A 129,237-nucleotide genomic window follows, 5' to 3' on the forward strand; every position below is an offset into this window, starting at 1 on the left:
TACATGCTAGAAATTCCAGCACGTTCCAAGACTGCGCTATTTGGAACTTTGTCCTGCCAGGTGATGCCAAGAATTTGTTGGAGACAGCGCATATGAAAGGAGTTCAACTTTCTCTCCTGCTGTGCGTAAAGGGTCCACGACTCACTGCAGTACAAGAGTGTGCTCAGGACGCAGGCTCTATAGACCTGGATCTTTGTATGTTCCGTCAGCTTGTTATAAAGCCATACTATCTTTGTCCCTAAAATAAAACATGAATGTATGTGACACCCACCTTGCCTCTCAAATAAAACTGTCAGACCACACTCGGGCAGGGCTCCTGCTGTCAGTTGAGGCTCATACAGTGTCTGGATAAGCTATCAGTCAGTGATTTGGACATTTTGTACTGAGACAGACAAACCATCCTCTCTCTGATCACCATCAGCCTGCCCAGTTCTTTCATCTTCACCCTATGATACAACCAATATTCTTCCAGATCAGGGCTGTCAAACTCCTGGCATCACGCATCACGCACTGGCCACGCCCACGCCGGGTTTAGCAAAGGGGGGGGGGAAGTCCTGATACATCACGTGATGCCGCCGTGACGACATGAGATTGACACCCCTGTTCTAGATACATTCTAGAATGTAAAAGAGTTTAAAGTGCTCCAGAATCAAAGCAGCTCCTTCCATGTAACACTCAGGGCAGGGTTTAACTTCTTCCTCTCTGGAGAATAATCTGCCCCAATGTCTCCCCGAGGGTCTCTAATTCCACTGCCCAAATCAGAATTCATCACATCCTGCTTCTATTTGAAGTCACTTCTGTCACCTGGTTGTTCACCCAGGTAATGGGCGACAGAGCTTAAGAAATTTTGCACACCTGAAGCTGCCCTTGGACAGAATCAGATTGTGGGAAGACAGCACAGGGGAAGATAAACCTGTTTCATTCACAGACAGGGCTGAGAAATAAGCAAAAAAGAGGTTGCCAGGAGGCATTTGGGTCACGGTAAGAGTCAAGTGAAAAGACCTTTTGGCAGATGGCAATGACAGATGCAGGAAGAACTAACTGACAATCTAAGACTTTAAATCATGGGCTAGGGATGAGATGGGCCAACTTTGTGAGAAGGGGGATTGTCAGGATGTTATGGTGACATGCTAAACTGCAAGTGGGAACAGGTTAAAGAGGCCCCAGGAGGGTAGTTTGCCTTGGAAAGCAATCTTAGAAAGAGTGACTGAATACCAGAAGTAGAAATATGTCAGAAAACTAAGTGCAAAATCACTTATGGAGCAGGCCATTGGACAGGCACTACAAGGAGGGAGGTGTGTGCCCTAACTGAGAAACAGCTTCCAGGGATCGTATCACCTCAAGAGCAGCCAAGTAGACAAAATCCAGAACATGGTGAAATGCTTCAGGAGGATCTCCAGCTAAAAGCTGCTCATTGCAAGGCATCATTGTGCCAGAAGTAAAAAGATGGTGTAGCACACAGGTTGCTATGGACACACTGGCTCAACACCAGGACCTACCATAATGGCCCCACGAGGGAGTCCAGAAACATTCACCTTCAGAAGCGAGCTGCAGCTCATCCATTTGAGAACATCTGTTTGAAAACCTGGTTCTGCCAACTGTCTTGGGGCCCCAAGGAGGGCATCCCATTTTTGGGACGATGAGTAGACTAGTAGAAGATCCCATCTCCACCCTAACTACAAATTGGTTCTTTTGGTTTGGTTTAATATTCATTTTACTGTTTCAACTTTTAATGCCCTATGTTTTACTTGTGTAATTGTTTTATTTTGTTATTTATGGTATTGGAAGCCACCCAGAGTCGCTTAATACAAGGTTCCCCAAACCCCAGGCTGTGGCCTGCTTGGAACTGGGCCATACAAGTGCTGGGCACTTACGCAACATCACTTGCATGAGTGGCATGATACATGAAACTCCATTTGTGGGAGTGGTGGTGCGTGTGCCTGCCATTCATATAAGTGAAGCTTCCTCACTGGGTCACCAAGCCAGAAAGGTTGGGGACCCTGGCTTAACACTTAAATGAGCAGCATACAAATTTAATAAATAAAGTAAAATAAAAATTGTACATGTCCAGGCAGAATATGTCTCAGATTTGCTCACAAACCCCCAGGGCTTCATGTTTTGGGAACCCCAATATAAACAAAGAAAATTAAAACCCTTTCACTTCTTTTGAGCAAAATCTAAACAAAGGACACAATCTATTTCTAAATGTCTTTGAATTGATCCAGACTGACAGCTCTCAAGCCAACACTTTCCCTGATGATTCCTAGAATTCTCTTTTCAAGACCTCAGTACTAATCAGGGGCCACACGTCTTTTGGACATAATTTAATGGCATTTAATCTACTGTTGTTAAAGGGCAGATTTTATTATGATGCATTCTCATTGATGAAGCTGCTTCAAAGATGGTGAACCCCAGAGGGAATTCAGTTTTGCAAGCATGGATGTGCCTTTAAACAGTGGGGATGAAATTTTCCTTTGGGGCTGTGGAGTCTAAGGACCCGAGATGACCTTGTTTGTAGACAAGTGGAAATGGATTGTGGGTAACCCATACCTCCTGCTGGGTTGGAGAGAAGAACCAGCTTGGTCTAGTGCAGGGGTCAGCAACCTGCGTCTCTGGAGCCGCATGTGGCTCTTTCATCCCTTTGCTGCGGCTCCCTGTTGCTGGTCGGCTCCACAATTGATAGGGCTTTCGGTTAGGACAGGTAGAGGAAAAAGGACGCCACAGTAGGAGGAGACTATGATGGGGGAACTGGACTTCCAGTCAGGAGGAAAAAGGACACAGCACTAGGAGGAGACTATGATGGGGGAACTGGACTTTTGGTTGGCTCCAGAATTGAACCGGGGCTTCCGGTTAGGACCTTTGTGGCTCTTTGAGTATTTAAGGTTGCCAATCCCTGGTCTAGTGGTTAAGACCCCAGGCTAAAAACCAGATGACGGTGAGTTCTAGTACTCCCTTAGGCATAAAAGATGGAGGAGGAAGATTATTATGTATGTTTGCCACCTTAAATTATTGATAAACGTAATAAAGCCAGGATAAAAATAAATGCATTTAGGGAAATAGCAATGCCTCCAGCTCCTACCAAATGTCTCAGAGTCACTAGAGTAGAATGGGTTGGACTCAGAAATCAATCTGGCAGAAAGAACTATTATGCATAAGCTTTCCATTTAATCAGGTTGGATGTTCATCGCAGTTCTTTCTACTCTCTTGCCCTCCTGCCCAATAACGTGCGTCTCCACTAACTCAGCACCTATGTTAGTGCAATTACTATTACAATCCACAAGAGGGCACTCACAGTCCAGGTTGTCCCACCACCTGTTAGACAGATGTGAACAGGTCCTAAGGTCTGTTGCAGCCTGTCTATTGCCATGTCAATATACCTTACTCCACCTCCTCATTTTATCTAGCTGGATGTCAGATTTTCAGTGTTTTATTACCACCCATCTTTCTCTCAATGCGAAGTACTCTGAGGCTGGGAAGGTTTTGCTGATCGGTTTCAAAACTTCGGGATGCATTTTATCCTCAGATCTTTCTGTGACAAAAAATTAAATATACATCTAGCTGGCTTGCTAATCAAATAGTGTCACTATTACAAAACTATTTATTCACTGTTTCCAGTTGAATTGAGTAAATAAAATTAAAAACAAAACAAAACAAAACCACAGTTGTCTGAGATTGAGAGCTAGGACTATCCCTTTTTGCCCACCTCTTTTAATTCCCTTCATTGACTATAAATGTATTTTCAGGAAAAAAAAAACATATTGGGAAAATAACAACTTTGTCTCACCCACTTGTAAAATCATGACTAGTGATAGCTATTGGCTTGTTATTTTTACACATTCATAAAGCAGCGTTGGTAGGCTGGAAAAGTTTGGCTGAAAAACTAGGGCATACAAAACCTTTGCCAGACCTATCCTTGAATACTGCTCACCTGCCTGGAACCCTCACTGTATTTCAGACAACAATACAATAGAGAAGGTCCAGAGATATTTTACTAGAAGAGTACTCAAATCCTCTGCTCGAAATAAAATTCCCTATACCACCAGGCTTGAAATTTTAGGCCTGGATAGCCTTGAACTATGCCGTCCACGATCTGACCTAAGCTTAGTACACAAGATTATTTACCATAATGTCCTACCTGTTAATGACTTCTTTAACTTCAACCGTAATAACACAAGGGCTATCAATAGATTCAAACTCAATGTAATTTGCTCTAATCTTGATTGTAGGAAATATGACTTCTGCAATAGAGTAGTAAATATCCGGAGCACTCTATCTGATCCTGTTGTTAGTCTCTCTAATCCCCATACCTTTTACCTTAAACTGTCTACCGTGGATCTTTCATGCTTCTTAAGCGGTCCCTAAGGGGGCGTGCATAAGTGCACCAGCGTGCCTACTATCCTTATCCTACTGTTCCCATTTATATGTACTCATTTTATGTGTTTATGGCTATGTTTTGCTTATTTATTTCCTTTTATCTGTGCCAAATTTTTTTCATGTGTCCATGTCTATGTCTATTACTTCTTTCCTTGAACTTGTTGACAAACAAACAAACAAATAATAAAACAAAACAAAACAAAACAAAACAAAACAAAACAAAACAAAACAAAACAAAACAAAACAAAACAAAACAAAACAAAATAGGTATACTGTAGCTCTCTGCAGTTGATCGCTTCCGGGGTGTGCAAGAATGCAGATATTTTGAACATGAATTAATACTAGCACTGGTACTATATATTGCTTTTTTAGATTGGTTTACAAAAACGTTGAGAATTAGGGAAGTGGAACTAAAATGGCAGCTGTATCTCATTGGCATGAAACTATTATAAATGTGAAACCACCCCCTGCTATTTCAGTGAGTTGAAAAGCATTTCTGTTAAAGGGGAGCAGCAGGTAGACGAGAGAGTACTCATCATCCAGCAATTCTCTTTTCCATTCCTGACTGTATTTATTTAAAAGATTTTTATACAGGCCTATCGTAAACCAATGCTGGGCAGCTCACAACAATAAAACCAATTAAAAAAACACAAAACAAACAAACACAAAAGCCCAGTGCCTCAGTCATCCCCTTGAGATGCCCCACAACCAACTTCAGGTATTTTCATTGTATCCCAGCCCCAGGGGCGGGGGCAGGGGGGAAGAGATCTTGATAGTCTTCTGATAGGCGAAGAGAATGGGGAGAGATCTGTCGAATTGCCCAAGGGAGGATGTTCTATATCAGAGGTCCCCAACCCTCAGGTCATGGCCCACTAGTGGGCAGGGGCCTATTTGGGACACGGCCATGCAAATGGCAGGCCAATACGCACATGTACCTGCAGCTCCACTCGCACAAGCGGCCTGGCTCCCCTCTTCCCTCTCCCCTCCCAGCCGCAAATGTTGGGGATTGCTGTTCTATAAGGCAGGGGGAGTCACGAAAAAGGCACGCTTCTGAGACCCATTAATTTGAAGATTTCAGAGAAAGGACTTGGAGCATGCTTACCCTATCTGATAGGATGGGCAGATACTGTCATGGAGAGGCGGTCCCACAAATAACCTGGTGCCATGCCATGTAGGACAGAGGTGGGTTTCAGCAGGTTCTGACCAGTTCTGGAGAACCGGTAGTGGAAATTTTGAGTAGTTTGGAGAACCGGTAAATACCGCCTCTGACTGGCCCCGCCCCCATCTATTCTCTGCCTCCTGAGTCCCAGCTGATCGGGAGGAAATGGGGATTTTGCAGTAACCTTCCCCTGGAGTGGGGTGGGAATGGAGATTTTACAGTGTCCTTCCGCTGCCATGCCCACCAAGCCATGCCCACCATGACATGCCATGCCCACCAAGCCACACCCACAGAACCGGTAGTAAAAAAATCTGAAACCCACCAGTGGTAGCCAGCATCTTGAGTTGCACCTGGAAGGAAGCTGGCAGCCAGTGCAGCTCACACAAGAGAGGTGTAACATGGGTGAACCCAGGAACACACAATGTCGTATGCGCCGCTGCATTCTGGGCCAGTTGCAGCTTCTGAGTGGTCTTCAAGGGAAGCCCCATGTAAAACACAATTTTTTTCTTCCCTCCTCATCAAGCATCTTCCACTCTGGGGCAACAAAGACCATTTTACTCACCATAACAGATAGTAAAGGGCCCGTGTATGTGGAAGGCAAGCTCAGAAGAACAGCGGAGCTACAGAGTCAGATCAGGAAGAAGCTACACCACCATGACTAGGCCTATCATTGAACTGCATTATTTTCAGGACTATCCCAAAGTCTGGAGTCCTGTATTGATCTGTAGAGATTTCCAGTCTTCTCTCTACCTGCCTGCTTTCATCCAGAAGTGGCAAAGTGCAGTTGGGGGTCACCATGGAGGGCTTTGCCACATGTCCATGCTTCACACAGCTGCTGCTGTTTAAACTAGCTTTGTAAGGCACATTCAGTATTGGCAAAAGCCAGCCTGCCCTCGGGAAGAAACCTGTATTTAGGCAGCCACAAAATGGCAGAAGAGAAGGCCTCGGCAGGGTCACACGCCTATGATTACAAGGAAAGCACCAGGCAAGGCTGTTTCTTTCCACCCTCCCCTCCCCTCCCTCCTCCAACTCTCCTCCTGAAAGCAAATGACTCCAGAATTATATTTTTATTTGTCATAGGATATGTTTGGAAAAATTAAGCATGATAATTTCAAAGTTCCAGAGAACAGACTGATTGGAGACAACAGATAGGAAGGCTACAGACATTCCTCTCCCCACCCACAAGCCCTCCAGTTTCAGCCTGGTAATATCATCCAAGAGGTCATAACCTGGCCTCTTGTCTACTTCAATAGAGTCTGTGAGGAACCACCCTGGAAGGCAGTTCGGTAACATAAACTGGGACAGAACATCAGAGATTGAGATGGTTGCACAGATTAATACAATCGTGTGTCAGGATTGTTCCAGAATGTGCCTTGAATTCTTGTCAACACCCAGGCTTAATTTGTCACGTTCTAAAGTGTATTAAGGGCAAGCTGTAATTTATGTTATTTATACTTTAAAAACGTGCATAAACTGGTCAGTTTTACTGACGAAGTCAAAGCACTTATGATGATCCAATCCAGAGTGAAGGTTATCAAGCTGAGCTGGAATTATTTTTATCAATTTCTTACTAAAATATACAAGTATAGTTGTCGCAAACAACAAACCTGGGAGCCAAGCTGAGTTCTTGGGCAAGGAATTAGTATCTAGTTTAGCACTATTTTAGCATCTTGGTTTTTTTTTTAAAGCATAAAATATCTCAGATGCAATTTGTTCCTTAGACTGCGATGTAATGCACTCTTTAGTTGAAAACAGCAGGATTAATTTCTTTGTAAACAAGATACAGTGCATTGCAATGTGAGGTTGTAAACCTCAACCTGTTTGCCTGAAGGTACACTGAACATAGCAAGATTCTTTTGGGAGTAAATACCAATGATGGCTTTGCTAAATCGTCTCTTTTTGTAAAGAATTGTGCTTTTATGTTATCTCATATCAGCGGGAAGCAACCTGTTCATCAGTACATCCAGATAAGAGATTTAATGCCCTTAGGGAAATGCAAAGTATTGTCCAAGTGCTCTGAGGGTTGCCCAGCCCCGGATATCTTTTAAGAACAATAAAGAATTTTTATTTAGGCAACTTTTCAGGGTATGTGTTGACTTTACATTGTCAGAGTACTCAAATTCTTGTTACCTTAAAGCAATAGGACTGGGAGAGATAAGGGTAAATTCCACAACTAAAATTCCTTGTAGTTTGATGCAGCAAAATTAGAATAACTCTTGATGCAATGACAATGAAGTGAGGTAAATTCGTATTTGAATTCTAAATGTATATTATAGTATCAATGAGGAATACCCAAAAAGGATTTTAGGAATTATGGATCAACAAGCAAACACATCATGTAATAGCATTGTTGTTGTTGTTGTTGTTGTTGTTAGTTGTGAAGTTGTGTCCGATCAATCGCGACCCCTTGGAGAACATTCCTCCAGGCCTTCCTGTCCTCTACCATCCTCCGGAGTCCATTTAATCTCACACCGACTGCTTCAGTGACTCCATCCAGTCACCTCATTCTCTGCTGTCCCCTTCTTCTTTTGCCCTCAATCTTTCCCAGCATTAGGCTCTTCTCCAGCGAGTCCTTCCTTCTCATTAGGTGCCCAAAGTATTTGAATTTCATCTTCAGGATCTGGCCTTCTAAAGAGCAGTCAGGGTTGATCTCCTCTAGGACTGACTGGTTTGATCGCCTTGCAGTCCAAGGGACTCGCAGGAGTCTTCTCCAGCACCATAGTTCAAAGGCCTCAATTCTTTGGCGCTCAGCCTTTCTTATGGCCCAACTTTAACAACCATACATTGCAAATTGATGTTGAGGAGAGGCAAATAATAAAAGGAATTGTTTGTCGTATTAATCTTATTAATCAATTAATGTTATTTGTTTTCTTTCACAATAGAAAAATGGGATTAAAATTGAGTATAAAGATCAAACTAATGACAACAGGTGCAAGAAACAGCCTTAGATTTGACAATGAAGATACAGAAGTGATAAACAGCTTCTGTCTTTTAGGATGAGCCATCAATAATAAAGGAATGAGTGGTGAAGAAGTATGCCACAGACTAGCATCCATGAACGCTGTGGAAAAGATATTCAGATACTGAGATGTGTTCTCTTTATGAAGATCAGACCAGCATAAGCCATACTAACCCCAGTGACATTCTATGGAAGCAAAAGTTAGACTTTAAAAAAGCAGGACGAAAAGACTATTGACATTTTTGAACTTTGACATTGGAGAAGACTTCTGAGAAGAAGCCATACAAATGGATCATGGAACAAATCAGTTCTAGAGTTCTCACTCCAGACACAAAGGACCAGACTCAAATGATCTTACTTTGGAGACATGATGTGAAGACTTAGCTCTTTGGAGAAGCCACGAATGTTGGGAGAAAGGGAAGGAAAGAAAAGAAGAGGACAAGCCAGCTGCAATGTGGATGGACTCAGTTACAGTGGCAGTGGAAGACCTAAAATACTAGAATAAGAAGAGATCATCATAAATAAAATCTATCTATAATCAGTGTTTTCTCAACCTTGACAGTTTAAAGTTGTGTGGACTTCAACTCCCAGAATTCCCCAGCCAGCACAATATTCAGGGAGTTGAAGTCCACACATCTTCAAACTACCAAGGTTGAGAAACATTGATCTATATGATCCCTAACAGTCAACCCTGACTTGATGAAGAATGAATGAATGAATGAGTCAATTTGTTCTGTTTATATCCTGCCTTTCCCCCAAGAGCTGAAGGTGGCATCCTTAAAACATCCTCCTCTAATTTTCCACCCATAAAAATAACCCTGAGAGAGGAGGGGCTAAGAAATATGTCCAAAGCAATCAAGAACTGAACTTCTTTATCTTAATTGCAGGCAGTCCTCATTTAGTGACCACAATTGGCACCAGTAGCTCAATTGTTAAGTGAAGCAGTTGCTAAGTGAAACCATAACGTATGGTCTTACTTCAGCTTTCTTTTGCTTTACAGACTTGCAAAAGGCACAAATGCAAGGATTGATCATAACATTTTTTTCATTGCCATCGTAACTGAGAACGGTTGCTAAACAAGACAGTCACCAAACAAATACTAATGTTACTTTATCTCATATCTTAAGGAATATTATACAATACTTTTTATTTGAGATAAAGATTTTATAAATGCATGTTGAAATGCTGCACTGTACTGAAAATTTTGGGAGAGGAAAATATTCAACATGGAAACAGTACAGGCAAAGTAACTTTATATTAGATCAGTGTTTCTCAACCTTGGAAGCTTGAAGATGAGTGGACTTCAACTCCCAGAATCCCCCAGCCAGCGCTGCTGGCTGGGGGATTCTGGGAGTTGAAGTCCACTCATCTTCAAGCTTCCAAGGTTGAGAAACACTGTATTAGATTAACTTTTCTGGTTTCTTTTGTGGAATGTCTGGAATGCAGGCTAGATGGTAAAATAGTTTTGTATAGTGCACGTGCTAAAGGAAAATGTCTACTTTGTCATCTTGATTTTGTCCAATGTTTGCCACTACTGATCCAATAGTACCTGCAATGCCAAAGAGAATTAATGATATCTGCCTGCCTATCATTTTCGTTTTGTGTTTTGTTTTATCTTTTGGTATAACTGCTGACTGAAGGAAAATGTAATTTTTTATTTTTTTTTTAATTTGATTTATATGCCGCCCTTCTCCGGAGACTCAGGGCGGCTTACAATGCGTTAAGCAATAGCCTTCATACTTTTGTATATTTATACAAAGTCAGCTTATTGCCCCCACAAACTGGGTCCTCAATTGCTACGTACATGAAGAGAAACACATAAGATACCATGTTAATTGCAGGCTTGGGGAAGGTGGCTGCAAGACACTGATGGCACTAGAGCTGGAGGGCAAGAGAAGAGAGGCAAGAGCAGTATCAGTCTAGCCAAGGCAGAGGAGGCAACCACCAAGGGGCCTGAAGGAACAGTGGCCCTACCAAGCTCCCATTCACTGCCCACTCTTTGCCCTATGCCTTCCCAAACCAAATGAAACATGTATAAAAGAGGAGGAGGAAAATTCCATCCTGTTATTCAAAAGCAGAAAAATGCCTATGAGGCTATCATTCCCTTTATGGTAATAGTCACATTATTACACTTGGTCAATACAAAATATGGAATAACAGGCTTGGAAGTCTCCTACTCCAAACAACCTTGGAGGTCTCCTGCTCCAAACCTTTGCTCAAGCAGGAGAAACTATACCAGTGTTGGCGAACCTTTTCGGCACTGTGTGCCAAAACGGGAGCGCACGCAGGAGTGCTGGAAACTGGAAGAACAGCCACCCACTGCGCACGCGCACGCTGGGAACACAATCTTCTGGTTTCTGGAGTGCGCATGTGCACTGGCCACCTGGTTTTCTGGTTTCTGGCGTGCATGCACACGCAAAGACAAGCTGGCTGGCGCGCATGCGTGTGTTGAAAACTCAATGAACAGCTGCCCGCCACGCATGCACACACTGGGAAAATGATCTTCCGGTTTCTGGTGTGCACATGTGCACTGATCATCTTGTCTTCACTGGCCCATGTGTGCCAGAAACTGGAAGACCAGGTGGTTGGTGCACATGTGCATGCTGGAAACCAGAAGATCATGTTCCCGGTGTGTGCATGTGTACTGGGTGGCTGCTCTTCTGGTTTCCGATGCTCCCGCGTGCGTGAAGACCAACTGGCTGGCACGCCGGAACCTGGAAAAACAATGGGTGACGGCTCGTGTGCCACTCCCGGCACATGTGCCATAGGTTTGCCATCATGGCACTATACCATTCTGAACAAATGGCTATCCAATTTCATCTTAAAAACCTCCAAAGTACCCCCAACTTCTGAAGACCAGCCATTCCACTGATTACATTCCACTGTTCTCATTGTCAGGAAATTTTTCCCCAGTTCTAGGTTGGAGCTCTCTTTGATAAGTTTCCATCTGTTACTTCTTGTCTGCCTTCAGGTGGTTTGGAGAATAAGCCCTCCATGGCAGCCCTTCAAATATTAGAAGATTGCTATCATGTCACCCTCCTAGTTCGTCTCTTTGTTAGACAGACATATCAATTCAATTAATAGACTAGACCTATCAGTTCATCATGTGGTCTAGCCTCTTGTCCTCTAATCATCTTTGTTGTTTTTCTCTGCACTCTTTGTAGAGTCTAGAGCTGTGATGGCGAACCTATGGCACGCGTGCCACAAGTGGTACGCGGAGCCATATCTGTGGGCATGCGAGTGTTTCCCTAGCTGAGCTCCAGCGCGCATGTCTGCGCTGGCCAGCTGATTTTCAGGCCTTCTGGTCCCACCGGAAGTTGGGAAACACACCATTTCCGGCCTCCAGAGGGCCTCCGGGAGGATGGGGAAGGCCCTTTTTGCCCTCCCCAGGCTCCAAGAAAGCCTCTGGAGCCTGGGGAGGATGAAAAACGGGCCTACCAGACCCACAATGCCATCATGTGCCAAAAGTGGAGGGAGCGGGGGGGGTTGCATGCGCATGCGCGAGGGGCGGGCTGCATTGAATTATGGGTGTGGACACACGCATACGTGACCCCCCCCCATGCTCCCCCAGCTTTTGGCACATGACAGCAAAAAGGATAGCCATCACTGGTCTAGAGTCTATAACTTTGGACATAACTGAACCCCTTTGATACTGTGTTTCCCTGAAAATAAGACCCTGTCTTATATTTTTTTGAACCCTGAAATAAGCGCTTGGCCTTTTTGCCATGCACTCAAAAGCCCGATTGGACTTATTATCAGGGGATGTTTTATTTTGCGGAAAACAGGGTAGTATCATTTCAGGACATATTTGAGGATAACAGTGGCTTTCCCATGTCTTTCTCTGATGGAGTAAAGATTACATCATAGCAAGGTTTCCTGTTTTGTTGGACCTGGCTTTAACAGTAATGCTTGATTATTTAATAAATGATGTGGCTGAGCAGTGATCTTATCACATTTCACTTTCTGATTATCGCCAAGTAGATGTACAAATCACTTCTTGATTATATTTTTCACCTACAATGAGTTTTAGCTTAGGTGACCTGTGCCCTCTTGAATTATTTTGGAGAGGGGGCTGTGGAAAAAGTAAGAGTGAACCATCTCTCATACTCTCTTCAGCAGAGGGGACATCTTTTGGTTTTACCGGATATCGGGGAAAGAGGGAGTAAGATCTGTAGAAACAATGGCCTTGAAGGACAATAGGAAGGGGCGGGGGGGGGGGGGGGAAGGCAAAAAAATATTGGAATCTAATAAAGAGGTGGTTGGAAGAAATTTTATTAATAAATATAGAAGTCAAACCGGAACTTTTCCTCTTGGGAATGACAGAGGGTAAATACAAGAAAGACATAAATTATCTATTACTCCATATATTTACAGCAGCACGGATAGTTTTTGCTCAGAAGTGGAAAGAGAAAGATACCCCAACTGAAGAGAAAATACTACTAAAAATTTTCAACTGCGCAGAAATGGATAGACTCACCTTGGAACTCAAGGATAAAAGCGAAACATCGTACTATAAAATCTGGATAAAATTCTACAAATGGTTAGATAAAAGGAGGATAGCCGAGACAAATGTGTAGTGTTAGACTAGAAATATATACGTTATTATAGATAAATGTGTATGTGATTTGTATGGATAGGTATAGATATGTATAGATATGTATACAGAAATAAGATATAAATTATTATTATTATATTATGTTTAAATAACGTATAAGGTTTAAGAAATATATTAATATACTATCATTAGTATAGTATGTATTAGTTTAAAGTGTTGGAAGATGCTTGGGACCAGTGACATCATATCTATGTCCAATGTTTTAAATTTTGAATTATTAATAAAAAACTTTTTAAATATAAAAAAAAAATAGAAGCACAATTCTGCTACCAAAGCTATTCTAATGAAAACAGTTTGAGACCAGTAGGGCATTGGTCTCTTAATCTGGTCGGCTTTATAGGACTGACCCAATCCTTTTCTTCTTACAAAAATTTCTCTAGCTAATCAGTTGCCCTTTTAGTATATCAAGTTACAGGGCAATTTATTTGTTTAATTATTTCTCAGATTTTTATCCTCCTGGAATTGCAAACCAATCAATCAATCAAGGAGTCCTTGGTGCTCTTTGAGCTTCCTTGTTTTCTCCATGAACACCAACTGGCGGTCAGAAGGCATAACGAAAATTCTTTAATTTCACAGCATATAGACAGATTTAACCATAGTTTCAATTGGGAAAAAGTCGCAATCCTAGACTAGGCCAAATCAAAAAATGTCAGGGAATTTCTGGAAGCCTGGCAGCCTAACAAATCAGCCATCAATAGAGACATAAACATTAACAATATCTCTAGATTATTCAAAAGAGACAATCAACCAGCTTAAAAGAGTAAAAGACTCCAGCACCACCAATAATCAGTATTTTTGGCCCTGGAAGCTATCAGGATGAGAAGAAGAATCAATGCCACCCATAAGAATAGAGGAAAGCATTTGGAATTTCCAGAGAATGAGATTCTTAGTTCTGCATCCAGAGGCACATACTAATCTCATTTAATTAAAAGCAACTCCTGTTGCTTTCCATAATGGGACAAACGCCAGTTAAGCACACTTAAGATAGCAGTTCTGCTTAGTTTACAGTGTTGTTCAGATAAGGCAAGTTTATATTAATGAATGTTCATTGTCATTACAATGAGGAAGATTCCACATGAAGCCCTGGAGATCAAGGAACTGTCTGACATAACAGTCTACTGATTTAACTAAGCACTACATCCTACAACATCTTGAATCTCCAAAGACCTACGCAAAGGTCCTTTTTGTAGACTTTAGTTCAGCATTCAACACCATCATTCCAGACATTCTTGTAACTAAGCTAAACCAGCTAGCGGTACCTGAACACACTTGTAAGTGGATCATAAGCTTCCTAACAGACAGGAAGCAGCAAGTGAAGCTAAGCAGAATCATATCATATACCTGTACAATTAGCACAGGGACCCCACAAGGCCCCACAAGGCTGTGTGCTCTCTCCACTTCTCTTCTCTCTATATACCAATGACTGCATCTCAAATGATCCATCTGTTAAACTACTGAAGTTCGCAGATTGGTCTCATTTGTGATTGGTCTCATTTGAGACAATGATGAATCTGCATATGGATGGGAGGTTGAACAACTAGCCTCGTGGTGCGACCAGAACAATCTGGAACTGAACACACTCAAAACCGTAGAAATGGTGGTGGACTTTAGGAGAAACCCTCCCATACTACCACCTCTTACAATACTAGACAACACAGTATCAACAGTAGAGACCTTCAAATTTCTAGGTTCTACCATATCTCAAGACCTGAAATGGACACCTAACATCAAAAATATCATCAAAAAAGCAGAACAAAGAATGTTCTTTCTGCGCCAACTCAGAAAGCTCAAACTGCCCAAGGAGCTGCTGATCCAGTTCTACAGAGGAATTATTGAGTCTGTCATCTGCACCTCTAAAACTGTCTGGTTTGGTTCTGCAACCCAACAAGACAGACACAGACTTCAGAGGATAATTAGAACTGCAGAAAAAACGATTACTACCAACCTGCCTTCCATGGAGGACGTGTATACTGCACGAGTCAAAAAGAGGGCTGTGAAAATATTTACAGACCCCTCACATCCTGGACATAAACTGTTTCAACTCCTACCCTCAAAACGACACTATAGAGCACTGCACACCAGAACAACTAGACACAAGAACAGTTTTTTCCCTGAACGCCATCACTCTGCTAAACAAATAATTCCCTCAACACTGTCAAACTATTTATTAAGTCTGCACTACTATTAATCTTCTCATCGTTCCTATCACCCATCTCCTCCCACTTATGACTGTATGACTGTAACCTTGTTGCTGGTATCCTTAAGATTTATATTGACTGTTTCCTAATATGATTTGATTGCTTATTTGTTCCCTATGACTATCATTAAGTGTTGTACCTTATGATTCTTGATGAACGTATCTTTTCTTTTATGTGCACTGAGAGTGTATGCACCAAGACAAATTCCTTGTGTGTCCAATCACACCTGGCCAATAAAAAATTCTATTCTATTCTATTCTGTTCTGTTCTGTTCTGTTCTGTTCTGTTCTGTTCTGTTCTGTTCTATTCTATTCACTATAACTGTCAGAAGATGTTAAAATGAGGACTGGTAATTTGCAAAAAGGTCGAGGGAGAAAGAGACAAAGGAGCGCACATGCGCACACACACAGACACAGACAGACAGACAGACAGACAGACCCACACACAGAGGGCTCTTAAGGTTGGGTTCCACATAGCTAACATCATGCTTCTCATTTTTCTTGGACCAAGCATCATTTTTTGCACCCATCTTTTAAGAAAGGACTAGTAGAGATAACTAAAGAAATTGCCTTGGGTAACCAAAAAAAAAAAAAAAAGAAGAAGAAGGGTGCAAAAATGCTGAATTTAAAACATCTGAAAAGTGGCACAGAAAAAAACAACAACAAAGAGTCAATATTTACAGTGCTACCAAAAAGAGAACAAGAAACAATTCGTTCAGTTCCAAGGAAAGCAAACTGAATTGCCAGGAAGGATGTTATGGATTTGCCTTCTATAAAAGGAGACAATCCACCATCTATCAAAAGTTAGCTCAACGTAAGGAATCCTGCCAGTAGGGGAGGAGGCTAAATACCATTGGCCAGCTCTCCATGATCTCCTCTCTACTTCCAGTGTTCTTAAAACCCTTTTAATCACAAATGTCTAAAAATCGTGAGTCAGGTTCCTTCCATAGAACCACAGGGTTTTTTTTTTATTTCCTAGATCTTTGGAAACAGTATTAAACCAACTTCTGACCATGCTCACCGCCACTGCCTTGAAACATAGATAAACCATTAGGAGGCAACCACTGCATTCTCCAACTGATCAATAGGAGGCTGTAAAACCAGGTCTAGGACAACTTGATGCAGCCAAAAGCAAACTCGCCATGGCCAACTTGCCATGGCCACCTCGCTATGACCAGCTAACTATGGGACACCTCACCGTGGGACAACTTGCCACAGGATAAGAGTTACACTAATATCAAATAAATGGTGGAAAAGAACCATTAAAAGAAAGGATGCAAAAGGAGGGCCAAAGTGAAATATGAATGACAACAATTAAAATAATTTTTAATTACTTTAAATACTTGAATTGCTGAATTGTCCCACAGCAACTTGTCCTGTAGTGAGTTGGCCCTGATGAGTTGTCCTGCTGCGAGTTGGCTTCAGCAAGTTGACCACACCAAGTTGTCCCATTCCATGTAAGACCAAATCCAACCAATGCCTCTAGGGTATGTTTGGGAATGGTACTAAAAACATCCAGGCATTTGCAACGAGAGGAGCTTCAAAACCATCAAGATACCATTTCCTTGCTCAGTTTATTATAGTGTCACAACAGAGAAATGATATCACGAAGTTAGAGCCATTTAGCCTTTGAGGGCAAAGCTCAGAAATGGAAGATAGTGTGAGGCAAGACCATCTACCAATGAGAAAAGTGCCATTTTAATTTCCAGAGAGTTCCAGGGTTTCTGCTGGAACGTTGGTTTCCTATGAAGTATCAGCTGAAGTAGAATTAAATCATATAGAAACATATACAGCTATGGAGTCAATCAGGGGTGAAATCCAGCAGGTTCTGACAGGTTCTGCAGAACCAATAGCGGAAATTTTGAATAATTCAGAGAACCGGCAAATACCATCTCTGGCTGGTCCCAGAGTGGGATGGAAATGGAGATTTTGCAATATCCTTCCCCCAAGAGTGGGGAGGGAATGGGGATTTTGCAATATCCTTCCCCTGAAGTGGGGTGGAAATAGAGATTTTGCAGTATCCTTCCTCTGCCATGCCCACCAAGCCACACCCACAGAATCAGTTGGAGAATGCAGTGGTTGAATTTCACCACTGGAGTCAATCCTGGGGAAGTGCAAACTCTACATATGGAGTTACTTCATTCCCTTGTGCAAGCAACCCAATGGAAATCTTGAGCAGAAGGATGGATGCAGCAGGCTACTGGACCTTAAGCTCAAAAGGACCCAGTGACATACAGTAATTCCCATTTCCAAACAGCGGTGCTGCTGCTGGCACATCCTTGGGAATGGCTCAGAACTGCCAGTCCTCATGCTGAAAGTGTGCTCATCCTCCGCCAGCTGAGATGAAAGCTGGTGGTCACAGCCCTTTCGGTAACAACCACCCCCAGCCTTAAGCCCTGAAATTAGAGCTTTCTTTGAGCCTTTTCTTTCAGGGTGATGCCATCGAGAAGATAGCACAGCAGTGTTTGTATACACAGGTTTGACTCGCTCCCCTACCCCACCCTATCTCCACAGTCTATGCAGCAGTAATTACAGAGCTATGGCTGTTGAAGTTTGGTTGTTTGCAGCCCGGCTAGACATGGCATCGTCCTGGGCATCTGGTCTTACCCAAGCAGCAGCTGGGAATGTGCTGGTTCATCAAATCAAAGCTCTCCAAACCAAATGAGAGCCTACTTCATTGGGACTGATCAATGGTCTGATCAAGCCAGCACCTTGCATTGGTCTTAGGGCGTGCAATCTTCCACGGGTAGTATAGGGGAGTCAATGGCTACAGCTACAAGAGCCTGTTTCTTCCATTCAATCCCTCTTAACTATCAAAATCTTATTTATATTGCAGCCTTTTCTTTTCAATGAACAGGTTCAGAATCTCTAGCATATCTCTCTACCTTGATAGCTGCATGCTAAACAAATATTATCTCTGCAAGCTCCATGGTGCTCATTGTTACTGTACCCCATGGATAAATGTCTATGGAGATTCTCAATCATCTAGGTCACAATTGTCCCAAAGGCACTTTTGAAAAGGTAGCTGGATTTTCTTGGGTTTTTTCCCCTTGAAAATGTTTCACTTCTCATCCAAGAAGCTTCTTTAGTCTCTTTGAAACGTTTTCAAGGAAAAAAACCAAGGAAGTCCAGTTGCCTTTCAAAAAGTACTTTTGGGGTACCCCATGGGTGTGCTATGGGACCCGGGAAACAAGCATGACCTCAGCATAAGTCATGTTGCTCCTGTCAAGGAAGGCATACAACATCAAATTATGGAATCAAATATATTTCATGTCAGGATCTGCAGTCCACAAGAACCACCATAGCAATTCAATACACTTAGATCCATCTTACCTAGCTTGGTCTCGGAATCCATTCGAAAGAATTAGAAGATCAGTATTTTAATTCTGTGTTGTAACAATTGTCTCTCTCTCTCTCTTTTTTTTAAAATTTGATTTATATGCCGCCCTTCTTCGGAGACTCAGGGCGGCTTAAAGTGCGTTAAGCAATAACCTTCATACTTTTATACAAAGTCATCTTATTGCCCCCACAAACTGGGTCCTCAATTTACCTACCTTAGAAAGGATGGAAGGCTGAGTCAACCTTGAGCCTGGCAAGATTCAAACTTACTTTAATTGCAGACAGCCTCTTATGCGCACCTTGAATTGTGCCATCTCAGTTTGGCTTCAATCTCTACATCACTACCCAGCTTCATCTTCTAGTATGATTTTTTGGGGGCATGGGTAGAGGATAGTCATCAGCAGCTCAGACACAGAGTAATTTCTAATGGTTTACTTAATGCCTTCTGGATGTAGGGATAAGCAGTGGATAGGTGGATAGATGGTTTGTTCCAGCAAGATACTTTTGTGTTAACCAAAGCAAAAATGTATTCGTGTTTGCATAACTATTGTGATTGCATCAGTATTGAAGAGGTGCTATGCATCAGGGACTATGGATTCTTGAACTGTAAGATTAATATGTATTGATTTGTTGTGTATGAGGATAGAAAAATGATATTGCAATGAACCCTGCCCTGATTCATTGGATGTAGACTTCTCTTAGCTAAACTCAAATTTCTTCTCCCCATTTCCCCCTTTTGTAAAAGAATTGCTTTTTCAGGTTATTTCTTGATCCCTACTGTTGAAGCCTCAGATACTTTCTATTGAAGCAACCTGGTCTACCCAAATATGGGAAGGAGCATACTGCTTTCTTTTGCGTTTCAGCCCCAATCCAGGAGCCCTCAGGCAGTCACTTTCACGACAAACTATTTTCTGTTAAATTTATATTTACTGACAAAGAATAAAGCCTCCCTTTATTTTTTTTTGTCAGTAAATATAAATTTAACACAATAGATAAATAGATAGATATTTATAATCTTAACACAATCTTGATGTTAAAGATGCATTTTAAACCCTATTCAGCAGATTGGGGTAAGGTCTTCTAGAGATAATATTAATGGCTCCATTTGCTTCAATGCTAAATCCTACCACTCCAGGCAACAACAACTATGGTTGCAGCTACTAAACCTATGGTACATAGCATACTACTAGTAATAGCAGTGCAATAACACAGAGATTCTGAAAACAGATTTCCCAGAAATGCCAAGATAGAAATTGCAGCAGAGCAGATAGATTCACATAACACACAAACCAGAGAAAGGAGGCTTAGTTTTGGACCCCAAGTGCAGTTCGTTCAATGAATCATGGTTAAACAGGTGCATATCTTGAGATTGCCCTGTACATCTCACTAGGATGTTGGACAGTAGTTTTTAAAACCAAGGGCCATGCATTGCTGTATTATTTTTTTAAAAGGGGCACGGGCAAGGAGATTAAGATTTTCCCCATTCATTTTAAAGTGGAAGGTTGTTTTGAAATGTTGTAATAATATACAGATATAAGCTTGGGGGAGGAGAAATAAAAGATTTTCCCCATTCATATGTGGTGGTTCCAGTCTAGATGAACTCATCATGTGCTTAGACTAGAATCACATCAAGTCAAATCAAATCAAATTAAAAGGGGAATTCCTTGGAGCTGATTTATGTACAGGTAGTCCTTAACTTACAACCACTATTGAGCCCAAAATTTATGTTGCTAAGTGAGACGTTTGTTGAGTAACTTCCCCCCCCATTTTATGACTTTTCTTGCCATGGTTATGAAGTGAATCATTGCAATGGTTAAGTTAGTAACACAATTGTTAAGTCAATCTGTGTCAGAACTGCCATCTCACACCTGTGCTTCGCAATCGCTAGCTGCCAGTCTGCCATGAACTATGGAGGAAGGGAGCTGGATGGGAAGGCTGACTCATCGTACCTTCTAGAGACACCACTTCAAGGTCAGACAGCTGGGAAAAGCATGCACTGCCCAGTCTACAGTTTAAGAGACTATTCCCAAAACATTTTATTCAAATATGATTGGACAATGAGGGATAACCAATGGAAAGGGACAAAGAAGACGTTACCCAGGAAAGTTTGGCACGTGAATCTCAGTTCTGGCTTTGCTATATTGTAATCCACTTGACCTTTAGTAAAGTAAGCCTTTCACACCGAATGGAGTTGAGGGTTGTTCTTGCTTAACGGACCAAGTTGGGGCAGGACTGATGATCTGGCTTCTTCATTGACTTTGTTTGTCAGAAGTTCATAAAAGCCAGCCACATGACCCTGGGACACTGCAACCATCATAAATATAAGCTAGCTGTCAAGCATCCAAATTTTGATCATGTGACCATGAGGATGTTGTAAAAGTTGTAAGTGTGAAGAATAAGTCACTTTTTTCAGTGATGTCGTAACTTTGAACAGTTACTAAACGAAATGTTCTACGTCAAGGACTACCTGTACTTACCAGTTTAATCCTGAGTCTGTAGCACAACTGAACTGTGTATTCAGATCTCACTTCTGAATCTCTTCTGGATGGTACAACAATGTTTTTTTTTTTAAGGCAGAAATATTCCTAATGTATGTAATAGCAGACAGATCCACAAACATGAACTCTACATTTGTACTTTCTGTTCAGACATAGCCATATCTTTTACGACAATTTACTTTTCATTCAGAACTTGAGCGGATGTGAAATAAAGCCAACGTATAAAAAATACTTATATTTCACAAAATATTGATATAGGTTTTGCTCAAAGCAGATTGGAAAAGCAGTGCTGTCTAATCAGATAATGTATATATTTGCATTTATTTCTAGGCAAGTGTTAGTGAAGAAAGAGAAGTTTATAACATCTCTCTCTCCCCACTTCCCTCCCCTCTCTCTATATGTATATATATAATTTTGAAACGCAATTAAAATTTGACTTTTTAAAGGAAATTGTCTGCCAACTAATCTTGGACTGCTTTAAAATCCAATATATTGAGATTAGTCTGTAAATATAAGTGATTAATTTGCTGATTATTTGATGAAAAATAAGAGCTATACTCTATAAGAGGGCATTTAAAGCTGTACATGTCATGCTCATTCAGATTTGAGCCATAAGAACTTTACGTGGAAATGTACTCACATTGCAAAGTTGGAAGCCAGGTGTGAAGGCTTCTCAAACTGCAGGTGGACAAGCTGAGATCACATTCTCATTTGAAAAGAATGTTTGTAGTGTCATAATAAAGGACCAAAAGCTTGCTAAACATACCTGTTTGCAAGGAAAAGGGTCACAGGTTCAATCCTTAGTAGCACCAATTAGGGCTCATAAAATCTTTTTTTTTTTCCCCTTCTGAAAAGCCTGAAGAACCACTGTAGGTCAGCACAGACAGTACTGAACTAAAAGGACTAATGGCACAATTTGATCTTGAGCTACTTTCTACGTTCTTTCTGGAGCTGTAAAATGTGATTTTACATTATTTTTACAACTGTAAAAGTAACGCCATAAAGATCAGGATCTCATTTTTAGAAAAACAAGAGATGTAGAAGATATTTTCCATTCCTGGATCTCCAAAGGAATTTTCAGGTTCTTGTAGAACAGGGGTGTCAAACTCAATGCCCCTGGGTCGGTGCGGGATGCTTAGATCTGGCCCGTGGGGCCACCCTGGAAACAGTGACAGACCAGCCCACAATCCCTCTGCCAGTGAAAATGGAGCTTGGGACGGCCGTGTACAGCCCACCCAAGCTCCATTTTTGGCTGTGACGGCCTCCTGCAGCCTTCCCCCAGTGAAAATAGAGCTTGGAAGGCTGCGCATCCTTCCCGAGCTCCATTTTCACTGGCAGAGCGCTTGGGCCACCACAGGCACCCCAACATGAGTGACCTTGAGCTGGCCATGCCCTCCACCCCCGAGGTCAAACACAACCCTGATGTGGCCCTCAATGAAATCGAGTTTGACACCCCTGTTGTAGAGGAACCAAGCTCGGAGGGTTCTGGAAAAGAAAAAGAGATCCCATGGAACAGGATAAAGGAAATGGACCTCAAAAGCCAAAGAAGAAGCAACTGTGTCTTATTAAAACAAAACAAAGAGAAGAGACATGATAGTTGGGCCCTCATTAAATCGGAACTGAAATAAATAGATGCTGACTAATAACAGCACTTACTTATATACTGCTTCACAGTGCTGTACAACAATCTAGGTCCTCATTTTACTGCCCTTGGCAAGATGGATCGCTGAGTTAACCTATTCCCCAAAGCACCTGAAGACGGGACAAGAAGCAATGATAGAAACTAATCAAGGAATGAACCAGGGTGAAATCCAGCAGGTTCTGACAAGTTCTGGAAAACCAGTAGCGGAAATTTTGAGCAGTTTGGAGAACCGGTAGCGGACATTTTGAGTAGTTCGGAGAACCGGCAAATACCACTCCTAGCTGGCCCCAGAGTGGGGTGGGGATGGAGATTTTGCAATAGCCTTCCCTCAGGAGTGGGGAGGGAATGGGGATTTTGCAGTATCCTTCCCCTGCCCCTCCCACCAAGCCACAACACACCCACCATGCCACGCCCACAGAACTGATAGTAAAAAAATTTGGATTTCACCAACCTAGAACTAAGGAGAAATTTCCAGACAATGAGAACAATTAATCAGTGGAAAGGCCTGCCTCCAGGAGTTGTATGTGCTTTGGGGTTTTTAAAGAAGTGAATGGACAGCCATTTGTCAAGAATGGCATAGAGTCTCCTGTTTGTGAGGAGATTGGACTAGAAGACCTCTGAGTTCCCTTCCCAACTCTTATTACCCTGTTACTGTTACTTTACAAATAAAAGTAAATTTTATTTGGAAGGCTTTGAATCTTGCAGTAGGTGGAAATGAAAACTCTGAATAAGGAGCCTTAGATCAAGATTTACGCACTGTAAAAAGTGGGGAAATTGCTGAAACAAGCCCCCTGGGATTCATCTGCATGTGTCTGCTTGCCCAATATGAGAATGCCCCAATAATTATTCACTGAGGACAAGAAAGCACAGCATCATCTTCAACCCACCCTAGGCCCAATAGCACAGTGGCCGCTTTTAGCCCCTTTTCCTTGCTTTGTGACAAAAGCAGAGGTCTGATTTATGTAACCATATTTTATAATGCCTTTTCCAAGCCATTTATAAATGCGCTAAACAGCACAGTATTCAGTACTCCCCTCAACATATCCTTCCACCCATTAACATACACTCGTAGAGTACAATTGTTCAACCAGCTTTGTATTTAAACTAATGATAATACAGTCTAGCCAGCATTTTTATCATGTTCTGTAGCAGACTTTTATGGGAGAGTTTATTTATTTAGTCTATTTAATAGAGTATAAAATTTATCAAATATTAAAAAAAGTCTCTATGTAATTTCCAAACTTCCATATGCACATAACATTCCTACCTGAATCTGACATTTTGCCTCTATCCAAAATTTAACACTGGCAAGACTTCTGGGATCCCTTCCTGCATTCAACTGCCTGCTAAGGAATGCTGAACTACACGACAGATGCCCTAAGGTGGCCTGGTAAGTATTTTAAAAAGTTTCGTGATCCCTCTTTATAACTTGGAAATGCTTGCCAGAACTAACTGACCAAACAAACACTGACACTGTTCTGTCTTTGAGCTACACATTGCTCTACGTTGCTGTTTTTGTCCCGGTGGAATTTAAAAACAGCAGTTATAACAGAAGATCCTGAAGTTAAGCCTGGGCTCTGAAACTAACCCCAGGAGTTCTGCATTGGATGTAATTGCAAGTGAATGCCTAATATCCTAATTATTCAGTATAGACAGCTAAGAATGTCATCCCCTTTCTTTACAGCCAACAGCTGACTTTGGTTTCTCTCAGAATGTCAGTGTTAGTTAATACCCAGGATAGGAGACCACTAGGAAATCTCAAGAGTGTAGACTACACTGGGAAACCATTAAAACTCAGGAAAAAGTCAAAGGAAATTGATTGATTGATTGATTGATTGATTAGGTGCTATTAGGTGCTATGAGCCGAGGTGGCGCACTGGTTAGAGTGCAATACTGCAGCTACCTCAGCTGACTGCTAGTTCGGCAGATCAGTGGATCAAATCTCACTGGCTCAAGGTTGACTCAGCCTTCCATCCTTTCGAGGTGGGTAAAATGAGGACCCAGATTGTTGGGGGCAATTTGCTATTTAGTGTACTGTCTTTGGTGTAAGCCGCCCAGAGTCTTTGGAGAGTGGGCGGCATAGAAATATGACATAATAATAATAATAATAATAATAATAATAATAATAATAATAATGAAGTTGGTTGTTGATTCCTAGCCACTACATAGATACGTTTTCCCCATGAATAAAGAGCACATCACTTGCATATTGTTGCCAAGGAAGCAACATGGCTGTGTTGATAAAGTCATCAGCCCTGGAAGAAGACTCTACTGAATGGAATAAGGTGCTATGAAACTGGGGAGGGGGACGGGGGGGGGGGGAAACCAGCCTCCCCAAATCCAGCTCCCCTATCCACAAACCCTGAACATTGCTTTTACATAATGGGCCCATCTCTTGGGTTGTAATTAAAGTGCAGCTGGAAAGCCCCAGCACCCAAGAACTGGGAAAGAGGGGGCTCGAGCAGACCACAAGCAGCTGCAGGCACCCACATGAGAGCCTGGATTACAGGCCAGGCCTCACCTGGCCCATTGATCTCCTTCATGCTGATCAGCAAGAGCAGGCTCAGGCAGCAGCTTTGGACACCCTGCCCTTCCTCAGACCTCATTTCCATGGCAATCACTTGCAAACAGTGCATCTGCTGCTCTGTCAGGCTTACCCACGGCTCTAGAAAGTTTGGATTGCAAGCCAACTGCCAGGCAGGTGAGGTGGCTGGCACCAGATCCTAGGCTTGAAGTCGAAGGGATGTGTGAAAGGGGACTTCGTGGATGTGCATGGGGGGTCTTCCAGTAGCCTCTTGATCAGGGGTGTCCAATCTTGGCAACTTTAAGACCTGTCGGCTTCAACTCCCAGAGCATGGCTAGCTGGGGAATTCTGGGAGTTGAAGTCCATAGTGGGTTTCAAAATTTTTTACTACCGGTTCTGTGGGCAGGTGGGCATGGCTTGGTGGGTGTGGCAGGGGAAGGATGCTGTAAAATCTTCATTCCCTCCCCAATCCAGGGGAAGGTTTCTACAAAATCCCCATTTCCTCCCGATCAGTTGGGACTCGGGAGGCAGAGAATAGATGGGGGTGGGGCCAGTCAGAGGTGGTATTTATCGGTTCTCTGAACTACTCAAAATTTCCGCTACCGGTTCTCCAGAACTGGTCAGAACCTGCTGAAACCCACCTCTGGTCCACAGGTTGTAAAGTTGCCAAGATTGGACACCCGTGATCTAGAAGCTGCTGGAAGAAGACCCCCATGCACATCCATAGTCCCCTTTCCCACATCCCTTCGACTTCAGGCCTGATATCCCTGATCTAGATTCTTTATTTCCTGCCTGAGAATTCCTAAGACAGAACCCCAGACAGACCAATACTCTCCAAGAATACAGACGTCAGACCTATGTTGATTTTCAGATTAGCAGTAAAAAGGCCAGGGGTGGGCTGTTGGGGGCTCGCAGGGGTTCGGGAGAACCTTTAGCTAAGATTCTGTGAAGTTTGGAGAACCCCCAAATCTCACTCCTGGCTGGCCCCACCCACCCTGCCCCTCCCCTCCCAGGAGTCCCCACACAGCCTGTTTTGGATGAGAGTAAGTGCAGGGCGTGTGTGGAGGCTTGGGGAGGGCGAAAATGCCTCCCCCGCCGTAGTGCAGGAGGCCGACTAGGCCACGTCCACCATGGCCACGCCCATCCAGCAACTGAGCAGAGAACCCCTTGCTAAAAAATTTTAAGCCCACCCCTGAAAAAGGTCCAGTGTACACTATATAAATAGGTAGAGATTCTGAAGCAGGGATGGATTCCAACTCTGGTCGCTACCAGTTCGCTCATGTGCACGCGCGGGGCACTTCTACGCATGCGCAGAAGCTTCTGGGAGGGTAGGCGGAGCCTCCTGCCACCTACACTATCGGTTTGCCCAATCTGGTACGAACCGGTAGCAACCCACTGTACTGTACTGTACACTGTACTGAAGTAGACATCAGGTAAAGTTAATTTCTATCTAATTTCCTATAATCAAAAATTTATTCTTTTTCTAAAGCCCCATTTAAGCAAAAATCTACAACATATTAAGCTGCATTTATTATCTCCTTAAATTATTTTCTTTGATTTCCAAACCAGAGGGAACAATCTGATGCCCTTTAGGGTATAAATTTATGGTCAGAATCCATACAGGTCAGTGGTGGGTTTCAAATTTTTTTTACTACCGGTTCTGTGGGCGTGGCATGGGCATGGCGTGGCATGGTGGGCGTGGCAGGGGAAGGATACTGTAAAATCTCCATTCCCTCCCCAATCCAGGGGAAGGTTATTGCATAATCCCCATTTCCTCCTGATCAGCTGGGACTCAGGAGGCAGAGAATAGATGGGGGTGGGGCCAGTCAGAATTTTTACTACCGGGTCTCTGAAGTACTCAAAATTTCCGCTACCGGTTCTCCAGAACTGGTCAGAACCTGCTGAAACCCACCTCTGATACAGGTAGTCCTTGACTTACAACCATTCATTTAGTGTCCAATCGTAGTTACAATTGCACTGAAAAAGTGACTTACGACCAGTTTTCACACTTATGTAAATTGAATGATCCCCATGGTGATGTGAACAAAATTTGGGTTGCACTGTCCTGGGGTCATGTGATCACCATTTATAACCTTCCAAGCTAACTTCCAACAAGCAAAATTAATGGGGAAGGCCAAATTTTGCTTAATGGCTGCATGATTCACTTAATAAGTGCAATGATTCACTTAGCGACTGTGGCAATAAAAGGTCGTAAAATGGGGCATACAACTCATTTAACAACTGCCTTGCTTAGTAATGGAAATTTTGGGCTCAATTGAGGTTGTGAGTACTAATTGTACCAGATAAAGTACAAATTATTAGGAGGATGTCAGTTTGCCTAATCCTAACTTGACTGATATTGTAACATTCTCATTTTGTCAAGAAAAGAAAAGAGGTTATGAGAATGAAACTTCTGCAGTATACTACCTAGTCAATGTTTTAATGTGCTGTAAGAGCAAGCCTCAAGGAAATGATAATTAAAAACACCAGTGGAAAAATCTCTCTTCATCTAATATATTTAACAGTTCGGAAAATTGGATTTGGACAATTTATATTAAACAACTGCTATTGTAATCATGATTTACAAATATACAAAATCCCTAAATTATGTAGAAGGGGAAAGTTTGCTGCAATCTTTCTTTATCAGCATTTGTCAGACTTTACGTACAAAAACAGGTTAATGTGATTAAAGCTCAGGGTTAAAATTTGTACCTTGCAAAGACATGAAATCTGATGCATAGGAATTCTTCTTTGAATGTTCCTGTCACTTACAAGTGTTTGTTTTCCTTCCTTAAACCTCCATTTTCCATAGCAGATCTCTTGCCACTTAGAACCTCCTTTGTTACAGAGATCAATCATTTTGCTAAGTATGCTGTAATGTGGACAGCTAAATTAGGGACCTTACTATGGTGTCATTATCTGATAGCTTCCAATTATACAAAGTACATCTGCTCAGTTCCCTTTACTGAAGTCGTTTAAAAACACCAAAGAGGGATTCCAGAGAGAAACACAGGCCTGGACTACATTCACACCTGTTTACCACTTTATCCCCTACACACCACACACACACACACACACACACACACACACACACACACACACACACACCACACTGCATACAGACGTTTGTGTGTCCTCAGTTCCTCAGAACTTAGTCATTGTGCTGACTTGATTCCCTTACTCATTTTCCAATTACAGATTAGAGTTTTCCAAATAGTAAGTGGTGTTAGAAATAAAGGTTCAGCCAGAGGAGAAAAAAATGAAGGGTAACAGAAATAACTTTTGGAAAATCGCATCTTGGTGAGGTTCTAGAACACCCTTCTAGATGTTTCCCAGATGTGCAGCATTATAGTTCTTCTAATATCATCGTTGAGGGGATGCGGTGGCTCAGTGGCTAAGACGCTGAGCTTGTTGATCGAAAAGTCGACAGTTCAGTGGTTCGAATCCCTAGTGCCAAGGGGTGAGCTTCCGTTACTTGTCCCAGCTTCTGCTAACCTAGCAGTTCGGAAGCATGTAAAAAATGCAAGTAGAAAAATAAATACCACCTTTGGTGGGAAGGTAACAGTGTTCCATGCGCCTTTGGCGTTTAATCATGCTGGCCACATGACCACAGAGACGTCTTCAGACAGCGCTGGCTCTTCGGCTTTGAAACAGAGATGAGCACTGCCCCCTAGAGTTGGGAACGACTAGCACATATGTGCGAGGGGGAACCTTTACCTTTATATCATCGTTAAAATTTCTGAGAAACTGTGTTCTATACACAGAACATAACATGTTGGCAAAGGCTGTTCTAGAACGAGATGGCATTGTTTCTATGGATGACATATATTTTGCCAGATGTCCTCTGAGGAGAAGAAGAAAGGAGGGTTCCTACATTCTGGGATGTCCAGTCATGAAGGAAGAAGTCCCTTCTTTGATAGTAGCTCTGCTCCTTGCCATTGTCAAAAAACAGAGGTGGATATTTCCTTTCCTTGTAACATTCTCCTACCTTTGCTTAGATTGTCTGCTGAGCAAAACCACTGTGTGGCTGTGGCTGGGTGTTCCCAATATCTTGACAAGTGCCTCTGGGGGAATACCTGATGTATGTTCTAAGCAGAGAATGAATACCAAAAGCCTTGCTCACAGTCACAAAACACACACACACGCTCCACGCAATCATTCACCACCTCTCTCCAGAAGATGCCGCAGTCTCCAGCAAGGGAAAAACCCAATGCAGTACAATATTTGCTGACCTCTGCTGGAATTTTTGAAAAACCCGAGAGATTTCAGAGTTCAGAGAAAAGAGGTTACACTTGGAGAGCGTTTGTATTTCTGTTTTGAGATGCGTGCACACATTTTTAAATTTAATTTCTACTTCAAAACTATGAAGATGCCTAACAAAACCTCTCCGGTTAATTTAGTCTTCTTACGAATTACAAAATGAAACCTGATCACATGCCTTTAGTCACGGGTTTTGAAGTGACTTTAGGATCTAGTTAGCAATGTGCAAGCCTCCAGCAGCATGCGGGCCTAAATGAATGGAATCCATCTAAAGTTCCTGAAAGGTTTTGGCAAACGGCGCTGTGTACGCCATTTACCACAGTTTCCAGTAGTTCTGGAAAGTTCTTCCCCTTTTGATAGATACAGATTCACACCTGGGATGCTATTAATGCAGCAGCTACATTTAATTCATGGACAGGGTTTCTAATTCATACACTTTTCTGTTTACAACGCAGTCATTTCAGCAATCTTAAGAAGGTTCCACACCCATCTGGTCCAGGTGATTCGGAAGATACAGATAAATTTCTGATAAACGATAACAAATAAACCAGCAGCCCCCAATCTTTTGGGAGTTAGGGACTGGTTTCTGGAGAGCGGTTTGTCCATGGACTGGGGTGGGAGGGGGGGCCATGGTTTCACACACAGGTGCGGATGGGGCTTCTGTTCCTTGTGTGGCCCGGTGCTGGTCCGCATCCTGGAAGTTGGGGATGCCTGAGATAAACGACCCTGAGAGTCAGTGGTGGATTTCAAATTTTTTTACTACTGGTTCTGTGGGTGTGGCTTGGTGGGTGTGGCTTGGTGGGCATGGCAGGGGAAGGATACTGTAAAATCTCCATTCCCTCCCCACTCCAGGGGAAGGTTACTGCAAAATCCTCATTTCCTCCCAATCAGCTGGGACTCGGGAGGCAGAGAATAGATGGGGGCAGGGTCAGTCAGGCCATGTTTTCCGGTTCTCCCAACTACTCAAAATTTCCGCTACCGGTTCTCCAGAACTGGTCAGAACCTGTTGAAACCCACCTCTGCTGGGAGTGCTAATGACCAGATGGCTGCTAAGAATATAAATCCTTCCATTCAGTTAGAACCGGAGAAGCTTCTTGGATGAGAAGTGAAATATTTTTCAAGGAAAAAAACAAGAAAGTCCAGTTGCCTTTTGGAAAAATGCCTTTGGGGTGAGTTGAAGTGGTTACCAATAGACTTCTATATACCATTCAAGGTGCTGGTTATCACCTCTAAAGCCCTGCATGACAAAAGACCCAGTTATCTGAAGGACTTTTTGTCTTCCTTAGTTTCTGCCCATCCTGCATAATCAGAGAGTTGGCATGCTCCAGGTCCTATCGATTAAACACTGCCCTCTAGTTCTGCCAAGCGGGAGAGCCAGAGCCGTATTTGGATTGCAGTGATGGTCAATTCAGGTCCTCTTTGGTGCCTGACCATTTGTTCCCATTAGGTGGATATTTGTTCAGACTTTGGCTTATTGGTGAACAGGATCAAATGGGAAACAATTGAGTTGGAATGCAGAATTCCTCAGGCTCTCTCCAAAACTAAATTCATACTATCAAAGCCAGGACGGGCTGCACTGAGTTTATTTTACTTCAGATTATTAAACTGCAGTCTTCCTGGCTCCTTTTTTTTTTCACTCCTTCCTCCTTAGAATGCCACAAGGCAAAATTAAAATATTTTTACAAAGTGGAAAAGAAGAAGGAAATAAATATTTGCCCCAGTTGCAATTGTTCTGTCTAGAACTGTTGGATACATCATCCTCAATTATGAAATTGTTTCTTCCATAATACAAAGAAGAGGAGGAATCACCTGGTGTTCTTCTACTGTTATATTTATGCAAAGGTTAAGGTCCATGCTATTTACCACAGTGTCAGCACGTCAAGATGCATTTATCCTAGTGCTGACATGAGAAGGAGAACGCAAGTGTCTGCAACGGGACGGTTGCCTTTCACCTACTTATTTTAGCTGGAGATAATGTCCCCTAGGAGATGGGAGGGGGGAAATTCTTTGAGTTGGAGCAGTAGATTAGGGGTGAATGATTGGGAAGATGGCCAATGAATGCAGAGGAGTGGGGGAAGGAAGAGGAGGAATTTTGGGTCAGCACCTCAGTGCTGGCTGCATGGAGTCAGTGTAAAAGTTGCCGTGCTAAATAAAATGGAAGTTTGTTTCAAAAAAGACTTTGTTTGAGACGCAATTTATTTGAAGACGGCCTGAAAACCTGACACACAGTTTCCAGTGGTTCTGGAAAGTTCTTCCCCTTTTGATAGATACAGATAAGATATATTCATGCCTGTTGCTCATAGCTTTCTCTCTTCTTCATTTTTCTTTTTGCCAGTTAAACGTTTCGATGTCTGTTTAACAAACAAAAGTCAACCTATAGTTTTGGTAGCTGTAGTAGGTGTTGTGTATATGTTTGTTCTGATCTGGATATAGGGATTGAGTGGAAGTGTGCTGGGTGTAAACTAAACTGAAAATTAGCCACAGTAATTTTCCAATAAGAACAACTCCAGAAATATAACAGATATATCTCTGTAATTCCTCCCATCTCCTACTCCTGTCCCACTCCTCTAGTGATTCTGGGGCCTGAAAGCCAGTGATGGGATTCAGCCAGTTCACACCACTTTGGGAGAACCGGTTGTTAACTTTCTGAGCAGTTTGGCAAACTGGTTGTTGCAAGAAATCATTAGGGCACAGAACCGGTTGTTAAATTACTTGAATCCCACCACTGCTGAAAGCCATCTCTGCAGTGCGACAGAGCACATGTAGATGTTCAAAATGCAAAAATACGCGGAATAGGGCTAATATATCTATGGGGAAAATGCAAAGTTACAGTAAATTTTGATTGTAGAAGGCATCCCTGATAGGAAGAAACTAATATTTATAAAGGGGTGCTTTTCAAAGGATGCTAACTAAATGTATTAAAGCAGCCGTCTCTTTCTGGAAACTTATCTGGCCATTTAGAATGCAGTGTATGCATGCAGACAATTCTTCTGCTGGGATCACATTTTTGAAGTGATGCAGCTTTCAAATCCTTTGCACAGACTTTCCTTTCTTGGAGCAACAAGAGAAATGCAGGTAATCTTCAATTTTCCACTACAATTTGAATTGGAATTTCAGTTGTAAATTGATGTGGTTTCAAGTTAAGTCATCGTGTGAACTGAACTGGATTTTACAACCATTTTACTGTGCTTGTAAAGTGAATCACCACAGTTGTTAAAACAAATCATGCGGCCATGTAAGCAAATCCAGTGGATATTTTTCTCTGAAAACCAGCAAGAAAGGTTGCAAAGAGTGATTGTGTGACTACAGAATACTGCAACCGGTCATAAGGGTGATCCAACCCAAATTGCGATCACATGATTGTGGTGGTGGTGGTAGTGTAACAGTCATAAGCGTGAGGATAGGTTGTAAAACACTTTTTTCCAAGGGTGTCAGACCACTGAACCAATGTTAAACAAACAATTGTAAGTCAAGGACCACCTGCAGTGTAATTGCAGTCAAGCTGAATTGGATTAGATAACAGATAGATTAACAGAGTTGGAAGGGACCTTATAGGTCATCTAGTCCAACCCCCCACTCAAGCAGGAGACCCTACACCATTTCTGACAAATGGCAGTCCAATCTCTTCTTGAAAGTTTCAAGTGATGAAAGTCCCACAACTTCCAAAGGCAACTTCTGTTCCATTGGTTGATTGTTCTCACCCTCAGAAAGTTCCTCCTCATTTCTAGGTTGAATCTCTCCTTGGTCAGTTTCCATCCATTATTCCTTGTCTGGCCTTCGGGTAATTGGTAATTAATTGGTAAGTGAGGAAATTACCAACTAAATGGAATTGAAGATTTTTCCTTTAGCAAAGATTGATTTCTAAAAGAACTCCAGGAAAGAAAGGGCCCCTTCCACTATGGGGTGATATGGTAAGATAAGAATATGCTACTACTAATGTACATAACTACTAAAGTATCTCAGAGGTCTTATTAGATGCCTGAGGCGGGGGGGGGGACTGGTCTCTCTTTCAGGGTGAACCAGCACAACGATTCAAAGGCTGGGCTAAGACTTGCTAGGGATCTTAGACCAATTTTGGGGGAAGAAGGGACACAATACAGTGCTCTGAACAAGGCCCCTAAGCAGTGGTGGGTTTCAAAATTTTTTACTATCGGTTCTGTGGGTGTGGCTTGGTGGGTGTGGCTTGGTGGGCGTGGCAGGAGAAGGTTACTGCAAAATCCCCATTTCCTCCTGATCAGCTGGGACTCTGGAGGCAGAGAATAGATGGGGGCGGGGCCAGTCAGAGGTGGTATTTACCGGTTCTCCAAACTACTCAAAATTTCCACTACCAGTTCTCCAGAACTGGTCAGAACCTGCTGAAACCCACCTCTGCCCTTAAGTTATGGCAACTGTGGAGGCATCAAAAGCTTGGAGGGATTTTGAAGGCAACCATTCAATGCAGGAATTCAGCATGAAGCACCTCTAGTGGGTGTCTCTGCTGGGCTTAAACATGTCCAGGACAGGAGCCCCCCACTCACACAATTTCTTCTTTTACTAGATTTCCCCCCCCACCCCCACCCCAAATATCTAACCAGAATCTGCCTGCCTGTAACTTAACCCCACAATCGCATGTTCTGCATTCTGAGAGGAGAGAGGGAAAGATTTTCGATGCCTTCTTTTGAAAAACTTGATGAGTTCTTTCATATACAAACCCCTCAGCCTTTGCTCCAGGCTAAATTTTACTCCCTTTCCTCTGTCTCGCCTTGTAAGAAGGTTTATCCCCTGCTCATCCCTGCTACCCTTCTTTGTTCTGTTCTTTCTGAATCTTTCTTAAAATATGGCACCCAGTAGTGGAAACAATACTGGTGTGTGTGTGTGTGTGTGTGTGTGTGTGTGTGTGTGCGCGCGTGCGCGCGCTACCCAATGCAGAAGGGAGAACAATTATTACTTCTTGCCACTTGGAAACCATACTTTTGTTGTTGTAGGCTAAGAAGAAATGTTTGTCTTTTTAGCACTGATATATGCTTGTAATCAGTGTCTTCCTACATGTGTTCCTAACATTCAAAGACCTCCTGAGTTTGTACCTGAACTTTTGATTGCTTTTTTCTAAAATAATAACTTACAAGCAAATAATATATGCCCAATGTCCTAATCAAAGACACATCAACACACAAGCACATACCTCTTCCTCTGGTCATCCATCTTGGAAAAATAGTATTCCCCCCCCAATGGAAGGATTCCAAACAAATGATTTGCTGATCCTTGTGGGGACTTTAGAGAGAAACCAAGACTCCATCAAATCAAGCTGAGTTTCTAATGCTACATATGTACACCCATGTAGATTTCTTAAAAATCTTAAGTCTTAAGACTTAGATCTTAAATCTTAAAATATGGCAGTGGCTTCTTCCAATATCGTTTTCCAATAGGCTAGCCATCTAGGCTACAACCTATTTTACGACCTTTCTTGCCACACTTGTTAAGTGATTCCCTGCAGTTGATAAGTTAGTAACCTGGTTGTTAAGTGAATCTGGCTTCCCCGTTGACCTTGCTTGTCAGAGGGTTGCAAAAGGTGATCACATGACCTTGGGATACAGCAAAGGTCATAAGTATGAACCACTTGCCAAGCATCCGAATTTTGATCACATGATCATGGGGATGTGGCAAAAGTAGTAGCTGTGAAAAATAGTGATAAGTCACTTTTTTCAGTGCCGTTGCACTAAGGACTACCTGTAATTGGATTGTGCACCTCGGTTAGGTTTTTCTAAAACAAGTGGGACAGGAGCTTTTGTTGCATCTCCGCAGGGAGAGACCTCCATGTAGATGTGGGTCCTTATGGGGACAAGCATGTTGGACTTTAGGTAGCTTCTGCTGCTCGGTCTTCTCATACGTGTACCATGAACATCTCATACATGTTCATGGTGAATAGTTGTCGCAAAAGGGCACCACAGTGGGATTTTAAAGATACAGCTTGGAATAGGGCCATTTTGGCAATTTACATTATCATTGTTGGCAGGCTGAGATCACAGAGTCTCGGCCAATCCCCCTTTGCTTTGAGCTTGCGAACGGATGCAGAGTTCAAAAGGCAGAGGCGTGATTGATGTGTCTGGATAATTTGCTGCTCTCTGCTCTTCCCCCCCCCACCTACTCCATGCCTGTTGCTTTCTCCCTCCCCTTCTTATAAAGGAGTGGCTGAGCGTGGAGAATGCAGATGGAAGGAAGGTGGTTTTGGGAAGGAAGATGAAAGAATTCTGACTATTAAGGATGGGGCAAGCAGATGCTGAAATGTGTGAGCATGCCGAGATTAGAGCTGACCACCGACTAACTCTAGATGGGCATTTGGAAAGGCAGGTGATAGCACATTTGCTTCAAGGGTGGGGGGCCCTTACCTCTGAAAATCATTTTGGGGGTGAGGGGTTCCTGATATTGCTGGGTTGCAAGAAATGGAGAATGACAGTAGTCTGGTTGAAAGCGGCTGCGTTGAATAACCACGAGGTTTAGCTCTTTGGATAAAGTCCAGTAGGGGAACAGCCATGGGTTCAGACTACTGAAAGTAAGGGGGATGTCAGGCTATTAGGAGAGATAACTGTTGGCAAAAGATAATTTCCCCCTATCTTCTGCCAACAGTTATTTCTTCTAATAGCCTGATATCCCCTTCTTTCCATGTTTTTCAAGAGACTGGAGTGTATTGCGCCAGGGAAGAATGATGGCTCTGAGTATCAAACAACACAGGATAGGTGGGAGATGCAAGAACCTGAGAGGATTAGACTCATGGTGGGAAGATTCCATCATAGTGCCTCCCTTTAGGGCATATTATCTCAAAAACTGCAGAAGGCACCCTGGGTTTTGTGAATGCTCTGGTTTTTTCTTTTTTTTAATTAAATACCAACCTCAGAAATCAACAAATAGACAAAGGAAATGGGCACAACATGCTCTCCCATTTAGAGAGAGAGAGAGAGAGAGAGAGAGAGAGAGAGAGAGAGAGAGAGAGAGAGAGAGAGAGAGAAGATACCAGAATGAAAGGATGCTATTTCCCTGTCAGTGGCACAATATAGTCCTCATTTAGGAACAATTAGGATCAGCAATTTGGTTGTTAAGCGAAGTGGTCATTAAGTGCAAAAGTGACTGTGCTTATGATCTTACTTTAGCTTTCCTTTGCTTTATAGACCTGCGAAGGTCAGAAAGGTGATGATGGATCAGAAAGTCATTTTTTCATCACCTTTGTAACTCTGAATAGTTGCTGTCTGGGACAGATGCTAAATGATGACTACCTGTAGTCTGAAGAAGTTACCCCTAATAATTTGAAGTTCTTTCTATATTTGAAAATCTATTCCATTGTTCAAAGTCTCAGCTATTTAGACCTTATCTCTGCTCATCTGCTTAATTGTTCCACTTCTAAGATTAGGCAAACTGATTTATGTACATGCAAATTGCAATTTGATAGCAGGAGGTGAAAAAATGTAAAGCTTTGGAGTGATGAATACCTTTGTAAAAGTATTCTCTGCCCCTTTTTACATATAAAAAAAAATAAAGGGAGTATAGAAGTGGGACACGGATTAAATTTAGTTATTTTGCTTAAGAGATTGAATGCTTAATATTGCTCCTGGTTCTCACATCATAGAATAAATGTAATAAATGAAAATAGATTAATGGAGATGGAAGAAAATAAGGCAAATTCTCTTCCAATCAAGCTTTAATTGCAATATAATTCCAACAGTCACAAATTCTTGCAAAGTCCACCCCCTGCCCCACTGTCGCCCTGAAGCAATGCTGCCTCTATTGACTTTGACATGTCTAAAAAGGGACTGGGAGCATTTGGTAGAGCCCCCTCCACCTCCATAAAGCCACCTTAATGGCCCATTTAAAAATGAGATCCAAGTCAGATACTGCTCAAATGAGAGCCACCCTGCATATTATTGAGAAGCCTTGGGGGCAGGTTGCGGTCAAAACTATATTGGCTAGAGGCAAGGAGAATCAAAGATCATCATACCTGGAGATTATGTGTTCAGTTACATATGTACATACTTACATGTGTCCTCTATTCAATACATCAAGTGCAGAAGGCAATCTCCATTTTCAAGATTCACTTTTCCTGACCTAATGTTTGCCTGGCAAGTCAAAATCCTACTGGTGCCACTTATCTCCAACCTGAAAAAAGTAATGATAACTAAAGCCTTTGCCAGAATTACAAGCTATCACAGGTAGTGCTAGAAGCAAACCATGTTTTGCTACCTACGTGTGAAGTAAGGAAGACCTTCAACAGGACTTTGGCTCGGGCTCTAGCCATATTATTATACCTCCTTGTTCTTCCAAAAGTACCAAAGCTGAAATGAAGGGCTTGCCCTTACAGAGGCCCCAAAGTAGAATCAGAGTGTGCCTTTCCCAGGAAAGGCATTTGGGAAGAGGAATGGCCCCTCCCCATCATTCCTTGGCTGCCTGCAAACCCAATGCCAATCTTGAAGCGCCTCGAAGCCTTGTGAAATGCAGCTGCAGAAAGCTCCCCGTTGGCTAGGCCGATGCAGCCTGCCCACTCTTCCCTCTCCTTCCTGTCTCGTATTCCTGCTGCATAGCCTCTGGGCTGACATTACAGGCAGGGAGGGTGGGGATTTATCAGACAGTGCACAATACCAATCAGGTGATTCATCACCATCTAGCCCAGGAAGGGCAAAGCAGGCAGCTGGGGCTACGTAGAACAGTTACTTACTTCTCACTCCATTTTCATCATTCGTATATCAACCCCAAATCCCACTCACCCATTCTATGAGGACACTCTCTAAGCAGTCAAGAGAAGCACTCTCTTTCAAACATTGACAGCCCAATATTTTATTGCTAAGTTCTAGAGAGGAACACTCGCTTTCAAACCCTTGAGAATGAATGGCACTCTTGCAAACCTGTGCTACTGCTTTACGTATCCATGGAAGGAAGGTCCCTTCCAAAATAAATTGCCATCTTGTTGTCCTCACTTTTCACCTCATGCTTCTCTTAAAAGGAGATTCTTCTCAGTGTCATCCCAGCCCCTAGCAATTATAAGTCCCTGGCCAGAATTATAGATACCCTGATAGCCTCCATTTAACAAACCCGTTAAACCTTCCCGGGTTGCAGTAATAATCTTCGGAATGTGCAACAAAAACAAGAGGCTTCCAACAGGATAATCATGTTAGTAAAACCAGGGAGTTCTGGGGCACCTTAAAAACTAAGGATTCAAGCATAAATTTTCAGGGTCCAAACCAGTCATCAAATGCATTTGGTCCCAAAATGCACAATCCTACGTATATAGGCACAGTGCCAGGGACATTATTATAGAAAATACATAGAGAAACAGGAGCTATTTTCAACCACGATTGCCATTGTCTTATTTTAGTCTGCATGGACTTTACAAATGACAGTCTTTGCCATGAGGGCCAGTAAGTTAAGATAACATTTCATGAATCCGGCATTGTGGCCTGTTATCCACAACGTTAGTGGCGTTTTAAAGTCTGATAGTATTTTTCCTGCAGCAGGTTAACCTGTTTACTCCCCTGAAAAACAATTTACAAATATCGTGACTAACTCCGCACGCCAATCAGCTCACAAGTCTCTGCATGTGGAAATCATAAGTGTAACATCCCAGCTGGGAAAGGCTCATTTGAATTCTCATCAAACATTTGTGGCTCTTCCAATGGAGCTCAACCCAGGAGCTTAAAAGAGAGAGATTACAGGCATAGCTTTCTTTCAAGACAGAATCTCTCTGTCCAGTCCATTCTGCAATGACAACATCTCAAAGGTGCACAAAGGAGAAACGATGCCATAAACATCTGGAGGAAACTCCTCACAAATCACCCCATAGTTCTACTTCAGATATACACATGCACGTTACTGTCTTGGATTTGTGTTTATTTGCACAATAATAAAATAAGTTACCAACCACAGTATTTGCACTCAGTGCCTGTGGCACTTGATCCAGAGATAGCTCCGTACTCCCAACTCGTCCATCTCGTTTTAGAAACATTTATTTCAACGAACGTTGCATTTTATTTCATTGTTCTCCCCCAAACAACAAAGGTGCACTTATGGCACTTTAACTGTAATGGAACAAATTTGGCCTAGGTTAACAAGTATTTGATAGTCTTCCCTTACCCCCTGAATGTTCTCTGTTGGGTTTAAAGGGCATTCATTTGAAAGTGGATGTGATGGGAATGACAGCTGTTTTCTGAGGAACTGCAACTCATAGACTTGAGAAGCTGAAGTGGCTGAAGGTGTCAATGCTTAGAAAAAGCCAGAGACAACCTCAGGGTCTCCAGAAAGATTATATTATATTATATACATCTTGGTGGTTTGGAAATGTCAGGCCAATACTCAAGTCTGTACAATAGGACCTTGTGGAATCAAGGGCTCATGTAAGGCCAGAAAGGAAGTGATGGGAGATGTGAAACATTAGCATGTATCAATTACCTCAAACTCTGCCTTTTGTTAATGCAAGGCTCCATCCTTAGTGCTGCAAAGGCAAACAATGGAACTTTTGCTGGATCTATAAGAACGCAGCTATCACTTACAGACACTGACCCACTCTGTGAGCCGACACTCCTCACAAGCTACAAAACAACACCAATGGAATTTACAATTACATCGCTCGCTGCGTGTTTGCCGCAGGATATTATGTCCTCTTCCACAGCACAAGCTTTCACAGTTGTCCATGCCTGGGCTGGTCTTGTTGCATAAACGTCCTTGGGTGCCCAAAGAGTCCAACTTTGGTTCCCTCTCACAGAAGTCAGGTGATTTCTCAAAGTATATCAAGTCATTGACGCCACCACGACGCCGGTGGCGGGCCTGGCCCACCTCCATCTGCCCAGTGTTCCTGTTGTGGGACCGGATCAGTGTTGCCACATGGAAGCGATCCTTGAGCACTGAACCCACCAGCCGGAAATCAGGAGTCACCTGCCAACATGTCTTCAGCTGGCAACTTCCGGAAGTTCCATGACACTTGCATTTCCGCTTCATGTTCTCCATCACCACCTGTCAGGAACACAAGAACACAGCAGTCAGAAGAACTCAAGAACCATGCAGAAGGACTGAGCTCCATCCGGTTCAATTCTCTGTCTAGCTGGCTTTGGAACTTGGTCCCCATCCCTTGGAGACAACTTGTGCTACTGGCACAAGAGCACCGGTTTGATATAGTGGTTAGGGTACCAGGCTAGACACTGGGAGACTGTGAATTCTAACTCCACCGTAGGCCCAAAGCTATCTGAGTCACTTTGGGCCAATCTCTCTCTCTCTCTCTCAGCCCTAGAAAGCATTGATAGTAAACCACTTCTGAAATATTGACAGGAAAATTACAGAGATTTGCCCAGGTGTCACCAGGAGTCAAGACTGACTTGAAGCACAAACAAATAGTCACAACTCCTCTGTGTACGGTTTATGCAACCCAGTCAAGCAGTTACATAAGCGATTGGTTGTACTGACTGACTTCACACAATCAATTTAACTATCTTTCTAGATGTGCATAACATCTTGAACCAAAGGCTAACCATGGTGGTTATAGGTTCACAGAGCCTACTAGACTAAAAGGTGTAGATGGAGCATAAAGGCGAGCCTTCCAGATAGCCATGGGGAGCATTAAGAGGTGAAGAGAGTTTATGCAATGCTCCCAACTACATGTAACAACATGTGTTGAGAGATTCCAAAACTGCAGATCGTTTGGGGTTATCATTTACAGACTTGCAGGATGAGATGAAGTTATTATTTCAACAAGAATGTGTCATCACCTTATATTTAGAACAAAATTCAAAGAATGGGGTTTTAAATGGCTTTAAATAAGCTAAAGACAACATTCTCCTCCTCCATCTCCTTATCGTGGAGTCTGGCCACAAGGCATTCCATGAAGGCTTGCTTCTGCAACTATGCAGGTAAAAAGAGCAAACATTGGCTTGCAGGATTTCTCCAGAGAGCCAATTTAACAGAAATTAAACATGCCATCTGAATAACTGTACCCTATGCCCCCACTTTCCCATCCCATCTAGAAACGTACACCAATAAGTAAGCTAATATAGGTAGTCCTTGACTTACAACAGTTCATTTAGTGACAATTCAAAGTTACAACAGTACTGAAAAAATGACTTATGACCATTTTTCACACTTACGACCGTGGCAGCATCCCCATGGTCATGGGATCAAAATTCAGGCGCTTGGCAACTGACTCATATTTAGATGGTTGCAGAGTCCCAGGGTGATGTGATCACCTTTTGCGACATTGTGACAAGCAAAGTCAATGGGGAAGCCAGAGTCACTTTAATGATTTCATGGTTTATTTAACAACTACAGTGATTCACTTAACAACTGTGGTAAGAAAGGTCATAAAATGGGGCAAAATTCACCTAACAAACGTCTCACTTAGCAACTGAAATTTTGGGCTCAACTGTGGTCAGAAGTCGAGGACTACCTGCATCAACTTTGGTTCATGAGATTGAGTGGCAACTCTCTTGGCTAGGGCTACAGCAGAGAAAAATTTGGAGCATTGTTTTGTGTTCTGATTCTACAAGCCTTGCCCTTTTTTCAAATTCTGATTTTCCCCTATATTTTGAATTTTATTTTAAGAATACTCTTCTGGGAATGTCGAGGAAGTTTCTAATTCTTATTGTTTACCTAGAATTCTTTTTCCAATATCACTGAGGGATGTTCTGCGTTTTTTCAAGGCACATCTACTTCATTCTCATTAAAAGTCTCTTCAGTACCAAATGTTTCCTCTTTTTTCTTAAGAGATACATGGTTTTGCTAAGGTATTAAAACAGCCAGCATAATGTAATGGTTAAGGTGTTGGACTGGAACCAGGAAGGAGGTTCCAATCTACTCTCAGCCACAGAAACTCTCTAGGTGATTTAGGGCATTGCCTCTCAGACAGGGGTGAAATGTTCCCGGTTCAGGCCGGTTCGCCCGAACCGATAGTAAAAAAGGCTACTGGTTTGCCGAACCGGTAGTAAAAAATGTAAAAAAAAAGTTCTGACAATCAGCTGACTGACGCGAGATCATTGGAACTTTTTTTTTTTTTACTTTTTAAGCATTTTTTTACTACCGGTTCTCTGGAACTGGTAGTTAAAAATGCTTTAAAAAGTAAAAAAAAAGTTCCATTCCCAGCACCATCACCAGCCCAGACACTACCCTGTGGAAGGACACATCTGCAGTCTTGAGTAAACAGGGAGTGGAGTGCAGTTTTCCTTGAAAAGTCACCATCTCTCAGCCTAGCGTAGCTGCCGGATTACATAAACACAGTAAGTATTGTAAATTACTACTTATGCAAGGTACTTGCCATAGGTCTGTACTTATGGTAGCCTTTTCTGCTCTCTTCATGAGAGAATTGTTAACATCAGTGTACGGGAGAAAAGGTTTAAGGCACTGTGGAGTCTGCCACAGCGTCACAGAAAAGATGTACCGTATTAGAACATTGATAGAACTTCCTGGACCTAAAACTTTAGGTTAGAACAACTTGGACCCACCCAGCTGAACTCAACCCATCAGCCAGATACTAATTTATCACCAGCTGTTTGCAACCTTGCAACCTCAGATGGCCAGAAAATAAGGCCTGTCAAGCAGATCATAATACTTTTGTTACAAGCTCTGAAAACATGGTCTGCTTATCTATAATAGCTTCTTCATGAATGAGGGTTTGCTGTTATACAGGTAGTCCTTGACTCACGAAGTTCATTGAATGACTGTTTGAAGTTACAGCGGCATCGAAAAAAGTGACTTATGACTGCTTTTCACAGTTACAACCATTGCAGCATCCCCGGGGCCACATAATCAAAATTCAGACGCTTGGCAACTGACTCACATTTATGACGGTTACAGTGTCCTGGGATCATGTGATCGCCTTTTGTGAACCTCTGACCAAACGAAGTCAACGGGGAAGCCAGACTCACTTAACAGCCGTGTTGCAAACTTAACGACTGCCCTGATTCACCTAACGACGGTGGCAAGAAAAGTTGTAAAATGGGGCAAGGCTCACTTAACAAATGCCTCACTTAGCAACAGAAATGTTGGCCTCAGTTATGATCGTTAAGTCGAGGACTACCTGTACTGTTAGAGAAAAGCATATTTTGAGAAAAAAGTTATAGGCTCCTAGGATGGAACTTTCAATGCAGTAGAATCAACAAACTTGATCACCATGTTTAACAAAGTCCATATTCGTTGCCTCCGAGACCAGATTCCACCAAAGGGACTTCTCATTATTTTCCCTGGTTAGATAGTAGCATTAAATAGAACTTGTCTGCCATAGAAAGCTAAGGAGGGTCCTGCATCCAAGTTAGTACTTGGATGGGAGCCCACCCATTGCTTAACGCTAAAGTAGGAAGATAGTCAGAAAAACTACTGCTTACAAGTACATACGTAGAAGCAGCATGCAGTGCACGCCTTTATAGATTAGGGAAAGGAATAGCACATTCGAACACCCTCTCATGTCAAAGCAAATTGTAACACTCTCTTCCTGTACACAAAGTTCAGCAGCGGCAAGTCTGCAGTAAAGAGAGTTCTCTACTTAGGCAAAACTATGCATATCAGATAGCCAAGCTGGTCCTCAGCCAACTGAAATGTGACAGAAGGTACTGCACGCTGGTCCTGGTACTGGAAATACAAACCCTTGTCTTCCACTCATGTACCCTTTGAAACAAGAGACCATAAGCATTTCTTTGCCTAAACTCTTTCTGGCTAAAATTAGGAGCTAAACTGGAGGAGGTCTTGGTGACAATTGGGATGGAAGACCACCTGAGAACTCTAAGGCTGTTGGTTAGAGCAGTGTTTCTGAACTTTAGCCACTGTAAGACGTATGGGCTCTAACTCCCATAATTCCCCAGCTGTCGTGCTGATTGGAGTATCATGGGAGTTTAGAAGTCCACACATCTTAAAAAAAGGCCAAGTTTGAGAAACACTGAGTTAGAGTGAAAAGTCAAGCGTTTTGGAAGAAGGCAAACTACTCTCATGAAAACTGGTACCCATGCCGTTACCAGGAGTGAAGTTCAACTCAAGGACATGTTTACCTTTAAGCCATTTTTCCCATTAGCATATATGCCTTCATCACCACAGAACTTTGTTTTTTGCATCAATAAGCTTCAGGGGTTTTCTTTTAATACTTGGCGTGTGAGTTACTTATGATGAACTTCAAATGGAGGTGGATTCAAGTCTGAAAGGCACACATGTGGACTGAACCCTTCACCTCTTATGGCTAAGACTTCCAAGCTTTCAAACCAAGGAACAGAAATCCACCAGACCTACCATGGTTAGAAACCACACACACACATACACACACCAACTTATTCAATATGTCAAGCAAAGGATGGGGATAATAGCCACACACCCATTTAAAACTTTCCAGAAAGTTAAAGCAAGTTTAAGATGGCAGTCCCAGCGAGTCAACTGAGCACTAGATTAGACTGGAAATCACTCTGATTTAGTAAAGCAAGGAGGGTGTCCTGTGCCCACAGTGGTGGGCATGTTCTATGGCATCACATGAAGGCCACAGTTGCATTCCTTGACTTCATCATGATCTACATGTACCAATTAAACTCCCTTGTGCCTTGGGAGAGGCAAAGGGGCCAAGAAAGCACATGGAAACCAGCCTGCAAAGCACTCTGATGTCACCTCTCTGACCATCAGTGGCTCTGATGTCTCTACACTCTGCAACAAGATCCAGCCCTCACACACACACACACCCCACAGCCCCCACCCAGGCAGCAAGACAGGACCATCCCCTGCAGTGCGAGAACACTGTAATAAGGGAAATTAGCACCAAATTACAGAGCACTAATAGGCTAAAGCCATTATCCCCTTTGCATCCCACCTAGTGGTTTCTAAACCATTTCCTGTGTGTGTTCCAAAGGGACTGCCTGCCTGCCTGCAAAGTCCTGTGGAAGGCAGAATTCTTCAGGCCAAAGCTTCTCCAAGGAGAAAGTAGACCAATGTCATTCAGAGGATTTCCTAAATTTTAGGTAAAGGATAGTGCATGAGCAAAAAACCTGGATGGTTACATAAGGAAGGAGGCAACCAAAGTCGCACACCTTAAGCTCTTCTCCTTCCAAAGCTGTCTCCACCCCCCACCCCATCCCTGCTCATGTGCTCCTCATTATGCACTCTTTAAAGTTGAGCTGTTCAAAGGGCATCTAATCCCAAAGAACAGCTGTTCGAGTCAAATCCTCCTCTGTGTTTACTTGGATGAAAAGCCTACCAAGTTCAATGGAACTTACTTCCAAGTAAGTGGATATACAGAACGGCAGCTGTAATGAAAGCAAAACAAAACAAAACAAAACAGGTCTTGCAGCCCCACCATAATTCTATCGGGCAGAGAGAACAATCCATAGGGAAGCCGTTAAAAATTGGGTCCCTGAAGAGGCCGAAGCTTATAGTCGTCTCCTCTTTAGGTAACATGGGAGGCATATGTCCCGAGGAAAGGAAACCCACTCTTCTGGGATGGAGGGGGGAAGGGTGAAGCCTAGAAGCAAAGCCTAGAATTAAAGTAGCAAGAAATGACTGATCTTAAATCTATTATAAGAAATGTCCTTTTCATGTCTATTTGTAACACAATTACTGATTTATTTAGTTTGCCTTTGTTATAAGCCGGCATCACACTCTCTTTCCTTAATATATAGGAGCCTCTGCTCAGGTTCAAGAAGGCCACCCACAGAACATCTTCCTTGTGAACCAGGGGTGAAATGCTCCAGATTCGGACCGGATCGCCTGATCCAGTAGCGATGGTGGCAGGTGGTTCGGAGAACCGGTAGCAAAAATCCCTGCCCCCCCCTCCATGCCCAACTGAGCCGCATGATCATCAGAGGCTTTTTTTTTTTTACTTTTAAAATCATTTTTTCTACAACCTCTTCCGACGAAAAATGCTTTTAAAAGTAAAAAAAAAAAGTCTCTAATGATTGCGCGGCTCAGCTGGGATCGTCAGAGGCTTTTCAAAGCATTTTTTTCTACAACCTCTTGGCCGAAGAGGTGGTAAAAAAAATTCTTTGAAAAGTCTCTGAGGATCCCAGCTGAGTTGCCTGATTGGCAGAGGCTTTTCAAAGCATTAGAAAAAAATGCTCTGAAAAGTCTCTGAGGATCCCAGCTGAGTTGCCTGATCGGCAGAAGCTTTTCAAAGCATTAGAAAAAAATGCTTTGAAAAGTTTTTTTAAAAAAAGTTGGCCATGCCCACCCAGACACATTACCCCCACCACCAAGCCACACCCACAAAACCGGTAGTAACAAATTTTACATTTCACCCCTGTTGTGAACCCCTTCATGTCTATGGCTACTAATGGGACAGCCTGTGGAAGCTGTGACTCTGAAATGCTGCCATTGTACATCTGGGTAGAAGCTGCCATTTTAATTCCCACAATGTTCCACTGAAGCATTATCTCAGGGCATTGTGCAATCCAGCAATTTCAACCACTGAAGCCAACATCATAGTGCAGGGTTGCCAAAGTCACAGGGTTGTCAAAGTCATATATATGTATATGTGTATGTGTATGTGTATGTGTATGTGTATGTGTATGTGTATGTGTATGTGTATATGCATATGCATATATATATATATATATATATATATATATATATATATATATATATATGTTTTCTCAGGTTTTCGCGGGTGTTTGTATGTAGGTCTTTGGTTATTCGGGTCTTCTCCCACGTAAAATTGGAAGTGTCTTGGCGACGTTTCGACGAAGTCTCATTCGTCATCTTCAGGCTGGTGTTCTCGGCTTCGTGCTTCCAGGAGCAATGTGAGATCGCAGCTGTCTCTTCCTTTTAACTGCTAGTGGAGGTGTGAGCTGATTGGGTGGGAACTTGGCTGTGTTCTGATTGGGTGGAGGTGTGTTCTGATTGGTTAGGGGCTTGGCTGTGCTCTGATTGGCTGGGGTTGTGTTCTGTTTGGGTGGGGGCTTGGTTGTGCTCAGCTTAGTCTGAGTTGCAGGGGGATTTGAGCTGGTGAGTTGCGTTGTTGTTGTTTGGCTTCGTGTTTGTGGCCGTGCGAGCTCTTCATGGTGGGTGTCAGTCTGCTTCATGTATGGATTGGAGGGGTTTAAAGTGGCTAATGATGCAGCTGCGGTCTGGCTTCTGGTCCTTGGTCGTGGCTCATTATCAGTGTGGGTTTGAGTCTGCTTTCTGCGTGGATGTGTGGTGGTGACATCAGGTGTGGCACTCGTGAGTGTGGGTCTGGTGTCATTCGTCGTGTTAGGGACTCGTTTGTCAATAAGGGCGGGTTTCCAAATGGCTGGTAGGCGGGAGGTATCGTCTCGTTTGTTCATGCTGTGTGGGCGTTTTTCTATCTCAATGGCTTCTCTGATTATTCTGTTGTTAAAGTGTTCAGTTTTGGCGATAGTTCTGGTCTTTTTAAAGTCAATATCATGTCCTGTGGCTTTAAGGTGTTGGACCAGGGAAGAAGTTGGTTCCTCTTTTCTGACTGAGTTCTTGTGTTCTTCTATGCGTGCACTTATTCGTCTGTTGGTTTGTCCGATGTATGTGGTGGGGCAGGCGGTGCATGGGATTTCATATACTCCTTGATTTTCTAACTCAATTTTGTCTTTGGGGTTCCTTAGGATGGTGGATATTTTTTGGTTTGTGCAGAATGCTGTCTTGATGTTATGTTTGTGGAGGATTTTGCTTATTCTGTCTGTGGTGCCTTTTATGTATGGGAGGAGGGCCTTGCCGTTTTCTTGTTCTCTGTCTTGGATTTTAGTGGGGGTTTCTTTTTGGATTAGGTTGGTGATCTTATTTCTTTGGAATCCATTGGATGTGAGTACGTTAGTGAGGGTGTGTAGTTCGGTTTTTAGGTGTTGTTCGTCAGCTAAGCGTTTTGTTCTGGAAATGAGTGTCTTGGCTACAGAGTTGATCTGGGCAGGGTGGTGGTGTGAGAGTGCGTGCAGATAGCGGTTTGTGTGTGTTTTCTTCTGGTATATAGTGTGTCCTAGGGAGCCATTGGATTTTCTGTAGACTAAGACATCCAGGAAGGGAAGTTGGTTGTTCACTTCTGTTTCCATGGTGAACTGTATTTTGGGGTGTAGGCTGTTGAGGTGTGTGAGGAAGTTGTCCAGTTTTTCTTTCCCATGTGGCCAGATTATGAAGGTGTCGTCCACATATCTGAGCCAGAGTTTGGGTTTGTGATCGGATTTTTCTAGAGCTTGGGTTTCAAAGTATTCCATATAGAGGTTGGCAATGACAGGTGAGAGGGGTGATCCCATGGGTGCTCCTTCTGTTTGTTTGTATTTCTGTCCATTATAGATGAAGTATGTGTTGGATAGGCAGTGGTTGGTCAGATCTAAGATGTGCTTGAGGGGGTTATATTTGTTTTGGATAACTGTCAAGGCTTCTTTGATTGGTACTTGGGTGAAGAGGGATATGACATCAAAGCTCACGAGTAGGTCACTGGGCTGTAAGTTTTGTTGCTTTATGATGTCTATGAACTGGAATGAGTTTTTTACGTATGAGGTGATGGATTCTGCATAGGGCTGCAGTTGTTTGGCGAGAAATTTGGCTAGGTTTTGTAGAGGTGAGCCTATGGAGCTGACTATGGGTCTAAGTGGGGTTCCTTCTTTGTGTATCTTGGGGAGACCATAAAGCTCCCCAAGCCCTCCAATCCATACATGAAGCAGACTGACACCCACCATGAAGAGCTCGCACGGCCACAAACACGAAGCCAAACAACAACAACACAGCTCACCAGCTCAAATCCCCCTGCAACTCAGACTAAGCTGAGCACAACCAAGCCCCCACCCAAACAGAACACAACCCCAGCCAATCAGAGCACAGCCAAGCCCCTAACCAATCAGAACACACCTCCACCCAATCAGAACACAGCCAAGTTCCCACCCAATCAGCTCACACCTCCACTAGCAGTTAAAAGGAAGAGACAGCTGCGATCTCACATTGCTCCTGGAAGCACGAAGCCGAGAACACCAGCCTGAAGATGACGAATGAGACTTCGTCGAAACGTCGCCAAGACACTTCCAATTTTACGTGGGAGAAGACCCGAATAACCAAAGACCTACATATATATATATATATATATATATATATATATATATATATATATATATATGTCTTTTTTCCTTTTTCGTAGGCTTTTATGTGCATATTCTTTCTAGCCAGGTTTTACCTACGTAAACTAGGTTGTTCTGCAGCAGAACAACCTAGTTTACGTAGGTAAAACCTGGCTAGAAAGAATATGCATATATATATATATGCATATATATATGCATATATATATATATATATATATATGCATATGTATATATATATATATATATATATATATATGCATATTCTTTCTAGCCAGGTTCCACCTATGTAAGCTAAGTTGTTCTTCAGCCCTAGTTCTGTGAAATCTCATTCACAACTAGGGCTGAAGAACAACTTAGCTTACATAGGTGGAACCTGGCTAGAAAGAATATGCACATAAAAGCCTATGAAAAAAGAAAAAGACATATATATATATATACATACATACATACATACATACATACATACATACATACACCAACACAGGTACTCATGTGCATCTATGATAGGAGGGCCAAAGTGATCTCTTTCAGAGGTTGAAATCTAAGATCCACTTACACAATGACGCCATCGGCTTTGGAGAAGGCTGGTGTGTGCAAAGCTGTAATTTCATTGCCTTCCTTTTATAATATGCAGAGATCCAATGGGCCTGTGACAGCCATTCTTTTTGTCTGAGGTTCTGGCCAATCCAACCCATTTAACCCTTCTATTTCCTGCTTCATAGAGGCAAAATGAACACGTCCCTTTTATTCTGTAAATCAAAGGGTGAGAAGAGTCCCTACATATTTTGACTATGTTGCGGTTTACCCACATATTCCTCTGACCGGTACCCTTCTATGCTTCCCTATTAGAAAAATAAACTCCCATAATAAATGAGCAAATGTTCATCATCAGCATGAAAAATCAATTTGCCACTGGTAATTATATTTATAATCCTTTGAATATCTACTGAATCATACTCTTACCTCCTGAGACAACCATCCTGATTATTTATCTATCCAATATACTTCAGTTTGATTCAGATTTTACATTTGAATGACTTATAAAACAATCTGCTGACAAGTATTCTGAAGGACTAAGCATTCTTTCTTTTATAAAGGCAATCTGCAACCCTTCTGGGTCTCTTATGCCGTGTATCCTATATTTAATCTTGGTCCGTCATCCTGTATTTCAAAAGCACTGATTCTTGTACTAACCATCTTGGATTAGGTGGAACAAAGGCTCCTCTTAACAGCTACTACCCAGATGCAAAGCAGTGCCAGAGCAGTCTGACTCTGATGAATCAGGCAGAGAGCAGAAGGCAGCCTTCCTTCTCAGTCAAGGAGGCCAGGAGGTCAGGTTTAGGGCAACCTTGTTTACAAGAGGATGGCTTAACCTGTATTACAGTCATTAACCTGGATTATGTCGCCTACATCAATACTCTAAAGGCATTTAAGTGCTAATTTCACCTTTCCACTTCAAATGGATGACATAGAGGCAAAAAGGGGGAAGAACATACATGCATCATCTTTATTTGCTAGTTAATGAATTAATGAAGTGGGAATTGAGTGAATTTGGGCTTCCGCCTGTCAAAAGCCATAGTCTCTAGATTTAGCCACCTCTTCAAATCAAGGTAAAAAAGGCCCCAGAACCTAGTTATCTAAAACAGGGGTCTCCAACCTTGGCAACTTTAAGCCTGGCGGACTTCAAAGAATTGAAGTCCTTCAGGCTTAAAGTTTATTTTATTTATTTATTTAGTCAAGCATTTATGAGAAAATAAGTATAAGTATAAACATAACATATAAATATATAAGTATAAACAGGTATATGTATAGACATAAGAAATGAGTACGAATAAATAGGAACAGTAGGACAGGGACGGTAGGCACACTGGTGCGCTTATGCACGCCCCCTTACAGACCTCTTAGGAATGGGGTGAGACAGTTTAAGGTTAAAGTTATGGAGGTTTGAGGATGTAACAACAGAGTCTGGTAGTGCATTCCAGGCATTGACCACTCTGTTGCTGAAGTCGTATTTTCTGCAATCTAGTTTGGAGCAGTTTACTATGAGTTTGTATCTATTGTTTACCCGTGTATTATTGTGGTTGAAGCTGAAGTAGTCATTGACAGGTAGGATGTTGTAGCAGACAATTTTGTGTACTAAGCTTAGGTCAGACCGTAGGTGGCATAGTTCTAGGTTGTCCAGGCCCAAAATTTCAAGCCTGGTGGTATAAGGTATTCTATTTCGAGAGGAGGAGTGGAGTACTCTTCTCGTGAAATACCTCTGGACTCATTCAATTGTATTAATGTCCAATATACAGTGTGGATTCCAGGCAGATGAGCTGTATTCAAGAATTGGTCTGGCAAAGGTTTTGTATGCTCTGATTTGCAGTACAATGTTACCGGAGAAGAAGTTTCACAAAATTAGGTTAACAACTCTTAAGGCCTTTTTGGCAATGCTGTTACAGTGAGCTCTAGGGCTTAGATCTTTTGAAATGAGTACTCCTAGGTCCTTGACAGAGTGAGGGTCATCTAAGAGGTCGTATCCGCCTAGCTTGTATTTGGTGTTCTGGTTTTTGTTGCCAAAAAAAAAAAAGTTGCCAAGGTTAGAAACCCTTGGTCTAAAAGAAGAATCCAAAACACAACCTGCTACCAGCTAAACATCCTTCTCTTAAGAGATTCGTGTGCAAATGCTTTATTGTTGCTTGCACCAGAAGTTCTTTGTTGTGCAGCTAATGGAGGGTTCTGGTGCCCTTTCATCTTTCTATCTCTCTGATCTGGCAAAAGCAAAGGCCACCATCCCAACCCCCACAATCTGCAGACTGGTGAAACAGACCTTCTATTAAGGGGTTGGCCATGTGCTTTGAGGCACACTTAATCCGAAAGCTACGATGAGCTTTTCCTACTGTTCCTTTACTATGGTTGAAAAGCAGACAGAATCTGTTCTTCAAACATGGTAAATAATTCTTTTGTGTGTCTCACTAGTAAGACTAGTAATGAAACAACCCACCAAAGAAATTAATGCTGGGGGATGCTGGGAGCTGTAGTTCAGTAACACTGGACGGCTTTAGTTTCCCTACTCCTCTTTTAAGATTAAAGAGAACATATGTTACCATACATGGTATTTAATTGTTTGTTTGTTTGTTTTTCACATTTCTGAACTGCCCATCTCCCTCAAAGAGTTTTTGACAGAAAAGTTACATAAATTTACAGCTATAGGAGATTTTTTGTAATCAGGACAATCCTAATTCCTTTAATTTCTGTATGCTTTTAACAACATATGATTCCATCATATTCTGCATTAGGTAATCGAGGATGGTTATTATTCATGACCCTCTCTGTGGAACTCCCTGTAATGCAACGCAGTGCACAGTAAGAGTCCAAAGCAGACTGGAGCCAGCTCTATCTTAAGCAATAATAACAATTAATCCAAAATAAAATTCCATTTACCATACAAATATTTCCATCACTTTCAAGCACTTTTAATAAAATAAACTAATTGGCTAAAGGTTGTTTTGCTTCACAAGAATCCAATATCTATGCCAAGAAGCTTTTGAGTTGAGCAAAGTTGTGAATTTTAATTTTTAGGCGCACCCTTCAAAGGCTTTTTCTTTGGGCATCTTATTTGAATTGTTGATGGATTAAAAAAAATTATGTTTGGCAAGATTAGGGAAAAGGTTGAAGGAGAAGGCAACAGATAAAGTGGATTGAGATTATCCCTAAAATATCCCTAGAAGAGTTGTGGAGGCAATTTGAGACGCAAACCATTCATTTATACAGTCACCATGAACAGACATGGCCAACTATCTCCTTTTTCCAGACAAAGCAAAGAGAAAATCAACAGGATGAAATCTTCAGAATTTAACAAGCTGTTTTGCCTTACTTATATCTTTGTATCATTTAATTTGTTCATGTTAAATATTAAATACTATCCCGAGAATATCCTGGGAATATTGTGGACAGCCAAGAAAACAAACAGGTGGATCATTAAACAAATCAACTCACTCAATGCTCAAATGGTCAAGCACAAGTTATCCTATTTTGGACAAATTATGTGAAGACCTAACTCTCTGGAAAAGTCTCTAATTCTGGGAAAGGTAGAAGGAAGAGGACATCCAGCAGGAAAGTGGATGGAGTCACTTACAGGGGCAATGCGTACCCCATTGTTGTTGTTAGTTGTGAAGTTGTGTCCGATCCATCACGACCCCATGGAGAACGTTCCTCCAGGTCTTCCTGTCCTCTACCATCCTCTGGAGTCCATTTAAGCTCACGCCTACTGCTTCAGTGACTCCATCCAGCCACCTCATTCTCTATCGTCCCCTCCTTCTTTTGCCCTCAATCTTTCCCAGCATTAGGCTCTTCTCCAGTGAGTCCTTCTTTCTCATTAGGTGGCCAAAGTATTTGAGTTTCATCTTCAGGATCTGGCCTTCTAAAGAGCAGTCAGGGTTGATAGAAAAGAAGAGTTAGGGATAGATCCTCATGGAGAAAATCTATTTATGTGGTAAATGGGAATTGAAAATGTTTTGATGGCACATGGTTATCTTCATCAAAGACAGTATAGGTAGTTCTTGACTTATGACTGTAATTGACCCTGGAAGTATGGTCATAAATTGTTGCAGTCATAAATTAAAGCATCACAAGATTGGAATTGATTTTTCAATGTTTTCTGCAGTGGTCATTAAGTGAATGCCAAGGTCATTAAATAAATTTCCCCCAACGGACATTTTTTGCCAAGAACTGTAAGTAAATGCCAGAAATAAGCTCCCCCCCCAAAAAAAGGGCAAATCATAGTTAAATGATCATGGGATGCTACAAATGGCTGTGAAGGTGAGCCAGTTGCCAATGAAATCATGTGACCACACAGGGTGGTGGCTATCCTAAATTTGAGAATGGATTGTAAGTAGCCTTTGGGAGGTATGTTGTAACTTTGAGCAATCATTAAGCAACTAGTCATAAGTTGAGGACTACCTGTACCCTCAGTTTTCAAAATCATAATGATCAAAATGGATGTCTTTTTATGCCTCTGTGTAACTAGAATAAAGGTAGTCCTTGACTTACGACTACAATTGAGTCCAAATATTCTGTTGTTAAGTGAGACATTTGTTAAGTGAATTTTACCCCATTGTATGATCTTTCTTGCGTCAGTTGTTAAGTGAATCACTGCAGTTGATAAGTTAATAACCCAGATGTTAAGTGAATCAGGCTTCCTCATTGACTTTGCTTGTCAGAAAGTCACAAAAGGAGATCATACGACCCTGGGATGCGGCAATGGTCATAAATATGAACCAGTTGCCAAGCAGCTGAATTTTGATCACATGATCATGGGGATGCTGGAAAGGTTGTAACTGTGAAAAAATGGTCATAAGTCACTTTTTTCAGTGCCATTGTAACTTTGAATGGTCGCTAAATAAATTGTGAGTCGAGGACTATCTGCACAATTTCCTTAAATTATTAAAAATATTTGCATTGTTAAGTAATCCTGCTCCATGCAGTTAATTAAGTAAATGAACTGCAAACTTCCAGATACCATTCAAATGCTAACTATCCCCTAAAAAATGAAATCAAAGATGATTGGAAAGAAAACGATTTTTCTGCCTTTGCATGGAGGAGTCAAAAAACATCTACAACGTTTCTGTTTTTTCCTTTGCCAAACTCAGCAATTCTACTCACACCCATTTTTGCTGCAGGATATCTTTAGCCATTTATTTACTGAAGGCTATCTTTGGCTAGAAGGCTGGTAGTAGCTTTAAAAAGCCCTTGATGTAATCCATCTACTCAGAGTAAATCCATATAAATAATAGGATAGAATAGAATTCTTTATTGGCCAGGTGTGATTGGACACACAAGGAATTTGTCATGGTGCATACGCTCTCGGTGTACATAAAAGAAAAGATACATTCGTCAAGAATCATAAGGTACAACACTTAATGATAGTCATAGGGTACAAATAAGCAATCAAATCATATTAGGAAACAGTCAATATAAATCATAAGGATACCAGCAACAATTATATAAAAATATAAAGCTAAATATATATTTAGCTTCTTCTCAACTGTTCACTGATAGAGATGCCATCTTTTTTATACTCTAGTCCAGGGGTCTCCAACCTTGGCAACTTTAAGCCTGGAAGACTTCAATTCCCAGAATTCCCCAGCCAGCTTTGCTCTGGGAATTCTGGGAGTTGAAGTCCTCCAGGCTTAAAGTTGCCAAGGTTGGAGCCCCCTGCTCTACTCCTTAACTCTACACCACCAATTTAGGGATTATGAAAATGCTTTCTAATGCCCAATGGAAATGTTTGAGGCTGTTGTTTAAATTTGTTATTCTTTGTCCCCGCTAAACAGAAAGAGCAACTGATTCTTATTTATTTCACAATGGCCATCCTAAATGGCTTTGTGTAGATGTTCACATTCTTTTGAATTGCATACAAGCGGTATGAAAACTAAGAAGGAAACAGAGGAAATAGGTAATGTATATTTTTAAGATTGCAAAAAGTATTTTACAACGATCACAGGATATGATGCTACACTTCTACAGGTAGACTTCAACTTGCAATCATTCATTCAGCCACCCCAGACTTCCTCCACCCCCTGAGGCATCCCATGCTCCAGAATGGGGAGAGCAATGGGGAGAGCTGGGGTTGCATGGGTGCCTTGCTTAACAAGAACAACTTAATGACTGTAATTCTGGGCTCAATTGTGGTTGTAAATCAAGAACTACCTGTATACTCAAATCTGAAGAAGTTGCCTCTCTATCAACTCTGTCTATCCAGCAGGCATTTTATCAACTGGAGCCTCAACTATAGGCTTATGTAGATATTTGTCTGCTTATTATACAGACTATTATGAACAGATATGCTCCCCTGCCAACTTCAATACTGCAGCGTTAAAGAGGGAAACATTTGAAAATGTGTCTAATTCTCTGAATATGTGTTTATAATGCTCCCCTGAGCATCTTCAGCCCCACAATGCTTAAACCAGAGGTGGCCCACGGTATCGTGAACAACTTTAAGCAGCTAAATAAACAAATAAACAAAATGGATATTCATCAACTACATCAAACTCTTCTGCACAAGGATTATGTTGTCATCTTTCTTCTACATCCATTAACAGAACTGACATTCCTCTTAAATCCTCATTAAAGAAATTTATAGCAACAAATGTCTATTTTGTGGTTTCATAGCTGTAAAAGTACTTAAATTCAGCTGTTACAATAAGTACGTTAGATATCATGTCCTAATTTTATCTGATTGCTTGGATTTGCATTCTGCATACACGCATGGACCTCGCCCTGTTTAACTGCCACGGAGGTCTGGTACCTATAAATATCAAGCAACTATTATGGATGGAGGAAACATTAATGTCTCTGAGACCAATTCATCTCACAGATGTCCTCTTGCTAGCAATTCTACTGAAAGCACCATTATGTCAGAGAAGGCTGTACTTCATTTCTTCAATGTTTTAAGTAATACAGCTTAAACAAAATACACTGAGTTAATCTAGTTTTTAAATGGCTTACAAAACGTTCTCATAATATTATGAGAAATCCAAGGGTATAAGTTGTCTTATTCAATCACAGAATTACTACAGAAGAAATATTAAAGGGGTAGAGCATGTTTTCCACACCCTGCACTGTCCAGACTGCCAACTTTTCATATTTTGTCTAAAATAAGAAAGTTGATGGCTATATAATCGCTTGAGATGTTCCTTCCTTTGTTCCGCCCCACTGTATTTAATGCAACACATTCCAATTTGGGCTTAGTGTCATGGAATACTCTAAAGGATAATACAGTATACTTTCAAATGATAAGGCAAAGGCAAGCAACCTAATCCAGTGACACTTTTGAGATACTTTCTCTGTTATCGTGCATTTTCTCTGGCTTAGGGGAATTCCCCATTCTTTTTAAGACAGTGACAAGTCTATGCACCCACACTCATTTTCAGGCTGCAGGATGCTAAAAATAAGTGCATCAGATATGCATCAAACTGCAGACACTGAGCAATTTTTGCCAGTCTTTCACTGAAAATCTTTATTGCCATATTTCCCCAAAGCAAATAACTTCTTATTCATCTTTTGCTATTATAAAACGACATTCCTGTTAGAGATGATAAGGGAATAATTGTAACTCTCACTAAATTTTCCTATGTCATTATTAATTGTGCAGGATTAACAAGGTTTAAATTTCCCTCAGATATCAGCAGTCATACCCTCAACATTTTCAACACCTCTAAACAATAAAAAACAATTGAATGAGGCATCTTATTGAATTATACTTCCCCCCAAATGATAGTTTTCTTTAGCTAAAAAATCATTACATGAACTGAGACATTAATTACCAGTTATATGCAATGCAACTGAGGGTGGCACTTCAAAGTCTTGTGGCAATTTTGAAACAAATTACATAGTGTGGCATGAAGTTTTGTGTGCAGAATTCACAAAATACAACTGTATCTGCATATCTGCAATTCAATTGTATGTATAGCCCAAACATTGCAAAAATCTCAAAGATGTTAATTATGAACAATCTTTGTATATTCACAAGCTGTTTCTATGGCAGTTTTATATTAGATTTTATAGATTTATATTATTTAGATTTTATATTATGTCACAAACTGTTTTAGGATCACTTCTATACCATAAAATGTTTTATGCCAAATTTCAATTCCACATGAGTCAAGAGTCTCCAACTTTGAACACATTCTGTAAACTAGCCCATTTGAAGATATCTTGATTCAAAAATTGTTCCCCTATGAGGCACTGTTTTTCCCAATTAAAGGTTATGGGAACATGAGTTCTAGGAGTATATAGATTATTATATTATTACACACACCAATGTGAAATCAGAGCTACCGGTTCAGGGGTGGGTTCTAACTGGCTTTACTATCAGTTCTCTTTGTGCGCACGCTTTGCGTGCGATCGCCGTGTGCATGCTCGGTTTGCTTGCCTGCCCGCCAAACTTGTACTTTGTGCAAGCGCGTTGTGAATCTGCCCAGCTGAGGTGCGGCAATCTGCTCTGCCGCACCTGTCAGCTGGGTGAAAAAAGAAGAAATATAAGATCGGCATAACGCCAGGGCGGGCGGGAGGGCCCAGCTCCCGAAGACAGAGAACCGGTTTGGTGAAATCATATCGTCACCGCTGCCGGCTCTTGCGAACCGGGCCGAACAGGGAGGAACCCACCACTGTACCAGTTCTTTAGTTGATATTAGCCTTCATGTGCACTGAGTTCTTTCCAAGAATCTAAGATGTTGTACTGCAATGGCCCCCAACCTTTTGGGTACCAGGTACCGGTTCCATGGAGAGAGGTTTTTCTGTGGACTGGAGGGGGATGTGGTTTTGCATGCTGCCTGCATCCCACGGATGGGGCTTCACTTATTTATGCAGCCCCGTTTCTGGCATGCCGCAGACCAGTGCTGGTCCACAGACAGGGGATTAGGGATCCCTATTGTACCCCTATTGGTGTAGTATTATGTCTGGATCCAAGCAATGGGGCCTCTTGTAATGGATAGATGGAAATTTTTGTCCATGCACAGATTTTTTTAAGTACTGTCAAAGATTTTTCAATATTTCATTAGCAATTTTACATTGCCTATTATCAGTAGTGGAATAGTATATCACAGTAAATATACTGTATGTTGTAAAGTGCCTATTCTTAACACCTTGAGAAACATACCATACCATCGTCTATACAGTTGCTATTTTTAATAAATAATTTTTATCTATTATCTATTTTTAGATAATGCATTTTGGAATATTAGTAGGCTGCTTTGGGAAAAAAAATATTGTCAATTTTCAAATAAATAAGCGTGGGCATTACCAGCTCCATATCGCAATGTTGAGCAGCCTCTTATCAAGAGCTTCTTCAACTCAAGTAAACCTGTCATCAGGCTAAAAATTACAAAATGATTTGTTTTGTCTGTGAGTAAAGCTGTTAGGTACTAAAACAGAATTACAGTACCTGCTCTTTTAGGCCGGTGGGCACGTATGTACAGCAATTGTGAGATCATCTCATAGTCACTCACCCAAAATGGTGCCAGTCACAAAATCTCTTTTGTCAGGAGGCAAACTAGTAGGGCTGTTCCCCATCAACACGTCTAGGCTCCCAAGCTATCTTCTTACCACTTTTTTCTTCTATCCCTTTTCCAGGTGCTGAGTCATATTTCCAAACAGAGCTCTGAGTTATATAGCCTCCTGTTAAACCCTCTGGAATATATGCAGGATTCTATAGCTCTTCGATATGAAGATTACATTAACGACTGTCACTTTATTTTAAACTGGCTAGTTTTTTTTTTCTTTCAAATTTTAAAAAAGTCCGGGGGGGAAAAACTAAGATGTTGCATGAAGGCTGACAGGGGACATGAGAAATCTCTACAGGCTCACTGGCACCCACAAGCTCCCAGTTGACGCTGCAGGTTCCCAGCAATTTTTTTTCTTAGATGGGATCATCATTTCCCAAAATATTTCTGGGGAATAGAATCTTGAATGGTGAGATCTGATTATTTGCTCCTTTCCATTTGATAGCAAAAAAGAACATTGAGATTAGGTTAGGACAGGAGCCACTGCTGGTGAAAAATCAGCACAATTCATCTTGTATGCCTTAAAACAGCATCAGCTTGCGTTGAAAGCTGATGGGTTGCCTCCTTTGGCAGCTTCATGCAATTATTTAAAACAGAATCTATAATATCCTGGCCACTGCATTTCTTTTGTGCCCCACCACCCACATCAACTCAGTACAAACTGGATGAGCAGGAACTTCTCTTTTGCCTCCAGAGCACCGTGATCTGCTGCTTTTCTTTCACTCTTTCAGACACCTTTAGACAGCCTTCTCATTGAGATGATGTCCAGATGTTTTAGATCGGTGTGTTTTTCAAACTTGCCAACTATAAAATGTGTGGACCTCAACTTCCAGAATTCCCCAGCAAGCAAGTTACCAGATGTCTTAAATCATTTTTTCCTTAGAAAACACCTTAGACTGTATCATGCTCATCATAACTGAGCTGGGAATTCTGGGAAATACATCCCAATGTACAGTATTTAGGGGCATCAGGAGGATTTTGACAAGCTGAAAACCTTGTCTCCTTATTATATCAATATGCTTTTTGTTTTTTACTCACCTGCCGGCCAACACGGTTGTTGTGAAGCCTCATACGGGATGGGAGGTCACGATGGATCTCCCGGGAATCTAGGAATTCCTTTGAAAATTTCTCCCCAAAGTCCACGTCAGGGCTGCAACCCCCCCACTCCCAGGAGTCTTGTAGGCCAGGGGCCTCGGCTGGCAGGTGCTCCAAGTGGACGCCATGCATCATTCCCTTGCCGCGGTTCATGGCCTCCAGTTGGAGACGATGAAGTTTGAGGCGGAAAGCCTCTTCATCCCCTCGACGCTTCTGGTCACAGCCACAGGCCTGCAGTTTGCCCAAGGAGCAAGCGTTGGAGACCGCGTGTACCACTCCTGCAGCTGCAATGGCATAGACAAAAGCACTTTCACGGAAACCTGCAAGCAAGCAACATAAACCATGTTATTCAATCTCTGCCGCAAAGCTCAAAAGTACCACCCTCACTGTAGTTTTACTACATGGGTATTTCTCAAACAGCATAATCCATGCATGAACATCTGCTATCTTACCCATGGGCTTACTTCACTTATCTCAAAACCACAAGACAGCCAGGCTGGCCTGGTGATTAAGGTGTTGGGACAGGTTCTACTCCACTATCAGTCACAGAAAGATTATATATATCTAATCTAATCTCTAGTATATCTAATATCTAATAGCACTAGCACTTAGACTTATATACCGCTTCACAATGCTTCACAGTACTCTCTAAGCAGTTTACAGAGTCAACATATTGCTCCCAGCAATCTGGGTCCTCATTTTATCAACCTCGGAAGGATGGAAGGCTGAGTCAACCTTGAGCCGGTGAGAATCAAACTGCCAAACCTAATATATTAGGTTTGTTAGCATCTGGCGAGAGACCAGATGTGGGATTCAGCCAGTTCGTACCACTTCGGGAGAACCGGTGGTTAACTTTCTGAGCAGTTTGGTGAACTGGTTGTTGGAAAAAAATCATTAGGGCAGAGAACCGGTTGTTAAATTATTTGAATCCCACCACTGGGAGAGACCAAATAATACTATGAGATTTTTATGGAACTGGGTTGAAAAAATACCGTGTTTCCCCGAAAATAAGACCTTGTCTTATATTTTTTTGAACCCCGAAATAAGCACTTGGCCTTATTTTCAGGGAGGTCTTATTATTTTGGGGTGTGTAGAGGAAACCAGAGTAAATGGCGGGGACCAGGCTGCGCATGCAATTAAATATTTTCGGGGAGGGCTTATTTTCAGGAGAGGCTTATTTTAGTGCATGCGCTCAAAAGCCCAATTGGGCTTATTATCTGGGGATGTCTTATTTTAGGGGAAACAGGGTATGGAATTGTACTTTAGGCCCAGAGTCCACTCATCTAATTCCTTGGTCATCAGCTCTCACCTTCCTCAAAGGCACATTCAGACAGGAAGGTCAAAATGATGATCAGAATACGTAGGCTAGATTGTGCTTGGCTTTCCCCCCATACTTCCTGGAGTGGAATCCCATTATTTCCTGCTTCCTGTTCTAATTCCTGTTCACAACAGTCACTGTTCCACTTGCAGAACAATTTTCATTAGCCTACTTGTCCAAACACATTCATTTTCAAAGAAACAAGTCTCTTCAAATTTCTGAAAAGAAAAGGAGCACTAAGCTTGTTCCAGTTTATAATTTCATTATTGCTTCATTATTTTTGGAGACAATTTCTCTCTATGTCATGATAGATTGAATTGGAAAGCTTACCTTGTCTTAAATTCAGCATTGCTTTTACACAGGGATGAATTGAGAACATTATCCCTCCTATTATTTATATTACATATGCCCACATTACAAAATCATAGCTTTTTTATTCCAACATGCATAGAAAGATACATGAGCCTGCCCAAGCCTGCAGCTGATCTCAAACTGCCCCCCCCATCAAAAGACCTTCTGTGAACACACCTAAGGGCTAACAGAGACTGAGAGTTTTAAGCTAGGAAAACAAAGATCTGGCTTCCTCCAATACTGTACTGTCCTTCCAGCCCATTTTCTCCTATGATAATCCTTGGTCATTTAAAACTGGAGAAAATTCTTATTAAAAAAAGGATGTCCAATTGACCATCATTTCATCCTGTCACTTCAGCAACTAGCATGTTATATTACATTAGATCAGTGGTGGGTTGCTCCCGGTTCGGACCGGTTCTATAGAACCGGTAGTAAAACCGTCGGGAGGCTCCGCCCACCGACCCTGACATCATCAGGAAGCTTCTGCGCATGTGCAGAAGCATGTGTGTGCAAGCAAAGCAAGAGTGCGCACACGGCCCCGTTGCAAACCAGTAGTAAAGGTAAGTAGAACCCACTCCTGCATTAGATTCTCTGTATCAGCTGACTTTCATCCAGCTTGCAGGGATACACCAGTAGATTCTGACCCATCGGGTATCTTCCTGCAGTATCTATGGGCTATGGCCAGTCTTTCAAAACCACCAGGTAGAAACCAACAGTATTCTTAGTCTAGATCCATCTTTCCCTCTACAATTGTCTATCGAGAGGAGTTACCTGCTGTTTATCAAGAAAACATACCCGCCATTAATACACCCACTGAAAAACTGCACACAGTTACAGAAATCAGAAAATCCTTTTGCCACAGAGCAAAGTATGTACAAGCAGTAAAATTTAAAAAAAAAAAAAAAACTGCACAGGAACTTCAAAATTAATTCTTCTGTCTTGTGCTCTAGTAATGTTCCAGTGATCAGAATCTTTCTTCTTTAAGAAAATGAGTCATGGGCTGCAAAAACTTCTAAAAATGCCACAGTGACAGGCAGGAAAATTCTCTGAGCAAGACTGCAGCTTGGAAGAAGGGTCTGATGCTCCAAGTAACGTCCTGTATGAAGCTCCAAAAATAAGTTTGTGTGGACTTCCTACATCTCCTGGGGAAAAAGGTAAATTATGCATTCGCGTGGATTCATTTCACAGAAAATAAAGCAATACCTTTGAAAGCAATTTATTGGGAGCAACATTGGGAAACTAAGGCTCCTTCAGCCCAATTTCTGGAATTTGTATCACCAGTGAGGAGATCAGGATGCTGGAGGGAGACATCTCCTTGAAACTAAGTTGTGGAGACAAGTTAATGGCAATTTTTGCATTGGCACAAGCAGCGAAGACAGCCTGAAAGGACAGGTAAGGACAAGGAACCCTAGGCACCTTGGAGTCTCACTACTGCAAAGCTCGCCAATCTTAATTAGAGCGCATTTCAGGTTTTGGCTTTGTTTATGCCCTACAAGATACATTGGAGTCACGCGAGAAGAAGCTACAGGCTGCAGTCTCCAAAGCCAAGCATTATTTCAGTGTACAAAGGAGGTTTCCAATGGAGCAGTGATCAATAGAAGAGAACAATCCCTGCTCCAAATTCTTCTGCTGGAGGATGTTTCACGTTTTGGCTCAAACACACAGACACACACACCTCATGATAGTCTATCTTACACATATGAACTAGTTCATGAAATAAACAACATGGATAGACAAGACTTGATGAAAGAGAGGCTGTCTGCATATTTACAGGAAGGTTTTGTGGCTCCCATTTATAACATGAATTTTTCAATTGATTGTTGATCCTTAATCACCAAGAAAAGTAAAACTGTTCATCTTTGCCCAAGATTTCATTTTGGTTTAATTAAGCATCAATGCAAGGCTGGACATTATAACTGTCACACACGTTTAATTTAAGTCATATACTGCACGAGCAATGGGCAAATTCACATCATCTGTCAGAGGGAACAATCTATAAAATGCCAATCCTGAGCAACATTGAAACAAGTAGATCAGGGGCATCCAACCTTGGCCACTTTAAGACTTGTGGACTTTTGACTCTCAGAATTTCTCTAATTCTGGGAGTTGAAGCCCACAAGTCTTAAAGTGGCCAGGGTTGGGTGCCCCTGAAATAGATCATTTCGTAAGCAGTCAAAAGAATAATAAAGGCCCAACAAACAACTGTCGATAATCTAATTTACTCATCAAAGCGGCTTGTCAGCATATAGATCCTTTCACCCTGTTCCTTTTCTTAACTCAGACAAAGCAACATACTATATGAGTCTTAAACTGAGCTCTGAATGGCTTGTGCTGTAGTCCTTTCCTGCAAAACTCATTTTATTTACTTGCATTTTACTAAGGGATCCATAGAATGCTCTCATTCATTTGCAATCTGTGGTCTTTTCCTAGAACTGCTTCAATCTTTACTGCAGAAAACCCAACCTTCTTCAGAAGAAGGGAAGAAGAACAGCAGCTCAGTAGATGTAGCTTTCAGGTGGGCAACAATGCAAGCAGCATTCAGACTTGAGCACAGAGTCAGTAGGATATTTGCAGTGAGTTCCATTTATCACCTGCGTTGATGTTGTTTGCAACTGTTTTAATTAGTGCCAAAATGGGTTTCTGGATTAGTTTTAAACATTCCACAGGCTCCAATATGCAAGCATGGAGTTATAGCAAAGGAAAAGATCTGTGTCGTATCTCATTTGTAATTTGTAGTCAAAATGGATATTGAGGAAAGTGGAGGTTTTTTTCCCCTTTGCTTTTCTTTCACTCTTTCTTTCATCGTTATCCACCTTAAAAAATAATGTCTCTAAATTATCACAAGAAAAGTATATTACCTAATGCCATTTTCTCTATGCAGAAGGGAGGGAATGCTACACTCAACTGTCTTTCTGCCAAACTCTACAATAAAGTCACCCATGATCTCTTGAGCTTGAGTGTTTTAGAAAGTGGGAGGAGGGGATCCCAAAACGCAAGCCTTCTGGCAGTTGTGCCCTTTGTCAATTGCGAATTCAATGCTATCCAAACATTCCTGGCTCTGCACTACCACCTTAATTCAAGATGAAAGATAGATCCTTGTTGGGTTTTTCAATTGCTGTTTCTGGCTACAGCTCCCTCAGTGTCTGAGGTCCACACATATTCAAGCATTCACAAAGTGAGATTTCAACATCTATTATTCCATCTGTTTCACAGCCTTTAAGATCTCAACTTTTTTTTCTGTTGCTGTTCTGTATTGTTAACTGAGTGATTTCAAGGCACATGACACAGTTCCCTGCTAAAGCTAAGCAGGTCTGGTCCTGCAGGCTGCTTAGATGGAGACTCAGCCTGCCTCAACCACCGTAAGCTTCTTTAAGAACTCCGGCTGGATGGAAAGCAAAATGAAGAAAACATATTCATATTATTATATTATTATGGATGCCCATTCCAGAAGACTCTGGGCAGCTTATGGTATCCAAATATTCAGTTTAAAAACAGTTTAAAAAAACAGAAGGCAAGACATGGCAACCCAGATTGAAAACAATCACACCAATAAAAACTTTAAAGGGGTTCAACAGATACATTGTCCCCAGGTTTGGGAGCAGAGCCAAATCTTAGGGGCCTTCCAGAATTCTAGGAGAATCAATACTTTCTCAGATCCATAAGCTGGCAATGAACGTCCCATTGAAGTGCACCCACGTTCCCGGAGCACACCCATTCTCCAGTAACATCTGGAGAGAGGTTGCCGCTGAGATAACCAGGCCCTATGCCATGTAGGGCTTTGTAAGTAACAACCAGCACTTGAATTGCACACGGAAACCAATTAGCAGCCAATGCAGCATGCAAAGCAACAATGATACATGAGCATGATAAGTATCTATTATTACTGCTTATGCTGCTGTGTTTTCAACCGGCTATAGCTACCATGTAGAGCATATTGTAATAGTCCAGTTGTGAGATCAAGGCTCAGTGTCTGCCTGAAGCCCACCCGATATTGAGTGCTAACCATTTAGAAGAGCCTACTTAATTCCAGAAGTCCAAAATAATGATATTTATTTAACCAGATTTCGCCCTGTCAAGAGCAAAGAGTGAGAGGTGTCATTGGGTGGCTGATGTTTCAACTATCACAAACTGCTTGAAGGATGGTCGAATAGGACCTGGGGGTGGGAGGTTCAATACAAAAACAAAAGGGCATAACAAAAAAAAAAGCTGTGGGGTTTATATTCTCATAGTGGAGAGGAGGTGAAAATCACTTAAACTGAAAGTTTAGGAAAGTTAATTGGATGGTGGTGATCTTTATTAGCTCTTGAAGGATAATGAGCCACAGTGGTACAGTGGTTAGAGTGCAGTACTGCAAGCTACTTCTGCTGATCACTGGCTGCCAGCAATTTGGCAGATCGAATCTCACCAGGCTCAAAGTTGACTCAGCCTTCCATCCTTCCGAGGTGGGTAAAATGAGGAGCCAGATTGTTGGGGGCAATACACTGACTCTAAAAACCACTTAGAGAGAGCTGTAAAGCATTGTGAAGTGGTATATAAGTCTAAGTGCTATTGCTATTGCTAATATTTGCAAGGCATTCAAGATTCAGGATTCTTCTTCAAAAGTATAGCAAGCATTCTGCTATTACTGTTCAATCAATACTGGCAAAGCAACATGATAAAAGCATGATTTTCTACCACTAAACTGTATTAAACAGCTTCATCTTGAGGACAAAATAAAATAACATACTAAGATCAGGAAACGTTTGATTTTATCCTGTCCAATTTAATCTATCCTATACACCCCATGCCTGTGTTGCCTAAAGTAACTACAGTCCTGGACTACAAAGGAAACATATTACAATAGTCGAACTTTGACTAAAAAATAAACCTCTGGGGATCCAATGGTAGTTCTCCTTATCTCATTTATTTTGTCCCTCAACCACTAAACCAGCAAAGGAAGATGAATTAACCAATCTCTCCATTTCATTATCCTCTTGCTAGGCATTTTAATAATATTCTTATTCATTAGCCTCCAAATGGTGAGACTAAACATGTTTTCCTAAAATGTGCACAAGTAATCAAGTAATATGCTCTGAATCATATCTAATGTACAGACTGTTTTTTAATAATATCCCATGGTGAGTCAAAGGTTGCTCAAATAAGAGAATCCTTTTTAGATTGAAATGGCATAAAAGCCTTGGAAACAAACAAACATACAAACTGTCAGAACCACAGATGAAAATCAGATTTAAATATGAAGGGCAAATACAGTACAGTATATCCTTCGTTTAAGTTTGCTTTTCATGAATTAGAATGGTCCAAGGATTGATTTCAGTCTAAAGAAAGTATCTTCTGGTATGGCTTCAAACTATTGTTAGGTTGGCCTTAAATGCCCAGGGTTCAGCAGAATAATGTTAATTTGCTACACAAAATGTTTTGGCAATTTTGAAAGCATGGCACTGTTGCAGCACTGTTGTGACTTGACAGAACATAGTTAAATTTTCCCCTTCAACCCAAAGCTTGTTCAAACTGTCAAGACGAGCTCCTGATATCTTTTGTGTCAGAATCCATAAGAAATCCAATAATAAAGGAAAGCAACTGATATTATTATCTAAAAGTTCCAATGCCTCTTTCACAAACAGGTTTGAACCTTGCGGCAGCCTACAAAAAAGGTCTTCTGACAAGAAAATAGCAAAGGTGAAATAACAAAGGAATAAACAACATTCTAGCCACAAAAACAGCCTTAATGTATAGCCCAGCAGTGGGCTCAAAACTAGTAATCAATCAATCTCTCTCTCTCTCTCCCCTCCCCCTCCTTCTACCTCCCTCCCTCCCTCTCTCTCCCTCCCTCCCTCCCCCCTCTCTCTTACACACACACCACTGTAGGGTAATCTTTGGGACAGGGGCCCCAAGTCCCACTGTTGTGCCAAAAATCTACACTGTGCATTTATCCACACCCAGTGCACTTAACTTTCAATGTGACAGAAGCAAATCCTCTAATAGAGAGAGAGAAATAGACGGGAATACAGGGAAGAAAATCGCCTTACAGTAGCAAGCCCACAAGAGTTCGTATGAAAACTGGCATCCAACCCAAGAGGAAAAAATAATGCAGCAGGAAAATAGAAGAGGGCAAAGTGAGTCCATGTCACAGAAGATGTAAATGCAGCCCCATTGACAACAATATGCTCTACACTAGAACATGCTGATGATAGAGTACTGTACAACAGAACATACATCATCTTCTTATTCGGTTGTGCCGTCCTGAAGACATTTAAGGTACATTACAGCTGAGGTAACAGTTTCCCTATCTGCTTAACATCAGGAAAAAGAAGGGAACTAATTTATTTATTTATTTATTTTATTTTATTTTATTTCTATACCGCCCTTCTCCTGCGGGACTCAGGGCGGTGTACAGCCAAGATAAAACATTGCATATAAAATTTAAAAACAATTTAAAAACAATTAAATAATTTCAATTGAGATAATTGCCACTTATATTGAACAATATCACAGTAGAATTTTGATAGCATCTCATAAACAGCTTTTTTCTATGCTTCCAAATGACATGGGACAGCTTGCAGAGTAAGAGGGATAGATTCTCCTTTGTTATGTATCTATCTTGGAAATGTTTGTCCCTGTTCAATTTCTGACAGGTACATATTTCCAAGAGGTAGAGTCCTGGGAGAAAAAAACATGGCAACCTCCGATAGAACAGATTCTTTGGCTTGTGGCCTATATAAGAATGGAGGGTGACAGGGGGAGAGGAGGTAAGTGCCTTGCATCTGTGAATGAGGATCCACTGGCGATTTGCTTGTGGAGATGATCGGAAATTATAGCAAACAGTGCCACTAACAGTGTCTCATCTAACTTTATCTTCCTTCCATATACTATGCTTGCCTGATATCAGTATCTGGATTATTCGCCTACAAAGGTAGAATACTACTTATCCGATCCATGTCAAAACTATAGTAAATCTCTTCCTCCACTTCTTGTACCCCCATTTATGACTCTGCAGAAAGCAAATCACGAAGCTCAGTGTGTGATGTTCATCAACCACAAAGGCTGTGCTTGTTTAGGTTTCTTTTGTGTGTGGTGAGAGTTTACATGCTCTGGGGAAGGATGAGGCTTTGCCCACATAACTTCCCATTCCACCCATGCTCTGTGCCATCTCTGCGAGAAATGCCTACATAGGAAGTTTAAGCCACAACAGTTTTGCCAAACCAAAAAAAAACCAAAAGTGGAGGAAATAAGGTGGTCAGAAATCGTAGTCCTTCTGGAAGTCTTGGGGTGTTTAAGGAGACAGGATATTTGAAATCTGACAAGGTTGCTTACTCTGTTTTGCTCCTGAAAAGACCCAGCTGCTGCAGCTGAGTAGAGCTTTTGGTGAGGGTGTCTATCGTCTTAGAAAGAACCTGTGAAGAGTTCTGAGCAAAGACGGCTGTGACTCATTTTCAATATGAATTTGTTGTCAGCTCTTCGCTGGTTTCGGAAAGCGTCTCCTTTCACCAAATATCCCATCACCAGAGTTCTTTCTGTGAATTCAGGTCTTGAGCCAGAATAAAAAAGATCCAATGTACGGTATTTCCTTCAAGGATCTTGCATGCTTTCTAGAAGGTTAGTTCCCAAGCTAATCATGATCTAGTCTTCCATACTGGAGACAGAGAAGGACAACAGGCAAAGTACCATTGTGATCAGTCATTTGACCATTTTCCTTTGCTGCAATAATATTGTACCATTACCACATTGGGGAAACATTTTTTTTTTTTGAATGAGGAGACAATTTTTCCATCCACGTTTCAACCCCTTCCCCACCATGCCTACTTTACCAATGTTTGCACTTCCAGCTGTGTTTTGTATTGAAAATGTAAAAATAAAGGAACACTAGGTGGAATTTGCAAGGCATTCTACCAGTGGTGAAGTTTAATCCAGTCCAGTAGCCATTTCTCAAATACAGATAGTTATCAATTTACAGCCACAACTGAGCCTAAAATTTCTGTTGCTAAGCAAGACATTTGTTAAGTGAGTTTTGCCTCATTTATTCAACTTTCTTGAATCACTATAGCTGTCATCTTAGTAACATAGTTGTTAAGTGAATCTGGCTTCCCCATTGATTTTGCTTATTGCAAAGATTGATCACATGACCCCGGGATACTGCAACCATCATAAATATGAGTCAGTTGCCAAGCGTATGAATTTTGATCATGCAACCATGAGGAATGCTGCAACAGTTATTAGTGTGAAAAGCAGTTGTGAGTCATCTTTTTCAGTGCTGTTGTAACTTTGAATGATCACTAAACAAACCGTTGTAAGTCAAGGATTACCTGTATAGAATCAAACTGTAGGTATCTCATATAGCCGTGATGGCGAACCTATGGTACGCGTGCCACAGGTGGCACACAGAGCTCTCTTTGTGGGCACGTGAGCCATCACCCCAGTTCAGCTCCGCTGTGCATGCACACGCGCCTCCCGCTGACCACCTGGTCGTCGGGTCTCTACGACACATGCGGGGAAGGGTCACGCATGGGGCGCGCACGCGTGCTTTGGGCACTCGGTCCGGAAAAGATTAGCCATCACTGTCATATAGCATAAATAATCCAAACTGTCACAATGTCAGTTCTCATAGATGATTGCATCATGATAGATTTGGTAAAGAGCAGCATAAACTAGAATAATCTGCAATAATCGGCTACAGGAGGCTCTGCAAACCTGTTTTATCCAGCCATTACCTAAGCTAGAAAAATGCACACCATGAATTTTTGTTTGGCTAATCAATGAACTTATTTTCATCGTCAACAAAAGGGAATCCATGACATGGCAGTAGGGTCTCCAAAATCTCCTCTGCAATTCTGTGAACTGTCTTCCCCTGAACAGAGTTGTCCATGCAGGTGTGTGTGTGTGTGTGTGTGTGTGTGTGTGTGTGTGTGTGTGTGTGTAACTCCCCAAATTCCCAATCAGCATCATTCTGATTTCTGGGAGTTAGAATCCTAACATATCTGACAGATCCTAGATTGGGAAAGACTGTTATGTATCCAAGCTGCAGAAATCCTGGAAGCCCTCCAGCTCTGACTGTACCAACAACATAACTTTCTTCGACACGCTAAGATGAAATTCTTGCACAACCAATTAAGATCCATTTGGTGACACCTGTCTAACATGAACATTTGCTGGATGTGCCCTAGCAGATTATTCCCCAATTAGTTCAAGGCTGCTATTAATAATGTCAAAAAGGAGGTGACTTCACTCCGAGGATGCTGGAAAGCTTGCCATACCCTAAATGCCGTTACCTACTCCTTCCCCTTCCCTATTCCTCCAAAGGCTATGCATCCGGCCAGTTGAAACATGCCTCCTGCTCCTCTCCTCAGTCCCTCCTCCCTCGTTCCCTAATTAAACTGCAGGTGAACCCGCCAGGGACTGGCCGGTTGCCAGACTTTCAGCTTTTCGTGGCAGATCGTAACTTGCTTCCCTCCATCTTCCCAAAAGAGCCCCTGAAATCTTGATCACTCGAGGTGCATTTTGGAGGGTGTCATCTTTGTGCACTCCGGATCCCCGTTATAAGCTCTGGTAAGTGCCAGTTCATCTTTACTAGTGTTCGGCTCGGTGTTTTGTTTTTCAGTCACAACAGACTTGGAATATAGGGCATGACTGCCCCCATTTTGCAGAAGAAGAGTTGAGGCTAAGGCCCAGTGCAAAACAGCATTTCAAGTCACGTCTGGTAGTGGGATCCGTGGCTAGGCGGAGGTGTAAACATTCCAGACTGAAACGAGCTGAAACCAAAGTCAGATTAAAGGAGGAGCCTTAGGCCAAATTGGATTGAAGATATCTCTCCTCTTGGTATGTCAGCACCACCCTCTGCTCTGATACCTCTGAGGAAGACACAACGTAGCCCTGGGGAAATCATAACAGAAGATGTATGTGCCTAACGGGGTCACCAGGTCAGTGCCTGGGGCTCAAATAACAGGCAAAGTCACAACGATGGCCCAGTGATTTTGCCCTTCCAGCCAGGCAGCTCTACCAATGGGAGAGACTTCCAAAAAATCCACTACAAATGAGAAAAAGTCTCAGATCCAAATGGTGCTTGATTTGCAACCATTCGGTGAATTAGTGACTGATTGAAGTTATAACGGCACTGAAGAAAGAGAGTTATGACCGGTTTCACACTTATGACATCCCCATGGTCACGTGATCAAAATCCAGGCACTTGGCAACTGGCATGTATTTATGACAGTTGCACTGTGCCAGGGTCATGTGATCACCTTTTGTAACCTTCCCAGCAGCTTCCGACAAGCAAAGTCAATGGGAGAAATCGATTCATTTAACAACAACATGATTCACTTAACAACGGCAACGATTCCCTTAACTGTGTAAAGCGGGGCAAAGCTCACTCAACTGCCTTGCTTAGCAACACAAATGTTGGGCTTAATTGTGGTTATACGTCGAGGACTATCTGTAATGGGTCACAGTTTAAGTGTACAAAAAAGAACAGCAAGGAATGTATCTTGCTGAACAAAACAGAGGAACAACTATTTCATTTCTCTATCCATCCTTCCCCATTTCTCTTATTCTTGTCTCTATATCTTCTGACTCTCTCCCTTTCTTCTTTATATTGTCTCTTTTGTACTTCCATAAGAAGTGAACTGTAACAAAGGATTTGCATTACTGGAAATACATAACATTAAACTACAAAACTAACTGTTGGGAACAAAAGAGAAGTCCAAGTTAGGTTTGATTTTTTTTTAAACTGAAACGTTATCTATTATTAACAAAGGTAAAGAAAAAGATGGACAAACAAGCAACAAGATGAAGAAATGGTCAATGCAAATGACTTAGTATCTGCTTCCCTTATCCTGGCTGAAGAGGGATTTCTCACTGTTTTCCAGTTGACGGTTGAACTGTACTATCTATTCTCTGTGAAAGCCTGAAAATTGCTTCAGTAGATTGCCTTTTGCACCAGAGTGGAGAACACATTAATATGTTTCACTTGCATATCCTTTCATAGCTGTTTCCAGATCACATACAAAAGGAGTCATGTAACTACAGCATTATACAACTCAACTACCTTGCCCAAATTTCCAAAATCTTACCCAGAGAAGGAAATATTTTACTCTGCATTATTCTGACTTCTATTATTTGTTCTACCAATCCTTTTGCTCTTGGAAATAGTGTCATTATTCCTACTCTTCTGATGTCATTCTGTGCTTTGAATTGCAAGGAATTTTGAGGTACCACAGTCCCATTTATAGACAGCAAAAGGAGATTGACAACCAGTTCTATGCTGAACAGAGAAAGAGTTTGTAGAATTTTGGTCAGCAATGTAAAGCTGTTTCAAAGTGGAAGCACTACAGCATGGATCCAAAGAACCTACCCACTTCAAAGATTCTTTGAACAAAATATAACAATAATAATGGTTTAGGTATAACTATGAAACCAGGTTTGGAACTTTAAAGCCCTATAAGCCAAACGCAAGAAGGAGACAAGAGAAGAGAAAGTATCCATCTACTAAGGCCTTGCCCACATGGGCCAGTACCGTAGAAGTCTCAATAACATCATAATTCAGCTAATGTGAATTACATAATTTGTATCTGTTGCTCCATGATGCAAATGATACACTGTATGTGATTTGTGTCCTTTGAGCTGCGGCACATACGATGTTTACCTTGCCCATCCCAAGGACACGTAGTCTTTCTTAAAAAAAAAAAGAACATGACAAAGTTGAATAACTGCAACCCATCCTAAAACATGCAGGATGACAAAGAATGGGTTCTACTACATTCACTCATCTTTTTGATTTCTATACGTATGTATTTAGAAATCCATCCCATTTATAGCTTGTGCTGCAGAATATATCAAGAGACTGCATTTTTAAAAGGCATAACATCAAAACACAATCCATTGCCAGAGTCATCTAACTGTGCTTCTCTTGGCAGGGAAATTCTGATCAGATTTCTTTGAGATCCCCTTGCCAAATTCAGCATCTGAGGTCAAAGTGATCATGAGTTAGATCTCAAGAGAACTAAATATATGTTATAAGCAAATATATAAGACTCTCAAACTATTGAAGGAGACTTTGTTATTGTTATGGTTGGTCGCACAGTGAGCCAGATGTTTAGCCTGGATTTGGCCTGAGACAAGCAGATGTTGCCCTGAAATAAGCACTTGGCCTTATTACCATGCACTTAAAAACCCAATTGGGCTTATTATCAGGGGATGTCTTATTTTGGAGAAAACAGGGTATTACTATTGTTATTTCTCCATCATCGGGTTCAATAATAGGTTTAAGCTAGCATTTTTATTCTCCAATCCCTGCAAAGTAGTTCTGAAGCAAGCCTGCTAAACCTAAAACTGTGAGAGCAAGCATGGAATCCCATCATGAGCCAATCAGTGTGAAAAGTGTAGCTTTGTGTTACAGCAGCACCTGGAGTAACAAAAGTCCTTTCAGTTCTCTGCTCCCCCAAGTTCAACCAAAAGAGGCAAAATAAATTGCCAGTTTCCCATTCTTATCTCTTGCTAGATCTGGTGCAAAATGCTAATAAAAGAGACTCAAGATGACCTTCTTCCTAAAATAAGTTCCAGTTGAATGCTGCAGTGATGCATAGCATTTTCACATCACAACCAGTCATTCTTCCTAAAAAGCCGCCCTGAGTCTTCGGAGAGGGGCGGCATAGAAATTGAATTAATAAATAAATAAAAGTGTCAATCATGGTATGCATGGTAAAGCAGAATGGTTTGCTTGTGAGCAAAGGCTGGGAGGCAGGGTGAGGCAAGAATTGGAGGTTTGTTGATAAGGCTACCTGTGAATTCTACTAGAAAGCTTCAAGGGAGGCTTCCCTGAAATGGGAAAATAGCCTGTTCCAAGCTTTGTGGGCATCTGAGCACTGCAAATAATAGAAATGTGCCACAACCGAGCACCAAAAGAATCAGGTTAGCTGCCCTAGGGAATGATATCTTGGATGAGAGTGAGATGGTCAAGGAATGGCATACAAGCCGTGTACAGAAGTCTTCCTGGAAGGGAAAAGAAAGATAAAGCTATTTTCCTTCCTTCCTTCCTTCCTTCCTTCCTTCCTTCCTTCCTTCCTTCCTTCCTTCCTTCCTTCCTTCCTTCCCTTGCCACATTGTTTCTTCACCTTCAATAGTTCAGCTGCCCAGGGTTCCATGAGCAAGAAAGAAGCTTCTAATGAAAGAAAGATGTAAGTCGCAATTAAAAAAAGAAAAAGAAAGCAGTGGGACAGCACCACTTTTTGTCTAAGCATACAAAATGAGGGATTATGTGGACATCTTGTGTTTTGTCAAAAAGGCAATGATGCAGAAACCAATTCCAGAAATCCTCCAATGCATCCATGTCGAAACTGCAGAGTGTGCACACACAACTCTTGTCATGATTCTCTATTGCAAATTATCAGCAAAATAGTATTAGTTGGTGTGTACCTTTCTTCTGAGGGATCCAGCACAACAGAAACTCCGTTGCTGCTTTGTTTGCAAGCCACACAGTTGTTTCACATCTACCTGCAGTTTCCTCATTACATTAGCCAGAAGCAGATTCCTGGTGTCCAACCAATTCAGGCCATCCAGATAAACCAAGATTGGAAGGAGAAGAACAACAGGCTTCTGAACTTTGAGAGATGGCGGTTTCTTTCTTCATATGATTGGAAGGGGAAATGTTGGTGTGTAAAAGATCAGAAACAAATAAATAGAAGTGCAAACTGTATATTATATAACATGAACAGTAAAACGATGGAGCTAATATCAGTAGTAAAGGCATGAATAATTCAAAGGATCTGCCCACTTTAGGTTACTAAGAACAAGAGTTGTAAGCAACCCAAATCTTGAGACACAGTGAGATGAAACTCACCTCTACACTAAAAAATAAATACATGTCTTTTTTCTGTTGGCGCCAATAAGAGCTGTTGATGACGCTGCCGGTCTCTAATATGCACATATATATATCCAAAGGAGATGGCCTCAGCCAACCTTGGCAAGGTTTTTGTATTCAATCAAGTGGGGAGCTAGTTTGTTCCCCAAGAACCATGCAATGTGTCTGCAAAGAAGCAACAACTGACACTAAGCACCACAAAGCTAGATCTACAAGAAGCTATGTAGAAGCCTTGCTATTCTGTCATCCGGAGACATCTGATTCCTTTTCATCTTAAATTCTCAGGCTATGAAATATATCCTGTGGCAGTGAGTTCCAGCAATTAACAAAGCCCCGTGGAAGGGCATTGTTTCTTCCAATTAGCAGCCAAACATCTTCCTTAAGAGTTTTTCATGATAAGCATCTGAAGTTCCTGCCTTGTCTACATCAATCTATCTCAACATGTTATTACCCAACATATCTGACATGGCTTTCCAACTGGGAAGGAATTTGATACATCCCGATTCCTGAAGAAGAGCTACTGTACTACATTAACTTATGCAATATATCTCACCCACTCACCCTCCAAGTATCTCTGATCAACCTCAGGAAGAGATTATCACATGCAAATACGTAACAAAATCCCAAAGCAGCCAGAACTCCCCAAAACTGGCACCAACAGATTCCCAACTAATGAGACAATAGGATTTTAATTTACAGACAGACTGACTGCAAGACAATTGAGGTGGATCCCAGAGCCAGGAATCCTGAAAAGCACATTGAACTCTTGTGCAATGTTCCAATCAATTCATATTGGCTTTATTTTAAATATTGACAGATCTTCCCTGAGTTTATATTTTTGTTTTTGTCACAGCAGTAAGAGGACCTGGCTCATCTCAGCTGGGTAGTATTGACAGACTAAGACTGCTTAATATATGGATGGGAAACCCCCCAGGGAATTCCATGCCAGAGGAAAAACTGGGAAACTGGGAAAATATCCCAGAAGAAGGAAATAGCAAATCTTTTCTATATTGTTGCCAGGAAAACTACACAGAAAAATTCATGAAGCACCAGGAGCTGAGGTGAGCTTGAAGGAGCTGTTACTTTTTTATACAAATTTAAAACACAATGATTAGACATTGGATTCTCACTTAAAAAGCAAACCAGAGTTCGGTATAAGATGGGCAGCTATATACAAATGTGTTCAATATTCAAATAAAATTGTAACAACCAACACCAGCAAGACAAATGTTAGTCTACCATTTCAACAGATCCAACTTGCATTGGCTGAAACTTTCATTTGTTCTTATCTGATTTTTTTTTAAACTAAATATGCTGATCTTTAGAATCTGCGCTTATTTTTGTACCGCCTTATGGTAAATTGTTTATTCTAATGTGGATATTTTCATCATTTAAACAAAAATGATGAAAATATCTACATTAGAATAAACAATTTATCATAAGGCGGTACAAAAATAAGAGCAGATTTTTGTACTTTTATTATTTTGAGATACTTTTAATATGGCTTTTTGGATCTTCCTATTCCCTTGGGTATTTTTTCTGGAAGGGCAGAAATAAATGCACGAAATACAGGCAGTCCTCGACTTATGCCCACAACTGAGCCCAAATTTTCTGTTGTTAAGTGAGACATTTGTTAAGGGAATTTTGCCCCATTTTACGACCTTTCTTGCCACTGTTGTTAAGTGAATCATTACAGTTGTTAAATTAGTAACATGGTTGTTAAGTGAATCTGGCTTCCCTATTGACTTTGCTTGCCAGAAGGTCGCAAAAGCGGATCACATGACCCTGGGACATTGCAACCGTCATAAATATGAACCAATTGTCAAGCATCTGAATTTGGATCATGTGATCGTGGGGATGCTACAATGGTCGTAACTGTGAAAAACAGTCATAAGTCACTTTTTTCAGTGCCATTGTAACTTTGAACGGTCACTAAATGAACTGTTGTATACAGTTGTATACAACTGTTGTAGACTACCTGTATACAATAGGTGATCTGGGTGGAACTCTTATCACTTAAGACAATTATATTGCCTGGTAATTCTGTGAAGCTGCTGAATTCTAGAACAAATCCTAATGTCCCAACTTCTTACTGCTTGATCTGTAAAGCAGCTTAACATCTTCCCAAACATTACCAACATTTGCATTGCTGGATTTTTACAGGTAGGGAGGCAAATCCTCACCTTTGTTGAAGATGATGCTTTCATAGGGGATTTTATTTTTTGTCTCCAGACTGGAGCAGTTCCAACGCTGATCACGGAATTGGTGCTGGCACTCATGGATGGCAATCTGGATGCCCTGAATGGCAGACGCCGTCACATCGGGGTCCCGTTTGCAAACCTCCAATTGCCGCCGTGTCAGACCAGGCAGGTTCATGCAGACGGTGTTTGCATTAAGCACAGGCTCCAGAGGCAGTTTCAGGCCCAGGATTTCATTAGAGAAAGAGCTGGAAAGAAAACAGACCATCAGCAATGTCATTACCACAATCTAAGAGCACTTTTCCTGTAAACACTTCATCTATCTATCTATCTATCTATCTATCTATCTATCTATCTATCATCTATCTATCTATCTATCTATCTATCTATCTATCTATCTATCATCTATCTATCTATCTATCTATCTATCTATCATCTATCTATCTATCTATCTATCTATCCATCCATCCACCCACCCACCCACCCACCCACCCATCTATCATCTATCTATCTATAATCTATCCACCCACCCATCCATCCTTCCATCCACTCACTCATCTATTTAAAATTTTAAAAAGTCAATACAACAAGCAAAGGTGAAGATTTTGATATGATGCCTACAGCTATGATGTTTGCTGGAGCTAACTTTATAAGAGATGAGGTCACTCACTGTTCTGCCCCAGCTACGGACCCCAAAGAACACAGCACACACAAAATCCGTACAAACCTTAGTTTACTAATTTAAATTAGTCTTTTCTGAACAAAGGCTGTTAATTTAACTTTTTTTTTTAATTTGAATTTATATGCCGCCCTTCTCCGGAGACTCAGGGCGGCTTACAATGCGTTAAGCAATAGCCTTCATACTTTTGTATATTTATACAAAGTCAGCTTATTGCCCCCACAAACTGGGTCCTCATTTTACCTACCTTAGAAAGGATGGAAGGCTGGGTCAACCTTGAGCCTGGTGAGATTCGAACTTACAATAATTGCAGACAGCTGGTGTTAATCACAATGCTTTTAGTCTGCTGAGCCACCAGGCCCTGTTAACTTCATTAACAGCCAACAAGAATCCAAAGAATAATAAATCAATTCTGAGGCACAATATTTCAGATAACTGTAATCTTACTGTGGTTGGCAGAATGCCCAGAAGCAATTTGCAGGAAAACTGATAAGAGAGAAACAAGAGCCGAATCAAGACATGAAGGAATGTGAATGAAGTTGTTTCCTGCAAATTGCATCAATCATCGTCCTTCCTTAAATAGGCTAGGGGAGTGGCCAATTAGCCCCAAGCCTTACTCTTGAGGAGACCTCCTCCTGAGGAGCCACTCCTGTCTTTTCGCAGCTCTGTGCACTCGTGCATCGAGAAGCGGCTCCTCCTCTTCATCCTCTTTACTTAAGGGAGCTTCTGGAGGTTCTGAAGGCCCTGGCTGAATCCCCGCCTCTGGCACCACATCTTCTCCAGCCTCCTCATTGTCTGACTCGAGTGCCAACTGCACAGGCTGTTGGCACAGTACCACACCAGCCTCCTCGCTGTCAGAATCAGCTACTAACTGCACAGGCCACTGATGGGCCACAACACTCAGACACTTTTGACATCCTGTCGTCATCAAGACCAGATCATTCCTTTTTTTTTCCTAATACAAGAGGACTTTACCAAAATTCTGGATTCTGTTCTACATATAAACGTGTGTAACCATTACAGTTATCTCAGGCAATGGAGAAATTAAATTGCCTTCCGCCTCATGATCCTTTACCTTGTTTTCACCTTGCTTACTTCAAGAATATTTCCATTTTGGCCTCCTGAGGCCAAACTTGCTGCAGCTTCAATGGCATCAAAAGCAGCAAAGTGGCTAAAAAAGAAGGTGGATCTTGAAAGACCACATCTGGCTGTTCTCTTAGTGGCTGGAATCTCTAACCTGTAAAGTTAGATCTTCTAGATTTAGGAAGAGAGGGACAGCTGGAACATCTGAAGATTAAGGAAGCTTTATAAATCCTTTTGCTCTCTAACTTTGGCCACTGGGAGCTGAAAGGCAAGGAACAGCTGGGAAACAAGTCTTTCTCTCTAAGGTATGAACATCTGGCTGTTGTGGCAGGCATTACTTCTTTTCTTCCATGGCCAAGTGATTCAGAAACAGAGTGCAGCTGAAGTATCAGGAGGTATTTCCTAACCCTAATTCAAAACATGCTCTTGCGCAGCAGAAGTTTGCTGTGTCTACTCAGTCTGTTCCCTGTCCAGACACAATGCTGATATAATCAGAGTTGACAACACAGCTTACTAGTTCATAAATACCCACAGAGAGAAAGTATGTCCTGCATCTCAGCAGTCCTGTGTTTTCTATTCAGATAGAAATGGGGGGGGGGGGGGAATCTATTATGCAAATAGATCCACACAAATCTTCTGTAAATGAATATAGCACCTGAACTATTTATTTGTGTATTTATTTTATTCAATTTCTCTAGCTGCCCAACTCAACTGATTTTGGGCAGCTTACAATCCTAAAATTATAAAACAATCAAAGCAATTTCAAACAGTAAAAAGAACCACAAAATAAATGACTGTTTTTTTCCCCAGTTCTAAAGGTCCATTGATAACCTTCTATTAGGATCTAAAGGAAAACTCATGGATTCAATGCTATAGTAACTGCAACGTTTATTTGTCTAATACTTAAATGACGACATGCCACGCGTAGTAAAATAAAGTTTACTATACAGAAAGTTATCTTGTATGAAGAGTATATTGCCTTAAATTCTCAATTACTGGACTTCGGTTTGGATACAATTAACACATTCTTCAGTCATTTATACATTCAATTTCTACACTGTTTAAGATATTTCTATCAGCTAAATCAGGGCAATGTGCATTAAATTGATTCATTCAAAACGATTCCTTTATGTCATTTACATAATTACACAAAATCACGTAAACTTACACAAATGGTGAATATTTGGATTTAATGGGCATCCCTCCTCCAAAATGGTCTGTTAAATCAAGATTTGTAGCCCAATGGCTTAATAAGAGCCAGTCATCACAATTCACAAAACTCCACATCACATGGAAACAATGAAAAGCTATTTTGGAACAGGTGAAATTGAGAACCTGAGAGAAACCTTTCCCAGTCTGGCATTTCTCAACTGCAAACTGCCTTGTTCAGCAATATTTTGCAGAGGAGAAAATGGATATCATTTGGGACTGGAACAGTGGTGAAATCCAAATTTTTTAATACTGGTTCTGTGGGCATGGCTTGGTGGATGTGGTGTGGCTTGGTGGGCATGGCAGGGGAAGAATACTGCAAAATCTCCATTCTCTCCCACTCCTGGGGAAAGGATATTGCAAAATCTCCATTTTCACCCCACTCTGGGACCAGCCAGAGGTTCTCTGAACTGCTCAAAATTTCCGCTACCAGTTCTCCGAACTGCTCAAAATTTCCACTACCCATTCTCTGAACAGCTCAAAATTTCCGCTACCGATTCGCTGAACTACTCAAAATTTCCGCTACCGATTCGCTGAACTACTCAAAATTTCCACTACCGGTTCTCCAAACTGCTCAAAATTTCCGCTATCAGTTCTCCAGAACCTGTCAGAACCTGCTGGATTTCACCCCTGGACTGGAGCCTGCTTGGCAAATAGTGCACTCCCAGGTACTTTCATCTAAAGTAGCTTGTCCAGTTTTGAAACCTCACTTGAAGAAAAGGGAAGGGAAGGAGAAGAGAAAGGAATGGAAAGGAAAGGAGATGATCAGAAACTTAAGCCATATGAAGAAGCATTCAAGAAAATGGGAACGTTCAGACCCAATAAACTCTGGGAGAATACAACAGCATTCTTCAAATACGTGAAAGCATGTCACATCAGAAACTAGTCAAGATGCGTTTTCCATTGTTCCAGAGAGCAGGAAATAGAATGATAGAGTTAAATTACAGGAAGGCAAATTCCAATTCTAGGAGGTGAAACTTTTCATAATATGACAGTAGATCTAACTAGTCAGAGAAGTGATGGATTGATTCCCCCCTACTGGAATTGACCAAGCAGAGGCTAAGTAACAATCTGATGGGAAGGATTTCATTTGCATTCCTGCATAAATTTAAATTTGTACTCAGTGGCTTAAATGGTCTTTTCCATTTGTAATATAGGAGAAAATATATTCTGCCATGGCCCTCTTCTCATGTTATAACTCAGGGGTGAAATCCTCCAAGATTTGCCCCTGGTTCGCTGCATGCGCATGTGTAGTGTGCGCCAAATGCGCACTTTGTGTGCATGTGCACTGCAGGCACTACCATGCAGCACAGAAAAAGGAGGCTTAAGAAGATAAGTAGAACAGTGAGTGGGGGGGAACAGCTGTGCCACACAATTTAAATTCGCTAGAAAGCAGGATTTCCTTTTAGCGAATATACTGTAAATTGCGCGGCCCAGCTGATCGTCGGAAATACCAGTTCAGATGAACCAGTAGTATTTTTTTACTACTGGTTCGCTTGAACCGGTAGCTTTTATTACTACCAGTTCGCCCAAACCAGTGTGAACTGGTAGCATTTCACCCCTGTTATAACTGATACACCCGTGGAAGCCACTAAAAACATGAAAAATTCCCTTCGCCTTTAAAAATCATTATCACACAACAATCAGTGTTGTAGTTTCTGTCTGTGTTTGCAGAATAGAAAGGCCAATCCATCTTCTTTCGTCTAAATATCACCAGATTTCCCACAATCACACCATCTGTAAGTTGACTAGACCAGGTGAACAGAGAAAAAAAAAATCAGAGAGACACAGGTTAATAATAGTCAAGAAGGCTCTAATTACACAGTACAGTGTTTCCTTTGGCAGTTTTAAAAATCAGAGTTCCAAGCCTCTAATAGCTCAATTTTAAGAGATGTAAAGATGGTTGTAACTCCTTAATACCAGTGCTTCATCAAAGGCAGAGGCACGAAACGGTGTCTTCTCTCCCACAGGATCATAGTTCACCACCTTTTGATATAAACTGCTCTGTCCCTCCAACCACTTCTTTGAAAATGCCTGTCATTCTATTACAAGCTTTGTATTTCAGCAACGTGACCAGCTATGGATTGCTGCCCAAATGGGGTTTGTTAAGGGGAGGGGGGAATTTTTATTATTTTTTTGGATGAGGCCAATTTGCAAATAGAGGCAGCAAAAGAAACAAGAGAGATAAAATGCATAAGACTCAACACATAACTACTGACCTTCATCTATCTATCTATCTATCTATCTATCTATCTATCTATCTATCTATCTATCTATCTCTATCTCTATCTAATCTAGCAGTCTATCATATATCTATCATCTATCACCTGTCTAGCAGTCTGTCTGACTCCGTGGTGTATTAAGCACTAAGCAGACTAAGAATGTGCTAAGCACCAGGCCCAAAGGGGGCACCACAAAATTGAGAAAGAAAAAAAACCCAATGAAGATTGGTTCTTCATTGAAAGGAGGGGGCATCAAGATTTGTCAGTGCTTAGGGCACCAGTGAGCCTTAATCCGCCACTGATCTGACTATATCTATCCATCCACCCAATAGCAGAGAAGGCTCTTCCCCAGAGTAGACACTGCCAGTTGAAATGCTTGTGTCACCATATACTAAACCAGATGCAGCTTCTGGATACTCTTCAAGGATAACCCCATGTACATTGCACTGAAGTAGTCAATATGAGAGATGATCAGGGCTTCTCTCAGACCAACAGTTTCCCAGATTTAGTTGATCTATCACAACTTGTATACGTTTCTGACTAATACAGCAATCCACATTCTATATAATACAATGTATGGCAGCTCCCAGTTGCAAAGCAAGCTGATGAGTCCTTATTATTAAAGAAAATGAGTGACAATTCCAGATTCCTGTGAAGCATTTTTCTACACCCTGCTAGCCTTCTAAATGTGCTGGAAGTACAGGTGCCAAGCACAACACGTGACTACATTTCATGGTTGTGTAAGAGGGAATCTTTAACCAGAGGGGAAGCTCCTTAGACTAGATTATTTGTTTTCTATGCAACATGACCTTACTTACTGGCTCAAGTTGGCAGCTGTAATCAACCTCTAGCTCCAGAAATCCTACATCTCACCGTAATTTCGGTGGTTGTGAGGCTCAATATCAGCATCTTATAACAACTTTGCGTAACTGTCTATCATACAGTTCCCTGCATATAAAAGTCATAGCAACCTAGAGTCAATTACTTGGTACTACCCCAAGTTTGCCAATTATTATCCAAAAAGAATACCTCAGTCCGCTGTTTCATTTATCAACAGTTTGAACCACAGAGGCCATCAGCAGATCAATAGTTTCATTGCATAAAAAAATGCAAATGGCCAGCTGTCTGAAAGGAATATAAACCCTTCCATTCCCCACCATTCAGTCAGAGTAGAAGAAGCTTCTTGGATGAGAAGTGAAACATCTTCTAAGAAAAACAAGGACGTCGAGTTGCTTCTTGAAAAAGCACCTTTGGGACACAACATGCAAATACCTGCAGTGCAGCTCAAACTGTGATTAAGGAAACTAAGCCTACATTAAATAGGAATTACATTATGGTATCCCCCACTTGGTAAATAAAGATGGTTACCTTATTATTATAATTATTATTATTATTATTATTATTATTAAGCTATTGCTTAACGCATTGTAAGCCGCCCTGAGTCTCCGGAGAAGGGCGGCATATAAATATAAATAAATAAAAATAAATAAATAAATAAATTATTGTTATTCCGGCCATCAACATATCACAAAAAAGAGCTAGTAAGTATTAGTATGGGATGGTGATATTTATGTCTGCAAGACAGCATTGACTCTGAGTCTGAAGATTAAAACATGAACATGCTATATAAATATGCTGGTTTAATTCTGATGGCTTTCTCTCCAAGCAGGACTTTTTGTTTCACAGAGAAATTAGGGAATTCTCCAATGGAATTCTCAAACTATTCAGAAGGGCTACATAGAATCCATTGTTAGAATTGAAACTATCTGAAAACCAGTTTTCATCTGAAAGTAGCACCCTCTAGCAAGCCTGTGCTAATAGATAATTTGAAATAGATAAGTAATGTGTATTCCTAGGAAGAGGCTAACCAAACAACCCTATATACCAATTATATTGACCAAAGAGAAGAGATGATGCAGATAAAGCAGCTGCAAAAAAAAAATCACTAAATGGCAGCAAAGATATGCACAAATCTATTATCACTTCTGGTTGTCTAGAGTTTTGTACCTCAGATCTAGTATTCTATCCTAGGCCTGGTCAATCCAGGGGGGTAGATAAAAATACACAATTGAAAAATTAGTAGTGTATAAACTTGTACCCCACATACCTGGGAACACAATGGAATTGATCACACCTGTATCCAGGTACACAAATGAAGAAGAAAGACAGATGCACAGAGATGCTCACCAGAATTCCTTTAGTCCACCTTGCTAGTAAAAGTTGTAGCAGCTGTTTCTGCTCATCAATTGCACACCCAGAGAAAAGAAAAGAGATCCTACACACAAACAAGAACACGGACAGCTTCTTATTCAGAAAACATAGCCTTGTGGAACAAAAGTTCATGATTTCCCCAAGGAGCAAATTCATTCAACAGCTAAAGACAGACCCAGGAAGTGCAAGAAAGGGAGCCCCAGAAGTAGATTAAGGCAACTGATTCTGACGTCCCAAGAACCTGAATGCAATTGGAGCATGGAACAATAAAATCCCCTACACTTTTTACACAGAGTGAAGCCAGAAGTCTCCCGGGATCTAAATCTACATTATAAGTACCACAGAACTTATGCTTTAAGTGTACCAGAAAACAAGAATAAAACATATGATAGGATCTTTGTTCAATATCTGATTACAGATACAAAAGAAACCAGAATGACCAAAGAGGTGGTGGATCATGAAAACAATGCCATAATATATTATAAGAAAACATAAACTCATGGCCAAGCCAATGAGAACAGTGTTAGGCTCCCTCATAGCCATTTTAGGACACCTCTTGTCCTCGTGATCCAATGCATCACTCTTCAATTTTGCAGACTAGACCAGTATTCCGAACAAGTACTTCATTGGCCAGGTCCTTCTATAACTGGCTGCCTCGTTAACCCTGACAACAGCATCTCTCTGAGTTGATGATACAAGAAGCTCATTCATGATACAAGAACACAGGACAACAATGGGAAGAGCAATGGGAAGAGCAACAATCAGCCCCAAGCCCTTTGATCTCATTCTCAAATCTCATGTTTTTAAGCTTGCTGATGCTAGATCATTTTATAGTAGGAGGTTGCAATTTTTGTTAGACCAACGACTGGACCAGCATGTCAGGGGCCATACAACAGAAAGGGTTAAGTCTGCATGAAGATTCAAAGACTGAACAGGAAATAAACCTTAAACATCAACATGTCTTAAATTAGGGCGCTTAATGAGGTGAAAATTAATTTTTGCATTTTTCAGTGAGGGCTTCTAAAAATATGTGTTTTTACACCAAGAATTCAAATCTGCTGTTATTTTTGCAATTGCACAACATTTAGCTTGGTATGGTGAATCCACATCTGATCATATACCCCACAAAAGTCTCTTGTAACCCAAATATTGTTCGCTTTATCTTCCCAAAATTACACCTTGTGCTACAAAAATTAAAGGTTTTTTTTTCTGCATGAATCTTATCTAGCTAAGCAAAAAATAATCCATGCATGCAAACATAAACTAATGTCAGAAAGCAATTATCTGAGTTACAAAAATGTTTAAGCGAGTTTCATCAAGTCTTGTTTTTATTCGTTCTTCAACATAACTGGCCGCCGACTTGCTTCTTGCCCCCTGATATAACCCTCACGTTTCTCATGTGTATACACTCTGCTTGCTGCCTCTGTTACCTATTTCACACATCTCTCTATTGATTAGGCATGACAGGGCCACTGTGGTACCTGCATTGGTTCATCAATGAACTTTTTTATTTCCACTGTAGTCAGTTTGCATGTCAAAGGTGGCTCATATACACCTTCGGACCAGTCAATCAGCTCCAGCAGAGTGGATGCTCTGGCGTTGATTAAAGGCGTTTTTCTTGCACATACATAAAAATCTCCCAGCATTTCATCATCTGCATCCCTCAAGTCAATGGTCGTTTGCACTCCTCTCTTGAATGTCATCTGAACACAAGAGTGTCTAGATTATCATTGTACTGAAACTGTATTTTAACTTATTTTAAGAAATAACAGATGGAAAACTATCAAAGAGAGATTCAACCTAGAACTAAGGAGAAATTTCCTGACAGAGAGAACAATTAATCACTGCAACAGTTTGCCTTCATAAGTTTTGGATGCTCCAATACTGGATGTTTTTAAGAAGAGATTGGACAGGCATTTGTCTGGAATGTTATAGGGTCTCCTGCTTGTGCATGAGGTTGGATTAGAAGACTCCAAGATCCCTTCCAACTTGGTTATTCTGTATTCTGTTATTCTCACTCTTACTCAACTTTTAACATCCCCACACTGAACAATTTCCTTCTCCTCACAGCTCAACTGATTTCCAAATAAAGTAAAAGAAAATGTGACCTTTCCCAACTGTCCATATTATATATAATATGAACAGGAGAAAATGACAGATGTAAGATGGTCATGTGGAAGCTTATTGCTACCAGACAAAAAGTGGGCCACATAATGAAGAAGGAAGGACTCACTGGAGAAGAGCCTAATGCTGGGAAAAATTGAGGGAAAAAGAAGAAGGGGATGACAGCGTGAGCTTAAATGGACTCCAGAGGATGGTAGAGGACAGGAAGGCCTAGAGGAACTTTGTCCATGGGGTCATGATGGGTCGGACGCGACTTTGCAACTAACAACAACAACAAAAGCTGTCCAAGCTGCCCAACAAAACCTTGCAGCAGGATGATCCAACAAACAAATTTTATAAGAAATAAATAATATGCAGATCCTGGGCCATGGGTTCCGCTCTGCATCCTTACTTTAGGATATCAGAAATTAATTTCAGTTTGCCACACTCTTGGAATCAACATACATAACAAACCATATTTTTATTAACATGGAGAAGATTCTGAAAGTAAGGAGAAAACAGATAGACATGGGAAAGCTTGTAATGGAAGAGCAGCCCATTTAGAGCAAATGTGTTGGTAATCTACCAGAAGAAAGCGTCCTATTCCCTACTGGTATTCATGAGGCACACTTCCATCTGGACCATGACTGATCTTATGCTATAAGAGAGAATTCTGTGAAAGTAAAGGAAGACTTGGATAGAGTAAATTTTCATGAGATTGGGAAAGAAAAAAAATTGGGGGTTATCACCTGAATGTTCTTCCAATATTTGTGCTGTAGCTTTAGTCTCCAATTGCGCACAGTGGGGCAGAGGAGGAGGCTGCCAGGTCTATACAAAGACAAACCCTTTTTCCTATGTAGACAGTGGAATTATATGTGTGTGTAATGACAATTTGCTCTGCTCCATAAACCGAGTTTGGGATTCTGTGAATAGAAAGTGTGCACAAGTAATTCTTCAGCAGTGACTATGGTTGGGATGAAACAAGGTGGCCAGATGCGCTTTTCGTAGCTATATTAAAAATGTTTGTACTTTGAATAGTTATAGGGAATAAAACCATTTTGATGGGAGTCCTTGCATGACAAAGATGCTCTCATCCACACTGGTGCCTCCATCCAAACCACTCTTGTGTGCAGTGGCTGATCTTTTGCCGAAGAGAGATCTTACCTAGGAGAACTTTCCTGCATTAGAACAAATCCTTTCATTTAAGTAGCACATATTCTTCCTGGGTTGCAAAGGAGCTTATAAGCTGGTTCATTCATGAGGAAGTCAGAGCATGATTGTTTGTCTTAGTAAGTTTATATCAATCAAGACATTGTGGTATTCTAAGATATGGCTAATATATGAATCCAGCCAAATGGGATCTATTCAACAAATCATGGTTAAACAAGGTATGCCTCAATGCAGTATACAAATCAAACAAAAAGGAACTGCTTTACTTAAATATTCCTATTTCAGCAATGCATTCGCAAGAACCGGTAGTAAAACCGGCAGGAGGCCCCACCCACCACCCCGGATGTTGTCATTGGCAATCTGCGCATGCGCAGAAGCTGTCCTGTTGTGAACCGGTAGTAAAGGTAAGTAGAACTCACCCCTGCTTCTAACTCATACAATATTCTGACTCTGTCTCTTGGTTAGTCCTTCAATGTCCTGCTACTGGAGTTCCACTGTATCTTCTACTTAGAGCCCACTCAGATTGCAGCCCATAACTCAGCTCTGACCAGGAAGCACTGGAGACAAAAAAAAAACCCCACACCCAACAGAGTTGGCAACAAGCGAAGTCTCTCTTGCTTGCTTACCAATGTGGTATGCTCTGTCCTGACACTTCCAGCTGTAAGACTAAATTAGAGATTTATGTCTAGAGTTCCAAAGTGAAATACACAAAAATATTCTGGGTAGAGAAACACGTGAATCCTGGAGACACTTTGTTACCTGCAAAGATTCCTCTCTCTAAAGTTATTTTCAGTCTTCTCTTGCCCAGAGCTCCACCAGTTTCAGGCATTCTGTTTCGGTGTCTTTCATGCTAATGACTTCCTTGTATAACAGGGCTTCTGCCAAGCTTTATGAGCCATCAGCCCAATTACCAATATATAGGATTGCTCTAGAATCTGCCCCTACATGTACAGTGGTATGAAATAACATGCCATGGGGTATTTTTGTCCCTCTGTTCCATTTCTTGACTGGTTTTTCAACACTCTCTGGGTTATGTGAATGAAATATTCTCTTATGCTGTTGATTTGTCAATTTATCATGGTGGTAATTATTCCACTGTTTAAGAAACATCAAAGCTACAGTAACAGTTTGAGATGGGCGAATTCAAGTGGTTTAAAAGTTTTATCAAGTTTTATTTTCTTTTACATGAAGATAAAACAAGCCTGCTGCCATGGTCTAGACCAGGGCTGTCAAACTCCCGGCCTGCAGGCCAGATGAGTCACGCACTGGTCATGCCCACGTCCGGTTTAGCGAAGGGAAAAAAGTCATGTGATGATGCCGCGAGTTTGACACCCCTGGTCTAGACTCACCATATACTTACTTGCTACAGGATAACTTAAGAAGAACATGGACTGACCATCCAAAACTGAAATGAACATTGAAATGGATGCATTCATGCATCTCCAGGCATACCTTACCTGTATGCCCACCTTATGGCATACCGAAATAGCAGGCAGTCACAAATCTGCAAAATGCTACCCAATGTACCCAAGTAAAACTGCTAAATTCTCATCCATCAAGCATCAGACACCATGTAAAGAGGATCACATCCTTGTTAACTAACAAGCAAACGCACATATGCAGTCAGGCAGGCATTAATGCAAATTAGAACCTTCCTGCATCCATTAGAAGGAAAAGCAACGTCTTCCCATAGAAATTGTGAAAGGGATAGCCTAACTGGCAATCTGTCCAAACCCTAGCATACCTAATCATTCATTGATTTCAATAACCTTTATTTGGACCTAAATAGGCTAAAAAATAAGATGTCTGTATGATATGTGCACCTCAACACATCTGTACCTGGGTTCCCATTAATTTCAAACTATCCAGCCACATTGCAGCCCAGCATATGGTATGAATTCTGTCCTTGGTTAATTAATGGGTCAGAATATTGTGAAAACCCAAAAAATGAGATTACTTGAATAATCCATAGTTCAGTTATCTAAAGCTGAGAGGGTTATGCAAGGCAGATACAGGAACCTATTCCAGCTCCTAATTGGTTGTGACTATCCAGCTTTCTGGTCCCTTTTAGGAGATTCTCTCCATGTAAATGACCCAGGGCGGACAATGTAAACATTGTAATGACATACTGGTGTCTACAATCCCCAAATCAGAAAAGAGCTTTTCCAATTCTGCTAGATCTTCAAAATAAGCAGTGGTCCAAACTTCGAAAATCAGCAACATCACCTGTCAGTATTTGCAACCATGTCCAACAACAGAGCATCACTCTGAAAGGGTGTGCAATTACTTGATAAAATTATAGCAATAGCACTTAGACTTATATACTGCTTCACAGTGCTTTACAGACCTCTCTAAGAGGTTTACAGAGTCAGCATATTGCCTCCAAACAATCTGGGTCCTCATTTTACCCACCTCGGAAGGATAGAAGGCTGAGTCAACCTTGGGCCTGGTGAGATTCGATTTGCCAAATTGCAGGCAGCCAGCAGTCAGCAGAAGTAGCCTGCAGTACTGCACTCTAACCACTGCGCCACCATGGCTCATTATGAAGCATTTTGTTCTATAGTAAATGATAGAGTTCAGTTATAGATCCATAATGCTGGGAATTCATCCCATATCTGTAAAGCGGTGTTTTTCAACCTCAGAAGCTTCAAGATAAGTGGAACTTCATTTCCCAGAATTCAGTTGAAGTACACACTTCTTAAAATTGCTGTAGTCCAGTATGTAGTGCAAGTAACACTGGTGTTAACATTTACTTAGTACTACAAACATAATAAAAATCAGAAAGTAATCTTATCTGCAAAATTATATGAGGATGGTAAAGTGACAGCTAATCATTCACATTGGATTCACATATTATGACATGCTACTATCAGGCTGGTTTGTTTTGGCTAATCATGGTGTAAAAAACTAAGCCACTGTAGCATATTGTGCAAGCCATAATTAAAACAAATCATGGCTCAGGGCAGCATGAAAGTCCAATTTATTAATTACTCCACATAGTCAAATGAGTCTGAAGTTAATTGTCTACATACATATGTAGATTTTTCATAGGATGAAATAATAACCCTACACTAAATTCTTCTTCAGTTCTACCACAATGTCTCTCCATGCTATGCCATACAACTATGTAACCTGCTATGAATTAGAACACACATTGTTATGTATCTAAAACCAAACACTTGTACCTATAATCCTGAAATAAGCAGAGTGGGTCTCTACAAGTCTCAGATTCTACCTGGCTCAGATTTAAGGGGAGAGGAGTTCTGGAAAGATGAAGTTAAGGCTTGTTGGAACCAACATTTTAAGAGACATTTGAGCCCAGCTGAGTAGAGTTACCTTTTAGTTGCTTTTATGATTGTGTTTAGTTGCCATTTTATACATTATATGTTGGGTATCTTTTAAAGTTACATGGTTATCTTGGTTATTGATTGTTTGTTGCATGTTACACCGTTTGACTTGAGTAACCCACAAACTGTCTAGAATGAACAGATATTTCTCCTTCCTTCCTCTCCTTTGGATTTTCAGTGCTGCCTGGGACAAGATTTTAAAATCTTCATCTTCTCCTTAATTGAGGAATGGGTCCCATATAAAACATGCACACCCAGTAGGACAAAAATAAGACTAAGTCTTTGTATCTGCAGCCAGTACCAGCAAAATTAAAAGCATCTTATACATTTGTTTATTTTTTTAACACTGCCTGACATCTAATTGTAATCAGGGCCAAAGCGGCTCTCAAAAAAGTCAATGCATTTGATAAAATTATTTTCATAAATCATTTACAGACTACCTATTTGTCTTCATCTAAGAAGCTGAATCCTAAGCAGCTAACCGTATTTTAACCTAGCATGTTAAGCAAGCCCTAAAATATTGACTTCTGATTTTATGTGTTAGACAAGCTAATAAAATTGGATTTAATAAAAAATGGTTACATCAACTATGGATGCAACATGAACATAGCTATGGTAGACTCTCCAGAAATGGTCATACGTGTTGGGGCATTCTCAAAATTAGTCCACGCTAGATGTCGCAGTTGGTGAAACTTAATGCTATTCCATATATTTCTCAACTATGTTTTCTTAGGCCTTCAAGAAGGGCAGTGATAATACACATATCAGGGTGGGACCCAGAAATAGTCTAGGTGAGACACAGGGTAATGCACTGAAATGATAATTAAGGGACATACAGTACGTTGTGCCCAGTCTAGTGCTTTCTGTACAGTAGCAGAAAACCTGTATAAGTGCAACAGTAAAAGTTACCTAGGTTCTTTGACAGAGGGGGCAACAGGGACTGCACAGCTTGAATGCTTGAGAACCATTCAGACATTCATCCCTTGTTTACGCAGCATGACCCCTTCCCAGGAAAAAAATAGGATGAAATTTGTCAAAAGAGGCAGTGTTTATCATCCATTAAACAAAGCCTATTATAGTTACCTGGGATGCAGTAATGATGGCCAAATGAGATTGAGTTAAATTCCGACAGCCTGGTCTAACCAAATAGACAGTGTTTAAGGACAAAGAACAAGTTTTAAGAAATATGTCTAGATTCCTTTTTCACTTACCCTATTTTGCAGACAAACCTCATTGGTCACCCACTTTGACCAGAATGCCTATCTCTCCTTTACCACTGAAGGAACCCACAAAAGTTGTAAAGCTGCACCCCAACTTTACAACTCTCTGGGGAAGTTGGCGTCTGCTCAATAAAAAATCCTCCACCACCCAACCACAGGACTATCAATTCCCATGTACAAACACTTATTTTTTTTCCTGACCTGAGAAGGCTAAGCAAGAGAGGTCCAAGCCCCACAGCAGTGGGGAAGAAAACCAAAGGGCTCCAAGAATGGGCATACTCTCTCTGCATGACCTGCCTTCCTGCTCCTCCCCACTCCATAGCTCTACATGAGTTGAAACACGATTTCACCAGGAATGGCCGCAGGTCACGAGCAGTGGTGGTTGCTGCTGCTTTAATTAATGCAAGTTCCAACGATAATATATTAAGGAGGGGGAGAGAAAAGCGACTCAGAAACAGAACTATTAAAACTCCCGGCAACTTAGGAAAGAAGGAGGGATCCCTTATTAACCCTTCCCTTCCTTGCTTTCAGTGCTGACTTTTTTTTTTTTTTTTTGTTTAAGCAAGGAAACTACAGCCAAGAAACAAAAGCACTGGCCATGATTACAAGTCAAAACAAGGTGCATCTCATTCCTTCTGATGATTGCTCTTCAAACAATTATCTCCCTCCAATTCCCACATCATCAAATTAATTCAATTAATTAAACTACTTATAGTAGCAGACATGTGAGTAGCTTCCTCTGTACACTCTTAACAAACCATTCTTGCTTTATTTTAGCACCTACATTTTACATGGAATGGGTGCTGAACCGACTTTTCAGCCTCAACGGGCTTTAATGGAAAGTTTACGTTATCTCGGTTAAAATCTTGGCAATGATTCCAGTCAATGTATGCCAAAAAAAGGGTGTTCATTTCCTAAGCAGCTAGGCAGATTTGGGTCCTATTGGAGCATAAACTGAGTTTTGAATCTCATGATTTGTTAACCCGGTGCAAAAACTCTACTATAAAGATAGGTGGTAAGATGTTTTATTGGAAAGTATGGCACAGTCTGGAATAGCTTCTTCGAATCTGTAATGTTTATTTTAAGGTTCAGCAATTATAGACAGAATTAACTTTGCCTAATATGCAACAGTGGCAATATAATCAGTGAGCATGTTTTCATTTTTCCACAGATGTTGACTTCTGTAATGAAGTTCCTACCAGATGGCTCCACTCTGCTCATATTTTGGAGAGCCCTGAAGATCCAGTTCTGTAACTAGGTCTTTGACAAGAATGAGTAAAGCTCCATTTTGGACAATGATTTTTATAAATAACTCAAGGTAGCAGTAGTGGTATTCACTTACCTTTGCTACCAGTTCACAAATGTGAGCGCGCACCACTTCTGTGCATGCGCAGAGCCGGGCGGATGAGTGGAGCCTCCCGCCGCCGCCGCTACCGGTTCGCTCAAACCGGGTAGAACCAGTAGAATCCGACCACTGCAAGGCAGGGAATATACCCCATGCTCCTTCCTCCTCCTGTTTTCCCCACAGCAATTCTGTAGGTGGGTTGGGCTGAGAGAGCATGACTGTCACTCAGCCGGCTTTCATGCCATAGAAAGACTAGAACTGTATACTAATCTTTTTTCTATTCATTCGTTTCTGTACATTGTTTTCACTGTATTTTTCTTTTTCTTTTTTTTCTTTTTTTGTAATTGCAATAAATTTATTTTTTTTTGCAATGCTAGAAAGGAATATTTGTTTCATCCAAATAGGATTATATGTACATGCATTTTATGTCGGCATATTTTGCATATTTTCAAAACAGGATTTCATGCATTTGCAGAAGCACACAATGTACAGTCAGGTTTAGTCTACTGCATATAAAATTTGCTAAACTGGGGGATTATTGTGCCTGTGACAAAAAGGAGCCCTATTCCTAAAGCTTTGAGTAAAATATTAGCATCTGGCAATGTGTCCATCTCATCTAGAGTGAGCAGACTGATCAAACAGAGGTCTCTCCAGGTAGCCCTTGACTTACAATCATTCATTTAGTGACCACTTGAAGTTATAATGGCACTGAAAAAGTGACTTACAACTGTTTTTCACACTTAAGACCGTTGCAGCATCCCTGTGGTCGTGTGATCAAAATTTGGACGCTTGGCAACTGACTCGTATTTATGACGCTTATGATATCCAGGGGTCATGTCATCACTTTTTGCAACCTTCTGACAAGCAGTCAATACAGAAGCCAGATTCACTTAACAACCATGTTACTAACTTAACAACTGCAGCGATTCACTTAACAACTGTGGCAAGGAAGGTCATAAAATGGGGCAAAACTCCCTTAACAAGTCTCTCAGTAACAGAAAATTTGGGCTCAATTGCGGTCATAGGTCGAGAACTACCTGTACGTTGCCAATTCAAATTTTTTATTAGTTTATCCAAATACAATATAAAATGCAAAAATACAAAAGAAAATAAGGGAAAAATAAGGGAGGAAAGGGGGAAGAGAAAAGTGTGGGACAAAAGGGAAAAAAGAAAGAAAAAGTGTTGGCTTCCGACTCCTTTTGGTGCAGTAGAATAAGAGAATAGCATCAAATCTCAAGTTTTTACTTTTGTATAATAATATACACTAGCCATTTCTATAGCAACAAACCTATCTAATTGGCAAAACCCAAAATCAAAGTTTCATTTTCCCCCCCTCAAACACAAAGTCCAAAAATGGTTTCCATGTTGTTAATTCCATTAACAATTAACAGTTAATTGTTAATTCTTTTCTTTAATCAGAGCAGTCAGTTTGGCCATCTCTGCGAGGAGTACCTGGAAGACAGCAGAGTGCAGAGTTCTTGTCACTTCCAATTTGTGTACCCATTGGAGAACGCTGTATAATAACAACAAGCCTTAGCATGAGTTTGCAGCAACTGAATACAATGAAAGGCTGTCACTTATTCACATCTGCACAGAAATCCGAGGGAATTAGTTGGGTTAACTTGGAATTAATTTGAATCTGGATTAAAATCAGTGGAAAAAGAAATAACAGCAATACTGTTACTGGGTGTTCATCAGGGGTGAAATGCTACCAGTTCGGACTGGTTCAGCCAAACCGGTAGCGATGGCAGCGGGTGGTTTGGAGAACTGGTAGCGATGGCAGCGCGAGGCTCTGCCCACCCACCCGGTTGCTGTTACTTCCTGGTTTTAACCAGGAAATAATCTGTTTTTTACCCTCTGCACATGCACAGAAGGGTTTGCGCATGCACAGAGGGTCTGCGTGTGGGGCGCATGCACTTCCGAACCGGTAGGGAAAGTAAGTAAATTTCACCCCGGTGTTCACTATTAACCATCACCCAAGAATAAGATATGGATCATACCAGTGGTGGGTTCTAACCAGCTTTACTACCGGTTCTCTTCGTGCATGCGCTTCGTGTGCGATCGCTGCACTCCACGCAAGTGTGTTAGGAATCTGCCCAGCTGAGGTGCAGCAATCCATTCTGCCACACCTATCAGCTGGGCTAAAAAAGAAGAAATAAAAAATAGCAATATCGCGGGAGCGGGCGGGAGGGCCCAGCTCCCAGACAAAGAAAACCGGTTTGGTGACGTCATATCGTCACCGAACCCACCACTGGATCATACTTCCCAAAAACAAACTGCAGATTCTCCAAGGGGACATAAAGTAGCAATGTTGAAGGGGAGGTTCAATTATACTGATACTTCATTAGCAAAGAAACTCTGGATGCATGTTTTGAGAGGCAATTTCTGCCTTTTGTTGCTTATAACTGTCTCTGAGAATGAAGGAAGGCACAAAAGGATCAACTATTCTTGATCTGATTATGATCAGTACAGGTGGGCAAACTGGAAGCTGTGGGGAAAATGATTGCGTAGTGCTGGATTTCTTCATATTAAGACATGAACAGGCAATCTCTGACTGGCTAAGACAGCTTTCCAATCATCTAAGAAACCGTAAGGAGCTATCCAGTGATGTCTTAAAGGCGCATGAATGAATGTTTTTCACCCGCTATTTGGGGAGACTTTGGGAAGGAAGTGGAAGCAGAATATCTCTGAACACTCCTTAATACTCCCCCCCCCAAACCCATCACTTCCCTCCAGATTTCAGCCACTCAAACTACAGATGAGTACTTATATAGAAAACATCTTAACAAATTCAGAACAGTGAGAAATAGGATGGCAAGAGACTTTAATGGGAAAAGAAGCTTTTGAAAAGGCTCTTAAAAAAGGAAATATGGAAGGGACATTATGCAACTGTTCCAACAAGGGGAAGATGGAAAACAGCCAAAAAATTCCAATATGGCTGTACAAAAAGGTTAGCAAAAATCATGGAAAACATATACAGAATATCTGAAAGGGTACATATAGATAGCTCAGAACTATAAAGGTGGCATCAGGGAAGAAGGAAAACTCTCAAATCAAGCTACTCAAATCAACATAGCAGAATGGCAACTGATAACCAAGAACAAGTAGAACTCCTGTTTTGTCTCAGTCTTCTCTGGAGAAAGAAATGCCGCAACAGCTTAACAGTAACAGAGTTGGAAGGGATCTTCCATCGAGCATCTGTGAAGGCCTGGCGGGAACAGCAGGATTCCCATTCAACACTGACAGAAAGGAAGTCAGGGAATATTTACTGACCTTGAATGAGTTCAGATCTCCAGGCCAAAGGAATTCTGCCTTAGAATCTGAAGAGAAATGTGCTGATCGCTTGGCCAACCTCTATGTATGATCTCTGAGAAATCCTGAAGAGTGACTGAAATATCAGATAACTTGAAATTAAATGTAAATGTTGTCCCAATCGTCAAAATAGGGAAAAAGAAGGATCCAGGGAACTACTGGTCACATTTGCCAGGCAGAGAACTATTATATTTTAATTGGGTAATTTCCTTAGCAGATTGTGGCGATGTGATAGATGGAACAACTTCAGCAATACTATCTGACAAAGCATCCCATGTCATTCTGATTAAGCTGGGGCTTGATGTAGGTCTACAGTTAACCTGAAAACTATTAACTCAATAATAATTCCTAATTAAAGTGTAGTTAAGTATTGAAGGGGTACCGTGGGTGTTGCTCCTGAATCTTTCACATTTTAATTTATAACTTAGATCAAATTTATTAAACAAACTAGGTTGGACATTATCAAACGAGCTAGGTTGGACAGCTCATATTCCAGAAGACAGGCAAAATTTAGAAATGATCTTCATATATTAAAGAATGAGATTGATGTAGCAGATTGGAATTTAATATAAACAAATGCAAAATGTTTCATTTAAGAAAAAGAAGTCATACAGCCATAAGACAGGGATATCTGGCTTGTTAATAATACATACTTAGCAGGAATTGTAGTTGATGACAAATGAAAGAGAAGTGTGATATGGTTGTTAAAAAGGCAAATTTAGTGTTAAGTTGCTCCCACAGATCTTTCTAAATCACAAGACATAAAAGTTCTACTACATTGGTCAATCTCCCCCTTAAATTACAGCTATCTTTCTAGAAGTTCTGGGATCTCTTGTCTGATTCTCTGCGCACAAAATAATATGAATGATCTACATATCATGAACTGAGGAAGAGTATGTGGCTCACAGTTTCAGGAAGTACAGGTAGTCCTCGACGTACGACCACAATTGAGCCCCAAATTTCCATTGCTAAGTGAGACAGTTGTTAAGTGAGTTTTGCCCCACTTTATGACCTTTCTTAACATTGTCATTAAGTGAATCGCTGCAGTTGTTAAGTTAGTACCAGGTTAAATCTGGCTTCCCCATTGACTTTGCTTGTCAGAATGTCACAAAAGGGGGAGTCACATCACCCCAGGATACTGCAGCCATTGTAAATATGAGTTAGTTGCCAAGCGACTGAATTTTTGATCACGTGACCACAGGGATGCTGCGAAGGTCGTAAGTGTGAAAAATGATCTTAAGTCATTTTTTTCAGTGCCATTGTAACTTCGAATGGTCACTAAACAAGCTGTTGTTAATTGAGGACTGTGTGCACTCTCTTCCCCTTGAACCCATTCGAAATCATGTCTGGTTTCTTGTACCCATGTCAAGGAACTAGAACAGAGAGGCAGTTTGCATTGCCTATTTATGAAAAGGGAAGGGCTCTCCTGATCCAGTCTGAAAATCCATGCCAAATCCAAAATTCACTTGAAGCCCCGAAGTAAGTGGGCCCTGCTTAAGAGAGGCATGTCTGCTCTTGGAAGTGATCAGCTCCTAGCCCTCAAGCAAGGGACTTGCCCTTCGAAGAAATGATTAAGAGATTGTGTGTGTGTGTGTGTGTGTATGTGTGTGTTTTAAAATAAGGCAGCTCTGAATGGCCTAGCTTTGCTTGCTATAATGAAAGCACTCCGCGTGGCATCCTCAAGCCTTTTCCAAACGTGACGCTGATTGATTCATTCATAAACTTATCCTCTGCCCCATTAAAAAGTAAATAAAATATCTCCAATCCGTTGGCTTTTGAGCAACATAAACAATTCCTGCCCAACCCTATTGTAAAAATGAGTCACTGAGATGAAAGAAAAGAAGTTAACTACTAATTTGTATGCAGAATGAGACAACCCCCCCCCCCCGGACTCAGAACCAAGCACACGTCCCATTTCTCCATTTGACGCCCACCTTTCTCCCTAAATTGGAAAGGGTGGTGTTTTCCACACCACCATTGAGCCTTCTTTATCCTTTTAAATCTCTCCCCATTTCTGTTATCAAATTTCTGAGACTTGATACAAGTTATCAGTCTCTTATTTCCTTTTATAATCCGTTCTACATTACCTTCTTTTTTTTAAAAAAAAAAAAGGTTGCAAGGAAAGCATTATTGTATGAGATTGTGGCTCAAGGTTATCTAATAAGCTTCATGCTATAAATGAAATTTAGACCAGCTCTTCCTTTTCTAAATACAAGTACTCAAACTATGTCCCAAAACTCCGCTACAGTAAGGGAATTGGGTTCTGTGGTATTTTGACACATAACATGGGTAGTTGTGTAACACAAACACCAGCTGAACATCAAGGCCTGCAGAAAAATCAGGCAAACCACAAATGTGATATTTTTTTGTTACCTTGTCTTACGATAGAACAGGGTAAGCCCAGATAAGCCATGGCAAACAGTTCAATGCAGGATACGTACCATGCTCAACCAAGTTTAAATAGTAAGTTTTCAATTAGTGACTATGCTGTAGAAAAGATAACACGGTTTTAGGGAAGACTATCTCAGGTCCATGACCCTCTCAAGTGAATGATGGCAGAGATCAAAAGAATCTTTAAAATTTATCCATTGAAGGATTCCACCACCACCCCCTGCTACAGATAATGATCATCTTTCTCCAAATTTAAGAAGTGAATTGAGCTGCTCCATACATGGATCAAGCAGGAATCAATCTTTCTACCGTCCTCGGCTTTGACGGAAAGGAAGGAGAAATATGGCTAACAAGTTAGAACAAAACCACTTGGGAGAGACTGATTTCTTCCTTTTCTCTAACCCCGTTTCTAGAAGATGCAAGAAGCAAATTCCTAACCCTAGAGATTCAGAGATGAACTCCAAAATCGACATTGACAAATGAAGGCTCCCCCCCCCCCTCCAGGACGCTTTCATGTCAAAGTAAATGCCTCTTGGCGAGAATTTCAAGATTACCAACGGGGTGAGAATACGTCTGTTACAAGGAGATGACAGCCTGGATTATAATGTGCTGTTGGGGGGGTGGGGGGGACGAGTGGGGGTGAAATAATCCTGATGACTAGAGCCACTCGTAAAAAAGACAAATCTGCTTCGACACTACATTCCTGGGAGAGCTGTAATTACAGAAACAGCTCCCAAGTGACATAGCCTCCAGGCCCTTGGGGGGGCTTACAAGAGCTGCATTAGCGAGGGATGTGTCATTAATCTCCCTTTAGTACCGGTGCATTTGCTGGCCCAGGGGCAGGAGAATTTGAAGAAGGACCCTGCCAAGCCCACCTATGGGGGGGTGGGGGGTGTTAAGGTCTTGCCTACCAACAGAAGAAGAAACAGATTCTGGCAAGAGGGAGGCTGCTAAGGAAATCCGAAATGAAACAGAGGAAGAGGGGGTCTTTCTTACCTTTGGCCCCAGAGGCTGAGGAGAAGCAGGGGGCAGAGCCAAAGAAGCAGCCAGGCTTGTCCCATCCTGGATGTTGGAAGTTCTGTCTCCTCCAGCTGGTTCCTCTCCTTTAAGCGGCCAGCCCAAATAAGATGGGGCAGTAGGTCCGTCTCTCCTTCCCTTCTACTCTTTGACTCTTTGCCTTGTCACTTCTGGCTACTTTAATTTTTTTAGGACTTCATCAATTGCCTCCCAGTGGAGAGTTTTCGGCTTTGGGTTTTTCTGTTTATGTCAATTGGGGGGGGGGAAAGCGGGCTGTTTTAATTTGACAGCTGTTCCCAAAGATCTGCCGAGCTAACCTGCGGTGAGCACCTCGGGGCCTGCCTTCCCTCCTCTCCACCCGTCTCTCCCTTCTTCACCAGGGTGGCTGGTTGGCGAAGAGACGTCGGACGTTGCCCTTTGCAGAAGAGAGCAACAGGCTCCGCGAAGCTTCTCGGAACTCCATGCGGACAGGTCCTTCTCCTCCGCCCCCATCTGAGCGCGCTGGGCGCAGAAGGGAAGAAAAGGAGGCTGGCAATGGTTTCTCTCTCTCTCTCTCTCCCACCCCCACCCCCACCCACCCCCACGCCCTGCTATCTAAGTACACACCCTCTTTTCTTTTCTTTTCTTTTTTTTTTTTGCAACTGGGAACCCCCACCCCCACCCACCCCACCCGGACGGTGGAAATTACAGCAGGGCTGCCGCAGCTCTTCCTGGGCAGAGCGATCTTTCTCCAGGGCGGGGGGGGGCAAAGGTGGAGGTCAGGAGGCACGTGCAGCCCGACCCCACTGGGCACCCTCTGCTTCAGCCAGTGCCCCAAATGCCCGCGCGGAGGTCCTGGCGCTTGAGGTGCCAGAAAGAAAGTGAACAAGGAGGCAAACTGGCGGCGGCGGCGGTTTCTCGGACGGGACGGCAAGCATTAAGCCCTCTCTCTCTCTCTCTCTCTCTCTCTCTCTCTCTCTCTCCCCTCCCTCCCTCTCTCTCTCTCCCTCTCTCTCTCTCTCTCTGTCTGTCTGTCTCTCTCTCTCCCTCCCCTCCCTCCCTCTCTCTCTCTCTCTCTCCCTCTCCCTCTCTCTGTCTGTCTCTCTCTCTCTCTCTCTCCCTCCCCTCCCTCCCTCCCTCTCTCTCTCTCCCTCTCCCTCTCTGTCTCTCTCTGTCTCTCTCCCTCCCTCCCCTCCCTCTCTCTCTCCCTCTCCCTCTCTCTCTCTCTCTGTCTCTCTCTTTCTCTGTCCCTCCCTCCCTCCCTCCCTCTCTCCCCCCCCCCCTCTCTCTCTCTCTCCCAACTACCGAGCCAGCGCCCCAAGCCCGAGTCCCGACACGCCCGTGCTCAGGAGCCCTCGGGCAGGCGGGCGAGCAGGCAAAGGACGGGTCGGGAAGCGTGTGCCAACCGCACTCCTAAAGGCGGGCGCATTTTCAAAGGCGTTGCGCGCCACAGGAACATGCACGGCCGTCGCCTAACACGGACATCTAAGCAAGCATCTATTCTAAGCGGCCGGGCGCGCTGCTCCGTTTTGGCACAGCTGGAGAGCGAGCGACGCTCCGCTCAGGCGCTCGCCCGGGTTAGCAAAGCTTGCTCGGGCGCGCTTGTCACTTGGCGCTTTCTTAAGCCTCTTTCGGAGAGGCTCACTCACTCGCTCGCTCGCCCTTTCTACGGGGAGCATGCAAGCCACATCGCCAAAGGGCTCCCCAAGATGCACCCTGGAGATGCACCCCTACGAAACACCCACAGCAGCCCTTTTCTCTCTCTGCTGCCTTGCTACTCTATATCAGTGGTTCTCAACAGCGGTGGGATTCAAGTAATTTAACAATCGGTTCTCTGCCCTAATGATTTCTTCCAACAACCAGTTTAACAAACTGCTCAGAAAGTTAACAACCGGTTCTCCCGAAGTGGTGCGAACCGGCTGAATGCCACCACTGGTTCTCAACCTTCCTAATGCCACGACCCTTTAATACAGTTCCTCATGTTGTGGTGACCCCCAACCATAAAATTATTCCTTTTTTAAAAAAAAGAAGTTTTTTATTTTAAACATAGTTAAAAAGACTAAAAATGTTTCACAGATGGCATCTTCCACCAGCAAGAATTGCGAAAATGTTCCCCAGCAATTCTCCGAAATGCTGGAAGTGTAAGATTAGTTATGGAACATTCTATCACCAATGGTGGACACACACATAAAATTATTCCTAAAACCATCGAAAATATGTGTTTTCCGATGGTTTTAGGCGACCCCTGTGAAAGGGCCATTCAATCCCCAAAGGGGTCGCGACTCACAGGTTGAGAACCACTGCTCTATGTTCTTGTGCTGAGGACAAACAAAGGAAGGGCCGGCTACTATTAGGAACTCCCCGTGGGTTTATACAGGTAGTCTTCAATTTACAACAGTTCATTTAATGACCGTTCAAAGTTACAGCGGCACTGGAAAAAGGGACCGATGTTTCACCCTTATGACCATTGCAGCATCCCTAGGGTCACGTGATTGACACTTGGATGCTAGACAACAGACTCACATTTTTTATTAAGGTTGCAGTGTCACAGAGTCACGGGATTCCCCTTTGCGACCTTCCAATGAGCAAAGTCAACGGGGGAAACCGGATTCCCTTAAACAGCCGTGTTACTAATTTAAGAACTGCGGTGATTCGCTTAACAAATGTGATGAGAAAAGTCGTAAAATGGGGCAAACTCACTCAACAAACTTCTCACTTAACAACATAAATGTTGGGTTCAATTGTGGTCGTACGTTGAGGATTACCTAAACTGCCAAACAGAAATTGATTCAGAAATCAATTGTGGCTTTATAAAAGTATGATTAATTACATATAGCCAGCAGCACTTTTCCATATTTAAATGGCCAGGTGCATATATATACCCAAGCAGGTACACAATTCAATCGTCCTTCTATAGTAGAGGGTCCTCTTGTTTGGTTCCCTTGGACCTAAAGAATCATAGCGTTAGAAAAATATGTTTAAGCCATCAGGTCCAATCCCATCTTCAGCAACTGAAGCAGGAGGTAGGAAGGGACCTAGTCCAGCTCTTGCTCAAGCAGGAAATCCTATACCCGTGATGACAAACCTATGGCACGCATGCCACAGGTGGCACGTGGAGCCATATCTGTGGGCACGCGAGCGTTGCCCTAGCTCAGCTCCAGCATGCATGTGCGCACTGGCCACTTAGTTTTTGGCCGTTCCGGGCCCACTGGAAGTCGGGAAAGAGGCCATTTCCGGCCTCCAGAGGGCCTCTGGGGAATGGGGAAGGCTGTTTTTGCCCTCCCCAGCCTCCAAGAAAGCCTCTGGAGCCTGGGGAGGTCGAAAAACTGGCCTACCAGGCCCACCGTGCCATCATGTGCCAAAAGCGGGGGGGGAGCGCATGCATGCATGGGGGGATGGGGCGTATTGAATTATGGGTGTGGGCATGCACGCACACAAACCCCTCGTGCTCCCCCCGCTTTTGGCACGCAACAGCAAAAAGATTAGCCATCACTGCCCTATACCATTTCAGAGAATAACATAAATTATCAGAATTGGAAGGGACCTTGTAGGTCATCTAATCTAACTCCCTGCACAAGCAGGAGAGTCTATACCATTTCAGACAAGAGGATGTCTAGTCTCTTCTTGAAAACATCCAGTGATGGAGCACTCCACAAGACTTGCCCATTTATTCTTTGTTGAAGGATAGAGGTTGGCTTTCTGATGGGAGAGTGTCACAAAAGATTGGATAATTAGATTGATTGTTTAACAGGAGGCCTTTACTCTTGGATTTCTCAGTGTGGTACCCAGCATATCAGTGCACCTGACACTTACTGATTTTTAAAATTATTTTAATAAAGGGCAAAACTAGAAAGCAAGTATGTTGCAGTGTCCAGAGCCAGTTTTCAGTATCAAATATATCTATTTTCAAGAAAAGTATATATTATAAACCACAGAGAGTTCTGCCATGATTAGGTATGACTCTCAGTAGTTTACAAGTTATAAAAATGATTAAATCTCCATCATAAACTAATTTAAAACACCTAATTGGAAAGCCCTGAAATAATAAAACGTAATGGATAAAAACATATGCCATCATGTTGAATCCATAGCTATATTAGTGGCTAATTCTATATCATAAATGCTCTATGAAAGGGCTCCATTTTTAATATTTTCCTAAATACGATCAAGGAGGAATCAGTCTAATTTCTACTGCAAGGCTGTTCCAAAGAGCCAGCTCTGCTGCTGAAAAGTCTCCCTGCTTCCCTCATGTTTATTTCCCTGGAAGAGAGAAATTATCAATTGTTTCTCCTGAGACTGAGTTTTTCCAATTCCACCTAGAGATAGCTAAGGGCAAAGCAATAAAGGGCTGTACAGGTTAAACCAACATTTTGGGTTCAAGTATCCAGAAGCCTATTAGAAGCCACTGCTGGCTTCTTCTACACCTGAAGAACAGGTGTAATTTGCTCCCAGCTACAATAGCAGTAGACTTATATACCACTTCACAGTGATTTACAACTCTCTCTAAGCAGTTTACAGAGTCATCATGTTATCGTCAACAACCTGCGTCCTCATTTTACAGCTCTTTCTAAGCAGTTTCCAGAGACAGCCTATTGCCCCCAAAAACCTGTGTCCTAATTTTAAAGTCTTCTCTAAGCAATTTACAGAGCCGTCCTATTGTCCTCAACAATCTGGGTCCTCATTTTACAGCCTTTTCTAAGCAGTTTACAAATGTCAGCATATTGCTCCCAACAATCTGGGTTGTCATTTTACCAACCTTGGAAGGATGGAAGGCTGAGTCAATCTTGAGCTGGTCAGGAAGCAGATACCAGTTAGCATATGGGCCACTGTATTTTGGACCAGTTGTAGTTTTCAAGTGGTCTTTAAAGGCAGCTCCATGAACAGATATTGCAGTGGTCCCATGGTAGTAATGAGGATTTAGTTTAATATTCTTAGGTCTTCCTGCATTACTGGTGCACCAAAAGAAATGGGGCAAACCTCCCATGGCTATGGCTTCTAGCTGCTATTCTAATAGAAGCCATAAGTTCAGGAACATGCCTTTATTTTGCCCATATTTTCTCTGGTGCTGCTATGCTAATGATTTCTCTTAAGAACACCATGTCCAAGTATTCAAAGTAATCTATTTTCATTTAATTAGCCCTCCCATTCTCCCATGATGCGCTTTATGACCGGGTCATATTTTCTAAATGTCAATATAGTCTCTATACTTCTTTCTTCAGATTTCTCCTAGCCTATGTTTATCTAAGTAAACCTCACCTCAAAAGCTAGACTGGCCAGGCATTATGGTCCATTAGACCTAGAACACGCTACTTTGGGGAAGGGTCCTATACGTATATGAATAGAAAAGTATTCCTTAAATATTATGTCATGTAATCCAAATGGCCCAGTCCAAACCCAAAAGGAGAATACTGGAGAGCTGAGAAAACTCAAAGATGAGAAGAGTGTTTTTTTAAAAATAACTTTACTATGAGTCTTTATTGGAGAAGACTTCAAGTAAAGCCCTACTTAGATTATTCATAGTCAGGAAATGCTCATTGCTAGTGGAAGAAATATAGAGAACCAGACCAGAATATCTATTTGTCTCTTGTATTCTATGGCATTGGATGGCATTACAAATCAACCCCCGCTCCCATACTCCAACATTTTCTTGCAGATTTGACTAGATTGTTTCTATTCATCCTGTTATCTTTCCTATCTGTGTGATGCTGGTTCCTCGAGGTAAGTCTGCAGGCAGCTAAGGTTATCTTTCTTTGAGGCACTTAATAAATGGTGTCATTTTTGCTATTCATTATAATTCTTTGAAAAAGTTACCATGTACAGACGAGATAATCCAGTCCTCGGTATGGGAAACAGCTGCGGTGAAGACTTCAAAGAAAAGGACCAGCAACCAGGATTAAATGCAGCCGTTGCATTTGAATTGAAGGGATCTTTAAGCTGGGGCCAGCTCCGCCATGCAGTAGGCTGAAGTGATTTGCTTCAGGCAATGCTTTATCTATGATAGAGAAAGAGAGATTGCATGTATCAAGGGCAAGTATGATGCAGCAAGATTTTAAAGAGTTGACCTAGCTGTGCTGGGACGGGAAGTGGGTTTGCATTCCACTTTGAGCAGCAAAATGTTTTGTGCCAGCAGGCATCTTTGGATAGTCGGGAAACATGATGGTTTGCCAGATCAAGTGAAATAGCCTTTTTACAACAAAGGGTGAGAATCTTTCTTTATTCCAGATTAGTGTCAACGCACTAGACCATTGGAGGGGGAAAAAAAACATATTAATAGCCAAATGCGCTCCATGGCTTAGGGCCTGGTTATTTACGGGACCGCCTACTACCACAAATAGCCTCCCACCGGCCAGTATGCTCTCATAGAGAGGGACTCCTCCGGGTGCCGTCAGCCAAACAGTGTCGACTGGCGGTCCCTAGGGGGAGAGCCTTCTCTGTGGGGGCACCTACCATCTGGAATGAGCTCCCCCCGGAGATATGGAGGATCCCGGATCTGCGCTCTTTCCGCCGTGCTGTGAAGACCTTTTTATTCCATCAAACGGGCTTGGCCTAATCTCTTCCCTTTTTAAATATGTAAATTTTAATCTGTTTTTAAATTATTGGGGTATTTTAATTTGTCAGGGCCAAATAATTTAATTTGATTTTATCGGGTTTTTAAATTTTGTGTATTTATGTATTTTATTGTTGGCTGTTCACCGCCCTGAGTCCTTCGGGAGTAGGGCGGTATACAAATCAAATAAACTAAACTAAACTAAACTAAACAAATGGAAGCATCCTATTTTAATCATCCTTTCCTACTAAGCTGTGGTTGAATAGGTATTAATTCTGCTACAGTTTCAATCCATTCTGCACTTTGAAGGCAAACAGAATAATCAAGGGACAAAAATATTCCTAGGATAGACCTTGAGGGAAAAAAACCAAGCATGTCAACAGAAGATATAAGTGAAATACATAAAGTTATACCTGCTGTAGATTAAATGGAAGCTACCTTTTCTCTGTCTTCCATAATGCGAGGTCAACCAATAAAGTTGGATGGTAGACAATTCTGGACAGATAAAAGTAAGTACTTCAAAGACACAAAGGATAATTAAACTATACATTACTTTAAAATGCTATCAACTGGAATGGCTTTAATTTTGGCTATATATTATCTCCAATATTAGAGACAATAAATCTCTCAACACCAATTTTCGGGTGCATGAGAGAAAGAGTGACTACTATCTGTGTTTGGGTTTCCCACAAACAGCTGAATCCACCCATTTTATTCTCCCATTTTGGGAACAGGATTACATAGATTTTTGGACTGACCTAATCAAATTATGTTCATAGTGTAATGGCTGTATTTCAAAAATTGTTTTATGCAATTTCTTGGCCTTGCTAGAAGTAGATCCAGAAAGGAGGGGGGATAACTCCTGTGACCACATTTTCTTTGAAAAAATAAAGAACAAATCTGAAAAGGGAGCAAATCTAAAAGAAGTAATAAAGATAAACATTTTTAATGCTTCTGTTTATATAACTTCACTTTATAAAGGAAAACTCAAGAGCAAAATTAAAGAAAACATGTGCATTAAGTGTTACCATTAATACAGTAAAAGTTAAATCACCAACATAAAGGACAAAAGACAATTTTTGCAAACTAAATAAATGCAAAGGATGGTTTTCTGAAATAAAGGACCATCCTTTATAATAAAGGATGTACGGTCATTAAAGGTATAATAACTTAAAATAAAATTCATTTTGGAAAAGTCTACAGCCCTGTGATTTCCCTGGATTCCTAAATTCCTTTTTATACCCAATATCACGATGCCACCAATTAACTATTTCAAATAAAAATTGTGAGGCATTATTTTTTTTAGCCTGAGGGCTACACCTAAGTACACTCTTCCTCTCCCAGACACATGTATAAATCCCCATGGAAGCACCCACAATCCGCATCCCATTCCACCAGCAGTCAGCAAATCAGCTAGCTGGCAAGGAGCAGATGATCAGCCTCCTGTTGTCATTAATTATAAAAGAAACAGTTTTTGTTGGCTAGCTGCTCATACTAATTAGCTGGCCACTGGGGAAGGCATCTATTATGCTGGTTATTTCTGTCCGAAACCCAAACAAACAAATCACATGGTTCAAAATCAGTAATTTTCACTTAAAATCTCAACAGGACAAATATGGGGGTGCTTGAGGGATTACATGCGGAGCATAAAATGCTCTTCAGGTTTTTAAAAAAGAAAATAGCAAAATCTTAATAAAATAATTCAGGGAATTTTTTTAATAGTAGCCCAACCATGAATCATGGGCCCGTCAGTTTCCTTTTCCACAGGGATGGTTGTTGGGTGTTTTTTTTCTCCCCTGGATTATTTTTCTCCACAGCCCTCAGCTCCCATTCATTTTTAAAATCTTCTTTTCTTTCTTTGTCTTCCACTTCAAATTCTATACAGTTTTTCATACACAGATCCTGCCAAAAGATGCTCTTTTACAGACTTTCTTTCCGACATTGTGTTGGAAAAATGCAAATCACTGAAAACTATTGCAGGCTCCTTTTCATGAATTCCTATTCTGTTGCTAGCAGCAATTAGGTCAATCAAAGAGCAATTAGTTTAATTAAATCTCTTTTCTCTCCCCCCCCAATCTTTAATACTTTGTGGCAGGGGGAGGTTTGGCTACTGAGCATTTTTTAAATATGCAAATGTGCTTTGAGATTGTTGGCAACATGGCTGCCACGATGTCTGGTCCTCCTCAGAAATGATCAGCTATCAGAAGATGAAGTGAATAAGATAGATCAGTATGCCCTCACGAGTCCCTTAGGATCTTCTGTGTTGTCCCATACAAATGTGTTGCTTTTTTTACCCCACAACACATTTTTAATGGAATATTGAACTGTGTCCCTCCATTTTATGTGCTAGGAATGCCTATGGGCCGTATGTGGGGTTTAGAGGCATTCTATTATACACTGAGAGCTTATGCACTGGAGACAAATTTCTTGTGCGTCCATCACACTTGGCCAATAAAGAATATTCTTTTCTTTTCATTATTAAAAATGTTGCCAGAGGCTGAAACTTCATTTTGCCTCATGTCATCTTCTCTTGTGATTTTTTTTTTAATTAAAAGAATTGGCTAAAATTAAAAAATGGAACCAGGGAGCCCTATCAGTGCCAAGGAAAGTGCCCCTAGCACTCTTTTGCCTAGTCCCAGGAGTAAAGCCTTTCCTTCATTTAAAACAAAATATGATTTCCACTGCATTCCAAGGCACAACTATACAGGGATACAACCTGTATTTATGGATATGGATATAAAAGAACCAAGGCAGACATTAAACACCATTTTTATTCACATACTTGGGATTTTTTGTTGTTAGTTGCGAAGTCGTGTCTGACCCATCGCGACCCCATGGACAACGTTCCTCCAGGCCTTCCTGTCCTCTACCATCCTCTGGAGTCCATTTAAGCTCACGTCTACTGCTTCAGTGACTCCATCCGGCCACCTCATTCTCTATCGTCCCCTCCTTCTTTTGCCCTCAATCTTTCCCAGCATTAGGCTCTTCTCCAGTGAGTCCTTCCTTCTCATTAGGTGGCCAAAGTATTTGAGTTTCATCTTCAGGATCTGGCCTTCTTTTTGAGAAAGCAAACTGAAAGCACCCACTGAGGTCGTGGGGATTTTTTTTACACATTCTTAATATTGTTTTCCACCTAGAACTGATCGCCCTGATTCTACTGGATGCCAAAGTTTGACTACCTCTACCTTAAAGCACACACCAAGAACTGAAGCAGTGGAGATCAAGTTGTGATGAAGGGGAAAAGACCTAGTTTCCCCCATGAGGGTTTTCTTATCTTCTTATAAAGGACAAGCTGCTTTAGTGCAGCAATTTGGATCCACTCTGGTTGGAAGGCAAAATAGAAGTCAAGAGACTGGCCCTCTTCTCTCAAGAAAGGGCTCGGAATACCACAGCAGACACTAGTTTCTATGCCAAGAGGTTTCAGCTCACAGACAGCCCATCCCTGATCTTGGGCTTTGACCTTGAGAACCGGTATGTTTAAATGAGCCTGCATATTAATTAGATGGTAGTGCAACTCCTTTATATTCATAATTAATACAAATGTATGGAGAAGGCCTAGGCTGAGTGTTTTAAAGATGGAGTAAGCAAATCTGTTTCTGTTCTGCATCTGAAGTTGACTATAGCAGAAATGATTCCAGAACCATAGAATTCTACTTCATGAATAAACTAGCACTGAGCAGGGTATATCAGCTGGGGGGGGGATCCCTGGTCACTTTTGACCACAGTGGATATGAGATCATTGAGTTCCTCAGAATCAGCTAGATAGCAATGGGGTTTTGCTCTAGTATTTACAGGTGTCTAAATCATTGCTTTCATCTCTATAATCATAACCTTTGTGTAAATGGGCTCGGCGGGGTGCTTAAATGTGGTATATCATGACAGTAGCTGGCTCAGCAGTTCCACCTAGGCAGAGATCCATGTTTTTCTCTAGCTAGGGTGGGAGCTGTTATTACTAGGGGCTATGACTGGGCTATAACCTTAGAGTTGTACATTTGACCTTCATGTAAACAGCTGCTCTTCTGTAATAGGTGCCCTCCTTCTAGAGAACAACCACAAACCTGCAATCTATCCAGTAAGTTTTCAAAACAATGCCATCAGCTTGCTCCTACAGACGAGTACACCAATACCTAGAAAGAACAGAAAGAGAAGGAGAAGCAATTTAGATAGGGCCCTCTCTAAACATTGGGCCAAGACAGTCGAGAATTCTCGTTCCTTACAATATTTTAAGATTATGGATGATAGACAGCTAAATGGGTAGAATAACTTTATTAGATTGAATAAATGATCCACTAAGCTTAGCATCTTTTTCCACAGTAACCAGGAAAACACCTGTGTTTTTAAGTCCACACACTAGGTCGGAAAGTGATACTCAAATTGTGTGCCCCATTAACTAATATTTGATGGGATGCTGAGTTATATTAGACTAATAACTATGTTATTAAATGTTTGTCATTCAATAAGTTATTAGCTTATTTTCAATTCACTTTCCTACTTCCCTCAGCAGGCTATCAGCATGATATATATTTTTTACTCTTTTAGAAAGATAGGTGCCCCAAGATTTTATAAAATATAAATGTTCTGAATTGTTATATATTGATTAATCAAATCAAAAATTTAAATTTGGGAATCCACTACACAGCCCTCCTGTCCAAAGTCAAATCAACATTGTTGATTGAGGCCCAGTGATCAGATTTTGTCCCAAGTAAAACTTTTACTCCTACATTGTAACATCTGTATTGCAAAAATCCGGGTGAGTCTTAGTGGGCAACAAAGAGATAGGTAAAGGTTCCCCTCGCACATATGTGCTATTTGTTCCAGACTCTAGGGGGCGGTGCTCATCTGTTTCAAAGCCAAAGAGCCAGCGCTGCCCGAAGACATCTCCATAGTCATGTGGCTGGCATGACTAAATGCCAAAGGTGCACGGAACCCTGTTACCTTCCCACCAAAGTGGTCCCTATTTTTCTACTTGCATTTTTTTACTTGCTTTCGAACTGCTAGGTTGGCAGAAGCTGGGACAAGTAACGGGAGCTCACCCCATTACACGGCACTAGGGATTCAAACTGCTGAACTGCCAACCTTTCAATCGACAAGCTCAGCATCTTAGCCACTGAGCCACCACATCCCTCAACAAAGAGATACAAAATAGCTAATCTTCTCCTACAATCTATCAGTCAGAAGGTTACAACCCAGGTAAAGTATGCCTGTCCTGAGAACAAACCAGTTTTCCCCAATCTGTGTTCAGTTTGCAACCCTTGGAATCTTCAGCCAACTGGAAAGGAATTCTACTTGTAATCCAAACTGGAAGATGCCAATATGAGGAGGGTAATGTAGACAAAAATTAATTCATTGATAAAGATAAGTCTATAGTTACAAACCAGAGTTAACTGCATGCAAATCTAATAACCTTTTTCAAGCACCTGGAGGGCCCTGAACTAAAATGGCACCTTAGCAACAAATTGCATGCTAAAATGGCATCCTACTACACAGAACTGCTAGACTTCCAGGAAATTTTCTGATCTGAGTTCTTCATATAAAGACAGTGATGGGCAGAATAAACAACATTCAGGAATTTTAACAGGATGGTTCTGAATTAGTTCCTCTAAAAGCAAACTATTAATTTCTGTTTGAGATTAGTTAAAGTAACCATCACTGAACATTCCAGTACTTGTGTCTTTTACCCGTCAAGTAGTCCACTAGGAAATCAAGGTTATGAATAATAAGACTTTTATTACAAGATTACATAACAGAATCTTGGAAGTTTGAATGTGTTTTTCCTTTCCCTACAATAGAACCAGGGAGGTTGAGTCTGAGATGCTTTTTCAAATTTCATTCCTGCTTCGGACTCGAGAGCTGTTGCCCATGGTTATGGCTCTTCTTCCTTTTCCTCAAGGTTATTTTTACAGCTCATTACATCTTGCCTTTGCCTCCTCAGAGTAATACATCTAATCAACCCTACTGGAATTCCACATAATATTTTAGGTTGACCATAAGCCAGAATGTTTTCTTTACATATTATGTAAAGAACCTCATCAATGTGCCCAAATAGAATAGAATAACAGAGTTGGAAGGGACCTTGGAGGTCTTCTAGTCCAACCCCCTGCTTAGGCAGGAAACCCTACACCACTTCAGACAAATGGTTATCTAATTTCTTCTTTAAAACTTCCAGTGTTGAAGCATTCACAACTTTTGGAAGCAAGTTGCTCCACTGATTAATTGTTCTAACTGTCAGGAAATTTCTCCTTAGTTCTAAGTTGCTTCTCTCCTTGATTAGTTTCCACCCATTGCTTCTTGTTCTACCCTCAGGTACTTTGGAGAATAGTTTGACTCCCTCTTCTTTGTGGCAACCCCTGAGATATTGGAACTGCTATCATGTCTCCCCTAGTCCTTCTTTTCATTAAATTAGATATACCCAGTTCCTGCAACCGTTCTTCATATGTTTTAACCTCCAGTCCCCTAATCATCTTTGTTGCTCTCCTTTGCACTCTTTCTAGAGTCTCAACATCTTTATAGTGTGCAGTGTGCAATTGCACAGTTTATAGTGTACAATCTTTATAGTGTGTAGCATTAAAATAATTATTTCATATTTATTCTATGCTCCAACATCTGGATTTATCTTGCTTCCATCTAGAGTGGCCTATTCCTGGGATATCATCTTGACATATCATCTATCTACTTGATTAAACTTTCTGTTTATACAGTATAGGAACAAACTCTACATATTAACAAATGAGCATTATCAATCCAACTCTTATGAGTTTTACATATTTAGCATAAAGCTCTATTTTTTCTGGCGCACTGCTGGACCATTGTTTACAGATGGATCTCCTCTTCCTCCTCTTTTCAGAAGAAATAAAATCTTCCCATGTAAAGAGAACATTCCAGAAACATTTGTTGACAGTCCCTCCTTTCTCTGAAGTTAGGAAACCTGCATAAGACAAGAGGCCTTTTTTGAGGTGATCACCACTCTTTGCAATTAGCAACTAGCACTTAGATTTATATACCGCTTCATAGTGCTTTTACAGCCCTCTCTAAGTAGTTTAGAGAGTCAGCATATTGCCCCCAACAATCTGGATCCTCATTTTACCGACCTCAAAAGGATGGAAGGCTGAGTCAACCTTGAGCCAGTGAGATTTGAACTGCTGAACTGCAGCTAGCAGTCAGCTGAAGTAGCCTGCAGTACTGCACTCTAACCACTGTGCGACCTTGGCCCCTGACCCCCTGAGGTCTGTAAAGCTCACTTGTTCCCTTGTGGTTGTAGAAGATGTTTAAAGACAGTAATATTTTACTGAGTTTTCAACTCTGACTTAGTTTTATTGACCTCCATCTTGGGAGAGGTTTAGCTTGCTACTGTTGTCTTCTTGTTATTGTTGTCTTTATAATACAGATTTTAATGTTATTGTTGCATGTATAATATGTTATAACCTACCCAGACTCTTTTGAGTTGGGAGAGCTATAAAAAGTGTCATTTTCTATTTACTTCAAATATTTGCGTGTATTTGATATAGTATTAAAAGCAAAAATGATTTTTTTAATGTTATATAGCTAATTTGCTGCAATAGCTGATATTTGATTTATTGAGATTTAGCAACCTCATTAACCAGAAGAAAAGCTGTAACAGACAAATGTGAAACTGAGAGCTAAGATACTGCTTTGAAAATTAAATTTTTATAGCAGCTTTCAAATCCTAATATTTAAATGCAAGTTAATATATTTATGTATTTTTAAATTGTGCTGGAGTAGAGAAGAAAATTATATACAAAATGTTTTAGCTGTATCTCTCTCTTTCTTCTCCTCAGTCCATATTAATTGTGTGTTGGAAGAAATATCCATCTGGTCCAGTTCCAAGTGAAGAGAAAGACACTGGAAACATGAAGGCTGATTGGAAAGATGGTTTATTGAGGGACAGGACCACATGGGTTTGAAGTCCTGGGCAGCTGAACCAGGGGTGAAATTAAAATCTGTTACTACCGGTTCTGTGGGCGTGGCTTGGGGGGGGGTAATGTGACTGGGTGGGTGTGACCAACTTTTTTTTTTTAACTTTTCAAAGCATTTTTTCTAATGCTTTGAAAAGCCTCTGACGATCAGGCAACTCAGCTGGGATCCTCAGAGAGGCTTTTTAAAAAATGCCTCTCTGACGATCAGACAACTCAGCTGGGGTCATCATAGACTTTTCAAAGCATTTTTTTTACCACCTCTTCGGCCAAGAGGTTGCAGAAAAAAAATGCTTTGAAAAGCCTCTGACGATCCCAGCTGAGCCACACGATCATCAGAGGCTTTTTTTTTTTAACTTTTAAAAGCATTTTTTCGTCAGAAGAGGTTGTAGAAAAAATGCTTTTAAAAGCAAAAAAAAAAAAGCCTCTGATGATCGTGCGGCTCAGCTGGGCGGGGGGGGGCACACGGATTTATGCTACCGGTTCTCTGAACCACCCGCTGCCAAACCGGGAGCATTTCATCCCTGAGCTGAACACATCAAGTGGAGAATGAGAGGTATTTATACCCTGTCTTGGGCTTTGAACTTGAGCTTCCTGTTCCTGTGTAAGAATATGTATTCTATTGGCCGCTGTCAGACTCCCACGGGGCTATGCAGGGCAGTGATGCTATTCAGCCGGTTCTATCCGGTTCAGGTGAACCGGGAGCGGCAGCTGCGGGAGACTCCACCCACTCATCCGGATGTCATCACATTCCATTTTTGATGCTCTGCGCATGTGCAGAAGATCCTGCGCATGCACGGAGGTGGCACATGCGCTCCTATTTGTGAAGGTAAGTGAATACCACCCCTGATGCAGGGGTCATAGCTGAGTTTGTCTGAGATCAGTTTGGTTGAACCTTGCTGGGTGATGCAACCTCCTTAGGAAATTTTGAAATGAGTGAGCCCTGCTGCTAGATGTGTAGAGGGCTAATCCTATTATGATCCTGAGGGATCATGTCTTAATCCCATCACCCTGGAGCTGAAGGTAATTGTCTTGTAGATAGGCTGGCCCAGTCCTGCTCAATGGACACCAAATATCTGCTGGGGGCAGGGAGCTGCAGGGAGCTGCTTTTTGTCTTTAAAAACATGTTTCTTCTTTTCTCATCTAGGGAAATATAATATTCTGCCTTTTTAATATTTCCTAGAATATTTCATTCTGCTAACCTTCTACATGTGGTAATACCTAAGCATTATGCATGTCCTCAATTGCATAACCTCTTTGCTAGATAACAGCTTCCACCTAATAATCACATTACCTGGCCAGGCCCACCGCCTTCCTATCTAATGAATGACCACAAGAGCTGCTTTAAGAAGAGCAGATGTTTGTGGGGAACCTAAACACACACATCAATATCTGGTCAAATGTGAAGGGAAGTGCTTTGATCTATTTCCAAGCCTTAATTACATAATTGGTTCCAAGTGAAAATATCCCCTTCCTGCTGCTGTTTACTAAATCCAGACACTCAACTTTGGAGTTACTTGAGCAAGTCTGCATTTCACCTTCATTTCAATTTCTTATTCTGAAATAGCTCTCCTACCAATCATGATGTACAGCAGCAGGGGTGAAATCCAGCAGGTTCTGACAGATTCTGGAGAACCAGCAGCGGAAATTTTGAGTAGTTCGGAGAACCGGCAAATACCACAGGGGTGGGTTCTACTTACCTTTACTACCGGTTTGCAGCAGGGCGTGCGTGTGCATGCGAAGCGAACGTGTGTGCGTGCTCTTCTGCGCATGTGCAGAAGCGTTTTGATGACGTTGAGGTCAGTGGGCGGAGCCTCCCGCCGGTTTTACTACTACTACTTCTATAGAACCGGTGCAAATCGGGGGCAACCCACCATTGAAATACCACCTCTGGCTGGCCCCAGAGTGGAGTGGGAATGGAGATTTTGCAGTATCCTTCCCCTGGAGTAGGGTGGGAATGGAGATTTTGCAGTATCCTTCCCCTGCTATGCCTACCAAACCATGCCCACCAAGCCACGCCCACAGAACCGGTAGTAAAAAATTTGGATTCCACCACTGTACAGCAATGACTTTGTACCACCTTAAAAATGAGGAGGAAGGAGACCCTACCACCATCCTCACATAAAGAGTAAGTAAGCTTGCCTCTAGGAAGGTAGCCTGATTAAGTGAAGTTGCATATCAAGTGTATTCTGATATTCTCTGAAATGGGAACATACAATTCTGGTGTTCTCTAAGTACAGACACACCAGAATGAAGTATGATCAGTGGTGAGTTGCTCCCGGTTCGGACCGGTTCACAAGAACTGGTAGTAAAACCAGTGGGAGGCCCCGCCCACTGCCCCGGATGTCGTTATTAGCGATCTACGCATGCGCAGAAGCTTCCATGCATGCGCAGAAGCGAGGCACGTGTGCTCGCTTCGCTCACACGTGCGCGTGATCCCATTGCGAACTGGTGGTAAAGGTAAGTAGAACTCACCCCTGAGTATGATGTATTCCTATAGCATGCTAAGGGGTTTTAATGGTTATTGAATAAACCATAAGTGGCAAATTTGCATAATATCCAGAAATCATGGTTTAGAAACTGCAAACTCTGGAATTACATTACACTAAGCAATAGAACATATACTATTTTAAGTATAAATGTATCAGTTCAATTTCTATGATTCTGACTTGAAGGCAGGAGTATTTTATTGACTGTTCATTTTTGTGCTCATATTGGTTGGGGTCATATATCCCATTAGGGTATTTTTTTTGGCCACGTGTTTTAAGAACAGCTGTTTGAGATTTATTCACCAACCTGGGATTAAGCAAATCATGGCTTGGCCTCATTTGCAAAACTAGTAATTTTTAGATTACAACAAGGAAACATAAAATTGAGGAGAATAGAAGATTGTCAATGCTGGTGGATTTTTCTATACCTTAAAATACTGGCTATTTATTAAATTATTAAATGGCATTATTGGAAATTAGAGCTTTTAACTGAGGTTTTCACAATCATACAGTGAAAATTTAAATGCTGATTCTTTTCACAATTCTTTAATGTGGGATAGCGGCAGTGGTGGGTTGCCCCCGGTTTGGACCGGTTCGCAAGAACCAGTAGTAAAACCGGCGGGAGGCCCCGCCCACTGCCCGGATGTCATCATCTGCGATCTGCGCATACGCAGAAGCAAGGCACGCACATGAGCGAAGCGATCACGCATGCACGATCCCATTGCAAACCGGTATTAATGGTAAGTAGAACCCACCCTTGGATAGCAGTGAGGGGAGAGTTAAACGCAAGAAAAGGGGGCTCTGTAAACCTTTTCCCATCAATAACCTTTATTTTAACTCTATCAATAGCTTGATATGAGTACAATTTTGAGCAGAAACACAGTCAAAATTAAGTACATATACCTGCCAATCCCCTGCTTCCTGTTTTTATTTTTTTTAAGCTTAGGACAACAAAATGTAGATAATTACTGCAAATTTGTTTGTATGGGATTTGAAAAACATTTTTCAAATATGTCATCCACATAAAGATATGCCAACCAAAATGCATTGTTGGTTCAATTTCTGTTTAGTTTCTCTGCAAAAAAGGAAAGGAAAGGAAACTGAACCCATTAAGATTTATAGAGTCAAAGTTTAAAAAGAAAAGCTCACTTTGCTCCAATTTAGCTAAACTTGGGGTCCCCAACCCCCAACTGTGGCCCACTAACGGGTCACGGCCTGTTCGAAACAGGGCTGCAGGAGAAATAGGCAAATGCGCACATGTGAATCTCCACTCACACAAGTGGTGGGCATTTGCACTTGCACATGGAGCTCCATTCGTGTGAAGGGAGCTACGCGCATGAGTGCCCTCCACTAGCACGAGTGGAGCTTCACATACAAGTGCAAAAACACACTGCTCAAGCATCCTCTACTTGTATGGAGCTTCGCACAGGAACACAAGTGCCTGGAACTCACACAAACTCCATGGAGCTGTGCACACCTGCGTGTGCCTGCCACTCACACACACCCTGTCACACCTGGCCATGCTGCCAAGCTGGAAAGGTTGGGGACCCCTGAACTAAACCACTGCAGAATAGGGGAGAATCAAGTCCCAAGCCTTGATCAGACCCATCTTAATAAAATTACCCAGATACAGGTCCATTTTTAAACAGCTGCAAACATTGGCCTCGAACTCAGTTATCATATTAAAGTATAACATGTTACATTCTCAATGGAGAACAGCTTGTAAACCATGTTTTATGCATCGTGATCCATGGTTTAGTGCGTTATATGCATCCAGGTAGTTGCAATTTACTGAATCTCATGATTGAAGAGTCCAGTTTAAAACAGAAGTGACATGGTAACCCATCAGATGGATTTCTCTCTTTGCATTTTTATTTATTTATTTATTTATTTATTTATAATTCATATTTGTATACCGCCCTACTCCCGAAGGACTCAGGGTGGTGAACAGCCAGAATAAAATACAAAGACATACAAAAGTTAAAAACTATTAAAAACAGATTAAATAATTTAGGCTCAAAGAACAAATTAAGACATCCAATTTATCTAAAAAACATTTAAAAGCCAATTTAAAAGCCAATTTAAAAGGGAGAGTTAGGCCAAACCAGCCTGTTGGAATAAAAACGTTTTACAAGTATTATTTGAATACTTGTAATATGATACTGTGTTGTGTATTTTTATTTGTAGCCACCTATGGGTTAAAAATGAGTAAGGGTTCTGGAAAGTAGAACCAAAGAACAGTCTATAATCATTCCAAACCAGGAGTGGGTTCCACTTACCTTTACTACTGATTTGCAACGGGGCTGTCCACACGCTCTTCTGTGCATGCGCAGAAGCATTCTGATTACATCGGGGTCAGTGGGCGGAGCCTCCCGCCAATTTTACTACCGGTTCTATAGAACCGTTGCGAACCGGAGGCAACCCACCACTATTCCAAACCTTCTCTTACATTATTCTTATATATATTTTGTTTTTTGCCTTGACTTCTAGCAGTTTCCTGGTGAGGGCAGGATTTTGAGACAAATGTTCTATTCTAGGGCCTACCCAACAGAACAGAAGCAAGGCAATTGCACTGTCCTTCCACATTGGGAAATACATGCTATATCAAATATTACTACTTTTTCTTTATTTCTTGTATTGCCTTCCCGTAGGAGTAATGTACTAAGCCGTATAACAGGCAGCTAAAGCTGAAACGTGGTGGCGGACAAGAGCGGACATACATATGTTAATGTGTGTGTGTGTGTGTGTGTGTGTGTGTGTGTGTATGTATGTATGTATGTATGTATGTATGTATGTATGTATGTATGTATCTGTTCCAGGGACAAAAAGGATCATCTATTCTTGGAGCGTTATTCATGGAATCTAAGAGAGGTTTATGAACAGAGGGCTCCAAGAGTCTATCAAAATCTTAAAAATGAATGACAGCACAATCCAAGCTGGACGCGGATGAAGTCAGGGAAGCTTTAGCATGACCTGCACTGACCCCTTTGAGGAATTCTGGGGGCAAAAAAGGCCAGAGGAGCCCCTTCTGCTGCTCCCACCATGCTGAAAGAAACCTCTCATTATCTGCTTGTGTTGTGGTAAGACTGACACATGGCTCCACTTTGAGAGAATCAGACGTTCTTATCCTACTATAACTTCACTAAGTTATCCCATCCATGCAGCCTGGCTTAGTATGGAGGAAGCAATGAACCAACAGAGGACAAAGAGAGCACAGCCCTTGTATGTCTCAGTTTGCCTACTCATAAATATTCATGTTCATGTGCGACAGAGTGCCCCACGTGAACACAATCTCCCCTCCATTTAGCAGCCATGTGATATGTTATTGGGGGGGTGGGTTGGTTATATTGTCAGTGTTATCTATTTTGACCTAAAATATAGTGTTGCAATTATCTGTCTTTCCTCTAGGGGATCCTGTATCTATGGATGGCCTGTGGATGTTTTGAGCTCTCTCACCAACCCAACCAACATGTAGCCCTCACACTATCAGATATGCATCAATTAGATTTCCCTCAAAGGGTCACACTGCTACTGTATCTCTGTACATTACAAAGGTTTCTCCCCATAAGGTCACTGAGCCAAAGTTGGTATATTTCGTAGAGCATCATAGAGATAAGGTCATGCCAACCATAAATGCTCAGAGTCACACCAGGGACATTAAAAGAACATTATCATGGGGAAAAAAGCCGAGACGCAGAAGTAGAGACCCAAATCCTTTGAGAGGTATGTTTAATCAGATTAAAACACTTTTTATCTATAAAATGGAAGCAGGGGCTGAAAAAGACAACAATTCTGAGTCCTATTGATTCACACTAAAAGGTAAAGATAAAAGTTCCCCTCGCAGATGTGTGCTAGTCATTCCCAACTCTAGGGGATGGTGCTCATCTCCGTTTCAAAGCCGAAGACCCAGCGCTGTCCGAAGACATCTCTGTGGTCATGTGGTTGGCATGACTAAACACCAAAAGTGCACGGAACGCTGTTACCTTCCCACCAAAGTGGTCCCTATTTTTCTACTTGCATTTTTTACGTGCTTTCGAACTGCTATGTTGGCAGAAGCTGGGACAAGTAACAGGAGCTCACCCCATTACGTGGCACTAGGGATTCGAACCGCTGAACTGTCGACCTTTTGATCGACAAGCTCAGCATCTTAGTCACTGAACCACCGCATCCCTTATGGATTCACACTAGAAGGCACCTTTTATCTTACCTTCTCCTGTCAGGGTTCACATACAGAGTTAGAAATCCATTATAATACAGATGCTCACTTCCCAATGCAGGCACAAGTTGCATTAAGTTAATCCCTTGGTGCCCTCTTGTGGGAGAAAAAATATTTTCCAAATGTTCATTAAAAATAACCAGGGGGAACATCTCCATTTGTAAGAAACAGAAAGAAAAGCAGAGGGGAGAGAAAAAAGGGGGAGGGAAATAAAGTTTCGTTCTTATTGAGAAAAGTAGTAAGTGAAAAAAGGAGGCAAGAATCAAAGAGAAGTGATCCCAAATGGATGCCCCTGGGGTGGGGATGGGGGGGAAGCTACAGTATTAGAAGGCTCAAATGCCAAAATGCTTTTGGCATATAATTTCTCTGTTATGTACTTTGATGTCTGCTGTTTCTCAGTTGCTAAAGTACTTGAGAATCTCCCATAATAACGCATGTACATTACTCTTAAGTTTAGCCTAAGAGGATACAGTGATTGATTGCTTATGTACTATTACGCCGGTGTCTGCTCTCAGCAATCACTCAGACCATTTTCAGTATGATGTGTCCCCAGCCTGGCTCTTCAGGTTTCCAGGGATAATCTATCACCTCTGTAATCAAGTTCATCCATTATGTTGCTGGTTGTCCTTTTCCGCTCTTCCTTTTTCTCTAATTCATTGGTTCGTTCTCTTAATTATCCTTGGTATTCCTAGGAGTCTTCTTCAATACCAAAGTTGGGAAAACATCATACTCTTTCTATCCGACTTCTTCAACTTTCACTTTCATAATGTCACAGGAAAAAACATTGCTAGCATGATTTTAATCTTTTTAGATATAGGAACATCATATCTGAGTGTCTTTTCCAAAGCCTTCATTGCTACCTTAACTATTGCTTATCTGCACCAACTACATTACCACGAGTTCCTTACTATTGATAGGACAATCTATCCTAAAAGGTAGAATAAATATCTTCATTGTTTATTTTTCATTGTTCATTCTAAGGCTGATTGTTGTACCTGTCCTACTTTAAAACCAGTTTGGGTTTTTTTTTAATATATAGGTAATAGGTAATCCTCATTTACTAACCACAATTGGGACCAACAATTCAATCACTAGGTGGTGTAGTCATATAGAGAAATATCACGTGACTGCACCCTTAACATCATCAGTTGCAGCCGTGGTTATTATTGATTGATTGATCAAATGTATGTAGCTGTCCATCTTACAAAAAGCAACTCTGGGCGGCGTCAATTAAAACAACAGTCAAATAAAACAGCAAATACAAAAACAAATATAAAGAATATAAAATTCACGTTAAGAGAAAAATATTATAAAAATGAATATTAAGCAAATCGCCACAAGTCATAAGCACAATCTCACCTGACCATGACTTGCAACTTCCTGCTGGCTTCCCCAATGATTTTGCTTGTTGGAAGCTGGCTCTGAAGGTTGCACATGAAGAACATGTGCCTGCAGGATGCTATGAATATCGTAAATACATGACAGTCGCCATGTGCCCAAATTGCGATCATGTGATTGTGGGGAATAGAATTCTTTATTGGCCAAGTGTGATTGGACACACAAGGAACTTGTCTTGGTGCATACGCTCTCGGTGTACATAAAAGAAAAGATACATTCGTCAAGAATCATAAGGTACAATACTTAATGATAGTCATAGGGAACAAATAAGCAATCAAATCATATTAGGAAACAATCAATATAAACCGTAAGGATACCAGCAACAAGGTTACAGTCATATAGTCATAGGTGGGAGGAGATGGGTGATAGGAACGATGAGAAGATTAATAGTAATGCAGTCTTAGTAACTAGTTTGACAGTGTTGAAGGAATTATTTGTTTAGTAGAGTGATGGTGTTTGGGGGAAAATTGTTCTTGTGTCTAGTTGTTCTGGTGTGCAGTGCTCTATAGCACTGTTTTGAGGGTAGGAGTTGAAACAGTTTATGTCCAGGATGTGATGGGTCTATAAATATTTTTACAGCCCTCTTTTTGACTCCTGCAGTATACAAGTCCTCAATGGAAGGCAGGTTGATAGCAATTGTTTTTTCTGCAATTCTAATTATCCTCTGAAGTCTCTCTCTCTCTTGTTGAGTTGCAGAACCAAAACAGACAGTTATAGAGGTGCAGATTATAAACTCAATAATTCCTCTGTAGAACTGTATCAGCAGCTCCTTGGGCAGTTTGAGTTTCCTGAGTTGGCGCAGAAAAAACATTCTTTTTGTGCTTTTTTGATGACATTTTTGATGTTAGGTGTCCATTTTAGGTCTTGAGATATGGTAGAACCTAGAAATTTGAAGGCATCTACTGTTGATACTGTTGATGCTCCGATGGGTATAACTTTGAGGGTTGGTCATAAGTCTCCTTTTTCAGTGCTTTCATATCTTTGAATGGTCACTGAATGAATGCTCAGTAAGTACTGCCTTTTTTAAAAAAAGTTTTTCTTGACTATGGAAAGACTTTACTGGATTCCTTTACTAGATATTCCTTTACTGGATAATCCTAAAAATCAGATGCTGTTTGCCACTTCTGTATGGTATCTTCACTGCCAATTCAAAAGTTCTTACTGTACCAGTTGTCATTACTTTAGTTTTCTTTATGTATAAACTTAAGTTCAACTATTTTGATGTATTCCTTGATTTTCATTACTAGAGCTCAAAAACTATTTGTATTTTCAGTTACCAGAGTATGGTCAGGAAAGTAATGTAATGTAACATTGAAGTTTTTTCCTCAATTTGTAGACCATGATCTTCCCATTCAACTTCCTTTAATATATATTCAGCAGACTTAAACTGACAAAGTAAGGAGAGCTTATACAACATTGTCTCATTCCTTTGGCAATTTTAAGCCACTCGGTTTCACCAAGTTCTGTCCGGACTATTTATTCCTATCCTATGGGTGAGTTTTGCATGAGGACAATCAAATGTTCTAGGAACATTCCACAGCTTGACATGGTTGACATAGTCAATATAATCAAAGGCCTTTCTATAATCAGTGAAGCACATATCTCTTGGTAATCTTTGTCTTCCTCAGTTACCTAGTGTGCATGAACAATAACATCTTTTGTTCCCTGGCATTTTCTAAAACCAGCTTGAATATCTGACATTTCTTTCCTTGTAGAACTCTAATTGGTGGTGTACAATCTTCAGCATTACATCAGCTAATGTTCCAAATTAGGGATATGGTATGATAGTTTGCACATTCTACTAAGCCCCCTTTTTGATATTGGAAAGCAGACTGACCTTTTCCAATCTGTGGTCCACTATGCAACTCTTTAGATTTGCTAACATAGTTTGGTTAAAAGCCTTTACCGATTGCTTACCATAGTTCTGTAGATATTCCATCAATTGCTAGAGCCTTCCAACTTGGAAATGAAATCACCAGAGTGCTAATCTAATTTCATCTTCTAACACTTATGGTTCTTTTAAATAGAAAATACCTTCTAAGGTACGCTGTATTCTGACATCTGTTATACAAAATGCTCCTTCCATTTTTGTTTGATCCTCTTTGAGTCCTTTGAGTTTCAGATCCAGGAAACTACAAACCAATCAGCCTAACATCAATACCTGGAAAGATTCTGGAAAAGATAAGCAACACCTAGAAGGAAGCAATGTTATAACCAGAAGCCAACGTGGATTTGTCAAAAATAGATCATGCTAAACAAATCTTATTTCATTCTTTGACAAAGTAACTAAATTAGTGGACCAGCAAAATGCAGTGGACATAATATACTTGGATTTCAGTAAGGCATTTGACAAAGTAGATCACAACCAGCTTCTTGATAAGCTTGATAAATATGTGGGATAGACAGCATCACTACCAAATGGATTTGTAACTGGCTGACAAACTGCACTCAACATATAGTCCTTAATGGAACTACATCTACATGGAGGGAAGTATCCCAAGGTTCTATTTTAGGCTCAGTACTCTTCAACATCTTCGTAAATGATTTAGATGACAGAATACAAGAGGAACTCATCAAATTTGCAGATGACACTAAACTGGCAGGAATAGCCAACATCCCAGAAGATAGTCTCAAGATCCAGATGGATCTCAACAGACTTGAATATCGAAAAATCCCTTTCTTCATGTTTTAGCCTCCAGCCTCCTAATCTTTGTTGCTTTTTTCTGCACTCTTTCTAGAGTCTTTATATCTTTTATATAATATGGTGACCAAAATTGAATGCAGTATTCTCAGTAAGTACTTACTCAGTAAGTAAGTAGTCTTACTAAGGCTTTATAAAATAGTACTAATATGTCCCATGACCTTGATTCAGGAATTGGGTTTGTCAGGACTAATGAAAAGAAGGACTAGGGGTGACACGATAGCAGTGTTCCAATATTTGAGGCACTGCCACAAAGAAGAGGGGGTCAACCTATTTTCTAAAGCACCAGAAGGCAAGAGAGCAATGGATGGAAACTAATCAAGAAGAGAAGCAATCTAGAATAAGGAGAAATTTCCTAACAGGGAAAACAATTAACCAGCGGAATGGCTTGCCTTCAGAAGTTATGGGTGGTCCATCATTGGAGACTTTTAGGAAGAGACTGAACAGGCACTTGTCTGGAATGGCATAGGGTCTCCTGCCTGAGCAGGGGTTGGAGTAGAAGACCCCCAAAGTCCCTTCCAATTCTGTTATTCTAAATACACTGGTTAGTTATTATCCATTGGCATTCTTTAGCATGCCAGTTTGAGTTTGGTAATCATTTGGAAGTATTTCCTTGTTTTTCTCCATTTCCATCTTCAGTGTCTTTACAGAAGTCATTGTAATACTGCTTGTTTCTTCTAAAAGCTTTCTAAAAGTCTTTGCTAAGTTCCTTCTTGAGATCATTTGTCTTTCTTGGCTGTGGCCTCTCCTCTTGGCATCTTCCACCATTTGTTCTGACCTCCAGTTTGTTTGGTTTTTCTTTTTCCTGGTCTTTGGCAGTCACTTTCACCATCCTTAACAACAATAATTATACAGTTCCCCTTATTCCCTATAAAAAAAAGCTTAAGGGCTTCAAAATTATTTATAATGTTGTCCTTGAAAATGGTGGGCCAGGTATATGCTCAGTACAATATTGGTGAAACTGGTTTGCTTTGTTCTTCCACTTTAGCTTGACTTGGAACTTGAAGCTGATGTATCCTGGCACCCCTAGTCATGTCTTTGCTATGATAACTGGATTCTTCCATCTCTCTGTTCCAATAATATAGTTAATTTTATTTCTGAGTACTCCATTCTGGTGATGTCCGTGTATATTGGTACAGGTTTGGCTGCTTGAAGAGTGTTAGCAATGAAGAAATCATTAGACTGGCAAAAATGCACGAATTCCAACTTTGGCGCTCTGGAATCAGGTACTCTAGCACTTACACATACATTCCCTACAAATTCAGTTCTTTACAGTGAAGAGGCTTTTCTCTTCCTCCACAATTTTCACGTGATTGGGAGGAACAAGGATTCTTATTATTTCCCTAATCTTTATCCCAGTAATCTTGGCTAGCTGTTTGTTTCCACTGCCATATGAAAAGAAAAGTTTCTAGGAGAAAGAGAAATAGCTACAAGTCTTCATCTTTCCTTCCAGTGACCAATGCTTTCAGCTAGAAGCTCTCAAGAAGCTTAAGCAGCATCATATTGATCCATGGAAGCCAATCACATATTGGTGAGCTACACAGAATTGCATAGATGGCTCTGGATTTTACCTCATATTGTAATGTAAAACTTGTAAAACTATAGAATAAGGGTACTATAAGCCCTATAGGGTAGACTAAACTGAGAAACCAATGCTATGTAATAAAAAAAAATACTTTTATTAGAACAACTGTAGTGACCAAATCTTGTAAATCTGAATATGCTTCCCTTATTTTGTCTCTGTGTGAATTAGGCAGGGGGTCTGTCTGAGGTGTTTTCTCAAATCAGTTTCTTAGAATGGGCTTAAGCTGCACTTGTCTGATCATTGACTTGGTAAAAAATCTTTCTACTGTCCAACAGGGCCATCTTCTACTGATATTAATTCAGTCCAGATCCTATCCATGCATCATTAACTATAAATATAATACAATTCAGCTCTAGCATTTCTAATTCTCCAAGAACTATTATTAGAGATCAATCTGCAATAAACTATTTCCCCATTTATTAACACAAGTAAGGATAATTTCTCTATTTTTCAGTCCTGATGATTTCCCATCTCTGCTCAGGATGTATTATTGTATTCTCAAGATAATTCAATGGACATAATTTTGGAGAGGGGGAAAACCCCCACTTTTATGTCATTTAACCATTCTACTTGGACGAACAATAAAACAAAACAAGTAATTACTTACTGATCAATATTAATTGCACTTGTAATCACTTCTTGAATCACACTTGAAAAAATGAGTTAAATAACTTTATTATTGTAA

General features: G+C 41.4%; 1 protein-coding gene across 2 annotated transcripts; it reads right to left on the bottom strand.

Moving 5' to 3' along the window:
- Positions 1-40,067: 40,067 nt before the first annotated feature.
- Positions 40,068-101,940, bottom strand: WNT10A (Wnt family member 10A). Of its 2 annotated transcripts, none has more exons than XM_070957150.1 (4): positions 101,686-101,940; positions 78,383-78,645; positions 60,628-61,004; positions 40,068-40,535 (listed from the first exon to the last, which is right to left on the bottom strand). In XM_070957150.1, the coding sequence occupies exons 1-4, from the start codon at positions 101,748-101,750 to the stop codon at positions 40,068-40,070; spliced, it is 1,173 nt and encodes a 390-aa protein (XP_070813251.1). In that variant the 5' UTR covers positions 101,751-101,940. The 2 variants fall into 2 exon arrangements, with proteins under 2 accessions (XP_070813251.1, XP_070813250.1); XM_070957149.1 differs by lacking the exon at positions 101,686-101,940 and adding an exon at positions 93,843-93,961.
- Between the last annotated feature and the right edge of the window lie 27,297 nt (positions 101,941-129,237).

Source organism: Pituophis catenifer, unplaced genomic scaffold (assembly GCF_029215685.1).
Source record: "Pituophis catenifer annectens isolate HBS135680 unplaced genomic scaffold, rPitCat1.0.hap2 SCAF_1, whole genome shotgun sequence".
NCBI lineage: Eukaryota > Metazoa > Chordata > Lepidosauria > Squamata > Colubridae > Pituophis > Pituophis catenifer.

What these genes read in the sequence shown, in the direction of transcription:
- WNT10A (XM_070957149.1), bottom strand. Translation starts at nt 93,961, where the DNA reads ATGGAGTGGGGAGGAGCAGGAAGGCAGGTCATGCAGAGAGAGTATGCC. An exon ending in AAGCATCATCTTCAACAAAG is followed by an intron (nt 61,005 to 78,382) that starts GTGAGGATTTGC and finishes GCTTGCTTGCAG; the next exon opens with GTTTCCGTGAAAGTGCTTTT. An exon ending in ACAACCGTGTTGGCCGGCAG is followed by an intron (nt 40,536 to 60,627) that starts GTGAGTAAAAAA and finishes TGTTCCTGACAG; the next exon opens with GTGGTGATGGAGAACATGAA.